This window comes from Ambystoma mexicanum, chromosome 6p, assembly GCF_040938575.1.
Source record: "Ambystoma mexicanum isolate Mex_15411 chromosome 6p, UKY_AmexF1_1, whole genome shotgun sequence".
Lineage (NCBI taxonomy): Eukaryota > Metazoa > Chordata > Amphibia > Caudata > Ambystomatidae > Ambystoma > Ambystoma mexicanum.
The window spans coordinates 1,079,330,078-1,079,474,256 of NC_090935.1; positions in this window are offsets into that span (position 1 = coordinate 1,079,330,078).

A 144,179-nucleotide genomic window follows, 5' to 3' on the forward strand; every position below is an offset into this window, starting at 1 on the left:
TATCTGTGCAATCATCAAGTATAGCTGCTTCCTAGCTTTCTGAAAGATAAAGAATTCCCTATGTAACAATATGTGTAGCTGAAGTATGGATGTATAAAAGCAGAATCAAAATAGCCACTCACCCTGCTGGTAGGGAACGTGGCACTGTTGTGCACTTTGAGAAGTACAACAACCCTCTCCGTTATGTGGCAAAGTTGGAGTCCCTTTACATCTGGAAATAAGAGATCAAATTTGAATGTAAGTCACAACATTCTACCCGATTCTTAATTAATAGTATCAACTGTATATCGTCAAATATTATATTGGGTGATCCACTCACCTCAGAGAAATGAGCAATCTTGTCAAGAAGTCCAGGTACTCTTATGTGTTTAGGAAACATTATCTAAAAAGGGGGGGGGTGTTAAGTATATCAATATATTCAAAATATAGCTATCATTTGGGTAAAAGACATAAAAGTTTGATAGTATTTTATAATGGTAAACTGCTTACCCAAGGTGCCTGCCTGTACTGTGGAAATAGCAGTAACGTCATGTTCTATTCCTCAAAGGGAGCACTAATCCTTGTCCTGATCGAGCAATCCTGATGGATTCCTATAGTGTTGTCAAAAGCCTAAACGAATGAAAACCAAAAATAAAAATCTAAAATAATGAGGGTCTAAAAGTGATAGCCAAATGTCAAGGTGATCAACTTCAGGACTTACCAATAGTACTTACAAGTCTCTGATTAGCTGTGTTTCATCCCATGAGCATGGAATGCCTCAAGGGATGGTCTAAATATGGCCTCTTAATGTAGATGCATCATGACAAGCGTGATGATGTCATCACGCAGTGACACCGATGACATCAGTAATGTAAACACAGCAACGTAACTCGAGTTCGGTCTCATGTCTGTCAAGCCCCAACTCTACGTGAAATTCGAATAGGATATCCTAGTTTGTACAATGTAGGAATGAATATTCTCCATTGTATATTATCTAATCCCCTCTGTAGCAATGTGTGAGGAAAAATATGTATGTCCTGATGGTGAACTTGAAATATGTTTTACCCAATATTAACATTTGGGTTATAGGCAGATATCACATTAATTAAATAGTTGAGTTTAACCTAGGAATAAGGCACAAGCTATACTGGTGCCCTCTTAGAATCCAATCAACATGTGGATTGCTCACTTCAAACTATTTGATATGCTTTAGAAGGCTGATTAAGTAAGTACTTGTCTTGCATGTTATGTCCAATCATCTGTCTCCTTAAAGTGCGCAATCTTCCTGACATGATAATGGTGTAGAGTTTAAGATTAAATAAGCAGGAATGTATTAGTCATATCTTATAGAACAAGTAAACAGTAATGATTTGAACCATGCTGTAGTTTGCTGTGTTTTTTAGAGATAAGGTCCTTGGTAAAAATCTTCCTTCATCCCCAATTCATACCTTCCGCCAACAAAGAAGCATGGTTCACGTCCCTCCTGAAAAAACCCACTATAGACCCCATCATCCCCACTAAATATGACCTCATCACCACTGATCCTTACCACCTCAAAATCCTGGACCACACAGCATACTCGCAATTGAAATCGCATCTCAAAAACAACCTACTAAGCATCTGCTAATCTGGTTCAGATCATGACATAGCACTGAAACCGGCCTCCTTGACCTCAAGATCCACCTTGATCACATCAGGGACAATAGTGAGCTTGCCATCCTTCTACTTTTAGACCTCTCTGCAGCCTTCAACCTAGTCGATCATAACATCATCTTTAAACACCTCACTTCCACTTTCCACCTCGTCCCAGAAGTCACCTTCTGGATCCAGTCCTTTCTTTCCAGATGAACCACCAGGGTCTTTGCAGGCTCCGAGTCAGCTGACCCCATTCCTGTCTCCTACAGTGTCCCACAGGGCTCATGCCTTTCCCCCGCCCTCTATAACATGTACACCAAACCACACTTTGACCATCTAGACAGTCTCACCAACCTCCGCACCAACTTTGCCGATGACACACAGGTCCTCCGCAAACTTTCTGGCAACCACAACACTAACTCCACACTCATCAATCATGTCTTCAGCATCATAAAAGCCTGGATGGCCTGTCACCATCTCTGCCTGAATGATGGAAAAACAGAACTCCTTATCGTAGGATCCCCACATTGCCTCAAGCTCCTCAGCCCTGCCTTCTCTGCCTTCTGCATAGATGCTAAAACCATCCCCATCTTCAACCATGTAAAAATGCTAGGTGTTTGCTTGGACGCAGAACTAATTATGCAAAAACATGTCAAAGCCATCGCCTCTTCTATAGCTTATTATACCAAACTAATAAATCTTGCCAGGAAATTCCTTACGTCCGATAACTGTCTCACTCTAGCCAGAGCCATCATAGGCAGCAAATTAGACTATTGCAATGCCATTTTAGCAGGGACCTCGAACAAGAATCTGAACAAACTCCAACTGCTGCAAAATAACGCCCTCAGAGCAGTCTGGGGCTTGAAGCGCTCTGACCACATCTCCCACATCATATGAAAGGCTCACTGGCATCCCATCAAAGACTGCATTGATTTCAAACTCCTTGCCATTACCCATCACTGCCTACACAACACTGCCCACCATACCTCACTAACCGTATCACCAAGAAACGCAACATGCACAATCTCCGTTCCTCCACCACTTCTGCCTTGAGCATTTCCGGATTTACCAGACAAAGAGCAAGGGCCTCCTGCTTCACTACCATCCCTCCCACACTCTGGAACGCCCTGCCTCGGCACTTCCAAGACGAACCTGCTTACGCTCTCTTCAGTAAGAAAGAAAAAACCTTACTCTTCAACAAATATATGTAATGTACTGCCTTACCTACTATGTACCTGATACTTGACTTCTGACACAATGGGCCTCATTACAAGTGAGGCGGTAAGGGCATGGCTGCCTCCAAACTCATAATGAGGCCCAATGTAACCACCTTACTGCTATGATACCTGTAACTTAATGTTCTCCTAACCATGTACTCTAGCGCTGTGATACCTCTGGGTCTGGGCGCTAACAACAAATAAATAAATAAAAATATGTATTGGACCATGTTGGTGTGGAAAGGCTACATGTGCTGCACTTTGTGTTGGGAAAACGCTGCATGCATTTGTGTTTTGGGTTTGATTCAATGGTTGGCTTTTTCAGATGGCATTATACCATATGAAATGTAAATGTGGATGTTATTTCCGGATCTCGTGGTCTATCCAATCCAAGCTCTGTGCTGAGCATGTGATAAAGGTCCTCAGGGGTAAATAAGTGTATTAAACATCTGTTGTGATATTTATCTTTAATGTTAAGTGGTGTTTATCATGTTCTGGAACATTTTTATAAAACAAAATACATATTTGGCTCACTATTTGGCTCTGACTGAATACATAGGCCAACTAATCGATAGACCCCTATCTTTGATACAGTGGAGCAGGATGTGGAAGAGTGGTTAACTCCCCTGCAACTAGCATTGGGATATGTAGCAAAAGATAACGGCCCCCACACTTTGTTGCACTAAGACTGGGGAACACAATTTATGTGTCATGCTTTGCACATTTCTCCAACTTGTGGTGATGCATTTTGTTTGTCAGTGATATGCCTGCACTGACACACAACTCTGTTTTCATTTGAGCCCGCCATAGAGCACTAGACATATTTTTTGTGCATTGCATTGACAGCAGAAACACCCCATTTTCAGCCTGCTCTGAATTCTTCATTGCATAAGTGTGAGAAAAGCAATGCTATAAGTGACTACAGCTACAGTCACAGTGAAGCACTAGCATCTCATGTGTATTTTCTGCTGTTTTCTATGGCTTTTGAGGAAGTCACAGAGCATGTGAGCCTAAGCTAAGTGTCACTTGTAGAGGTACTTATCTTGATCTAATTGTTTGAAAGGAACCTGTCTAAATGAGCAACTGAACATGATAACATGGCTGAGTTAGACATTGTGCAACTCGTGAGAGAACTGCTGGCAATATTTCAAAACGGCCAACATTTAGAACACATGCTAGAAAACTTTGAACATCTTTTGGCATCATTTGTTGATGCCCATTTTATAGTTAAAGTTGATGTATTTCAGACTATGGGCAGAAGGATGACACATAAAGATGATATTGTTGTAATGTCTGCAACTGCAGAGAGACATTTGTAAGATCACCCAGTTACAGAGGAGAGCCTTGAAAGACAGGCAACTACACGAATTGAGAATACACAACAGTATGACGGCTGACGGCTATCTTCATTTGGTAGGACCTTCTCGACTGCAACTGTATAAAGTTCTGTGGCACCCCATGTAGTGTGTGCAATGCTCACACATACAACAATTTGGGACTCACTTCCAGATTCTGCATTGTTCAGTGTTTCTGGGCCAGGGAGAACATCAAGTAGTGTCTCCGCAGTTACGAAGATGGTGGCTGTGAATTTGAGCAACATATCCCACTTGGAAAAAATGATGACCCAGTGCCCCTGTATTGGTTTTGTGCTCCAGCCAACAATGAGATTTTCCTGCCTGTAATGACGTTCAACATGCTAGCAAGTCAAACTTCTAAAAAAAAAAAAATATTCACAAGTAATAGGACAACATCAATGGTGGGTGAAATCATATAGGATCACAAGTGAGGCAGTGTAAAATGCAAATCATAAAATAGTGAGCATAGTCAGTACCAAAAATACACAAACATACATGCACTGCAGTGAGTACAAATCATGGGTGTGTTCAACTCAATTATATGTGAGCTACATTGAGACCAAGACCATTTGTGTTAATCAAACATATCAAATAGAAAATAATTCCAAACAACGTTAAACAGTGTGCAAAAGGACAATAGTCCTAAAGTTGTAAACTTAATTTGTAAACATCAGTGGTATAGTTCCCAGGATTATGTGGATCAGGTCACAAATTACATAACAAAATGCATATCTAACAACGTTTAACAGTGTGCCAAGGACATACATCCTAATGTTGTCAAATACATTTGCAGACATCTGTGGTATAATTCCCAGGATTGTATGCGCCAGGTCATGTCTGTAGACATTTCAGCAATGTATCAGCTGGTTCACCATCCTCAGGACACTAAACATGGTTAAAGTGGGCATCCTGCCAACATTAAATCACAGTATAATAAAATTAACTATTGGTGTGAGGAAATGAATCTAGTACTGTTTAAGTGCCCACAATGGAAAGCATTTGCTCCCCCTTCAGTGTTTTGTCGAATTCAGTGTATACCCACATTGGGGAAAACAATGAATTTCCATTAGTGCTCTTGGCATTGAACGTATGCATACAGCATCTTGTAATGGAGTAACTAACTTACTTCACGACTTGAAGTTCAGGTCGAATGATTGAAAGAACAAAACTGATAAATGGAAAGGAGTTACAAATATGTTACCTTCAATGATGTGGCTGATATTGGAAGGCATACGGGGGATGCATGAATCGGGCAATAACTGCAGGGGTAAATTACAATTACAATAAAAATACAAAATGCTACGATTGGGTCAGAGATGCAATAAAAGAAATAGTAGGTGTGAATGTTTCATATGAAAACAGAGGGATATCAGAACTTACCAGATCATGTAGCCCCAGTCTCAAAGATTGCAAACAGCACCTATGTTTTGAGTAGAAATGCGTTTTGTGTGTCTACTTTCAGAGACGAGCACAGTTTACACTTGATGTTTCAGTAATGAAACAAAGTCATCCAGACACTGAATTTGCACATCTCTCCTCTGTCTCAGAGGTGGGCCGAAACACTACATTTGTTTGGCGTTCGTCTTTCACAGTGTTAGGGACACAGACTGGATTTGTATATCTCTCACAGGGATGAGCACACACACTGTATTTGCATTTTTTCCTCTCTCAAAGGGGTGGATGCACACACTGAATATTTACAATTCTCCTTTCTTGCAGGAGTTGGGTACACGCTGACATTTTGCATCTCCTCTGTCGCAGGGGTGGGCCCATACACTATGCATCAATCAGCTGAGTGTCTTTATGTGGTGAGACTCAGGTCAAAACATAATTAACACATCTCAGCAAGACATACTACACTGCTGCCACATTGTAGACTCACAAGCATCCCTGCTTATTCATGTTTGTTGCGCAAACAAAATGTCATTGGCTATTTCTAGGCTCTCACCATACTCAAACAAATGGTGCACAGCCTATTGTGACAGGGTCAGGGTCATGGTGTGGGACCTGTCCTTTCTTTTTGTGCCTGCATGCATGAAATTCGTTACACTTTGTCTTGCCTCATGCCTGTTTCACACAATACTGGACATCCTGTTGCTGGTTCCCCTAAACAACTACAGTTCCCAGAAGATCCTGCAGCGGAAGAGTGAGTGAGCTTCATGACCAGGAATAAAAAAGAGAAATAGTTGCAGACTGCAGAACGACCCATACACCGATTAAGAGGGGAGTTGTATTATTGCAGAGATGGGGATAGTAGTATGAGAAGGGTTGAGTAATGGTGTGGAGAGGGAAGCAAAGTAGGAGACAGTGATATAGGAGAGTGGGGCTAGATAATAGAGTAGAAGAGATTGAGTAACATCAGGGAATAGAACCGAAAGTGTGAGGGAGAGAAAGGAGAGACAGCAGGTGGATTAGTAGTGAGCAGAGTAGGATGTGAAAAAAGATAGAGAGACAGAGAGACATAGGGAGGGCACCAGGAGGGCATGGACTAAAGATACCAAGTGGGCCCTGAGTGTCTGATAGGCACCTATATTTGCAGTATACTACATGTGTGGACTTTAGATCAGGGACCAGCTATATTGTTCCCAGAGGGAGTTAGAGAGAGAAGGTGTTTGGTGTTTGGCCATCACACTCAGTCAGAGAGTTTTTAGATATCAGGAGTTACAGATCTGTAGATTACAGCTTGGTCTTGAGGAATACCTGGGCAAGGGAGAGGGATGGCCCTTAGTGAGCCCCTTTACAATCCTAAAAATAAAAACCCTTGAACTCTCTTCGATAGTTGGTATGATCTTGGGGACATCTGTGGCACTATCTAAAGAGGATAGAAATACTATACACAGACTGTTAGTGTCATATGATTCGATTCCAAGCCATACAAATCCCCTTCTAATTCCTGAAGAAGGCCAACTGATTTTTCACATTTCTACCCTCACTGTAATGTTTATTCTTCATAACCCTAAACTCTACACCAAACTTAATTTAACAAAGCTTAACATGTCATTTTTGTGTATTTTGTATGTAGTTTTTCAAATTAGTTTTCAAATTTAAATGTTTTGTAATTTTATTTTGCTGCATTTTGTCAACGAGAGAACAAGAACATAAAAATTGTATAAATAGCCCACTCCAGAAACAAAAGAAACATTGTTCACACAGTTCCAGCAGTGCTACTATAGTAAAAGGGTGGTGCTTCTCAAAAGGATGCTGTGCGCTGGCCTCACTCTAGGCAAAATTTCCCGACCTGTCAGGCAATGTTGCTCATGGCCATGCCTTCTGGGATATTGACTCCGCCTCCCACACACCCTGAATTGGAACTTGGGATTGACCTGGTCCTTTGAGTGCAGGTATTATCCCCTCACTGTGTGACCTGGACACACTCACTGCATGGACATGTCTGTGCTAAGGGTGGTATGGCCATTTGCTTGCGCCTTCCCACGAGGGCCCTGATGCAATCTCATCATCATCACTGTCATGTACTTAGAGTGGTAGGAAATTGTAGAAAACATCCCAGATCCAGCACTGCAGATGGTTCAAGAGGATTGTGCTACACAGTGAATAGGTAGCAGATGACTTCCTTCATAATGATCTTTAAATCAAAACACATGAATACAGCCTCTACTGCTAAAACTCCATTGGGCACCTTAAAGTAGTCCCAGGTCCAAGAGGATGATGGCAAAAAGTGTGGCTATCTTCCTTTCCTACCTGTATTTAGAGGAAGCTAGGGCCTTTCCTTTAACCCTCACTGAGCTTTGTGCTCCTTCTGTACCCTGCAGTACTGGCTTCCCTTCTTGTTACCCTGATGTACTGGCTCTTATTCTGACCCATTTGGTACTGACTGTGCAACAGGCTCCTGCTCCTACTTCGTGCCACTACCATTCCCACTAATTACTTCTGGAGGAGATAGGCTGTCTCTGTGCCTTAAACCAGAGATGTACTGTGACCTGTTGTCACACTCACCTGTGTCTCTGCAGGAGCGATGGACGAGCCTCCCTTGACCCCGAGTCTACACTTCCCCTGTTTCACCCGGAGGAATACCTGTCAAATACAACGTGTACACTCAGACCTGAATTCACCCGATTCCCCTGGGCCCTTCCCTTCTCTTTACTGTGTGCTGTGATGTCCCCCTATGGGCTTACCTTGATCTTAAGTAGGGTGTGCACTCCATCCTGCATTCGCAGGGGCGCGATTCACTCACGTGATTGGTGCCAATGTCCGTAGGCTGAGTTCAGATGCCAAACGCTGCTTTATGCCTTAACAGCGAGGCCGAGAATTCAAGGCCCCAGTTTCTTCATTGGCTAGAAAGTCCTTCCCACAAGTGAACGTTGCGTGGAGAATGTTGAGTGTCCAAAATTATCTGCATTGTCCTTGTTGCGGTATTTTTGTGGGTGAGTAGCGCTGCGTGTAGAAGCTAGCTTCTGGTAGGATTGCGCAGTGCCTTCAATTCGAGCGCACCTGGTAATGTCTCTCCCTTTCCCTTGCAGGAGAAATTATGTGGTATTAGCGCCTCGAGTCTGGATTCAGCGCTACTGGAGACTTGGTGGTTAGGTAAGTTTGCAAGGAGGCTTTTGGTAAGTATGAACCACGTAGAGAGAGAGAGAACGCTATGAAAAAAGTGTCCGCGTTATTGAAGCGAGCACAATGAATAATGTCTCTTCTTTCTTTTACAGGGGTTTGTGCGCTCGTACAACTAACCTGGATTCCAGCGTCACGGGAAGATTCAGTGAATATTCTCAGCGTTACTGATGTGCGTGTGTTAACGCTGTTCTTCTTTGTTCTTACAGGTGCCGGTGTAGAAGTCCCCTCTTGACTGGAGATAGCTGCAGCGTGCAGTAAGAACCAGGTAAGCTGAAGCTGAATGATCTGGAGCGGGTAAGCAGAAGCAGGATGATCCGGAGCAGGTAAGCAGAAGTAGGATGATCCGGAGCAGGAAAGCAGAAACAGGATGATCCGGAGCAAGTAAGCAGAAGCAGGATGATCCGGAGCAGGTAAGCAGATGCTGGCTGATCCAGAGCACGGCAAGTGTGTTGCTGATACAGCTCACAGTAAGCAACACGAAGCACTGGAAGAATCTTGGGTGTGGCTTATATAGCCAGCCACACCCAAACACTAGAGAGCTCATGAGTTATCATGCACTTCCTGTTTGGCAACAGGAAGTGGTAACCAGGAAGTTACTACAAACATTAGGAAGGAATGAAAGGAGGGATTTGCTATGGGTTCTATCTGTGCCTATGTCAGGACGGCCAAGCCTCCACCCAGCTTGCCCCAACTACCTGCCTGATACCCATGACAATCTTCCCCCTCAAGACCACTCCCAATGGCGTGTATGAGGGCTTTGGTTTCTCGGGATGGTCCCGATGGAATTTACGCACCAATCTGGGGGCATGCACATGCATTCTGGGTTCCCATGATCTTTCCTGGAGTCCGTACCCCTTCCAGGCAATCAAATAATACAGGGTCTTTTGTACTTGTTTAGAATCTAATATGTTCTTTACTTCATATTCTGGTGCTTCTTCATCCACTTGTATGGGTGCGGGAGGTGTGGAAGTTCGGGTTCCTGGGTGTGCTGGTTTTAATAGTGACACGTGAAATACAGGATGTATATGCATATGTTGAGGTAACGCCAGTCTCATGGCTGCTTGATTAATTGCTTTTTCTATTGTATATGGGCTGACGTATCTAGGCTGAAATTTCTTGGGAGTCTCCCATTTGATAATCTGGGGCTTTTCCTCGACGGCGATCAGCATTTCTTTTCTGTGTTTCTTTGGCTTGCTGTAGGTTCCTGCTGGCTTCTCCGGCTGCTTTCATGATGCTGGCATGTAGATTCTTTACCAACGGCATTTCAATCTTTTCTTGCGGATCGTAGACGTTCTGGGGTTTCGACCATATATAGCAAAGAAGGGTGTTGCTTGAGTTGATGAATGTGTTGAGTTGTTGTAGGCATACTCTGCCATCCATAGAATTTCTGTCCAGCTTTGGCTTGTTTGGTGTAATAGACAGCGCAAATACTGTTCCATGGTCTGGTTCATGCTTCTTGGTTTGGCCGTCCGTTTGAGGGTGGTGACTAGAAGACAGATGGACTTCTACTCTTGCCAGGACACAACATTCTTTCCAAAAACGAGATACAAATTGGCTACCTCTGTCAGAAATGATTATGGTAGGGAATCCATGTAACTTGACGATTCGGTCTAGAAAAACCTGCGCCATGGTCTGAGCTGAGGGAATACCTTTTAGAGCTATGAAATGGGCCATTTTGGAGAAGAGGTCCACTACTACGAGGATAGTATTATAACCTGAGTTAGGAGGTAGATCAGTGACGAAGTCCATTGATACTGTGTGCCAGGGCGCTGGTGGAATGGTGATTGGCTGAAGGAGGCCGGCTGGTTTTTGCCTGGATGTTTTGTATTGTGCTCACAGGTGCCAATGTAGGTGGCAATATCCTCTCGCCAAGTTGGCCACCAATAACATTTGCTTACTTTCTTCATGGTTTTGTCTATACCCGGATGGGCTTCTAACAGCGAGTTGTGGTAGTCTGATATGATTGCTTGTTGCAGATCCTTAGTTGGAACGTAGAGGCGTTTTTGGTAGTATGGTAGTTTGTCTTGAATGGTGAATTGATTTCCCTTCGTGTCCCAAGCCAGTAGGTCTTCTTCAGACATATTTTCTTTTATTGTTTCCTGCAGAGTATTTAACGGAGATGGGCCGGTGCAGAGGCTGAGAATTTTATGGCTGGGTATGATCTCCACTGGGTTAGGGGCATTGTAGACTTCCTCTCCTGTGCCAAGGCGGGATAACGCATCCGCTTTCCCGTTCTTAACTCCGGGGCGGTAGGTGATTACAAAGTTGTATTCCATTAAGGATAGGGCCCAACGGAGCTGCCTAGAGGACTGAGCTTTTGCTGAGCGTAAATATTGCAAGTTCTGATGATCTGTTATTATTGTGATGGTGTGTTTTGCTCCTAGTAAGTAATGTCGCCATTCACACATTGCGCTTATGATTGCTAGTTCTTTCTCAGAAATTGCATAGTTTAATTCTGCTGAGGAAAATTTCCTTGACCAAAAGGCTATGGGATGAAGGCATCCGATTTCAGGATTTTATTGAGACAATACGGCCCCCATGGCAATGCTTGAAGCGTCCGTTTCCACGATGTACGGTAAATCAGGCTATGGGTGTTGCAGAATTTGGGCTGAGGTGAATTATTCCTTGAGAGCTCGGAAAGCTTCTTCGCTGGTGTCCATTCAAACTTTCGGTGTTTGCATAGCAAAGACGTTATTGGATGTATAATATGAGAGAATCCTGGTATGAAGCGTTGATAAAAGTTTGCAAACCCTAGGAAACTCTATACTCCCTTTATAGACGTGGGTGAGGACCAAGTGAGGATTGCCTCCACTTTTCTATTGTCCATCTTGATCCCCTGCGGTGTCAGTACATATCCCAGAAACTCCACCTCAGTGACGTGGAAGGAGCATTTTTCTAGCTTTGCGTACAGTTGGTTTTCACGCAGTTTGCAGAGTACAGCTCGCACGTGGGTTACGTGCTCTTTGAAAGTGGTGGAGTAGATCAGAATGTAATCGATGTAGACGACTGCGCAGACATCGAGGCGTTCCCGTAACACATAATTCATAAAATGATAGAACGCAGCCGGGGCATTGCAAAGCCCAAAGGGCATGACCTGGTATTCGTACAAGCCATGGCGGGTACGGAACGCAGTCTTCCACTCATCCCCTTTCTTCATGCGTACCAGGTGATATGCGCCACGTAAATCTAGCTTGGTGAAAATCTTCACTTGTCTCACCTGGTCTATGAGTATTGGTATCAGAGGTAACGGGTACTTATTTTTTTATGGTGACTTGATTTAGGGCCCGTAATCAATACTCGTTCTTAAGTACCCCTCTTTCTTCAGTACGAAGAAGAGTGGGGAGGCGGCTGGTGATTTAAATGGTCTAATGAAGCCATTGGCCAGGTATTGATCCAAGTAGTTCCGTAGATGAGTGTTTTCTTCCTCAGTTAATGCATAAATGCTGCTGCACGGTACTTGTGCCCCTGGTTGCAGGTCGATCTGGCAGTCTTAAACTCGATATGGTGGTAGTGTATTAGCTTGCTCCTTCGCGAACACATCATGGAACTCCTGGTATTCCTCTGGTAAAGTGCCCACCAAGCCTAACACTGCTATATTTTCCTGTGAAGCGAACAATGGGCTTCCTTGGATCCCTTTGATGTTATAACAAGAGAGGCATTCCAAGGAAAAGAGTAAGGTTTGAGCTCGCCAATCTATCTTTGGGTTGTGCATCTCTAGCCATGGTATCCCAAGAATCAGCTGGAATTGGGGTGCAGTGATAAGGTCGAATCTAATACTTTCTCTGTGTCCATCTTGGCAGATTAAGGTGATGGTGGACGTACACTGTGTTACTGGTCCTGAAAGGAGTTGTGTGCCATCCACAGCTGTCACGCTTTCTGCGGTGTCCTTACGGTGGAATGCTAATCCCAAGGTCTTTGCGGTGTTTATGTCCAGGTAGTCCCCAATAGCCCCACTGTCTATGAAAGCCTTGAGGGCATGCATTTGGGTGGGCTGTGAAGGGTCTACCAAAACCACAGGAATACTGAAATGTGAGATCTGAGTGCTCCGTTCCTAGCTCGACAAACCGACCTCTACATCTGCCGGGCGTTGGAGTTTTCCGCTACCACACCTGTGTCTTACCCTGTGTTATCTAGCACCCCCATTGTCTTCCATGGGGGTTTTTTGTGAAGTTCCGGAGGAAGTGACCAAATTGGCCACAATATAAGCAAAGTTTTTCCTGACGCCTCCGTTCTCTCTCCGCCTTGGTGAGTGGTCCCCTGAGAACACCCAATTGCATGAGCTCTGAGTGTGTTTCTGAGGCCTGTCAATGGGACGCTTCCTTTCGTCGGACATACACTGGTCTATGCTCTGATCTGGTTCGGTCAGCCTTGCGATCCTGTAACCGGTGGTCTAGTTGCATAGTTAGGTCGATGTATTCACTGCAATATTTGGGAGGATTAACTACTTGCGCTAAGACATCTTTTAATTCTCCTCTCAGTCCTCGATAAAATAACGTTATTCGTTTCTCCTCTGGCCAACCTGTTTGGCTATTAAGCGATTGAATGTGGCGACATATGAGATAAGATCCTGACCACCCTGTCGCAGAGAGAGTAGCTCATCATCCAAGACCTGACCTCGAGTCCGATGGGCAAATAGTTTTTCCAGCTCACACTGAAAACCTGGGTAATTTCTCAGTAAACGGTCGTCCCTTAGCACTAATGGGACAGACCAGTCCGCCGCGTGCCCTCCTAAATAGGAGAGGACAAAAGCTACTTTAGCTTGGTCCTTCAGAAAGGTGTCTGGTTTGCATATGAAATGTAGCCGGCATTTATTCATGAACGTTCCAAATTTCTTGGGACCCCCAGAGAAGCGTTCTGGGGGTGCTAAAGGGATACTGCCTGGAAGCAATACCTGAATGGGTGTGGCTACAGGTGCCACAGTAGGCTTCCCCTGTGGAACTCCACCTGGTAGGGGTGCTAGACCAGCTTGGGTCTGTAGGAGCTGCCTTGCCAAATGGTCTGTTTTGTCCCTGTTGACTACCAGTTTGCGCCTTAAGGCATTTGTCTCTGAGCGGGCTGCTGCACCTCGGCCCATAGTTCACCTAACAATAGGGAAAGCTGGCCTACCTCAGAGGTTTCCATCGCTGAGGAGGGCTTCGTGTTCTGTCACACTCACCTGTGTCTCTGCAGGAGCAATGGACGAGCCGCCCTTGACCCCGAGTCTTCACTTCCCCTGTTTCTCCCGGTGGAATACCTGTCAAATAGAAGTCAATACCTGTCAAATACAAGGTGTACACTCAGACCTGAATTCACCCAATTCCCCTGGGCGCTTCCCTTCTCTTTACTGTGTGCTGTGATGTCCTCCTATGGGTTTACCTTGATCTTTAGTAGGGTGTGCACTCCATCCTACATTCGCAGGGGCACGATTCACTAATATGATTGGTGCCAATGTCCATAGGCTGAGTTCAGATGCCAAACGCTGTTTTATGCCTTCACAATGAGGCAGAGAGTTCAAGGCGCCAGATTCTTCACTGGCTAGAAAGTCCTTCCCACAAGTGAACGTTGCACAGAGAATGTTGAGTGTCCAAAATTGTCCATATTGTCTTTGTTTGCCGGTATTTTTGTGGGTGAGTAGCGCTGCGTGTAGAAGCTAGCTTCTGGTAGGTTTGCGCAGCGCCTTCAATTCGAGCGTGCCTGGTAATTTCTCTCCCTTTCCCTTGCAGGAGAAATGATGTGGTATTTGCACCTCGAATCTGGGTTCAGCGCTACTGGAGACTTGGTGGTTAGGTAAGTTTGCACGGAGGCTTTTGGTAAGTATGCACCGCATAGGGAGAGAGAGCGCAGTGAAATAAGTGTCTGCGTTATTGGAGCGAGTGCAATGAATAATGTCTCTTCTTGCTTTTACAGGGGTTTGTGCGCTCGTACAACTAACATGGATTCCAGCATTGCGGGAAGATTCGGTGAGTATGTGCAGCGTTACTGATGTTCGAGTGTTAATGCTGTTCTTCTTTGTTCTTACAGGTGCCGGTGTAGAAGCCACTTCTTGGCTGGAGATAGCTGCAGCTTGGAGTAAGAACCAGGTAAACTGAAGCTGAAAGATCCGGAGCGGGTAAGCAGAAGCAGGATGATCCGGAGCAGGTAAGCAGAAGCAGGATGATCCGAAGAAAGTAACCAGAAATGGGATGATCCGGAGCAGGTAAGCAGAAGCAGGACGATCCGGAGCAGGTAAGCAGAAGCAGGATGATCCGGAGTAGGTAAGCATATGCTGGCTGATCCAGAGCATGGCAAGTGTGTTGCTTATACAGCTCACAGTAAGCAACAAGAAGCACTAGAAGAATCTTGGGTGTGGCTTATATAGCCAGCCACACCCAAACACTAGAGAGCTCATGAGTTAGCATGCACTTCCTGTTTGGCACAGTTACTACAAACACTAGGAAGGAATGAAAGGAGTGATTTGTTATGGGTTCTTTGTGTGCCTATGCCAGGTCTGCCAAGCCTCCACCCAGCTTGCCCAAACTACCTGGCTGATACCCATGAAACCTCTGCCTACCCTCTTCGGATTCCAAGTAGGAGGATAAAAATCCACATCTCCTTTGTTCATAGGTCTATGTATTGCTCCTGCAGAATGAGCATCCCATCAGATCTCTCCTCTACACCCTTGCCAATATGTCCCACCAAAAACAGTTGTTTTCTCTAATAAAAAAAGAAAATCATGAAGAATCCCAGAAACCTCAGATCAGGCTCAGCTCACCTCCTGGCTATTCCAGTGCACCACTCTTCCAGAGTTGCCAGCTCGGTTTTCTCTATCCTTGTGCCCACCATCTTGAGTACTCTTCCTCTGCACATCTGTTGCCCTGAAAATTACCCCTCCATCAGAAAAGCCAGAAAAACCTGGCTATTTACCACATTATCTTGAAATAAAACCTCAAATCCCGAGTATATGAACCACCCCAGGTGCTGCTGGCTGGGTTTGTGACATCACCAACCTTTCCTAATAACTGACGGTGCCAGCTGTGTTCACAGTGGCTCGGACCACACACACTATCGGACACCTATCATGACCCTGGGCCTCATTACACGGACGGCAGTAACCATGGCGCTATTAGCGCCATGGTTGCCGCCGGTATTTTACCAAGTCTGCCATGGTGAATGGCGGAATTACTGCCCTATTCCAAGGTATGTGGGGGCAGTAATTCCCCATTCACCATGGCCCTTCCCCATTCTCATTTTTGCCCCCATAGGGCTCAATGGGATTAGGGAAGGCGGTAATTACGGTACCGCAAATTGCGGTACCGTAATTACCTCCTAGGTCCCTTTGCGGGTCCCATCCTTAACGGCTAGAGCCGTTAAGGTAGGGTCCCACAAAGGGACCTCGTAGTAAGGCGGTAAGGGTTTACCGGCACTGGTACCCTTACTGGTACCGGTAAACCCTTACCGCCGTCCGTGTAATGAGGCCCCCTGTCTTCCCTCAAGCACCACTAGCTGATTCACAGTACTCACATATATAATCTCTCAGGATTGATGAATGTTGATGAATGACTTCACTAGGCAAGTACAGAAAATAGGCAAATCACAAGAATAGTAGTAGAAGCACAGTGGTGTGATAGAACCAATGCCACCATCACTGCAATCGTACACCAGACCCACCTAGAAGAATATGGAAGCACAATCCGTGCAACTCCTTTGGTGATTAGTTGGAGCAAAGACTGTTGCTGCTGCTAACCATTTTCATCACAGCCGCAAGCACCAACAGAAGATGCCAAATACCAGAGAGGGCACCCTAACATCAAATCACCACCAATGGTGGCAATTTACGTATAATACACCACTCCACTGGCTGCAGGCATGACTAACCACACACATCAGTATACAGCAGGGACTACAAGAAAAATTAGGTTGTGCTGTTTACATCAACTTTCCGCCTACTTACACCAGACTACACCTCAACACCTATGACCGCAGAATGCAGCGCAAGTCATATGAAAAATGTGGGCACCCTGAACATATCTAGCACTGATGCCAACCCATCTCCTCTCAGAACCCATCCATATGCCTGATCCCATGGGTTGCTTCTCTGCTGGAGTCTGCCCCCCCTGCTAAGCCCTTTTCTTTTTGGCCAAATGCACACCCATCATAATCATGTTCCATGGCCTTCAACACTCTGGACTTTGGTCCTCCGAGGGCGTCCCCCTAACAGCACATTGAGACTATAATAATGGTAGAATTGGCACTCTACAAATGACAAGTACAATACAAAAATACAATACAATATGTCTCCATGCTCCTCTGCACCACCATCCCTATGCTTGGTCGTTTGGTTCTCTTTCTCCTCCCTTGACCTCATCCAAACATTCCAAACACCATTGATTTACTGGTCCCTTTGTATCCTCCCCTTCTTCTTCCATCGTTTCTATGGCTCTGATGGTTCACCAGTGGAACCACTGCCTTTCTTACCTCCAGGGGCGGGGCAACAGACACATGAACACAAATAAAAAGCATTAGGCTCTGCCCCCTTTTCGTATGTGGGTTTGCCAGCATTTGGAAATGGCAGCACGCTCAAAATAAAGTAAATCTCAGAGTTTGTAGTGGGATTAATTGGAGCATCTTGATTGCCAATTTGATAGGCAGACTGCTCTAAGGGTCTGCTGAAGCTACAATCAATGTCACACGCTGTGTCACGTAGAGGTTCTGGATCACTTGATTGAAATGTGGACCACTCCATGGTCCTTTGCCAGCTACAATGATTTGTACAGTTCGTGTCTATGTTACTCAGAGTGTCTGAATTGCTGCTTTGGTATACAGCTCACTCTGCAGTCTGGCACTTCCCCGGCGGCTCGATGCCAGTTAGGCTGATCGCTCTGTCTTCCAATGCCATGACTTCCTGGTTATGTTGTCCTATGGGACAAGAAGAAAGAAACTGGCATGCATTGTTCACAAAAGGTTTTGGGCACGAAAACGTGGTACTTAGCCAGGCACAGGCAGAAGGGACATATACTGGTGTCCTCCCAACTCCTACACCATGTTTCCTGGGCAGGACTGGATCTGGGGAAATTTATGCCAGGCCTCCTACCCCAGCTAGTGAGGAATGCCCGTCCCTTTGACAGGGCCAGGTCTCTGAAACTGTCACACAGTGTGTGGGTTTTCTATCCATCGTTGTTCTGTTTTATAAGTGTGCTGCCATCCATGTGTGTGTGTGTGTGTTTGTGTGTGTGTAGAGCCATGTGTTCTTGACATGTGTGTGCTTCACTGTGTATTTTTTGTGAGTGCATAGATCTATATGTGTGTTCTTCCATCTGTTTTTGTTGGTGGTGTAGTCTGTGAGAATGGGTATTTGTGTCAGAGTGTGTGTGTGCGTGCGTGTGTGTGTGTGTGTGTGTGTGTGTGTGCTGTCACACATTGCGGGTATGTATGTGTGCGTGTTTACTGCTATCCATAGTTTGTTAGTTTGTTTATGAGCATTTGTGTGTGTACCAGTCCATTGTTGTTACATGTGGTATATATTTGGTGTTGGTGTGTGTTTATGTGCTGCCATGTTTTGTTATTGTTGTTCTTCACTGTACATAGGGGACAGAGCTGTGCATAATAGATGGTGGTTGTGGAGACTTTGCTCGCCTTTTACATACTCAGGAATCTACCATCAAACCCTCAATGAACTAAGTGAATGTGAGCCACAGCTTGATGTGGTTATCCATGCATTAATCTGTGGCAGCAGGTACGTAATCCACATGGAACTGCTCTGTCTCAAGTGGGGTGATGCTGCCACCTTTAAGAAGCGAAGTCCTCCTGATCTTTTAACTTCTCCAGAAAACTATTTTTAGAGATTTCATATGGGCAGAGTCAAGAAATAAAATGGCTAACTACAGGGTAATCAGTACACACTTTACTACATTATTTAATGAGAATATCCAGCCAAACAGAAAATAGCATCAAAATACATAAATGCAATATTGTGAATGGTAAATCTGCCAAATGGAGTTATCGTTACTGCCACATTACCACCTTGCAACTAGAAATAAAGCCTCCATATTCCAAGGTGGTGTTATTCCCCATTTTAGAGTCCTAAAGGTCTCCATTAGGGTTTGGAGAATTAACTGCCAGTGGTAATTCTGCCTGCAGTAATTGATCTATTTGTGAAGGAAAAGTGGTGGAAATATCTCCATCCAAGTAATGTGTTTTTTTTCCTTCACTTTTACTCCAAAATCAGAAATTGTAAGTCTGGTAAAAGTCTCAATTTGGTTACTAGTACATTTTTATCCCAGCGCCAAACTCTTGTTGAGGCTCTATATTCTGACTTTTAGCAAGCTTCTTTCTTTAACAAACACTAAGGGGTCGATTCATGGAGCAAAGGTGTGCCGAAAATCCCAGCGCAAGCAGGCGCAAGGTGGCGCAAGCGTGAGAATTCCAGCCATGCGTGCGATTCAAGGAAGATGCTGCGCGTCTTTCCCGCTGTCCGTGCGCCAAATCCTGCCATGGCGCACGCGGGCACACACGGCGTGCGCTATGTGCACAGCAAAAGCGCACATAGTGCGGTGCACACAACCAAAGTGGGCGGAACAGTGGGCGTAACACGCAGAATGGGGAATAACGCGTGAAAAAGAAGGCGTAACTGGGGAAGTACTGCAGGGAACTACACAGAACGCCCACATGCACGCAACAACCCGTATTCATGGATTCCAATATGGGAAACCCATGCACGGCAAAAGGCGCACACAGGCGTCAACGCGTCCGCCACACGAAGGCAGGCGGAAGCATCCCCGCGCACAGTATAAAAGTGCACGCAAACAACAAACACGTATATACAGCTACGATGAATGCCCCATTTGTCGCAGCACTGATCGTGGGACACCGCAAGAGGAGGAGAATAGCCAGGGCACGCATTTTCGCACCACGGACAAGCCTTTTTGGGATGCCTGACAACCAGGTCTACGGCAGGTATAGGTTTCCACCCTATATCATCCTAGACCTGGTCAGGGAGTGGGAAGATGACCTTACATCCGCCACCCTTTGCTCCCAAGCATTGAGCCCCTTGGAGAAGGTGCTCAATGTCCTGCATTTCTTGGCCACTGGGTCATTTCAGCGGATTACTGCCATAGTGGGGGGGTCTCACAGGCCACGCAGTCACGCTGCCTACACCAGGTACTGGCAATCATGACAGCGTGCCCCTCAGTCCTGCGGGTGTTCTGGGCACATATACATGCCCAGAACACCCGCAGAAAGGCAGGCCGTTGTCCTGGATTTTTTCAGGGTGGCACACTTCCCCAAAGTGCTTGGTGCCATAGATTGCACGCATGTGGCCCTACGTCCACCTAGGGCCACTGAGCACATCTACCGAAACCGCAAGCACTGGCATTCCATCAATGTACAGGTGGTATGCGATGCAAAGGGAATCATCACCTCTGTCTATGCAAACTATCCTGGCTCCACCCATGACAGTTTCATATACAGAATGTCCGCCCTGAGCCGGGCCCTGGAAGCTGGGCAGCATGGCGACACCTGGCTCCTAGGTGAGTACAAATGCCCTTGCACATGCATGCATGTCACACACACACACACACACACACACACACACACACACACACACACACACACACACACACACACACAAATACACAAACCCCAATAATCACAACCATTTACACCTCCCCAGCGGACAGTGCCTACCCTCTGAGCAACCACATGATGACGCCAATCCGGAACCCCACCACACCACCCCAGGTAAGATACAACACCGCCCATATTGCAACCAGGGCCATAGTGGAGCGCACATTCGGAGTGCTCAAGTCACGTTTCCGCTCCCTTGACCGCTCTGGCGTGCAGCTACTCTATGCACCCCCAGTAGTGTGCAGGATCAGGGCGGACATTCTGTATATGAAACTGTCATGGGTGGAGCCAGGGTAGTTTGCATAGACAGAGGTGATGATTCCCTTTGCATCGCATACCACCTGTACATTGATGGAATGCCAGTGCTTGCGGTTTTGGTAGATGTGCTCAGTGGCCCTAGGTGGACGTAGGGCCACATGCGTGCAATCTATGGCACCAAGCAGGATCATTGTGGCAGCATGTGTCCTGCACAATGTTGCAACACGGCAGGGCGTACAGGTGGACATGGTGGTGCCCCCACATCCCCAACCACAGGCACAGGCGCTGCCCATGGGAGGGGACAGGGCACGTGGCGAGGAAGCCCGGACCCAGCTTGTGGCCACATTTTTCACCTAAACTCCCACCCCTCTGGAGTGCACACAGGCCTGGCACATACCAGGTGACAATCGATGATGACAAAGAGACAGTCAACTGTCACAACCCTACCACCCTGAGATAGTTGCCATGGAAGTGCCACATTGTCTGCATCCCTAGCTACTTAAACACAAGCTATCCTGTGTGACCAAAAGGCACACATATGACATATGACATGACATGATATGGCATTTGTAACGTGCCTATACACAAGTGTTTCAAGGTGCGACGAGGCAGGGAGGGGGGAACAAGGGAAGACAGACAACGATACTACTAGGCCAGGTGTCATTTAGATTGCGCAAGTGCAGGGGTATGGGGAAGGGAAAAGTGCAAGGGGAAAGGGAGGGGGGAGTGCAGTACAGGGTAAGGAGACCAAAAAACAAATACATAGGCCAGCTGGTGGCAACTGCAAAGGTAAGTGCAGACAAGTGCTGGAAAGGGGAGGCTGTAGGGATAGAGAGACAGTCCCGCAGTGCAGGGGTTGCCAGGGAGGCAGTGCAAGTGGAGAGTGGCTGGGCCAGAGACCGAGGTCGGTGAGAGTGGCCCAGTTGCAGATCCAGTGCAGTTTCAGTGAAGAATTTAGCAAGGGAGAGGGAGAGAGAAAGCAGAAGCAAAGAGGAAGGTCTTGAGGTGCTTCCGGAACCGGAGATGGTTCTCCTCAAGTTCCAGTGAGGCAGGAAGGCTGTTCCAGAGGGAGGCCCCTGCCGCGGAGAGAGATCTACCCCCAGCTAGTTGCTTTGAGAAGCGGATGACCCTGACATGGAAGGTGTGAATCACACCCACCTGCAAAACAGGCCATGACCATCACTGTTATGTCACTCAAGCCCTCCCAAACCACAACATGACATGGCAAGCAATAGCCATACACCAACACAGTACCAATAAGGTACACATTGCCATGTCAAAAATGTACAGTGGCATCAGACAATGATGCCTGACATGGAATCAGATGAAATGACTGACCAGCAACCTCCCACCCAAAATAAGTCATTCCCAAATGCATTACAAAAGTTGTAGACGTAACATAACAATGAATGCCTGTCTACATGCACATTGTGCATTGCAAAATCAACACTGCAGCTTCTGTGTGCTGTGTCCAACTCCTGCAACACACTGCTCAGCGCACAGCACAGTGAACAGCTATTGTGTGTGATGCACACCCTGAGCATCACATCTAAGCGACAAACCACATCAAAAAGCAAATTAGGCATGTACAGGATCCATAATTGGTCACAGAACATGTGCTGCAGGGACACAGTGAGCACCAGAAGGCAAACAGAGTGTACACGTGGATATCCAAGGGTGGTTGTACATGTAGTGCATCATAGTGCAAGTGTGTGGGTAAATAAGGACATGCACTCAATATATGCATGTGTAATCAAGTGACCATCAGTGTCCTCTACACATCACATGTGAACATTCACCATGTGTACACCCCAGCATGTCAAACCACAACTATCCCCTCACACCTGAAAGGTAAACACAACACATGAACAGGCATTGATCAGCAGAACACAACATGTACATAGGATACCACAATTACAATGTCAGGGTTCCCATCACACTGCAGGGCAAGGCAACTATCAACAACAAAACACCCCCCCTCCCTCACAAATGACCATGACCCACTGAACAACTGCACCTGGGTCATGGAGCCTTCAACCCTCAATTTCACCTGGCCACAGGATCACCCTTCCCCTTCGTAACCATCTCCCACCTTGTGTGTAAAAAGGTGCCTGCACCCTCAGAGTCCACCTTCATTTGCAAAATCACAAAATACAAGGCATCAAAACGAACCAGAACACCCTCCAGTAGATGACTTGATGTAGCAGTACCTCACAAAGGCCAAGTACTACCACAATGATGTAACAACCAAGGTAGCACAGTAAAACAATGTCACAACAGGATGTGAACCATGTGTGGTACATAACATAGAATGATGCACCATGAACGGATGTGTACTGTCACAGGTCCCGTGTACAGGCGCAGGAGTGGCACGAAACAACCACCCCCACAATGACCCGGGTGCCTGCAAGGTCAAACTCACACAGGCCTCTGAGACCCTGGTGGGGAAGGAGGGTCAGGGATATGCAGTTGGGACAGGTGTTGGCACACTGGATAACTGGAATGAGTGGCAGGAGAGGGGAGGAGGAATGACACTTGAAAGTAGGGAATGCACGAAAATGTACTACCTGCATGAACACATACACAATCCGAACAAACTTGGACGTCATTGTCATGGCCTTCTGTAGTCCAGGCTTAGGAGTGGCATGAACCAACCACCCCCTCTAGGGTTTTGGTGCCTGCAAGTTTGGGGCTTACACAGGCATCCGCAACCCCAGCGAGGAAAGAGGGTTAGGGAACGTTGCTTGGATAGGTACGGGAAGCAGGAACACTGGGTAGAGGGTACAGGGTTTAAAATTGGATAGGACTCCGGGTGATTAGGGGAAAACAAACATACCAAATTGAATTACACATTCATCCATGCATTAGTGCACCCCCCAGCAAGCCTATGCAGAGCAGTTTGAAAGAAAAACAACAAGACACTTAGCTCTGGTTTTGAGTGCTGGCCTCCTGCCTGCGCACTCTCAGGTCCGGTTACAGGAGCACTTCAATGCTGCAAAGAGAGCCACGGTTAATAATCTGTCCGTGCCCATAACGCAAAAACACACCACCAAATATGCCCCATAGCAACAAACTACTCTACAAAAAGACAATCTGGTGTAGATGCTTTGTACCCATACGTAACATTACCCCTGTGATGGGTCATACACAGTCAATGCAGTAAGTCAGCCGCCGATGGGTGCGTGGCAAATGGAACACCAATGTGTCACAATTCACACAACATGCAATGTTCCCTGGGTAAGCAGACAGACCCATATAGCAAGGCATGACTTCAGAACAAGTCGTGTTCCACCATGACCAAAACAAAGTAGGCAGTGCATGTTTCAAAATGTACATGGAAATGAAATGCACTGCACTCGAGTATGTCCCTTGCTGTATGTCCCTGTGAGCTGCCCCTTTCCATGTCTCGGAAGGCTACATGGTTGATACAAGTGCCTCGATGGACCTTGGCCTCGATGGACCTCCTGCAGGTGCCCCAGACAACCTTACAATCAACAGCCATCAGTCCACCAACACATCTGAGCTGTATTGTGTGCTTCAACACCAATATTCGTCCAAGCTCACCCTCAGTGCTGTTACTAAGCCTGCATGTGCAACTCGCCTGGTGCAAGCTTTGCTGTGTTGTGGCCCCCCTGTGCTGCTCACCTTGCCTGGAGTTCCTTGTAACACATCAGCAGTTCTAGGATGTAGGTCTGCAATCCCTGTGCATGTGCACGTGGGCACCAACAAACGTGTCCAGCATTCAGATGTCAAATGTGCCATGTCTGCTGGCAAAGGTGGTCTGGAGGCTCATCCCTATGCAGAAAGGGCATGAAACACATGATTAATGCTTTAAAGTCATCTGTGTGTGTCTCTTCAGGCATCTCATTACTGGACCACGTCAGAGACTTACATCAGAAATCACACCACCAGTCCGTCTTTCACATCCAAAGTGTGGGACACACTATCTACGGCATGATTTGCAACAAGCATGTGAACAGTAAAGATAAGAAACATACTACACATTGCATAGCAATGAATGTACACATTAATCCTGAAACACCCCATCTAGCAAACGCTGAACAGTGGACAATAACACCGCAATCATCCCCACTAGGGGTGTCAACACAAGTTACACAGCACCAGACATGCCACAGATATGACAGTCCAAAGCCCTTGTGTAATAGGCTGTCACACCGAACCATCCTTGCGAGCCCATGGATAAGGGAGGCAGGAGTGGCATATGTGAGTCAAGGACCCCAAGCAGCAAACACATACACAAGACAAGCCTGAAGGGCCCAGCTGGAACAGACAGTGGATGCTTTCAAAAGCCACAGAGCACCGCACCGTCACATGAAAGCACAATAGACAAGCAATTTTAAACTATATTAACTAATTACACTAACTATGAAAAACCTACATTACCTAATTAAACTAACTATCAAACAGAAACTTAACTCACTAAACTAAAAGAAAAATCAAAAATGGCCACATACGACCCGGGGGGGAGGGGAGGCACCCAGGAGGGGGGAGGTACAGGGTGCTGCTCAACACCCACGTGCGATGATGCTGAGCCAAAAAAAAAAACCTCCATGGGCTCAATGCCTGCACAGCCCGACCTATGTGGGAGATAGATGGTCGTCCGAGTCTGGCTCATCCTGGAAAGGAGGACGTGGCACAGTAGCCTGGCCACGCCTAGCCGCAGCTTGCCTCTCATCGGCAGCAAGTCTGCCGGACGGGTGAGCCTGTGACGTGTGGCGATGTGACGTAGGTCTGCATGCAGAACCTCACGTGATACAGGTGCTTCCTCTTGTAAGGTAGCACATGTAACACGGAGTTCCTCCTGCAAGGCCTGGCTGGACAACCGCTGCACCTCCCGGAAAGCCTGTAGCTCAGCCGAGATGGTACCCTCGAGCTGTGCAAACCTCTCCTCTGCCCGCTGCCTCTGGAACATCATAAGGACACCCAGAGTGGATTTTAGGGAAGCATACTCCTCCCGCAGGGCATCTATGTGCGCCTCTGCGTGAGCAGCAATTGCTTGACGCAGAGACGACATTTCAGCCTGGCATGCCCTGTCTGAGGCCGCCATGCCCAGCCTGAGCGAGCGGGCCGTGGACCGTGCCGCCTGCTGCTGGAGAAGCACCTGCCTAGCAGGGGGGAGCACAGATCGGGCCACATGCTCCATGCTCTCAGCGATGTTCTCCATTGCTGCCCCCTGCCGTTCTGAATTGGCAGTCATGTCTTGCTCCCACTCAGTATACTGCAGTTGCGCGCGGCGACCGCGTTGCTGGGCTTGGCCCCTGCGGGACCCAAGGACCGGGTGTCCTCGCTGTGTTGGCACCGCCCGCGGCTGCACGACTACATGCCCCCGTCGACGTGATGTCCCAGGCACATCAGTGACTGGTGTGGAGGGTGACCCTGCGTCCCGATCCACCACGGGCAGAGGAACCAACACTGTCTGATCCCTCAGTGCAGGTGTCGCGGACAGAGGAGTGTCCACATCAGAATCACTCACCCCTGAAACATGGACTTGATGCTCATCCAACTCGACATGGACGTCAGAGTCGTCATCAAGGCTGAACTCATAGGCAGCCAGAGACAAGATGGACTGTAGCACTTGGGGGTTTTCGTGGCCTACCACCCCACGATCCCCACTTGTTGATGTAGTGGTAACAACCCTGTGTCTGGCATGACAACACCATCCTCCGCCTCCATTGCGTCATCACCTGAAAAATAGAGAGAAAAAAGGTCACTACACATGTCAGAAGCACACAACACACACACACACCGACAACAAACGCATCAGGCAGACATGTGACACACAACATATAACCTGGCATGCATGCTGGGTCAACTTTGAATTACTTCTGTGATCAGACCTGTTGAAAGGTGGCAGTTTCCATGGAAGTGGGTCTATGCAGTGCAGAAAATGTGTATGCCACTCACTACCTACATGTACAAGGACTCCATGGTGTGTGTCAGGAAATGTGAAGGCAGTGCAAGGACAAATTCAGGTATCACGTGCATTGTGCATTCAATGTGTACCATATCTAGAAGCCAAGCACCCCTCCACCCAAGTACAAAAGCAGGGATGCCTAGCATGGTATCAAAAGTCTGACCATAGACCTGTGTATTGACAGGCAGTGTTGACTGGCATCAACAGCTTAATGTGATTCAAGTGACAACACTGCAAATGATGATGGGACAGTAAGCAGAACACATGATGAAAACTCTTGAGGCCGCCCACGTGTGAAGAAGACACGACAACAGTTGGACAGAGTCATTGGCCATTAAACAGGCTGAGGCCTGTGAGCCACACAGATTGTCAGACCCTAAACATGTGTGCAAGGCAGTACTGACCCACAGTTGACATGGGAAGGCTGAATAGATGCCATGCATTGTATGTCACCCAGGACTTGTATTACAGTGATCATCCAGTCAAGGACACATAGGGGCATGCGTGCAATGCACATGGAGCATGATTGGGCACTCATGTCCATGCGGGACATTTGACCTATGCACAGTACAAGTGAGATACCCTGCATCAAGTACTAAGGCTGTACCACACGGCATATGTCTGGCAGATTGTACGCTGGAAGTTAGCATCTACACAGGACGCATGAACAGGAAAGTACACATTGGCAAGATTGAAGCAGACCAGTGCAAAGGTGGAACTGGGGTGCAGAGTGGCGGAGGAGGGGCAAGGGAGCATGCCTACATGGAGTCCCCGCATGCAGGCAGAGGAGACATGCACGTCAGTCATGCAATGACATTGTGCCTGGGCTGAAGGAAGGTCACCCCACGCCACATGCAGAAGGGCCAGTGAGCTGGAACATGGACCGGAGGGGCATACTTGTAACCAGCATGTCAGTAGGGTGCAATAGTGGTGATGTGGACAGTCCCCGTATGCTCCACATGTCCACCATCCAGCAGAGCAGACATGCATCATGGAAGCATTGCATTACTTACACATCAGAACCATGTACACGTCACATGTAGTGGCAATCATGCACAACACATCCCACAAGTGAAACACACACGTCCTCAACAAACACGCATCAACACTCACTGGACTGGGCATCAAAGTCCAGCATCTCTCCCACTCCTTCGACCAATTCAGGTGGTATGAACTCTGCAACGAGTGCCTCATGCGGAGTGAGCTCTTCCTCCTCTGGTGCAGGCCCACCGCCAGTCACCAGAGTCAAGTTGTAATTAGAGGCACGCTTAGCCTTAGTGCTGCGTTTGATGTCATTCCAACGCTTTTTGCACTCTTGCGCCATGCGCACCTCATGGCCGAATGAACTGACATGTTCCGCAACATGCTTCCAGTGGGTGACACATTGGGCAGCCGTAGTCTGACTATTGACACCCACTAGCATGTCACGGCTGTGGCCCCGCACGTAGCCCACGAGGAATTCCAGTTCCTGCTTGCAGAAAGGCTTCTTCCTCGACGTGCAGGAGGTCGTGGCTGTGTGTGGGGTCCCAGCCTGTGCTGCAGGTGCAACCTTCCTCCTCTTGGACTGTGGCGCAGACCCTGGCTGGCTAATGCCGCCCTGACCAGTATGGCCAGTGGGTTCGGTGGATTGAGCCAAGGGAGTGGCAGGTGGAGGGACGACCAAAGGCCTGACGTGTGTCAGTGGCATCTGGGTGCCCTCTAATGGACCCTGCGCAGCAACATCAGTTGTGGCAGGGTCATTGACCGCAACGGTCCTGGTTGGCAGACTCACAACCGGGGTGTTGTTGGGTGCATCTGCCCCTGCACTTGCCAACACCCGGCTGTTTGGGGCAGCAGATGACATAACTGCCCCAGGGACACGTGTCTTGGTCTGAGCAGCCCTGCCTGCCCCTTTGGAAATCCCTCCTGGCCTGTTGGAAATCTACCAAGGGCTCCTCAAGTGCCAACGCAGCCTACGCTGGCAGACCCTGAGCCTGGGTGGCGGTGTCCACAGCTACACCTGCAGCTGCCACTACCCTTGGGCCCATGGCAGTCGATGGAACAGACTGCCGGGTCACACGGGGGCCAGTGCCAGATGCAGAAGCTGCATCCCCCGGAACCACAGGGGGTGGTGGCATGACTGCACCGACACAGGGCACAACATTGTGCTCAAGTGTCGCACCCCTGCCTCTTCCCCCTCTGTGGCCGCCCTGGATACCCTGGAGTCCCCCTACTCCCTGGTCACCACGGCCACGTCCCTGACCACGCCCGCCACGAGGAGTACGCCCAGCTGAGGCGCCCCTCACCTTTGGTGTCCTCCCAACCATGGCACAGATGTAATAGTGCCGGCACAGATGAGTAGTGCCAATGGGAGGTGTACACCACAATTGACCTGGGCAATTGGGGTTAAGGGGGTGGGAAGCAAGATGTTAACAGCCCCCATGCACCTGCAAGGCTGTATGTGACCCCGGTGATGTAGTGACGGGTCACGCAATGCTCAGGCACCCCAAAACTGCAGTAAAACCGTGCACGCAACCCTGCAGCCTACGTGCGTGGAATCAACCTCCCGCAGTACGCGGTGGTACCCAGTAACACGAATAACGCGTACGCGTGGGACACGCAGGCTACTATGACATCGAAAATGGGTGCAATACACAGGGGCACCTGCAGTGGGAAAAATAGCGTGTGCGACTCACCGTCTGACTAGAGCAATAATGCAGAAAAACATGTGTAGCCAACACCCCCGCCAAAAGAAGAGATACGTCCTTGATAGCTGTGAAGTTGTGATGGCGCGCGAAACAACAGGAAGCAGCAACACACGTCGGTCTCCTCGAAAGGCAGGTACAGTGAACTGCTGCCCCCGCTCACCTTTAACCTGTGCTGAGGGAAACGCCCACGTGCGTCACTTACGCGCATGGGCCCTTTCCTCGGATTACACGCATTCCCACGCGGACGTGCAGTTTTTCACGTGCGCTGAAACGCCCATGCACGCCTGCGCGTGTCACGTCACAGAGGCGCTTGCGCTTGAAGGGCCTTCTGTCCAATGAAATTGCGTATTCGCGCAGACGCACTTACGCGCTAAGGGCCTTTCCTCGAATTACACGCTGACGTGCAGAATTTTCACGTGCCAAATCACTCCGTATCAAGCTGGCCACGCGTAAGCACACGGAAGACCACGCTCCTGCCCAAAAGGCTGAATTATTGCCCCCCAGAGCCCCGAACAGCCTCCCACAAGCCATCTGCTGCTGCCTGCCTGCCTACTGCCACCGTGCCCTGCCATTTGGTGCCTGCACATCAGCCCTGCGGGAGTCTTCTGTTCCCTGCTGGAACAGAAGACTCCCGACTGGGATACCATCGCTCCACAGCCCAGCCCCAGGACCCAGTTGCCCACCCACGCCTGCCTCGGGGGTCGCCATGTCGGGGCAAACACCATCCGAGACCACTGGCGACCCCCAGCCACAGGGGCAGAGGGCCACCAGCTTCAGTCAGAAGGAAGTTGGTGTCCTGGTGGAGCATGTCCTGGGGCATTATGATGCCCTCTTCGGATCATCACGCGCCGACAAGGATGGACGGGACAGGATCTGGACGGACATCGTGACTGCCATCAACGCGGATGGGGTGGCAGTCCGCGACTTCCAACATGTCAAGAAGCGCTGGGAGGACTTCAGGTCCAGGACCCTCTACAAGGCCCGGCGCCTCTTGAAGGCAGTGGATGCTAAGGGGTGCCGGGGCCACTTGTCGGAAGATCAGATGAGGCCCAGCGCTCCACGTCAAGGTTCTTGAGAGGCAGACCCGTCTGGAGTCGAGCGGTAAGTGGCCAGGCATTGCTGTGTGAGACAGGGCATGTTGTAGTGTGCTGGTTGTCTGATACTTGCCTGTATGTGTGACATAGGCCATGTACGTGTGTGTGTGTGCAGGGACATCATGGTCATGCATGTGAGACCAGTAATGTGTGAAGCACACGGTTGATGTATGTGTTTAAATGCTACATGGGGAGCCCTATGCGGAATGGACACATAAGAGCATGCCAGTCTCTGTTCCTGGACATGGGTGGGGGTGAGGGATGGGTGATGATGCCATGTACATGTATGGTTTCCATGTCTGTGTGTCTGACCTGCGTGTCTGTGACTGATGCAGACTAGCGATCCTTGCATCCACTGTGTCTGGGGAGTACGAGTCCAGATGGATGAAAGTACGGTGAAGTGTGTGAATGTGATAGGCATGACCCATGATGCATGTGAGTTCAAAAACAACATTGTATGTTTCAAGAGTCCCTTGGACATGTTTGCTTATGTCCATAGCATGCGACATAGCTGTTACTGCATGTGTTTTGCCTGAACTGACCCATGTGTTGTGGAGGGACATGATGGAAGTGATCTTTGACAGTGCCACTCATCTGCTATTGCTTCCTGTCTAGGGGACCATTGTACAGTACCCTGATGCTTGTGTTCTATGTCTCCCTCTACACAGCGCAAAGTGAAGAAGAGGACGGAGACGGCGCTGTGGAGCAAAGCGGTGGGGATGCCCCCACGGCTGCAGCGGAAGGGGTGGGTGAGCCCCCACAGGGGCTTGCAACAGTGGAAGACGGTGTGGAGCCATCAGGTTGGTGGTATCCACAGAGGAGGAGGAGGCCACTACTGAGCCGCACATGGGGCCTGGTGGGGGCATCCCTGCTGGTGAAAGTGGTGCAGTCCAGGGGCAGGGGCAGGAGGCAGCACAGGTCGCCGTGGAGGTGCCTGTGAATTTCACTGTCCTTGACACTGTGACTGCACCACCATGCACCAGCAGGGATGCCCCATCCCAGGCCCGTCCGCAGGTAGGGGGGATGTCCATGTCATCTGACTCCCTTCCACCTGCGGACGAGGGGACCCCTGGCCGTATGGAGAAGGTCCTGATTGGTGTCGCGTTGCGCACGGGTGTCATTCGTGATGAGGTGCGTGCTTCCCGGGGGGAGCACGCACGTCATCACGAAGAGCACCGTGCCAACATGGCCCAGTTGGGAGCGGTCATGGTCGGGGGTCTCGTACATGTGTCGGGCACTTTGGCGACCCTCTCCTCCTCTGTGGAGGCTATGCACCAGTCGTTCTCCATGCCGTCTTCCGGCCCAGATGCCACCAGGGCCCTCTGTGGACCTGCCCTGACCAATGCAGCCAACTCATTGGGGATCCCATCCCTGCCACAGTCAGGAGTCGGAGGACCAGCAGGGGTGGACACACCAGCAACTGGACCCCAGCAGATGGAGGATGTGACGACATCATCGGGCAGGGCACGTGCACAACGGCGTCGGTGGATTCCATCAGCCTGGATGCCATCGTGCTGGCACAGGCAGTTGCGTCAGAGGCAGCGGCAGGCTCGACGTGGGAGGCATCATGGCTCGGGGCCATCAACATCAGGGGTGGAGGCATCGGCCAGAGGGCAGGAGAACCCTGGAATGGGAGTGGCTTCCGTGTGGGAGCGGTTGGGCCAGCAGATAGGTGCGGAGCGGCAGCGGGCAGAGGAGGAACGGCTCACAAGGGTCAGGGCGGAGAACTCCATGCGGAGGGCGCTGAGGGGGGCTGAGTGCCTCGAGGGTCTTCGCAGGGAGTTAGAGCTGGACACTGCAAAGTCATTGAACAGGAGTTCGATGATGCCCTGGCCCATGACAACATCCAGTGAGCCGTTGGACTAGCCCACTGCCCTTCTAAATAGTTATGTAGTTAGTGTTAGGTTTCCTTTGCTTTTTTCTTGATTTTCGACCTTTTAGACAATGGCCAACATTTTTGTATATAGTTTTTTTATTACGTAGTATTTTTAGATAGGTTTCATTTCTTCAGTTGGGATCATGGACCCTGGATTGTTTATCTGTATATAGTTGACTGTTGGATTATGTTTTTTTTTTTTTTGATTTACCCATGGAGCAATGGTTTTTGGTTTTGTTTTTCCCTTGGATGTACTTTTTTGAACTGTGACTTTGGACACCTTTCCTTTGGATTATGATTTGTGGTTTTTCATTATTTTACGGACATGCTGCTTTTTTGATTTTAATTCCCATTGTCGTTTCTTTATTTTTAATCCCATTTATGTTGCTTTTAATACATTTTTTTCATCAAACTTCAATGTGTAGAATCATATCATTGGTTTCATGCATGTCATGATATGGGTTTTGACATTCACTTACACCCATTGTGTGTATGTGAGGGACATGTGTTCATTTACATACTTGCCATTGGGGTTGTATCATGTAATTGGCAATTCTGAGTGGGTGGATGCAATACTTGGGTGGGTGTTTGGCATGTGGAGGCTGCCCATAAGGGCCAGGGATCTAGATTGTGATGACGTGTTGGCTGGGGGACATGTGTCAGGGCCTGCTGGCAGCTGCCTCGCAATGCTGGGGGGTGGGGGTGCAGGGGAACATGAGTAGGACATGAGTGGGGGCCTGCTGGCAGGTGCCTCGCAATGCTGAGGTGTGGGGGGGCAGGGGGACATGATTGGTACATGAGTGGGGGCCCGCTGGCAGGTGCCTCGCAATGCTGGGGGGCGGGGGTGCAGGGGGACATGAGTGGGACATGAGTGGGGGCCTGCTGGCAGGTGCCTCGCAATGCTGGGGGTGGGGGTGCAGGGCGACATGATTGGGACATGAGTGGGGGCCTGCTGGCAGGTGCCTCGCAATGCTGGGGGGTGGGGGTGCAGGGGGACATGAGTGGGGGCCTGGTGGAGGGTGCCCTGCACTGCTGGGGGGTGGGGGTGCTGGGAGACATGTGTGGGGGCCTGATGGAGGGTGCCCTGCACTGCTGAGGGGTGGGGGTGCTGGCAGACGTGTGTGGGGGCCTGGTGGAGGGTGCCCTGCACTGCTGGGGGGTGGGGGTGCCGGGAGACATGTGTGGGACATGAGGGGGGGGGCTGCTGGCAGGTGCCCCAAAGTGCTGGGGTTTGGGGGTGCAAGGGGACATGTGTGGGGGCCTGGTGGAGGGTGCCCCACAGTGCTGGGGGGTGGGGGTGCAGGGGGACATGTGTGGGGGCCTGGTGGAGGGTGCCCTGCACTGCTGGGGCGTGGGGGTGCTGGGAGACATGTGTGGGGGCCTGGTGGAGGGTGCCTTACACTGCTGGGGGGTGGGGGTGCAGGGAGACAGGAGTGGGGGCCTGGTGGAGGGTGCCCTGCACTGCTGGGGGGTGGGGGTGCTCGGAGACATGTGTGGGGGCCTGGTGGATGGTGCCCTGCACTGCTGGGGGGTGGGGGTGCTGGGAGACATGTGTGGGGGCCTGGTGGAGGGTGCCCCTGACTGGTGGGGGGTGGGGGTGCAGGGAGACAGGAGTGGGGGCCTGGTGGAGGGTGCCCTGCACTGCTGGGGGGTGCGGGTGCTGGGAGACGTGTGGGGGACTGGAAGAGGGTGCCCTGCACTGCTTGGGGGTGGGGGTGCTGGGAGACATGTGTGGGGGCCTGGTGGAGGGTGCCCCTGACTGGTGGGGGGTGGGGGTGCTGGGAGACATGTGTGGGGGCCTGGTGGAGGGTGCCCCTGACTGGTGGGGGGCGGGGGTGCAGGGAGACAGGAGTGGGGGCCTGGTGGAGGGTGCCCTGCACTGCTGGGGGGTGGGGGTGCTGGGAGACATGTGTGGGGGCCTGGTGGAGGGTGCCCCTGACTGGTGGGGGGTGGGGGTGCAGGGAGACAGGAGTGGGGGGCTGGTGGAGGGTGCCCTGCACTGCTGGGTGGTGGGGGTGCTGGGAGACATGTGTTGGGGCCTGGCGGAGGGTGCCCCTGACTGGTGGGGGGTGGGGGTGCAGGGAGACAGGAGTGGGGGCCTGGTGGAAGGTGCCCTGCACTGCTGGGGGGTGGGGGTGCTGGGAGACATGTGTGGGGGCCTGGTGGAGGGTGCCCTGCACTGCTGGGGGTGGGGGTGCTGGGAGACATGTGTGGGGGCCTGGTGGAGGGTGCCCCTGACTGGTGGGGGGTGGGGGTGCAGGGAGACAGGACTGAGGGCCTGGTGGAGTGTGCCCCTGACTGGTGGGTGGTGGGGGTGCAGGGAGACAGGAGTGGGGGCCTGGTGGAGGGTGCCCTGCACTGCTGGGGGGTGGGGGTGCAGGGAGACAGGAGTGGGGGCCTGGTGGAGGGTGCCCTGCACTGCTGGGGGGTGGGGGTGCTGGGAGACAGGAGTGGGGGCCTGGTGGAGGGTGCCCCTGACTGGTGGGGGGTGGGGGTGCAGGGAGACAGGACTGAGGGCCTGGTGGAGGGTGCCGTGCACTGCTGGGGGGTGGGGGTGCTGGGAGACATGTGTGGGGGCCTGGTGGAGTGTGTCCCTGACTGGTGGGTGGTGGGGGTGCAGGGAGACAGGAGTGGGGGCCTGGTGGAGGGTGCCCTGCACTGCTGGGGGGTGGGGGTGCTCGGAGACATGTGTGGGGGCCTGGTGGAGGGTGCCCTGCACTGCTGGGGGGTGGGGGTGCTGGGAGACAGGAGTGGGGGCCTGATGGAGGGTGCCCTGCACTGCTGGGGGGTGGGGGTGCTGGGAGACGTGTGTGGGGGCCTGGTGGAGGGTGCCCCTGACTGGTGGGGGGTGGGGGTGCAGGGAGACAGGACTGAGGGCCTGGTGGAGGGTGCCCTGCACTGCTGGGGGGTGGGGGTCCTGGGAGACATGTGTGGGGGCCTGGTGGAGGGTGCCCTACACTGCTGGGGGGTGGGGGTGGAGGGAGACAGGAGTGGGGGCCTGGTGGAGGGTGCCCTGCACTGCTGGGGGGTGGGGGTGCTCGGAGACATGTGTGGGGGCCTGGTGGAGGGTGCCCTGCACTGCTGGGGGGTGGGGGTTGTGGGAGACATGAGTGGGGGCCTGGTGGAGGGTGCCCTGCACTGCTGGGGGGTGGGGGTGATGGGAGAAATGAGTGGGGGCCTGGTGGAGGGTGCCCTGCACTGCTGGGGGTGGGGGTGCTGGGAGACATGAGTTGGATATGAGTGGGGGCCTGGTGGAGGGTGCCCCTGCACTACTGGGGGGGTGGGGGTGATGGGAGACATGAGTGGGGGCCTGGAGGAGGGTGCCCCTGGATGCTGGGGGGTGGGGGTGATGGGAGACATGAGTGGGGGCCTGGTGGAGGGTGCCCCTGGATGCCGGGCGGTGGTGGGAGACATGAGTGGGGGCCTGGTGGAGGGTGCCCTTGGATGCTGGGGGGTGGGGGTGATGGGAGACATGAGTGGGGGCCTGGTGGAGGGTGCCCTGCACTGCTGGGGGGTGGGGGTGCTCGGAGACATGTGTGGGGGCCTGGTGGAGGGTGCCCTGCACTGCTGGGGGGTGGGGGTGCTGGGAGACAGGAGTGGGGGCCTGGTGGAGGGTGCCCCTGACTGGTGGGGGGTGGGGGTGCAGGGAGACAGGACTGAGGGCCTGGTGGAGGGTGCCCTGCACTGCTGGGGGGTGGGGGTGCTGGGAGACATGTGTGGGGGCCTGGTGGAGTGTGTCCCTGACTGGTGGGTGGTGGGGGTGCTCGGAGACATGTGTGGGGGCCTGGTGGAGGGTGCCCTGCACTGCTGGGGGGTGGGGGTGCTGGGAGACAGGAGTGGGGGCCTGAAGGAGGGTGCCCTGCACTGCTGGGGGGTGGGGGTGCTGGGAGACGTGTGTGGGGGCCTGGTGGAGGGTGCCCCTGACTGGTGGGGGGTGGGGGTGCTGGGAGACGTGTGTGGGGGCCTGGTGGAGGGTGCCCCTGACTGGTGGGGGGTGGGGGTGCAGGGAGACAGGACTGAGGGCCTGGTGGAGGGTGCCCTGCACTGCTGGGGGGTGGGGGTGCTGGGAGACATGTGTGGGGGCCTGGTGGAGGGTGCCCTACACTGCTGGGGGGTGGGGGTGCAGGGAGACAGGAGTGGGGGCCTGGTGGAGGGTGCCCTGCACTGCTGGGGGGTGGGGGTGCTCGGAGACATGTGTGGGGGCCTGGTGGAGGGTGCCCTGCACTGCTGGGGGGTGGGGGTGCTGGGAGACAGGAGTGGGGGCCTGATGGAGGGTGCCCTGCACTGCTGGGGGGTGGGGGTGCTGGGAGACGTGTGTGGGGGCCTGGTGGAGGGTGCCCCTGACTGGTGGGGGGTGGGGGTGCAGGGAGACAGGACTGAGGGCCTGGTGGAGGGTGCCCTGCACTGCTGGGGGGTGGGGATGCTGGGAGACATGTGTGGGGGCCTGGTGGAGGGTGCCCTACACTGCTGGGGGTGGGGGTGCTGGGAGACATGTGTGGGGGCCTGGTGGAGGGTGCCCCTGACTGGTGGGGGTGGGGGTGCAGGGAGACAGGAGTGGGGGCCTGGTGTAGGGTGCCCTGCACTGCTAGGGGATGGGGGTGCTGGGAGACATGCATTGTTGATCAGTAGTGTAAGGTGACATGTGGCTTGGCTGGGGGCCATGCCCATGGTGGATGGGCTGCCTGCGGGACATGAGCAGGGGTGCAGGGTAGTCCCCCATGGTGTGGGCTGCCTTCAGGGGCCGTGGAGGTTGTAGAGCGAACACCTGGGAGGACCCACATGGCCAATTCGCGTGTAGTTCTCCCCAGAACCCCTGAAATACACGTACCCTGCTGAAATTGCGTGTGAGACTTCCCGCGCACCCTGAAATACACGTACCCAGGACATTCGCATGTGAGACTTCCCGCGCACCCCTGAAATACACGTACCCTGCTGAATTCGCTTGTGAAACTTCCCGCACACCCCAGAAATACACGTACCCAGGACATTCGCGTGTGGAACTTCCTGCGCACCCCTGAAATACACGTACCCTGCTGAATTTGCGTGTGTAACTTCCCACGCACCCCGAAATACACGTACACAGGACATTCGCATGTGGAACTTCCCACACACCCCTGAAATACACGTACCCAGCTGAAATCGCATGTGAAACTTCCCACGCACCCCAGTAATACACGTACTCCGCTCGCACGGGGCCCATCGCGTGTGGAACTTTCTGCGCACCCCTGAAATACACGTACCCTGATGGAATCGCATGTGAAACTTCCCGCGCACCCCTGAAATACACGTAGCCTGCTGAATTCGCGTGTGAAACTTCCCGCGCACCCCTGAAATACACGTACCCTGCTGAATTTGTGTGTGAAACTTCCTGCGCACCCCAGTAATACACGTACCCAACTCGCACAGGTCCAATCGCGTGTGAAACTTCCCGCGCACCCCAGTAATACACGTACCCAGCTGAAATCACGTTAGAAACTTCCCGTGCACCCCAGTGATACACGTACCCCGCTTGCCGTGCTGGTACAGGGTTAGCGCAGCCCTTTGCGCTGGATTGGGGATTTTGATGGCTTTTCCCTGCGCAAGGGGCGTTCTTGGGGGGCGTAACCGGCACTGCTGCAGGGTCGCTGCGCCACTGTGCGCCACGGCTGGTTTTGGTGGCTGGAATCCATGAATACGCTGTGCGCAGAAATGTATTTTAGCGCACGCGGCTGGCGCAGGGATTCGCACGCGCACACTGTGCCCCAGCCGCCTGCACCACTTGTGCGCTGAATTCTATGAATTACCCCCTCAATGTCTCTGCAGTTTCCCCACCTGGCACTACTTATGCGCAGAATGTACAGGGTACATTAGATTCAGCACAAATCTGTTTTCACTCAACATACATGAAATGACAGATTTGAGAGACTCATCACGGCCTTGACGGTATCCCGGTGTTTACCGCAACTTTTTGTAGAGTCCATAGGACTCAATGCGGCAGTAACAGCGCTATTAGCACCGGCGCAATTAGCACCACGCAAATAGATCCGGAAATGGGTGGAAAAGGGAGTTTTTAAATCCAGCAAGCTGTGGTAGGGCGGTGTTAATCCCAATTCTTAGGGCCTCATTACGACTTCGGCGGTAGCTTTCCCTCAGCTTTCAGATGGAGGTAGTTAGCTTGCTGGTGCGGTAACATTCCCCTAAATGGAATTACTGGGCCTCATTACGACTTTGGAGGCAGCCATGCCCTTAATAAGGGCGTGGCTGCCTCCAAAACCGTGTCCGGGTTCCCTGAATGGAGAATTACCGGGCCATTCCGAATTTGGATGAACCGGTAATTCCTCCTTCAGGGAACCCGGGCCCGGACCTTCCCCATTCCCATTTGAGCCCCCATAGGGCTCAATGGGAATGGGTGCGGGAGCTAACAACGGGCCGATTAAGACTGGCCCGTTGTTAGCTCCCTGGTCCCCTTGCGGGACCCGCTCTGGACGTCTAGTAAAACCAGACGTCCACATCGGGTCCCGCGAGGAATCCTCTTAATAGTGTGGAATGCGTTTAATGGCGCCGGCACCATTACCGGTGCCGTTAAACGCATTCCGCACAGGTCGTAATGAGGCCCACTGACACATTAATACCGCACCGGTAAAGATGTTATGAGGCCCATTGAAATTACACAAATTAGAAACTCACCTCATAAAACCACTAGAAACTCATTAAGCAATATGAACTGAGGCATGGGCTTTACCGGCCGGTAATGGTCCTGGGGTCTAAGTCAGAAGCCCTGAGGAAGCGAAGGGCCTTAAAGCAGGGCCTGAGCTGATACCTGCCAGTAAACCCCTATGCAAAGTGTATATTATTATTAGTCAGGGATTGCAAGCCAGGGCGATATAGTTATTTTAAGGGAATTCAGCTTCACGCAGATTGCATGTGTCCCATTTCAATAGCCATGTCCCTGGCATTGGTGGAGACGGATGGACTGGACATTAAGGAAAATGGGGGTCGGGTTTAGGAGTGCAAGGTGGTCGGGCTTGAGTGCAGATATCTTGGTATGTGAAGCATATGAAGGGCTGGTGGCTTTTTGGCACCAATATGAGGGACATTGCACTGTGAAAGAAATGTGGTTGTGGGAGAGTTGCACTTTGTCCTTTGCATGTATCCTCAGTGATTGTATTATATTTAACCATATATTATAGCCTGTGTTCCACGGCTAATGATCAATGGTGCCTCATACAAATGAGGGATTTTAATTGCCACGGCACATGCTTTCGATTACTAAAGCATGAACATGAAAAATCCAATCCTGTTCCTATGTTCCACCTATGAGTTTGTCCCCATCACAGAAGCACCCTGAGACTGCATTGGAAAGGTATATGGATGGTCTTCATGACTATATGGGATGGGAGGGGTCCCTGCCCCACACAATGTGCTCATGATATTGAGGCTCACTAATGCTGTATTCAGGGCCAATTCACAGCAACATAATGGAAGCATATGTTGTGCCACTTCCAGTCATTGCGGAAGCACTCAGGAGGTGGGGCTGCATCCTTTGGGAATGAACCCAAACCTAGGAAGTGCCTGCAGAAGCATGCGTGCATTGCTCCATGTGTAGTTCTGATAAACCACCTGCAACACATGAGATGATTGGGTTGTGTTCCTTGGCATCAGGGGCAGGGACATCATTTCACCAAAACGCCAGGGGTAACAGGACTGACATCACCTGACAATTGACCTCTGATGACATCACAGAAAGTGATGTCATTTGACCCCAGCCCCAACTGACACCATGGGAGGTGATGGCGCGCAACCTTTCACCCCTTGACAAAACAGGAAGTGGCATCACATAACATTGTTCCTAAGTACACTAAGAAAAATATGGTGACGATACCACTGTAATATGATATGCATTGCATACAAAATTGGATCACCATATGTAGCGTTAATAACAGTGGGTATAGGTCCATATTACCATATTACTATGAATCTAAGCAGACATCCAACACAACAACCTGGACTATTGTACATCACTGGGGCTATCTAAAGAGGCCAAAACCCTAAAGAACAGACATCCAGTGCCTGCCAAGTGTCTGGTCACAGAACGGAAACAGCAACTGTCCACCAGAAGATAATCAGAGGCTATACCACTTCATATTTCTACACTTGCACAATATTCATAGGGATTTTCTTGTCAATAGTGCACGTTGAAAACTTGCACAGCAACCCACTCCTGCCAGTCACCCAGAGCCTCAATATCCACCAACCATTTTCACCACAGGCACCCCACCATGCACTGTGAGTCACTAGGGGCCCCTCCGTCAACAGCTTTAAATATCTGGCACCCACTCCTGGCCTACAACACCTTACACCTCCAATGCCTTGCTCCAACACCTTCATGTTTACACAGTATGACCCTACAGCAACTTAAATCTCCAGCATTCTCCAACACCATCAACCTCAAGAAAACCAACAACATAAATCTCCAGTACCCTCCTTCAACACCCCAACAGTTTAATTTTAACTTACCCTCCTCAAACATCGTATATCTTACTTGATGTATAAGTGCCTTACAAATGCAAAATAAAATAAAAATGCATGAATAAATATCTGCATTCAATGCATTTCAACTCTCTTACAACACATTACATCTCAGGTACTCTCTCCCAACATCTGTAAGTCACTAGTACAACATCCTAAGTCTCCAGTACCAGCCTCCATAACATTGAGCCTCAAGCACACACCTCATCCCAGAGCTATGCCAGTGGTTATGAATGATTTGAAACCTTCCAGCATTCACTTTTCTGTTTTGCTTATTTGGCCAGTAACCCACAGTTTGTTTTGTTAGATGGGAGATGGAAGGAAGGTGGTGTTGCAGGTCACAGTAATAGCAGTTTTTCTTTAAAAAAAAATGTAAACAGCATGAACAGCTCCTTGACATAACCCCTAGAAAAGGCCCATATCAGTTTCTTTGGTCCTTTATATGTTGCTTAATGCCAGCCTCGCCCAGCTTCTAAGCACTGGAACAGGAACTGAACCGAGGTTGCACTGCATCCTCTTGTTCCCAAAGCAAGTGTTTTGCCCCTGAGCTATCCTTCCAAATATATATTTGTTTTGCTTGAGTAAACCAACAGGTGGTTTACTTCCAAGGCAGAGGGCAACTTCATGTAAATTAATTATATCACCATGGGTTTATCTACAGTGTGCCTGTGATGCAGGTCTGGCAGATCTAGGTCAGGTCACACAGTGCCCAAGCAGGATTTTTGGCAGAAGCCATTGGGGCACACCCCTCTTATCACAGGCCCAGTGGCTCGCTGGATGTGCAAAGCAGATGAGAAACATTGATGAGATTTTTTTTTCATGCTTGGCTGTCACCGAGTACTGCAGTCTGCTCTTACCTATTCCCAGCTAGCTAGACCTAGCCCCCACACCCTTCCTGTTGCTACAGTACTGGTTATGATCTGCACAAACAGCCCGCCTCTGAACCCAACAATTTAGGCATTCCTCACTAATGGACTGCCAACCTGTTAGTGATGGCAGCTTCATAGTTTTGCCTGCATCCCTGTTATTTCTACAACTAATGAGACCTTGATTACAAGTGAAAAAAGCTGTGGCACATTTAGCTGCGTATACAACTGCCTTTTTCAGGTGCAGCACAGATATCTGCTCTTCACACTGCTTCTTTGTCCAGTGGCCCAAGGGTTGCAAGGACAAGTTCAGGGGTTGCAGAGGGGGAGCCAGGAGTAGCAACTGCTACCCCTGGCAACACCCCAATGACGTCCCGGATCAGGGCCTTTTCAGATGTGCATCTCATTCAATTTGTGTTGCATTGTGGGTCACCTTGCTCCATGCTGAGTGGACCTACTATGTATTTATAGTAAGACAAAGAGTGTTAGCCTTTTTCAAGATGTCTGCCATTGTTTATCAGAATATTTCCTTGGCAGATATGCTGAGTAGGATTATCAGGATCCAACATGTGTTCATGATTGTCACTCTTGTCTCATGGTTTTAGGGGGATATAGAAAGCTGGTGTGACACATTTCTCTTATGTGTACTTCTGTATGCCTTAATATTTGATTGTCACATAAATGCTATCTTGGAAAATAATCTATTCTATAGTTTTCAATTCCATCATGTTTTATTGAGACTGTGCCATTACAGCATAGGACCAATCATATGGAATTCAGCCATGGCATAACCCCAAAGAGAGAAGCTCTTTCCAATCTGTTAAACCAGGCCCGCTATGAGCTCGAACATAAGCATCGTATTTACATGATGTCGGCCTCATTGGGGTTTGTCCGTGAGATACATTTAGATTCCCTACTAAGGGCAAGGAAGGAGCTACATTTATGTTACCTCCTTTCACTTATGGAAACTAACTATAAAATATTGTATGGAAATTACAGATTCAATCATAACCACTTTGAATTGCTCTGAATAGGATTCAGTCCAACATTATTCACCCCAACTTTTCCATTACAGAAAGGGGGTAAACTATATGCAAATCAGTTTGATCACACCCGAAGTAAACTCTTCTTTTGTACCTTGTTTTTGTATTTTGAGAGAGTGGTTGTTATCAGTTGGTAGTGCGGGGCGTGGGTCAATGTATTTATGTTTTCCATTGTAGGCAGCTTGTTTTTGCGATGTGTAGGCATTTAAACACCTGGTAGAGTACGTTCCATTAAATTATTTATCTTCCAGAGATTGTAAACAGATTCTTAAGTGTTGCCTTTTTTCAAGACAGTAGTCAGTCTGCCTGCTGCGTTTGCTCTATTAAGGCCCTCTCCTGCATATGGTTGTGGGTCACAGGGCAAGCTACGATGGTGTCTTCCTTAACTTGCAGTGGCTTCCATTGACCCGCATTTGACATGTGTTCCATGTAGATGGGTCTTCCTAGGAACATCTCCCTTCATTATCAGCAGTTCCTTCAGTTTAAAGACAAGTATAATCTTCATGTGCTCAGTGTTGAATCATGGTACCCCTACACACGGTATGTGCAGTTCACAACAGTGCGCCTCATTACAAGTTTGGCAGTAGCCTTGCTGGTAAAAGAGGCAGGCTGTTGCCAACTTGCACATTTTTACGCCCCTGGCAATGGGGAAATACAGGGCCATTACAACCCTGGTGGACCCTGTATTTCCCCATTGCCAGGGCCTGGAAACTTTTACTCCCCAATCCCATTTGGGCCCCATAGGGCTCAATGGGAAATGGAAGGTCGAATGCACCAGCACCATTCAGAATGGTGCCGGTGCATACGACTTGCTCTGCTTGCGGGTGCCGTTCCGCCCGGCAGGCCAGTCCTGGTGGGTGAAAAGGCACCCGCGAGCCGACCTCATAGTTTTCCAGTCTGGTAACTACGGTACCAGCAAGCTTACCGGTACTGTAGTTACCGGACTGGAAAACTTGTAGTGAGGCCCAGTATACCTTCAACTTGTCCATCATCGACATGAATTGTGCTGGTCCCAATTCTCTACAAATGTTATCCTGTCCAGTCATTGTGAGTCAAGGCCCCCATGTCTTAGGTCTGTCGGGGGGAAATTCTGCCAGGGTCGGCCGGGCCGTCCGTAGACCTCCGGGTAGGGAGGCCCCAACTCCTCCCGTATATCCCAAAACAGATAGAGTATGAGACACACGCAAGAAGCAAGGTGACTCTGCTGTTTATTATACAAAACGGCAGGGATGGGTCAAGGACCGTACGCGTCCGTCCTGACACACACACAATCGTGGGGCTCGCAGGCCCTTTTTACCTTAGTATGACGCGCTACTTGCGTCACCTTAGAAAGTTTAGCAAAAAACCTATTTCCACTCTGGATTGGTTACTCGAGTGGTAGGGTTAGTATAGCATACATATAGAGAACGGTGTTAGTGGTTGAGGGTTAGTCAGGTGATATACTTGGGCTGTCCCTTCAATTTGATACATGAAAATTGTTACATGAAGACCTCTGAGGATTGGTCAATGTTAATGGCATCAGTGATAAGAACCCCATGTTCTGATTGGTCCGCTCGCGAGCCTCCCAGTCTGGGACTATCGCTGTTCCCAGCTCGCGGTGCACCTGTCATTTGCAACAATGTTTTACTACGGGTAGGTGTAAACAATGTGAGGATTTATTCATATGATGGGAGGTCGACTACTCCCACTGCTGCAGATGTCCAATGAGTCTTTTAATTGTATCTGCCTGTGTCTTGAAACGTGGGATTCAGGCGTCTCCTTCCTCCAGGGCTTGGCATCCTGTCAGGTTTGGCTTTGTCACGTGAAGTGGGACCGTGTTTGAGGCAAAATTCAGCGCAATTAATATTGTTTTTCCCACTGTGTGCCTGGTTTATCTTGCAGGTGCGAACTTGGCGTCGGCTTGCGGCATGCGAGATTGTAACATCGTACCCTTGGCTGTGTGCTTTCGCCGGGCTCATTCTGCAGGGTCAGCAACCGAGCTCTTGCTCATTCAATGTTCATGGAAGCTTTTGCTTGCGGCCTACTTGGGCCTGGTGCATAGGTGGAACCATTTGATGCAGAGCGCTTTAGGTTACGGTATCATATTGCTCTATCCTCAGTATCGTGTCTCCGTTATATTCTTCGTTATGGTATATGGTTCTTAAAAGAAGCGTGAGCAAGCCTTTTTAGATAAGTTCATTATGCGTCTTGCGTTTCTGCATTTTGAGAGCCTATGTGAAAAATAATAAAGATGCACGTCCGTGGGTATGTCTGTCACCTATGTCATAGCACTGAGTATGTTCTTCGTGTGGATTGGTATGGGAGTGTCCGGTGTGCATGTTTGCACAGATGTGCTGACCGTTGGCTAGTCGTCATGGCATCTCTAACAACGTGTAAGTTTAGTCGAGTTGATCCATGCCGCAGGTGTCGGCATGGGCAGGGCGGGCTGCTGGGCAGGTAGGTGGGCACATCCGTATGTTCCTGTACCAGGGTATTTGGTCGTCTGGTAGATAGGCAAACTCCTCTCGTGGCGGGTGTCTAGGCCGTGATCCTCTAGGCCAAGCGCGAGAGGGGAAGGGCGGGAGTCTGTTCTTCCATTCTCTCACTTCAGTCCCCCCTCTGGTCGACTTGTCGACCACAAACATATCCTTTTCTTTATCTCCTCTTACTCTCCATATTTTAGTTATTCCTCCCAAATGTCCATAGTGGTTAACATGGTCTTCAAATGACCAATACATATATGCACAGGTTCCTCCAGGAGTGCAGTATACCCATTTCCCTATGTAGCTCCTTGGGTTTCTTGGGTTTTCGAGCTTCACAGATGGTGGGTCCAGGTGGTTGGTGATGATCTGGTTGTGCAACTTCTCTCTCTCCTTTATGATTGTGCCTGTGTGTTGGCCGTCATCTTTTGGCATCAAGAGGTGCATACCAACCATTTCGATCATCTCGTCTGTGGTGCGTGCCTTCCGGGCCTTCCAAAATCTTATTATGATCTGTGTAGCCCCAGCCAAAATGGTACATCCAACTATAACCTTCAGTCCATCTGACAGCCAAGATGGCATCCATGACCATAATATTGAAAACCAGCTCTCATCCTTTTTCACACCTTTACTTTCATCCATCATTTTTGAGTGCATCTGGGCCAATTGTAAAACTGCTTCTGTCAGTGTACCATTGTCAGCATCGTTGGCAGGGATGAATGTGCAGCATGATTGTCCTATCTTAGCGCAAACTCCTCCTTCCATTGCTGTGAGGAGGTCCAGTACATATCTGTTCTGAAGTGCTACCATCCTCACAGCTCGCAGTTCCTCTTTTATTGCGTTGAATGCATTTACCGTAGAATTAATAGTCATCATTAGTTCCCATCGAGTTATCTGGAGCCATTTTGCGTTTGCGTAAGCCTGTAGTCCTGGATGTATTATTGAGGAGAAGAACATTGGTGCTCTGCTGAATAGTCTGTGTTCTGGTGGAATTGAAGTGAGTGCTGTTTCCGACCTTCCCCATGGGTAATTTCCTGTCAGAGGTTCTCCTTGTCTTTTCTTTCTCTTCAGGACAGTATTATTGCCATCGGTTTTGCTCTCTGGTCTCTTCTGAGGTTGTACATATCTCTTCTTCCTCTTGTTCCCTTCATCCATTTTGGGGAAGTTCGCCACATTGATATGTTTCTGGGGTACCACTAGTGATGGTACATTAACATGCACCATTGTGCATATACCATTCCACAGAGGGGGCAGTGTGTGGTATGCTTTTTCTCCACAGGCCCAGTAATGGTCCATTACTACTGCTGTTCCTGCTCCCCCCTCAGGTAACTCCATCACGCTCTCACAATTGGTGTTGTATCCTACGTCCACCTCCCCTTTATGTTGGTAGCATACCTTAGGCGCAGTTAGCGGCAGTATTGTTATTGGGTCTTCATCCTTCTCCATCCACGTGAGCATGGGTACGTACTTAACCCAAGTCATCCAACATCTATGGTTGTGTCCATCAATAGTTGAAATATTTTCTCTTGTTACCATGTTGCTACCAACCACTCCTATGTCCCATTTGTTGTTCATGTACACCTTCCCTGTTATTATCACCAGTGGTCTCTCCCAACATCCGTTCTTACCAGGGACTTCAGTGGCGTACCAATCACATGGTAGGTACTGTAGTGTTACTTTCTTTGTTTCTCCTTTTTCAGGGCCACTTGTTATGTATCTGAATCCTTCAGCATGTAAACTGCTCTTGTGGTAACTCAAATAAGTCTTGAGGAAGTTGTTTTCATATGGATATGTATCTCGTGTTTTCCACACCAGTTGCACCACTGTCCCTTGAAATCTTCCTTTCGTCTGGAACAGTGCCAGGTATATTATACATCGTGCTATTTTTTCATCTATCTCCGTGGCAACAAATGTTCGAGAAGCGCTCATGGCGTATGGGATTAATGAGCAAACGTAGCAGCTGTCTTCTGTTGTCTGCTTGCCTATGCGGGTCATGTGTTGGTACCATATGTTGTTTGAGATATGTGCTGAATCTTGTATGTAGTTGTCAATACCTTTATTATCTGAGTATGTGCTGCGTTTAACTCTATTTTCCTTGTGTGGGATTTTACTAGTACCACCTGACGTAACACCTGTTGCAGCTGGGGGTGGGGGTGTATTAGGTTTGGGTACAGCAATAATATTGATAGCATAGCTGTACTGCCATACAGAGGCAGCCAAGAATCCGGTGATCATTAAAATCCCTATCAATTTTATTACAAATGCTAATTTCACCGGCATTTTGCTCTTACCTTGCTGCAGTCCGGCAGCTTATTCTTGCGACGTTACAGTTGCCCGACTGAAAATTCTTAATATGCTTGTTATTAGTGTTAGTTTAAGCTCTCCCTATCAAATAGTCATTCAGTGCCCAGGCGAAGAGCTGTTCCCACGCCAATCTAAGCGATCTATCTCTTAGGGCAGGCAAGTATGGTTGGAGGTAGGGCATTGAATGTTCTATGGCCAAGAGGAATGCTATGTAGTAGACACGTACCCTCCTTCTTTTCAGGTACGTTGGCCTTTTTATTTCATATACAAATTGGTGTGACAATTCTTCCGGGTAATTATCGTCTGAGGGTACCATCTACTCCTGGGCAGTGAATTTGTTAGTTATTTACTTTCTTAGTAGTACAATAATATGCTGTACCTGCATGTGCGAGAGAAAAGAAAGAGAACATTCATGTGTTTACATGTGTATATGTGCAAGACAATGTCCTTCAGTTCAGTTGTTACTGCAGTGGGTAGGGGGTCAATGGGCAGAGGGTTTTGGGACTCAACTGGCGGAAGTCTCTTTACTCTTTAATTGTGTAACCATGGGGTGGGCGGTATGGGGATCACCCCTTTCTTTTCTGGTAGTTGTCTCTGGGGAATCTGAGGGGTGGCAGGGTATGGGGACACTTAGGCCGTTAGTTGTGGTAGAAGTCTCTTCCTCCGTTGGTGACGCTGCTGTTGTTCTTCCAGTGGCCCTGTCGGTGGCGCTGGGGCGGGTCTGGAGTTTGTAGATCTTTATGTCGTGTAGGTGGCTCCAGGCACGTTTGTCCTGTAGCTTTACTGCTCTCGTTGATACCTCCTCTACCAGATGGGGGCCAGTGAAGCATGGGCTGTTCCACTTTCTGTTGAAATTGCGAAGTAGTACGTGGTCACCTTTAGCAACTTTGCACAGTCTTTCCTTTTCCAATTCTTTATCTGCGTCTTCTTGTTGGTCGCTGTTAGACCCGCCCCGCGTGCGCTCGAGCTGTTGAGACACAAACACTACACTAGTAATCAAAGAAGACGCATATTGGTACATTTCATCACCAAGGACATTTGCAGTACTCTCGTGATCGGTAAATGCTCTTGATGTTGGCGTTAGGGGAAGGCGCATTTGATGTCCGGTAACCACCTTGTGAGGGGTGAGGTGGTGGTCAGAACCTGGTCTATTCCTTAGCTCAAATAGGGCTAGTGGAAGGCAATACAACCAACTCTTTTTTGTTGTTTGCTGTATTTTTGCAATTGCCTCCTTTAATAGGCCATTCAGGCGTTCACATATACCGTTAGCCTGTGGGTGGTATGCACATGCAAATTTATGCTTGATGTTCAGTAAGGATGTGATGTGCTGGAACATTTCGTTTGCGAAATGTGGGCCATTATCTGACCGCAGTACCTCGCACACTCCCCACCTGGGGAAGACCTCCCTCACTAGGAATTTAGCTGCTCTGAATGCATCTGGGTGTGAACAGGGCCCTGCTTCAATCCACCTCGAGAATGGGCATACTACTACAATCATATACCTATTTCCTTGAAATACGTTGATCATATCAACATAGTCAATATGGAGATGTCGGAAGGGTCCCTCTGGCTGGGGTATAGTACCTCTTATCACCTTCAGAGTGTGACCGGCCGTAAACTGTTGACATGTGAGACAATTGCTGATAAAATTTGACACATGAGAATTTAACTCGGGGCAGAACCAGTCTTCTCTAATTCGTGCTGCAATTACTTCCTTGCCTGTGTGGGCTGGGTGGTGTAGTTGGCTCAGGGCGGTGTTCAATAGTGCCAGTGGCATTACAATCTTTCCAGTGTCACCCTGGCGCCATAGTGCATCAGTTGGTGACATTGTACATCCTCTTTTTACCCATATTTCTTTTTCTGCCATTGGTGCAGCCGCTTGTAGCTCCATTATCTGTGTGGCTGGGAGATGGGTGTACCCTTCTCTTATCAACATCTCCTTAGCCATTCCCCTCCCTCTCCCTCTCTTTGACTCTGGGGGGTTCCATATCTCACCAAAATATGCAGCATACTTTGCATGTGCGTCTGCTGCTGCATTCCCTTTCGAAATATGGTCTTCACCATTGGTGTGTGCGGTGCATTTGACCAAAGCTAATTCTTGGGGGTCGTTTATTGCTTCAATTAGTTCAGCCAATAGGAGGGCATGTTGCACTGGAGTGCCATCAGCTCTCCTAAACCCTCTTCTTCTCCATTTCGACAGCCCTGAGTGGACAGTGGACGTAACATATGCGCTGTCGGAATATATGGTCACTCGTTTGTCAAAGCTTTCCTTCAACGCCAAGATTAGTGCAATTAATTCTGCTGCTTGAGCGGAATAATGCTGTGGTAGTTGTACACACTTCATTGCCACACACACCGGTACCTCCATCATTTTTACCACTGCTGCCCCAGTCCTCCTTATACCATCCCTTTGGTCGATAGTTGATGACCCATCAATGAACAGGAGCTCACCTCCCTCTAGTGCGTTCTCTTCAATCTTTGTAGTACATGGGTATATTTCAGTGATTTGCGTACAATCGTGTGCATAATCTCCTTCCTCAATTACTTCTGCTAGGAACCTCGCAGGGTTGACCGTGCTACATCTGACAATTGATAGCTCAGCTCTGGATAAGATGATCTCATAACCTGATGCCCTTTGCGTGGTTAGGGTGGACTTAGGTTTATTCAATATTGCAAATAGTGCATGTTCCACCAACAGTGTAGTTGGGCACCCCATGGTGATTGCTGATGCTTTCTCTACCGCAAAAGCAGCTGTGGCGAGATCTTGTTCGCAAGGGAAATGACCTAACATCACAGGATCTAAGTGGCCGCTGTAAAATGCTACTGGTTTGTAGCCCATGCTTGTTTTTTGAGCCAACACTGCTTTCATTACTGCTGAGTCACAATGTGAAAATATAAAGAATTGTCGCTCATAGTCTGGGGTTGCCAGTACCGGAGCAGTTGATATTGCATCTTTTAGTTCATCAAAAGCCTCTTTCATTTCCATTGTCCACCCCAACTTTTTCTCCCCTTTATTAGCTTCTTTTAACGCCTCAAGCAGGGGCCCTATGTATGAGCTGTAATCAAATACCCATGCTCTACAGTAGTTGCACAGACCCAGGAACTGCTGCAGTTCCCTCACTGTTTGTGGCACTGGAGTTTTTGAAATGGCCTGTGCTCTTTGTGGTGCAATCTTTCTTCCATGTTGGGATATGAGCTGACCAATGTAAAGTACCTGTTCTTGACAGTACTGTAACTTTTCCATGTGTACCTTGTAACCTTTTTCAGCCAATATTGTCAGCATCTTTAATGAGTCCTCTCTGCATATTCTTTCGTTTGTACTGCAAATTATTATGTCGTCGACATACTGCAACACTGTGCTTTCCACTTCAATGTTACCCAAATCCATCTGTATTATTCTGTTGAAGATTGAGGGTGACTCGCAGTACCGTTGTGGCAATCTGGTATGTTTCCACTTTGTGTTTCTGTAAGTGAAGCTTGTCAGATCTTGTGAGTCTGGGTGCAATGGTATTGAGAAAAAAGCATTTTTAAGGTCAATCACTGTAAATCGTGATGCTTCTGCTGGTATGCCACACAATATTGTGGCCGGGTTTGCGGCTATGGGGTATTCTGCTTCTACTATGTTGTTCAAGGGCCTGAGATCCTGTATGAAGCGCCAAGACCCCCCTCTAGCCGTGCGCACTGGGTATACAGCCGTGTTACATGGTGATTCTGAGGGGACCAATATGCCATTATCTATAAGGGCCGTTGTGGTTTCATATATGCCCTCATCTGCCTCTTTTGATAGTGGGTACTGTTTTACTATGGGGAGTATTGCACCTTTTTTCAATTTTATCCTTACTCCCCCTATGCTTTTTATGCACCCCACGTCATAGGGGCTAGTAGTCCATAATGACGTGGGTACTTTTGTCATATCCTCCTCAAAGAAGGGAACTGGGGTGGATGTGGGTGCCTCAAGTGCCATTGCAATTTTCTGCGCCACTTGTTTGTACGCCATTCTTAGCCATATTTCCACACTCATCATAAACACCATTTCACCTTCCTCCTTTTCTTCTGAGAACAGCTCCTCATCTGACACCTGGGTGAGTCTACATCCTTCTGCTAATGCTATTACTGCCCTCCATGCTCTTCCTTCTCTGTCTTGGGCATGTACCGCAATGTAATCAGCTGTTGCTATAATGCTCTCAATGTCCACTGGAACCACCTTTCCTTCTGGTTCATTGGCTGGTGTTTCTGGTCTGAACAAATAGGCTGCCGGCCTCCTCCAGATCTTTCCCTCTATCCCTGGCATCCATGCAAATGCCATGTCTGTCCCGTACTGGAATAGTTCGCCATCTACTGGCTCAGCCCTAATCGCTGTCTGTCCGCAGTATGCTTGCATAATCTGTCGTGCTGTGAGCATGTTAATTCCTGGAGTAGAACAAATTATGCCGTCCTTCGTAAAGGAGATCGTCATATTTAACCTGTTCATGATGTCTCTCCCCAGTATATTTACTGGTGAGGCACTATAATATAAAAGTGGGACTGACATGTCATAATCTCCTATAGATAAGGGAATGTTATCAGTAAAGGGAACCAACCCTCTAGCCCCAGAGAATCCTTGGGTGTTCATGGCTTCGCCCGACATCTTAAATTTACCTTCCCTTATGCAAGACCGGGTCGCCCCGGTGTCAACAAGGAATGATAATTTTTTGTCACCTATCGTTACCTCTATGCGTGGTTCCTCCGCACTATTAGGTGTTACTGACAGGATGGGACACACCAAGGTCGTCTGTGGGCTGTCCTATTGAGGGTACAACGATTGACCATTTCCTGTGTAAGGATTGTGTCCCAGGACCGTCACCCTACCCAGTTGTGTTTGTTGTACTTGGGGTTGTTGTGTTATCGCTACCTGTTGTTGTGGCAGTGAATACGTCTGTGGCTGTTGTTGTGTTATTAGTTGTTGCTGTTCATTTCCCTGTTGCAACGTCTGCTGTTGCTGTATGCCCTGCTGTTCCTGTGTGGGCCTTGGTTGTCCCTGTTCGCTCCATGATGGTGTTCCTGGTCTTACTCTACACGTGCGTGACATGTGCCCTACTAATCCACAACTCCAACACACCGGTGGTTCCCTACTCTGCCATGGAAAGCTTCCTGTGTTGTCCTGGTATACTGGTTGCCCGGTGGGGTAGGAATTTCTAAGTCCTCCCACCTGCTGTTGTGTGTTATATACGTACCCTCTCCCTCTCATAATCCCTCCTCTTCCCCTGTTATAATTATAATACCCAGCTCCTGGCATTGAGTATCCTCCTCCCATGTTGGTCGTGCATGGTTGGAGTGGCGGCACCTGTTGTGTTATAGTCTGTGAGGGTGGTATTTGGGAGGGATTTTGTGCAGCCACTACTTGTGTGGGGCTTTGGGTTATTGTTGTAGGTGTAGTTATTAGTGCCCCTTCCATTGTGTATTTAGTAAGTTTTTTCTGTACTAGTTTAGCCTCTTCCGTTTTCCTGTCCTCTTCCTTTTGTTTCATTTTTCCTTGCCATGTCCTGCAATGATGCACTATTGTCAGTTGTATTTCTGGCCATGCTTTTGCTCCCATTCCCACTACTTTCTTCAGTTGTTTCTGAACTCCCTCTGGGAGCCCTTGTACTAGTATATGATAAAATATTGCTGGTGTTTTGTCCCATTGTTCTCTAGTTTCCATGCGCCACTTCTCTTGTATTTCCTGGATATAATAAACAGGATCTTCGTCCTCACGCATCTTGCGTGAGGTAATTGCTCCTATCTCTGATGTGTCTGGGTACTGTACCCTCAGTGCCTGCCATAGTGCATGTCTGCAGTTTGTGAATGGTGCCCCATCGTGCAATGTGTTTGCTATTGTTACCCCAGTGAATCCCGCTCTCTTCCAAATGTCATCCGCTGCATCCCCTAATATTGATATTAGAAGGCCCTTTACATCTCCTACTGCCAGTTTCTGTCCTGCGGTGTGTTTTTCCATTTCATATATCCATTTACCCGCACCTCCACTTAATGATGGGAGCCTGCACTTTATATTTTCTTTGTCGGTATGCTTCCAAGGGACGTATTGTGGTCTAACCCCTCCCCTCTCCAGAAGTGGCATTAAGTTGTGTCTCGTTTTACCCCTTGGGTTCCATAAAATCGAGTCCTCACACCCCTCCTCTTCTTCCCTCTCTCCCACATCGTCAAATTCGTCCGTATTTCCCCTGCTCGTAACTCTTTCTTCTCCATCTTTTCCCCTTCTTCCATCATTTCCTGTATTTAATGCGGGCGTGTGTATTCGTCCTTCCAGCCTGCGTCTAGGGAGGTCTCTAAGCCTTCCTGCATAGGGTGTCAGTTTGTTTGTGAAGGGCGCTAGTTTTATTGTACGTAATGAGCGTGAGGTGGTTGAGCATGTAGGGTGGGATGGGAGAGGGTGTGATGGTGACGGTCTGGCTTCATGTGTCTGTCTTTCCGCTATTCCTTGCTCTTCCTCCTCACTTCTCTCCAGTTCATCCTTTCTCCTACAGATCCATGGTGAGTCTGCATTGGTCCGGGTGGTGTATAGTTTATCTAGGCTTTCCCTTTCACTGTTTCTTCCTTCCTTCTCCGTTCCTTCTTCTTCCTCACTACAAAAGTCATTCGTAAATGGCAGCCCCCACTCTGTCTTTTTCCCCTTGATTGTTACTGTTTTTAAGTCTACTAGGTCCGGTTCTCCCTTTTCTCCTTTACCAACCGCTCCCCTTTGCGCTGATGTTGTTGCTACCTCTGTGTCTCTATATACATACCCCCTTACTTCACTCTCCCCTCTCCTACCTTCTCTTTCCCCTTCATTTCTCTCCTCCATCTCTCTACCAATTTCCTCCCTTTTCCTTTTTAATTCCTCCATTACTTCACTACTCATTTTTTCCAATATCCTTTCATCCTCTTTCTTCCTTTCCCATCTCACCCTCTCCCTTTCTAATACACTCTTTATCACCCTCCCTTCTTCGTATTTCTTAGTCGTTTCTGATAGTAATCTCTTCTTCCATATTGCCATTTCTTTTTCTTTCTCTTCCTCTTCCTTTCTCCTCTCTCGTAGTACCGCTCTTAATACCCTTTCTGCTGCTGCTTTTACCCTTTCAGCTTCTCTCCTTTGCTCCTCAGTTCGTTCCCTTATTTTTTCCAATTTGTTCTTACCTTCTTTCCTTTCCCTTGCTCTCTCTCTCTTTCCTCCCTCTCGAGCTGTTTGATCAGTTCATTCTGCTCATCCCTTAACTCTGCCAGTCGTTCCTCCAAAATCTCTTCCTTTTGTCATAACAGCTCTTCCCCTCTCATTCCACTCTCCCTGGTATTATCCTCGTCTATTTTCCTTACTACCTCCTTCTCTTCTCCTGTTAGTGAACCTCGTAATTTTAATAGTATCTGCGCAGCTACCCACTCATCATGTCCTATTTCCACAGCTTGCTCTTCTCCAGACCTCCCCTCCCCTGCTGGCATCTTCCTGTGGGCCACATATGGTGGCGGGCTGTATGCCGGGTTCGAGTACCCCTCAGCCGCCCTTAACTGTCCTCTTTCTATTTCTCCTAATTCTCTTAAAGGGTACAACCCCCCTCCCTCTGTTTTCACTACCTTTGCGAGGGGTATATCGTTGCTCTGTTCCTTTTTTATTTCATTTTCTTTTGGGTTATTATTCTTTTCTCCTCCCTCTTGTCCGTTCCCCGTGTTCTTTGGGTCTTCACTCCCCTTTTCCCCATTCTCTCCTTCCTCCTTAATCTCTTTTTCTTCCGGTATTTCCCCCACAGTGAACATTCCATTTGGTCCTGGTCGGGACCCTTGGAACATCCTCCATAAGTTAAACACCTCCACGTGGTGTGTCAACTTCTTCCCTTTGTATGTATTATGCAGATGGTTTAATAGTGAATGTTGGGTATATGGATCGAAGCTACCATTAGGCGGCCATGGTGTTATCATTTTGTTGTCCGTCCCCTGTGTCCATTCTATACTATACTTGATCAGTTTCTCCCTATGGGGTGACAGTGTTGTACATATGTGTTGCAGCGGAGTAGTGAGGGTGTTCCCCCACCCTCCCGATCCTGTCCCGTGTGACATAGTAGCACTTCACTTGTTATCCTTCCCCTATTTGGTAGCTATTATCTTACTAACACTTACAATACACAGCCTTATACCTTTACCTGGCCCCGTAAATTTGGGGACTTGCGATAGTCCGCTAAGGAAAATTATTAAAATATAGTATTTACATTTGTATATTTTCTTCTTTCCTTCTTCCTTTACACAACACCCTTACGGCCCCCTGCGGCCGAGGCGCACGTAGCCCCCTGCGGCTGCGTACCCCTTGTGACGTTCTTATACAGCCGTCCTATTTTCACTTGCTCCTCCTCCCGCTTCTACACTTGCCGTGGCCGGCGTTCTCCGTGCGCAGCCACGTCCCCCGTTTCGCCTTTCCCCGATCAACTCATTACCGTTTATCTCCGTTTCCACTCCCTTACCACAGTTCTCTTCCCCACCACTCTCAGAAAGGAAGATGCCTTGTACCCGGGATATCCTATGAAAGCCCTACTGGTGACGTCACTGATCTCTTCGAACTACTGGTAAGTTCTTCTTATATTTTTTTTAAATCCAAAATACACTTGTAATCTACCCCCGTTAACCTCACAGCTGTCTTCCTGTCACTCCTGGAACAAGGTAATCAATAATATAATCGGACTGCGCACACTGCGTCGCCTCGCGTGTGATACGCCCCTCGACAGGAGGGCTTAACCAGCCAATTATCTTCCGTATTGAGCAACTAACTAGCTACCGCCTACAGGGAAACATCATCTACCTATCGAGTTTCTTGCTCGAACAATAGGGATCCTCATCTACTCATTGATCAATAAATGCCAAATTGTAGGAAACCACACACACACACCCTTACGTATAGTCGCGACCTAGGCCAATCAGTGTCTATGAGCGGCCGCACGTGATGTTTTCGTGCTCCACCCCTTCTCTCACGTAACATAGCCGACTGCTCTCGCACTCGTTCGGCTACCATTAATTTCATTGCCAACACTAAATTGTCAAACCTTCGCCGCGCACCTGTGCAACACCTCCCACCTCCCATATTTAATTCCTCCCCCCTTCCTCACGATTTCACATTGCTTGTTGTGCGTGGCATGCTCACGAAGTTCTCTTGATGCGGGGCCGCACGACTGCGTGCACCCCTCCAAGCGGCTCGCCACCTCCCCTCGTCTGGACACTCGCCAACCGCGGGCGGGATACTTCTCAACCGGCTCCCGAAGGCCAATATCCGGATTGCGCTGTCTGGTCTTCTCGCAGTTCCGCGATGGTCCTGTAGTCCTCAGAAGGGGGCAACGGCAGAGGGGGCCGTGCCGCCGGGCCTCCTCGCAACGGGAGTACCTGGAAAAATAAAAAAAATAAAAAGCAGATCTTAAACAGATCTCAGCAGTGCCTCCAACTTGTCGGGGGGAAATTCTGCCGGGGTCGGCCGGGCCGTCCGTAGACCTCCAGGTAGGGAGGCCCCAACTCCTCCCGTATATCCCAAAACAGATAGAGTATGAGACACATGCAAGAAGCAAGGTGACTCTGCTGATTATTATACAAAACGGCAGGGATGGGTCAAGGACCGTACGCGTCCGTCCTGACACACACACAATCGTGGGGCTCGCAGGCCCTTTTTACCTTAGTATGACACGCTACTTGCGTCACCTTAGAAAGTTTAGCAAAAAACCTATTTCCACTCTGGATTGGTTACTCGAGTGGTAGGGTTAGTATAGCATACATATAGAGAACGGTGTTAGTGGTTGAGGGTTAGTCAGGTGATATACTTGGGCTGTCCCTTCAATTTGATACATGAAAATTGTTACATGAAGACCTCTGAGGATTGGTCAATGTTAATGGCATCAGTGATAAGAACCCCATGTTCTGATTGGTCCGCTCGCGAGCCTCCCAGTCTGGGACTATCGCTGTTCCCAGCTCGCGGTGCACCTGTCATTTGCAACAATGTTTTACTACGGGTAGGTGTAAACAATGTGAGGATTTATTCACTGCTGCAGATGTCCAATGAGTCTTTTAATTGTATCTGCCTGTGTCTTGAAACGTGGGATTCAGGCGTCTCCTTCCTCCAGGGCTTGGCATTCTGTCAGGTTTAGCTTTGTCACGTGAGGTGGGACCGTGTTCGAGGCAAAATTCAGCGCAATTAATATTGTTTTGTCCACTGTGTGCCTGGTTTATCTTGCAGGTGCGACCTTGGCGTCGGCTTGCGGCATGCGAGATTGTAACATCGTACCCTTGGCTGTGTGCTTTCGCCGGGCTCATTCTGCAGGGTCAGCAACCAAGCTCTTGCTCATTCAATGTTCATGGAAGCTTTTGCTTGCGGCCTACTTGGGCCTGGTGCATAGGTGGAACCGTTTGATGCAGAGCGCTTTAGGTTACGGTATCATATTGCTCTATCCTCACTATCGTGTCTCCGTTATATTCTTCATTATGGTATATGGTTTTTAAAAGAAGCGTGAGCAAGCCCTTTTAGATAAGTTCATTATGCGTCTTGCGTTTCTGCATTTTGAGAGCCTATGTGAAAAATAATAAAGATGCACGTCCGTGGGTATGTCTGTCGCCTACGTCATAGCACTGAGTATGTTCTTCGTGTGGATTGGTATGGGAGTGTCCGGTGTGCATGTTTGCACAGATGTGCTGACCGTTGGCTAGTCGTCATGGCATCTCTAACGATGTGTAAGTTTAGTCGAGTTGATCCATGCCGCAGGTGTCGGCATGGGCAGGGCGGGCTGCTGGGCAGGTAGGTGGGCACATCCGTATGCTCCTGTACCAGGGTATTTGGTCGTCTGGTAGATAGGCAAACTCCTCTCGTGGCGGGTGTCTAGGCCGTGATCCTCTAGGCCAAGCGCGAGAGGGGAAGGGCGGGAGTCTGTTCTTCCATTCTCCCACTTCAGGTCCTTACAGGTTAACAACACCCATGCCAGGTGTGAAGAGCCCAGGTTTCCCGGAAACTATTCAACCAGACACAAGAAATGTATATCATGCATCAACAACTGTCAAAATTGTCACTTACTACACTAAATAGGCTGCACATTTACAACACAGAAATTACATTGAATGCACAAAACGAGGCACAAAGCAACAGCAATTGGTTATCAAATAAAATCTAAAACTACTGAAAACACTCAGAGATTCATGTGACATTAAGGTGAGCTTAACTCCACAAAGAAGCAACCAATGTAGTGTTCCAGGAAAAATGGCCTGACTGTGGAGTCTAGGTTAGAAAAAAGAGCAGCACAACCAGGGCACACACGTTCATCCCCAGTAACCAAACATGAAGGAGTACAACGGGGAAGAGACCAAGCCCCTTTAGAGGTAAATATACCCCAACATGGCATTGTTTAAGGAATAAACACAGGATAGATATGATAACCTAACCTTGCCTCATCCTCAGGCCTCTTCCAGGCATTATAACTCGTACATTTGAAAGCAATAGCATAGGGTGAAAAATGAACAGACTCTTAGTGGACGTGCTTGATGTCTGAGAAAAAAAGGGCACCATAAACATCAAACATAGGATTGCCATGACATCTTCTCCACATAAGAGGTGAATCTCTGGTGGGACAGGTTTTCATCCACTTTCACAAACTCTCGAACAATACTCTGGACATATGTTTGCTATTGGTACTAGTGGCACCAGGAAAATATTCCACAGTGAAATCATAGATTGCCAAGACCATATCCCCAGCAGAAGTTCCATACGTGCATCCTCCAGAGTATGGGGGTCATTGGGTGTACTGTTGATCCTTTGTAACATAAGGAATATGTCATTCTTTGCTGGCCTGAACAATGAGAGGACTGCCAAGGTGATGACAGGACATGAGTTGGTGTAATAGGGTGGATAGCCTATGTCCACATGATGCCTTCCAGTTGAGGCTAATCCCTTGGGAGATAATTAGCACACTGTGACTGCTTTTGTTACCCACCTCTGTCACTTTAAGGCAGAGGCGCCCAAGTTAGAGGGAGTGTTAAATGACGCGATGGGAAAGAGGGAAGAGCCTTGGGGGAACAAGTTTATTTTTAAGTTGTATCCTAATAAAATAGTAGTGTTCATGAGCTCCCGTCGCGCGTCCGTTATCGAGATGCCTATCCAGACAACAGCTTCCCTCACAATCAGTTATGACTCAACTTTGGGAAACCTGTCTCATGCATTGCTATTTATAGCCAGTATCACAGTTTAGCCTTGCTCACATGGCTCTCTAATGTTCCTGCCTGCTATTCACATGTAGTATAATTGTAAAAGTCAAGTTTACTATGCCATTTTGATATTGTTCCTGTGTTATGTCTAATTGTGGCTTTGCTCTTGTGTTGCCCCACATTGTGTTGTTTCTCCTGTGTGACGAACTTCTGGATTTTGCTGTGGGGTTGTGCCCCACTGTCGTTCGGCTCACCTTTAATGCCTTGCCCTAAATTGATTCCTACTGTGACCTTGCTACTGGTTTGCACTCTCTATGATCTTCATCTTAGATGGGCATCAATGTTATTGTTCTCGTGGGCTGTGCAACACTGGCGTCTCGCTCCTGGTGTGTGTTCTCTATGACGTTAGTCCTCTAAAACTATAAGCCCAATTCTTAGCTACACAAACAATTTGGGGGAGAATTTTGAAGGACCCAAAGTTATTTGCAGAAGTATTTCTGATTGCAGTTGTTCAGCATGCTTAATACCCCAAATGCCAGCCCCAAATAAGGCAACAGAATGAACCTTGGTTTAGTACACTTCAAATATATAGTTTACAGGCTGGAGTTTACATTTCGGGGCAAAGTTACAGATGCCTCAATGGCTTGCTTTATGTGGCACACTTGTTTATTCAAGAACGTGAGATTACACAATGAGCTACAAAACCTCAGACCAGACAGTCATATTCCTACACGTGGGTAATAAAAACATTACCCGTTTTAAAACAGCAGTGATCCATCACTCTTTTGTTAGAAAAGACAATGGCCCTCATTACTAGACTGCCGGTAACCTGCCGGTGTTACCGAAAAACTCCAGTCATGTCAGCATCATGGGCTGGAAAGTGATATGGTCATGACCTTGTACTTTTACTGTCCTAGGGCACAATTAAAAGCTGATACGAGCTGGGGTGAGCTCCAGCAACTTATGTCATTGTCATAAGTGATGTATACAATGGTTCACATTTTTTCGGGACCTCATTAAACCATAGACATTGGGTATGAATCACTATGCTTGAGAGAGTGCATCTTCTGATAGACTAAGAAGAACCAAATCAAGTCATCTGTTTTTTGTACAAGAACTGTGAGTCTGACTCGGATACTACTAGAATTGTGGATCTCCCCCAACGCCATGATCTCCTTCATTACTTTCATGAGGTACACAATGGCACACACAAGTGATCACAGTGGCATACCATTCTCCTTTTCCATGTTGTGTTTTATGTCTGCCACAATTCCAGGTTTGCTCAAGAGGATTGAGAGGACCACCAATGTCAATGCCCAAGGCTTAAAACTAAACCCTAACAAATGTCTGGGGAATTAAGGCTCACTTAGACTTAATACATGCCATTAATGTGTCCTGCCACTAAAGGCACAGACTGAATTAAGTCTCTACACCGTGTGGGATCAAGAGCAAAGAAAGCTGTGCATGAGTCTGCCATTGGTTTTTTCCAAGGCTAGGTTTCAGCAGATGGCTGACATGTCCAACTTTGAAGACATCATCAATGTAGAAAAAACGGAACCAACAGTTGATTTTGTCTACAAGCCAATAAATGATCTGTGGGTTCACTGTAGATAAGCCAATGTTCTCATTCTGTCTTGAACCTGGGGGACAATTTCCTTACATTTTACACTGCTGTTTGTGTTGTAGCCTTTGCTGGACACTTTTCTATGGTCAAGTCTTAACAAAGGGCTTCCCTGAAAGTCTCTTGATCAGGGGGTGAGGAATTCGAACATCTGCACAGGGAGAGTGTGCTCACATGGGCTGTTTGATTTTTTGTTTATTTAAAATGATGAATGATGGGAGATCAACCTCCGGAAAATATGTGGGGCCATTCCTGCACATATTTTTCATGCTCACCGAACAGCAGAAAAATAGTCATCTACTTTGGAAGAACAAAGCTTACCAGCACCGCCCTCCCCTGTCATGTGTAGCTGACACCTGACAGCTGTGGGTACATACAACCCTCCAGCAGTGGGCAGCCTAATTAGCATTTCAAAGCCTCATGGATTTGCATCTCCATTGTTACAACTTGCTGGTGTAGGCGAACACTGAAGAATATTAATTAGCAGACCTTAGGGAAGGCCTGGGTGCAGGAAGTGACAGGAGACTAACTCCTTTTTGTAATGCAATGTGTCAACTTGGTACTAACACCCCTCTGTGGTATGAAAAGGCAGTGAATGTCCTGCCTGGAACGACTCCTTTGAATTGTAGAAGTCGAACGTCTGCCTGCAACGCCCTACTTCAAAGAAGGCCCATGTTGTGACCAAGCACCGCATGGGGCTCAGTTAATTAGGGAGACACTTAGATGTAGAGCAGACAGGAAGATGGGTGGGACTTAGAAGTATATGATGTCATCATTCACCTGTCTGTTGCCAAGCACTCTTATTCTGACCTGAAGCATCACAGAAGATTGTTGGTGGGGACACAGGGGGACCCAGGATTGGTTCATTAAGGTGGGCTTAGCCTGCAACAATCACTGGAGCCCGTTTGGCTTTAGAAGAGGGATGAGCCCCTCACTGATCAGATAATCTGAAGCCTTTGCATAGAGCAAGAAGAAGGACTAATTTGGACCCGAGCTGAAGGTACAGTCTACCTTATATCTTCCGTAGTTAAGGAAGGACAGGAGTTCCAAGAGGGAAACAAGATCCCTCCCCTAAACATCTCCCAGAGAACAGAGGGAGATACCAGACTCAGAGGACCCATCCAGCAGCTCCAGATTCCAGTTTGCATACCTTATATTGGACTAACATAATATTGTGCTGTCTTGGATGTCCTGTGCATACTTGATGCTCAACCTCTTGAAGACCGAGTTCCTACTCCTCACCAGCAAAACCAAACGCCCAGAGATACAGACCTGGCTGTCAACCATGATCTTCACACTCAAGCTCACCTCCTGCACCAAGTCCCTCGCGTTCCAAATCGACAAACACCTCTCCTTCAAAAAACACAAAGCGTAAAAAATGCAGACAGCTTGGAATCAGCTCTCCCTCCTGTGGAAAGTCAAGCCCTTCCTCCCTCCAGACAGCTTTAGATCCACTATTCAAGCACTGGTCCTATCCCACCTGAATGTGGGCAATGCCCCCGAGAAGTGTACTACATGCGGTCGCATGCCACATCAAGGTTGTACGCAAATCCAACCACATCACCCGGCCCTCATCAACCTTCACTGGCTCCCACTGCATGGACAAATCACCTTCTAGTTTTGTTGCATCATCTATAAGGTAGTCGCCATCAAGCCAAGCAGCTACCTCTCGGAGAAACTCAGCTTCTCCAGCAGACAGTACACCACCAGAAGCCAGGACACACATGCAAACTTGAAATCCTCTGCTGCAAAGGGGCACCGATCAGAAAGCAAGCCTTCTCTGCCTAGGCCCCAAACTATGAAAGCTCTTCCCCACCAGCATCAGACTCACCCCCACGCTACTACAATTCAGAAAAGAACTCAAGGCCCACCTCTTCAAGGGGGTCGCTCCTGCTCAACACCTAGGCCATCACGTCGCCCCTCGTGCCAACTGACTTGCCTACCCCTTTCTTCCCCGCCACCCGGTACAGCTCTACCCCTCCTCTGTGCCCCTCTGTATCCTACTGCCCGCTGTATATCTGTTCTGTTGTTACCTCTGTAAAGCGCTCTGTTATGTAGCTGTATTGTTGTATACCTCTGTAAAGTGATCCACTGCTTTTCAAAGCTAGGTCTGTGCAATAATAATACGAATAATAATAATAATAAGAAGAAGAAGAATAACAATAATATTAATAATTGTGCCAAGATGGTAGTTCCATAAGCTTTCAAAGTCACAGAGACCTCTTAATCATATGGTGGTTACAAGACAAATGGGAAACAAAAGAAAACTCACACAGGGTTGGACATCACTTTTACATGGGAAAACAAGGCAAGGGATTCTCTCTCACTAAACTCCATTGGCTGCTGGAAAAAAGTATTCCAGGAATTCAGTCTTGCAAGGCACCTTTATCTAAAGGTCCATCAATTGAAAATGAGAAACAGACACATGCTCAAACACTGAGAGGCAGTTTCCCTCGCTGAAAATTTACTTTTCACGCAAATAGTTTTCACTGAGTAATGTGTCCAAAAGTGTAAACGTGTAGGCCCTCATCACGGGTTGCGCAGAGCAGTAGAAATGCAGCAGTAACTCTATTCCCGCTGCATTACTGCTCTGCCCAATCCCGAGTTTGGGTTGGAAAGTTGGAGATTTACCTCCCGCTTTGAGATGGAGGTAAATCTCTAGCTTTCTGGCCATTTTCAGCGCTATTACCACCGCCACTATTAGCACCAGCGGTAATAGTGCTGAAAAGCCCCACAGAGTCCTATGGACTCAAAATAAATGGGGACTAACAGTGCCACCGCGATTTCGGATCCGGCGCAAATTACACCTGACTGAGTTGCATTAACGCTAATAGCGTTGGGCGGTATCCCGGCACATTTACCGCTGGGATACTGGCCAACTCCTGTTGCAGCCTGTAGCGTCTAATGAGTGGAAGCATACAAAAATAATAATGCTATTGTAGACAAATTCCCAAATTTTAGATTCAAAACACACAGGTTGAGAAAAAAAGGATATGCTTTTCTAACAGAAGAACATGAAATATTGCGATCTATTCACCATGCTGTGTAGATGTTGGAGGAAGATGCAGTTTACTGTGCAGATAAAAGCAGAGAACACTTGTGTTGGGGAGCTTTTTTCAGCCTCAAGATTTTCTAAAGAGTTACGAATGAGGAGTTTAATGGGGTACAGTTTTACAAGCAAACAACGTGTTCTTTTGGGTCGGTTTTATGAGGTTCAACATCCACTTCTCCATTCTCACGGCGCAGTCACCACAATGAGCAATATTTGTTCAGTTGTTATTGAGATTTAGTTGGATGTTATCATTTTGGAGTATTAAAATGAGAGATTCCACACAGCTATTGCAATAGAAGATGGAATCGCAGGTACTCACCAATCAAATCCAGTATTACAGAAGCCTGCCATTAGAAGGTTTGCATGGCAAATGCACATTAGTTCTGTGAGTTTCAAAGGCTTTGTTTGTGCAAACGCATACTTCGCATAGCAGTGCCAAGATTTCGAAATGCACACACGAGAGAGCGAAACAAAGTGCATTCAATTATCATTTCAAAGTCTCTTTTTCCTTTCTCCTTCCAGGACTCTATGTCCACCCTCTCTCTTTGCGCTCCCGCATACATGTCTTGCAGGACAGAGCAACCCATGTATACATGGAGCCTTCATTTTCAGGATAGCTCCTTGTGCTGATTGTGAAGTGTTTTCCTTAAACTGTTACCAAAAACACTGCATTTATCAGTGCCTCGGGTGAAAATATATTTAAGGAAAATATATATTCAGGTGCGAATAGGTCCTTGCCACAACCACAGAGCATGCATAATAAGGACCTGCACCCAAGGTCCGGCGCCAAAACAACCGGCACCGAAACGGTGGTGGCTGAATGTCCTGCGTCGCACTCTCTCTGTGTTTCTCCTCAACACCTATGAATATCTTGTGAACTTTTTATCACATGGGGTCTCACACTAGTTCTCCTGCCATCCTTTTCTCTATTTCATTCATTTTTTGTCTCTTTGGTGTCTTTCTCTGTATCAGGAGCATGCTTTTTCAGCATCCCACTGTTGCCCTCATTCTCCTTTTCTGTCTACTGTATTCTCTCTTGTCACTATTCCCCTCTGACTCACTGCCCCTCACTGACACACACCAACTCTTCTTTTGTATCACACTGTCTCTTTCCCAGTCATTTTCTCACCACACTTTTTTCCTTAATCTCTACCCCCATATCCCTCTCATTCATCTCTTCTCTCTCATCCTTTTCACTTTCTTTAATTCTAACTCCATCATTTTCACTATCAGAAAACTTCCAATCTGTTCCTCTGTTTATTTGCCTCTCCCCTCTTCTTACGAGTGGGTCTATCATTTCTGGACAAATATGATTCACCCAAATATTGAGTGTTTGGAGTGCCATGAGGGCACTCGGGCTACTGCCATGTCCGACAGTGATCAATGAAGCACTGCATTGCATCAGATGTTTCAGTGAGCTGCTCTGCTATCTGCGCCCCATGTGTAAGGAGTCATTATTCCCCCTGGGGGGCAATGTGGGCTGCATACCAGGTCTCATGAACACTTTCTTGACTTATCATTACTTGGGACTCTTGACCCGATCTGCTAACTGCATTGCTGCTCTCTATTCACGACGCATGTCACGGTATTGGGGACTGGAATGGCTTCCAGGCCCTGCTGGAGAGCCCTTGTATTGACTGACTTCCTCAAGTTCCTGTACCCCACAGTGCTATTGCAGTAATAATCTTAATACTGGAAATCCCCTAGTGGCACCTAGTAGAACTTTTAATAAATGCAGGCACCATCTATCTCATCATTGATGACAGTGTGCAACAACATAGTTTAACAGGATGTAAGCATCATCATAAAGACCAACAAGGGGGTATTGCAGCTGCAGCATGCAATAAAAGAAGCTTTGGATGTTTGTGTGTTACCTGGTTCAAAGCCTTTCCTGCCCAGCAGTGATAGACTGGCCTACAGGGCAAGCTGGAGATGTCCTGCTGCGTCTCTGCAACATGGTCCTCTTTTCTGAGAGCATCACACACAATTAGGATTTTATTTTCGCTTGCACAAAATAAGATATGGGACCACTTTGAAAATAAAAATAGGGTCTCCTTTTGCTCCCAGTCGACTGCTGCTGCCCAGCCCTCACCTGGCATATCTTTCTGACCCTTAACCAGGCCCTTCTCCTTCCTCGCTCATCCTCATTGCTGGTATGTCTTTTTTCAGTTCTCCCTGCCAGGTGCCATGCCATTCGTGCTGGGTTAGTGAGAAGGATTGCCATCTGGCAAAGGTGTAGAGCCCCTGCCCTTTTTGATTTGTATTGTTATGTTGTGTTATGTCATGTTAATTATACTTGTAAAGCACAACTTACACCAAATGAATGCATCATGGCACTAAAGGAGAACTGAAACAGAGATAAATGGCAAAGGGAATACAAACGAACACAGAACTAAAATAGGAATGTTTTCAGGGGGCAGAATAAAAGAAGTGTTTTCAATGGCACATTGTGACAGGGAGTTGGTTCCAAAGAACAGAGGCTGCCACTGAGAAGGCCCAGCCACCCATTCTCGAATGGTGAAAATGTGGGACCTGAATTGTAAGCGCGTTGGCAGAGTGAAGAGGCTGGGAGGGGATATAAGGACGACATTTTTCCTGAAAATATTCAACACCCGTGCCATAAACGGCACAATGTATGATACACAGAGATTTAAATTCAGTACAGCTCAAGACAGGGAGCCAATAAAGGGAACGCAGAACAGGCGAGATAGATTCACGATAATGAAGGCCTGCGACTGCTCTAGCTGCTGAATCCTGCAAAATGTGCAGCCAGTTTATGAGATAAACCGGTTGAGCCAATAAAAGGGACTTGCAATAATCGATAGTGACAAAAATGGAAGAAGGAACAACCAGAGTGTGGAGATGAGAGGCTAAAAAAGGAAGGCCTTTCCACAGGATCTTCAGTTTAAAATGGCCACTTTGGCAAACAGCACTCAACTGTGTTTCAGCAGACAGTGAGGCAAAAATCTTAACCCCCAACTCCTTTATCACAAAACAAAGCTTGGGGAAGGGACCAAGAGAAGGAGGTCAAAAAGCTGGTGTCAAAAAAGAGGCTGCTGAAGGGGGGGCCAATCCCCAAGACCTCAGTTATATCACTGTTAAGTTTGACACAGTTAATACTCATCCAGTTACCTACTCACTTCAGATTAAATGAAATGAAATGATACTTTATTTATATCGCGCTCGTACACAAGTATTTCAGAGCACGACCAGGCAAAAAGGGAGGGGAACAAGGGAGAAAAAACAGAAAAACAGTGATCTTACCAGGCCCAGTGACATTTAAGAAAGCGCAAGTGCATGGGAAAGGAAAATCAGGGAAAAGTGCATGGAGAGGGGGGGAGTGGAAAGTGCGAGGCAGAGGAGAGAAAACATAAATAAATATTAAATAGAATAAATAATAAATAAGGGCCATAGACTCTAAAGACCATCATCGGCCTCTGTTTGTGCAAGATCTTAATGTACCACAATCTGAGTATAGTCTGTGTATGTGTAACAAAGGAAGCTGGAGGACTGGATGAATTTGGCCAGCGGAATGGGTGTAAACATTAAATAGAACAGGGGAAAGAGCCTTACGAGTACTAATAATACAATTTTTCAGGTAATTCTATCTCAGGAAGGGTGGACTACAAGCCAGAACCCCCACTTCATAAAGTCCATGCCAAAATCATTGTACACACCTGTGCCTGGCTGAATCAGTAGCCTGATTTGCAGTCTAGGTTTTCTTGTGGCACTGAGGAGGCCCAGGGCAAAGGTGCACTTTTGACAGCTGATGTGACATCCAAGTCACTACAGCACAGGAGCTCCATTTAAGATATGCACCTATGTTCCAAATCCCATAATTGTGAGGTTACTTTCCTGATGGCAGATTATAATTTATATGTAAGCAATTCCTGAGTTAGGGTATGATGCATGGTATTTCTCATACTTATTGGAGCCACATCCAATTGATATCTCACATATGTGAGCCCGGTGAGCCCATTTCAGCTGTGGAAGCATATGTGTATTCAGACAGCCAGACTGTCTCTGCTTCTTCCAAACAAGATTGTATCCCTGGCGGTTGCCTCTCTTTGATCCTTTGTGATGGCAGGTGACACGCTCCTCTGAGAGACGGCCACTCCACAGGAAGCCACCCTGGTAACAGGAATCAAAGGGCACGTCCATTCACACAAGGCGCAGCTTCACACCAGGTTGTTGCATACCAACGGGGCCTTTGATGCTATTGAGAAGGGAAGGGGATGGTGTTAGTGTAGTCACAGGGGACTCCTTACAGCTGGAGGAAGGTTCCACCATCTTGTTTCACTCTGCATCTGTTTTTCCTTTCTACCCTTCCACCCCACTTCCTGTAGCACAAAGCAATGTGTGTGTGATGTCAGAAAGCAAAGTCTACTCTTTTTTTAAATGTATTGTGGTTCATTCAAAATAAGTAAAACAAATTTGACATTTCACAAAATTAAAAAAAAGTTAAAACAAACAGATTTCAATTCATATAATGTACACTTAATCCTACAGATTCTGTAAAATCATACAGATGGAAGAAAAGAAATAGGTGCACTGTAGACAATGAAGGATATCAATTTCCAGAATTCAACCCTTCATACATATTCTCACATTAAGAGGTAGAGTTTGCGTAGAAGAATTATCACTGCCCAAGTCAAAAGGCTTTCATGTCCAGAGCATAGCCGGTCCCAAAAATATTGGGTCACCAGGTACCATACTTTATCAACAACTTTTGTAAGCTTTTTAATCCTTTGAATGCAAGCATACCCGGGCATTCTATCAAGACATGTCTCAATGTCTTTACGCTTGCATTATCGCAGCAACGGCATATCTTATCGCTATACAGGTCCTTTTGCCTTGGGAATAGAATGTCCCTCATTGTGAAGATGTTAAGACGAAATCTTAGGAACTCATTCCAACCTCTTGCATTTGGGAACTGTCTTAAGTAATTCGGCAGAAAGCCCTGTGTTTTATCGTGAAGTGAGTGTGAAAGTGACAATTTTCTTGATTTCATTTCTGTGATTGTTGCTATCCAATCCTTTCTTTTTAGTGGTTTTTTGACATGCATAGGATTGTCACGAAGGTCACTCACTTCACAGTCACTGGAACTCAATATGGTCTGTGCAGAGATAGTTAGACCTGTCAGGAACCGATTGCCCTTTTTCATCCATTCCATATTAAGGTCTTTTGTACAGGGTGTTTTCTTGAGGACAGATGATTAACCTACATGTTGAAACTATTCTCCACTCTATGGGACTCATCACAACCTCGGCGGTAACCCTTAAATCCGGCGGTTGCGCTATTAGCGCCGGATTTAAGGGTCCGCCGAATCAGGGCCTCGGCGGATTTCAACCCAGCTCTAAGCTGGTGTGAAATCTGCCGAGAATTCGCGCTCATACCGCCGGCGGGAAATCTGAGCCCAATGGGGAATGGGGCATTCCCGAATGGGCTCAATGGGGAATGGGGACTTCCAAGTCCGCCCAACTCGTGATCCCGCGCTATTAGCGCCGGGGGCTATGGCGGTCGTGCGAATAGCCATTCCGAGTTCGGAAGGCCCGGTAATTCCTCCCTCCAAGGACCCGGACACGGTCCTTCCCCATTCCCATTTCAGCCCCCATAGGGCTGAATGGGAATGGAGAGGGAGTAAACAACGGGCCATTATGAGATGGCCCATTGTTTGCTCCCTCTTCCCCTCGCGGGACCCGGTAAGCACACCTGGTTTTCCCAGGCGTGCTTACCGTGTCCCGCGAGGGGAACTCGTAATGCGGCGGTACGGAGTGAACAGCGCCGGCACCTTTTACGGCGCCGTTCACTCCGTACCGCCAGGGTCGTAATGAGGCCCAAAGTCTTAATTCCAAGGACAAATATTGGACCCCTAAAGCAGGCTTGCTTTTGTCCAATCACCAGTAGATTTTTGCCTTTAAAAAATAAGTGGTCTCCCACTCCTTTTCAGATTAACTTTGGAACAAACACCTAACTTGGAAATGTTTTGCTGGTCACCTGTTGGGAGAGTTGACATTCCAAAGATTTCCACCAGTGAGTTTAAACTGAGTGTTCAAGGAGGAGGTGAGCTCTGTTCCCTACCCATACCATGGGCACATTGGGGGTGCCCTGCGGCTGGAAAAAGAACTGCATCTCTGCTAGTCACACTGATGCCCAATTCCTCATTGTGGTGAAAGACCACATGAAGGGCACCAGCTCCCTTGCATCGGGGGCTTGACAATAAGGACTACACTTGTCCCTGCATCTGAACGCCAAAACAGCCAGAATTCCTGCATTTCCTGCCAAGGAACCACTGCGAGCTGTGATGTGAGCTTGTGAACTGCATCAAACCAGCAGGACCATATGGAGCTACCTTTGGCACTAACCCGATCTTCGAATCGCTGCTCTGTGTCAGAACTAGTTATCCTTTTTAAAAAAAAATTGTGGTCATTTATTTGCTTTTCACTCCTGTATTCTTGCCCAGAATACTACATTATCTCTATTTTTAAAAATGCTCTGTTCTTTCCAGAGGGGTGAGTTTTGTACAGTGTTTTGCTATATAGTTTTCATGCAGATGGTGTGTTTAATTAAATGACGTATATTTGTATAGAACCTTGATTGGACATTCCCTTAATATTGAACTGTTGTACTTTGCTGTTTGGGTTGCTATTGAATCACACTAACACCCCCATTGACAGTATATCTTTTCCACAGTGAAGGAGATATATCTCTTAACTGTGTCTGTTTCACCTTTATGATTGGAATCACTGTTGGTTTGTAGAAGTGTTGGGCTGAGAAAGGGGTTTTACTACTATTTACCCATGTACTCAAGCACTGCAGTAGTCATTTTGTCACAGTACCACCCCAAACGCCTTAGGCTACCCCCACCCAATCATCGGACATGCAATCCAAAGTGGCCCAAACCTGTGAACTGACGCCAATGAACAGCAGGAGCCCATCTCTCTTCATCTATCACAGAGAAATACAGCACCTCAGCCTACTTCTCTCAACCCTTCCCGAACGTCTTACTCTCCCAAATTTGCAAGTGTGTCTTTAGAGAACCACAATCCATTAATAAGAGAATCAGGAGAAAACAAACACACAGTGTTATCCCAAAAGTGTTACAACATCCCCAAAAACAAAGATGAATACACCAACATTTATTTTACAAATCTTAGCCACTACTTAGACAAACAACACTACACAACCAACCAACACAAGCAACAGATCAGTAAGTGGGGAGGCATGACAAAACCACTTAAAACATGCAGAGAGAAACTGGTAAAGGGTAAACAATGCTTTGATCTTTTGTGCTTTTTTGGGGACAGAATTTGGAGCAACATTTTTGGGGGTCTTTTTTATGTTTTGGATGGGGACACCAAAGGGATAAGGGACAAGCAGAAAGCTAAAATGTATTTTTGTTTTTTTGTTTTATATGATAGGGAAACTAACACAACACACTAACAGCACACAGAACAAACACTGCATCAAAGTGGAATCAAAAATGGACAACAAAAACACACCATATATGAACAAACTCGCAAAATCACACTCCTAACACCAACTCTACAAATCTCCTTAAATCTCAGCATAAACTAGTGAAAAAAAACCTGTAAGCACACTCAAGTCAGTGTTTAGCAGTGCTGGCGCTCACCTAAAAAATTGTTCTGAAAAATGATATCAAATGAAGGTGAGCTGCTAATGTGGACTCTTTTCCCTGAAGCTGATCAGGGCTTTGAAATAACTTGAAAAGAAAAGTCCCTTGTTGTGCTTCCACCTTGTGGTTTAAAGTATAATGTGATAGTAATAGATGACACCAAAAATTGGTTTTTCAAATGAACATACATGTATTTTCAATTTAAATTCTCTTCATTTAAATTGTCAAACAAACTCACTGCGAAACAGTTTGTTGATGAGTTTGTTTAAACACTTGTCAATTGAATTTGCTTCATTCCAAAGTTTTTTTCTTAATGATATTGTTTTGCTCCCTGGCATGCCAATCGTACCATGGCAACTCGCAGTGGATCGGAGTATAAAAGGATTTCAGGAATCATAGACAAGTTCAGAGAGAGAACGGAAAACCTAAACAAAGGCAGCCAGACAAGCCATTCAATTCGCAAACAAAGTATAGCCACTTAACTGATGATGTTTCAATTCTGACACAGAATCTACAATTAGAGAAAATAACCAAACAAAAGCACATCAAGGAACAAGGGAAACGTAACAATTTTGAAGGAAAAAAGCTATGATTCCATTTTTTGATCTAGAATTGCACACTCAAAGTGTAAGCCTGAAGTGTGTACTCCTTCACTTAGACCCTAGAAAAACCCACAAAGGAACAGGCAGTGAGCTGGATATTTTATAGAGGATGGAACAGCCTCCTTTAAGAGATTCAAGTGTTCAGACCGACTCAACAAACTTGATGAAACAGCTCAAGAGGGCTCTAATTGGCTGAACAAACTCAGTGAATAAACCTAAGATTCGATGTGAGACTTGAAGCACCAGAATGGATGACAAATCATCACAAAAGACGTAGGAGTCCTTATCTGAATTTGTCACTGTCAAAACTCACATATGATAAATTGTGCCAAAATACTGGTGGTACCCACGCATCTGTTATATGGAAGTTTATCCTAATTTTAGTAATGTTAAGAGTACTGAGACCTCAAAACACCACAATGACAGGAATACTTTTTTAGGTCTATCAGCCTCATTTTGAGTACGGCGGTGTGGAAAAATTTGATAGTCACGTGGCGGTAATTCCACTACCGCCATATTACCACTGCTTTATCACACCGCCATACTACGGGTTTGGCAGAGAGGTGGAGGATAAGTAAATCCACCGAATTTCTGCCAAGAAAATGGCAAAATCTGCGGAATTACAACCGGCTGCAATTCTGCCAAAATCCCAATGGAGTCCTATAGACTACAATTAATGGGGACTAACACTGCCTACCACCATTTGAGGATGATTGACTGGTGCTGCACTTTTTCAGCCTCAGTTTCCATACTATAGCCCTGATTCATGGAATTATCTGCATGGAAAATTGGGACTTTGTGTGCCATTTTGCGTTAAAAATCCTGTTGGTCGATTCATGGAATGGCAGGACTTTTGCAAGATTTGTGTTGAGTTTGCGCAGGCCTGGCACGTCTCTGCAGTGGTCGAGCACCTTGCACAAGACTCTTGGCAGAGTGTGGGCCAGGCCTATGCAGAGACCCAGATAGGGGGCGGAACATGCAGAATGAGGAAGAACAAGGCAAAATTTGGGCACGTTGAAGGACGGTCCATGGATAAGCAATCGCACGATCATTCCTATGCAAATCCAAACATATTCATGGATTACAAAACGCAACCTCGTGTTGGGAAAAGGTACACGCAAACATGGTGATCCATCCGCCACATGATAGCAGGCGTAAAGTTCAAAGCGCACAGGATCGAATGCGTATAAAACATGCAATGTACACCAAACTATTGTCTACAGCCACGATGAACTGAGCAATAGCAGGAGCTATCGTGCACAGACACCGCAGGAGGAGAAGGATGCCCAAGCCCCAGAACTTCACACAACACACCACAATGTTTGGGATGCCAGATTACCAGGTATATGCTCGGTACAGGGTCCCCCCATGGAATCCTAGACCTCATCAGGGAGTGGGAAGATGATTTAGCATCACCTGCCATCTGCTCCCAGGCCCTTAGCCCCCTAGAAAAAATGCAGACTGGACTCCATTTCATTGCAACTCGTTCCTTCCAGCGAACCATGGCAACAGCTGGTGGGATATCTCAGGCCTCACAATCCTGCTGTTTTCACCAGGTATTGTCATGCATAACAGCATGTGCATGTGTGCACAAGCACATATATGTGCCACGAGCACTGGCGGAAAGGCAGACAGTTATTCACTTATTCTAGCAGTAGCACACTTCCCCCATGCAGTAAGTGCAACTGACTGCACACAAGTTGCACTACGGCCCCCCGTTTGATGGAGCACATCTACCGGAATCAAAAACACTGGCACTCTATTAAGGTGCAGGTAGTGTGTGATGCTAATGGAATCATCATGGAAATGTATGCCAATTTTCCAAGCGGCACACATGATAACTACATCTTCCGCCAATCACCACTGCACCGGGCCCTGGCATCTGGAAAACATGGAAACGCATGGCTCATCGGTGAGTATGAACTGTCACGCACATGCATGAATGTGACACACTCAACAACAGACCCTGACAATAAATGCCAATAGCAACCATGTGCACATTTTCAGGAGACAGTGCCTACCCGCTGTGACCATTCATGATGACACCAATCCGGAATCCTGCAGCACCAGCTGAAGTCAGATACAATACAGCACATGTAGTCACTAGGGCCATAGTAGAGCACACATTCATAGTGCTGAAGTCACGATTCCGCTCCCTTGACCACTCTGGTGGGGTGTTGCTATTTGCACCAGCAGTAGTATGTAAAATCCTAGAGGCAGCACGTGAACTGCACAATGTCGCACACTTATGGCCTTCCAGTGGAAATCCAGATGACACCCCCCCCCCGCACCCATAGGCACAATCAATCCTTGCGCTTGGTTGGCCAAAGGGCACGTGGTAAGGCTGCATGCACCCAGTTGGTTCAATCATACTTCACATAAACACCTGCCCCTGTGGAGCACACACAATGCGGTCACATCCCAGGTGCCATTTAATGATGAATTGGGGCCTATCCTCTGTGCCCAAAACAACACTTGGAGAGGCAAATTGTGAGCGTCTATTAAACATAAAACAACATGCACAAACAGTGCTTGAGATAAGATTTGTGAGTGGAAGTATTGTACTCCCTATTTTTCAAAGTTGGGAGTAATGCGATCTTGGAGGCATTAAGAATGTAAGTCCAATTCCCAAATGAGAGAAATTCATAAGCCAGGGACCACGCAGTGTCAAAGGATGACAGAATGCAAGAGGGAGACAGGACACATAGTGATGATTGCCTAGTAGTGGAGTGGAGAAAGATAGAGAGAGAGAGAGAGAGAGAGAGAGAGAGACTGAGACAGGGGTAGGTGAAAAGTGGTGCAAGGAGGAGACTGGATGAGGAGGAGACTGGATGGTGGGGAGATGGGGATGTATATGTCTGACATCACAGTGGGTGATGGCAGAGAGAAGTTGGCCAAGAGAGAACCTCAAGGAAACCATGGAGGTTGACACCACTGTGCATGGCTGCATGTCCACTACTACACTCATCATGCCTTTGAGAGGGCAACAGCACATCTCACAAGGGAAAAAAAAGAAAATTAGTCAATCTTGGAAAGGGCTAAAAACAACACAAGCTTCCATCCTGGAAATAGCTATTGGAAATTAAGAAAAAAGGGCCCATGCCGATCAAGAGGTATAAATAATAAAAAATCAGATAACACCTGTCACATAAAACATTTTTTTTCCATCCTGGGTTTCTTTTGGGGGGAGGGAGTACACTCTGGAGGGGGAAGTGGGAGGGCGTAAGTCAATATCCACTCAACAAAAAAAAAAATCTGTTCCATGGGCAAAAGGACATCACAGCAATGGTGGTTCAGGAGGCTTGGCTGTTCAGGGCCCCCCATCCTGCAGTTAATGTGGTGGTGGATCCATTCCATGTAATTACCAAGGTCTGGTCTTCATTGGCCAGGGCCAGCCATGACAAGGTTGCATGCACCAGCAGAGCAGGAATGGTGAGGTCTCCATGCGTTTCATCATGAATGGCCACAGAGTCTGTATGCACACTCACTCATGATGCATCGAGTTGGTGGGACAGTGTCTGCCTCAAGGCATCCATCTCCTCATGGAGTAGTGTCCTTGAGTCTGAGAGTTGATCAAGCTCTCCGTCTCAACCGCAATGCAAACTGCGAGATGCCTCTATCTGACGCCCCTGGCCTCTCTGTGTGCCTGAGCATCTGCTTGCAGAGACTCCTACAGACACCTCAGTTCAGCCCGTCAGTCCTTGATGTTGGCCTCCACACCCAGTCTGTGGGAGCGGCTTGAGGGCCGCATATCCTGCAGCTGTTGCTCTACCTGGGCTGCTGGTGGGGTCATGTTCTTGGCTATCTCATCCATGCCCTCTGCAATTTCATCTAACACATTGCCATGTCGGATGGCGGCACGCAACATCTGCTGCTCCCACACTGTCTCTCCAGCCTGCACACGTTCACCATGTGTGCGTGCCCCATAGTGCCCCTGTCATTAGCTGCATGTCTGCAACCCTCAGTTGGACATCAGCCCCAGAACCGGATGCCAAATCATGGGAGGGTTGCCTTGCAACGATAACCACTGCAGACGGGAAGCCCACAACTGACTAGTCTTGTGAAGCCAGCTGCACAACCACAGAGTCAATGGCCCCATCTGATCTGCCCAGTTGGGGCACTCACATTTGCCCTCTTTGAGGCATACACATGTGGTTCAGCATCCAAATCAGTTGAGTCCGAAGAGGTTGCAGCACGACTGATGATCATCTGGAACACCAGTGGGTTCTCATGGCGTATGACACCATGGCCTCCAATGGTGATCTGATGTATCACCAACTCTTCTTCCTCCTCCTCCTCATCCACTGCATCTGGTGCATCCTCACCTGCACATGGACAGAGAAAGACATTTTGATTCATGTACCTCCAGACACAAATGCACATGTGCATCAAAGTGCACACAGACACAAAATTTCAGGACAAGCAAACATCTGACATTGCTAATTCCCACACTATAAGCATAAGCTGTAAGCCACAGAGTCTCAGGAGTAAGACTGGACAGAATAATGAACTCATGATGTGGCGATGATGGAACAAAAACACAGACGATCACGGTGTAACCATTAACGGGTAAAGGATAAGGCGAGATTTTTTCTAAGCCGTTATCTTTTGACTGAATGCACCAGTAGACCTTTAACAGGCTTCTCCTTTCTCCTATACCTAGCACCCTTTCTAGTCTGTTGAAATCCATATTGACCTTGAACAAACAGAGGATTTTTTCGATGCATCAGCAGTACACTAATTAGTGGACAGACTTTGGCTATCCACAAGGGTGAGTGAACAGTTGTTTATGGTGCAAATAGTGATAGATAGGGTTAGAGTGATGGGAGGCTCCTTTGTTTCCCCTGTTTTCGACCTTCACTGCAGGTTTACTATGAGTTAGAGACTGTTTGCACATGATTAAAACTGACTAACTTCCCTATTCTATATTCCTCCTTGCTCTTGTAAACCTAGGACCGACTTTGATCGATTGCCATGATTTAACCATGGCTATTGCTGAATGCAGTAGCAGAATGGGCCACTAATAGGCCTACTTTTGTTTTTTGTGTTTTGCTGCTCCTCAATAGGTGGTGGACCTTGTTTTCCCTTATCAAACGAACGGCGAAGGGACTTCAAACTCTGATTGAGAAGGGACAAGTCGTATTGAAATTTGAAATGTGTTTACAGAGTTTTGTTTTTATGTATTGATTTTATTGTAAGCAACTACAATGAAGCTAGATTAAATTTTGCAGGCCAAATCCATCCTTCAAGTAAGCCCCTGATGAATTTCCCTAATAATTTTTGATAATTACACATCGTATGGAAAGAAACATGTTGGGTAACAGGTGTGTGTGTTTTGAATGAAATTGATGTTGAATTCTGAGAGTGAGTGAACAGGAGAATAAGTGAGTTGTGTGAAACGAGGTATGACCCTGTGTGAGAAACTACACAACACAGTACGCTTTCACAAGTTTTTGAACCAAAATCACGTAGTGTTTTAAACGAAGGATTGAGGTTGTCGCTTACAATCTGGTGATCTACTTTTTAGAGATCTTTCGCTAATGTTTAGGAATTAGGCAGTGAGCACACACCTTTGGTGTTCTCAAAGCATTTTTCTTGTATTTTTTTGTATATTTGAATAATAAAATATGTATACGTTTACAATGGAACTTGCATTGAAGTAATTCTTGCTCTTGTGCCGAACAGCGGACAATAGTTAGGAACAGGGACCACCGAGAGTGAGCAGCCACGAGTAGCACTAGCTGTGCTGTTACTTGTTTTGAAGGGCTAATCCCTTGAGTTTGGGGGTGTGCTAGTGCTCTTTATCCCTCTATCTCTTTCTTTTGTTTGAATGAGCCACGGATGTATGACTTTTGCTGATGAGGGCACACCCCCCATTCCCGGTCCTGTCCATGCCGTCAGTGGACAAATTTATGTACAAAAGTGGCATACACATTCACTGATGTGTCATGCAACTGTTATGTTAGCACACATAACAGGTACAAGTACTTCACATGAGTCATTGTAAAGCAGAAGAACATCACATTGCATCAGGAATCCACCAAAATCCGCAGATACTAACACACTCAACACATGATACACAATTCATGATTTGAACTGAGAACTGGAGAACCATGTCCAGTCAATACACACATGTAGACCATTTTTCAACATGACTACTGATGCTGCGTGCCTGAGATGACATCCTTGGAAAGTGCTACCGTAGATGCATTGCGACACCGCATACATGCATTCCATAACCATTGACATCCACTCCACGCACCCAACATGACAAACAATGCCACATGTCCCCTTAATGCAAGCATGCACCCTGACCAGGAAGCATGGTCCATTGCGTCACTGTGCAAAGCGTACTCAGTGTACAATGAACGATATGACATTGTGCAACAAAGATAAGTGCACTATCTGATTCGCACCCTCACAGTGTTGGTCTCCCTGTGACTGTCAGACAATTGACCAGACATGTGACTGTTACTATCTGCTGTGTCACCTCAATGATGACACAAGACCTCCCTGCATCCTGTGTGGGGCTCCGCATGGGCGTGAGTCCCCTGCAGCATGTCTAGCAGAAGTCAGGAATATGAATTGTAAATTGACATTGTGTGTGATGACAGTAGCATGACCATGACATAGACATATGATGTGTCAGTACCTGACTGGCCATGACTGAGTGCACAACAGTAATTGACTGTCGTTATGTATGGCACTGTCATGCAACACCACTGCCATCTCATTTAATGCCGACTGTTACTGCACATCATGGGTGTATGTTGAGCACCATATTTGTTCCTGCCCTGTGTGGCCCCACAACTAGTTATCCCCTTTCACCAGCACTACGCCAATAGTGAAACAAATAGTGGACTGGAAACTTTGACATAACCATCTACCACGAGTGTGGCACATTGGACACACTATCTATTGCATGCATCAATCACGGAATCCTCCTCAAAAGTAGTACTCTACTGTAACAAATACCCTTGCTACCCTGCCAAAACATGCCTTTCACTGGCTGCAGTGGAGTGGAGACGCAGATGCCAGCACTGTCAGTCGAAGCATTTATTACATGATTGTTATTGGGTATTCACAATGTGTCTAAACAAGATGTGTTTCGAGCCACAATAAGACATGAGGGTGGGGGAACAGAGAGGACGACAAAGAAACAGGTCTTAGAAGGTCTTGTGACATTTGGATCATGCAAGTGCAGAGAAATAAGTGTAGGGTGGGGGGAGTACAGGTCAGGGCGAAAGGGTCAGTGTGAAGAAATGAGTTGCAGGGGAGGCCAGGTGGACAGAGCCAGGGAAAGCAGAGAGTGAAGGGGAAGGAAGGTCCACAAGCCAAGTGTGAGGTAGGGGGATATAAGGGCTACATGTGTGCAGGCTCAGCCAAGCCAGTTTGGGGGGAGGGGCCCAGAAGGGCACGTTCAGGTTAAAGGGGGATGGTCAGGGTAGACGAAGTGCAAGGGCAGACTGGAATAGGGGGAGCCTCGTGCCCTGTAAGACTCTGAAATAAGCAGGTAGCCAGTTAGGAGGCAGATGGGACATTAGCAGGGGACGTGGAGAACCAAGTAAGAAGTGAATTGGAAGGTCCTGTGAAACTTCCGGAACTTAATGAGATCTGGTTGAAGTCTGAGAGGGACAGGGAGGCTGTTCTAGAGGAAGCCACCTGCAGAGGAGAGATATCAACCCCTGACTCTCTGCTTCGCAAAGCATCTGATCTGCAGAGAGTTATAGCTAGAAAACCGAGGTGTACAAGCAGGGAGGTATTTGGGCAGAGAGTGTTGGATGTATAGGGGTCCCAAGCCCAATTGAGGCTTGTAGATGATGCAGAGAGTCTTAAACTGGATCCTCGCAGCAACCTGAAGCCAGTATACAGATTTCAGGGCTCGAGAGATGTGGTCCCAGCAATTGAGGCCAAGGAAAACTCTTGCAGTTCTGTTCTGGATTAGTTGAATGGGCTGAAGGGGGAATTCAGCAGATTGAGGCTGTTGCAGTAGTCCAGCCTACAGAGGACATAATATCTGGAGACATTGGGGTCCTGGGGCCTCTGAGGAGATGCAGCTGAAAGTGGGCCTTCTAGGCAAGGTCCATGATTTGAAGAGAGAAGGAGAGAGGAATCGAAGATGACACCAATGTTTATTGACCCACAAGAGTGGACCCATGGAGGGCGGCCAGGATGCGGGAGGGAAAGAGGGCTCAGGGCTCCCAATGAGAAGGTTCTCTGTCTTACTGCCATTGAGGCAGAGATCGTTAGCAGTACACCATGCATGTATGGCAGATGGACAGTGAAGAATGAGAGAGGATGAGGGAGAGGCAGAGGAGTGAGACTTGAATGAGAGGTAAGTGTCATCCGCATGGCAGCAGCATGGCCTGCCCTTTTGCAGATGCTCAACCCATGCTGGTGGGGAGGCTGTGTATGTGCAAATTTGGAGCCCATACAACATATCCTGAGACACATTTGTTGGACATAGTGATGAAGGTCATACAAGGTCCAGGAGTAGCATGTAGGTCCAACAATCAATCCCTACAGTAATGCCTCTGGTATAGGTGTTATCGTTTGTGATGCAGTCAAAGTCTTAGAACGTCATCCCACGATGGTGGGTCATTGTCCATGACGGTACATGCTCAGACTCAGAACCAGCACCACTTCAAATACTGATAACATGATGCAAGGAGCAACAGAGCGATCATGCCAGATCTGAGTGGGCAATGTAACTGGCATGACTTACCTTATCAAACAGATGACACAAGTATGGACAAGTATACATGCATCAAGTCCACAGACAGGCCAATGGCTGTGCAACTGTACAGCACAATGGTGGTAGTGACAAGGCATGTGCCTGTCAGGTATCAACTGACAGACACATACAGGTCTTTAATGTCAGACAGGTGCTTCTTATTTGAAGTTGGTAGATATGGTTCAACAACTACCATGCACATACAATGAATAGTATTCAGACAGGCACCCCAATTGCCATTTATGATGCCCATAACCTTCCACACGGGCCATCTACGGACATGTCATTTTCAGACTGCAAGGATGTCAACCTCTGCATGTCGACTCACCATCAGCTATTGTTCACCATGTGAGGTATGGCGTAACCCCTTACACCATACAAGTTTTGTTGAATCAACATCATGCCTATAACTTGGGCAGTGGTCTGTGTGTGGAAACAGAGAAATTGATATGAGGCCGGGAAGCCCAAGAGGAAACACACCAACACAGGTTACAAAGGACATACAAAGCGCTTTATTTCAAAGTTACAAAGTTACCAAAGTCAATTGACATACGAATAGCTATTCGGCCCTCTGACTAACACGCGAACCTTCAACGTAAGGTTCGCACTGAAAGTGGGAGAGACCGATCATCGGGATGCTTGGGTTTTTATACGTTTTGTCCTGCATTGGCCAGCCCTCTCGCAAGTTAACCATTCTTGGAACTGTGGCTAGGGTTCGTAGCCAGGTCAAACACACAATTTACATAATTTGATCAGTTCCGCTGATACAGTTACATATTTACACACAGGTTAACGAGAGGACAAGGTCTTAGTTCGTGACCCTAACAAGTGGCCTGCGGACATATTATTTATTCACGTGTGCGGAGGTCACCATGGCCGGAGTCTTACTCAAAATGTCATTCGGCCTCCATTTTGTGATTCAGGGTGACTTCCACACTGCAAGAGTACCTAAAATGGCGGCTAGATCCAAGATGGCGGCTTACACAATACAATAAGGTCAAGACCTTGCCGCGGAACCTATGTACATAGTATTCTTTAGACAACTTGGCGTAGGCCAACATACATTCAAACAATGCGATTGGGGTCACAATATTATATCGATTTCCACAGACCCTCCTTTTGGCCTATGCCAAGTGCTAATACATCATTTCCTAATGCTTTCGAAAATAACTGAAGGCATTATCATCCATAGGTTCCGCATCATTGTCCGAAATGTCAATAGCCATAAAGTTGTTCATAAGAACTTCTTGCAACATGAACTCCTTAGATGCTGTCTTCGGGGTGTATATCTTATGCCCTATTGCGCTCATTACCTGAGCACAACATCCCCCCATCATTCCACATATACTCGGGAGGCATTGAAAACAACAGCAAAGAACTAACAGAATCCATAAAATACCTAAAATGACAGAAAGCACCTTCCACCCCCAACAACGTAAAGAATCCCAAAACCAAGTACTAAGGTTCCAGTCTCCTACAGGGATATGGACTTCAGAACTGAGAGTGTGTAAATTCTGAATTGCTTTAAAAATTGTTGGCGAAGAATCTGGTACGAAAACACAACAAGCGGACCCCACTAATTTACATACTCCACCTCGTTCGGCTAAAATGACATCTAATGCCATTCGATTTTGAAGTGCTACCAATCTTATCGCCTTTTGCTCTAAGGTCATATTGTAAAGTATGTCCGTGGTCCGGTTGATCGTTTTCTCCAACACCCTCGCTAATCCCCTAATGTTTTCTGAATTTGCTATTTGTCCCCAAAAGGGCACTACTGATTTGGCTATATCCCCGAACACTTGCCCAGGGGTGTCTCCATTACCCGCGGGCGAGCCTTAGATACCTCTAAGGTACTGGCTATAAATACACCTGGTAACAATATCCCTAAATAACAAGTCCCCTGCCAATCCTTGGGCAACCAGGGAAAAGCTAAACTACCACAAACAAAATAAACGGGTCCCCCTACATACAAAGGCCTATTTTCCCCAGTCAAATTTACAGTATTTACACAAGGCTCGAAGTCTCCCATTGGCCTAGTGCCATTTCTTTGTACACAGAAGGGAACTGAATCAGGACTATGATTCACAGAATAAGAAGGAGGCATGGCATCCTTATTGCCTATCGGAGCCATCTTAAAAGAAACTAGATTTTGGAAAGGAAAAGATAGTTTATCAGACGGCCTAATAGAAGCGACGTTAGGTTTACTTCTATTTGCGAAAAGCGAGCATCCCAGGGGAGTCAATTCACGTTTTTCAAATTCATTCAAATTAGTCCCTTCGAAGTTCCCTGAGATGCTATCATTCCATTGGCCAAAGAAGAGTGCTCTAAGAGAGGCATAGCAAGAAGTTGTTAAAGGTAAGGGATGTATATACCATCCCAGTCCCTTGTTCCCATGTTGTGGTAAGTGAGTGCAGATCCAACAATTACTCTTATTAAAAATAGCATGCGTAGCATTCATCACTATCATCAAAGTGTTATTATGATATTTCTGTCTATGCCGAGAGTCCCTAGGGGACAGAGTGTGAAGGTGTACAGAGGGAGTCAAAACAGTTGGTACGATTTTGGTCGGTAACAGAGGCTTCAAAGGATAAATTTCTTCAAAATACCAAAGTCCCACGGCAGCAGTTGCAAAAGTAACAATAATCAGAACGAGAACACAACAGTACGTTTTCGGGGCCCAGGCACATTGTTCATTGTTCGATTTGGTCACCTCCTTATCTAATAGTTCGATACGGGGAGCAGCGGTGAAGGCGGCAGGCATCATGGTCATCCCGATCGACGGCTCCAATGTTCGTTGCTGGCGGCACTTCGGCCGCGCGATTTCTTTAGTCCTTCCCAACCCTAGCCAACAGAACCCTCCTTTTCTTTTGTTCGAAAAAAGAAAGACAACAGTACTTCAATCACTCTTTTCCTTCCAGATGCACGACACTCGTGCCGTAGTTCTATTTCCGTGGTCGAAGGTTGTACCTGATGGTACCCAAGTTTGTTGAATCCAAAAGCAAAGTATCGTCGCTCCCTGAGGGGAGCGTCGTGTCTGTGGCGACGGAAGTCGCAGAGCTCGAAACAAGATTTTCCGGAAGTGATTGATCAAGAGAGTGCGGAGACAAAATGGACGGCTCCCCGAGCTCCTCAGGCTCAGAGAACTTCTCCGACGCACTCACAATGCTGCCTGCTACTCCGAGATCAGAGATTGTAGCACCAGCAAGGGGTTCTGTTTCTTCTGTAGCGTGTGGCGTCGGGTAAGGGATCTTCTTAACGTGTGTTGCATGTATCCAGTTCTTCTTTCCTGCCACCCGCACTGCCGTCCTGGTGACCAATAATACCTGGTAGGGTCCGCGCCAGCGAGGCGCAAGACAGGAAGACCTCTCGTAGGCCTTCACCAGGATCCAGCTACCGGGTAGTATATCGTGTCCTGCGCCCGTAAACCGTACAGGTAAGGCAGCATTCACCTGGTGGTAAATGAAATACAGATTTTTAGTCAATTGATTACAGTAATCTATGAGCAATACATTATCCACATCCCTCAGGGCTTTAGGTTTAGGGAGACCCCAGATATTAGCAGGCCTTCCCATTACCACCTCGAACGGAGAGAGCCCAGTTCTAGTCTGGGGTGTGGTGCGCATAGCTAACAACACAATAGGTAAAGCGTCGGGCCATTTTAGCTTAGTGTCGGCACATGTTTTTGCAAGCTTGTTTTTCAGAATACCGTTGTGTCTCTCTACCAACCCCGCACTTTGAGGGTGCCTAGCTGAATGAAAACGTTTCTCAATCCCTAGGGCAACACATATTTGCAACATTACGGCTGCGATGAAATGGGGGCCGTTGTCCGACCAAATTATCCTCAGGAGCCCAAATCGAGGGAAGTACTCTTTCACCAGGATCTTTGCGGTAGTCATGGCAGTAGCATCTTTGACAGGGAAAGCCTCGACCCATTTGCTAAAAGCACAAATGATAACAAGAACATATTTCAAGTTATTACATCGCTCCATTTCAATAAAATCAAGGTGAATGGTTTCAAAGGGGACAGAGGGGGGCCCGAAACTTCCCCTTGGAGTCACTGTCCCTTTACCCACATTGTGCTGCAGGCAAATCATGCAATTCTGAACATGTCTCTTTGCAGTTTCCAAAATTTTATCATTCACCCAAACCTGCTGTAATATCTTCGTAATTTGCTGGGCACACACATGCGTTGGACCGTGTGCCATTGTAACCATTGCTAACACATAAGAATCAGGAAGCAACCATTTCCCGTTGGATGCGTCCACCCAACACCCTTCATCATCCAATTTTCCCATGCCTTCAGCCCACTTCCTAGACTCTTCAACTGAGGCATCAGTCTGCATGTCTCGCACAGACCCAATGCCTTCATCTATTATACAAACATCTCTCACTTCCCTTGAGGTGTACATGTCTGTGCTAAGGTCTGTGGCTGTTTGTCTAGCTATCAAATCTGCAAAAGCATTTCCTCTGCCCACATTGTCTATGACCTTGCGATGTGCTGCACATTTCATGATCGCTAATTGTTCAGGGAGTGAGAGCGCTGAAAGTAGTTGTACTATTAAGGGACCATGCTGAATCTTGGTCCCATGTGAGGTCAGAAACCCTCTTTCCGACCACAGTTTTCCGAAGTTGTGAGCCACCCCAAAGGCGTACTGGCTATCCGTATAAATATTGACTCTATGCCCTTGGGAGAGCTCACAAGCGCGGGTCAACGCTATAATCTCCGCGGCCTGCGCGGAGTTATGCGGAATCCTTTTAGTTTCAACAATCTTGTTCAAAGTAGTAACTGTATAAGCAGCTGTAGATGTGCCATTCGGAAGTTTGAAGCAGGAGCCATCGCAAAACAGCTCCTCTTCCGCATTCTCCAAAGGAGTATCTGAGAGGTCTATCCTGCCCTTTGTTTCTTGTTCGGTGGCATACAGGCAGTCATGAGATCCTTCATCACCGCAAACAATATTTTGCGGGAGAGGTAAGAGTTCAGCCGGATTGAGAACACAACACCTTTTAATTTGGATATGAGGAGCAAATAGGACTAATTCGTACCTTGTCAACCGGGCAGAGGTAAGGTGTTGCGTTTGAGTTTTATTCAATAGAATATCAACAGAGTGAGGTACCATCAGAATTAAATCGTGCCCTAGGACCATCCCCTCACTCTGTTTTACAGACGCAGCGGCAGCAGCAACAGCGCGCAGACATCGCAGCAAAGCGCATGCAACAGGATCGAGGGCGCAGGAATAATAGCCGCACGGCCTATTCTTCCCTCCATGTTCCTGTGTTAACACAGACAAAGCACATCCATCACATTCATGCGCAAACAACACAAAGGCCTTATCGTAATTTGGTGTACCCAGAACCGGTGCTGAACATAGCGCGGTTTTGAGAAGCTCAAATGATCGTTGATGTTCCGATTCCCATGGCAGTGGCAGAGAAATGCCCTTCTTCGTCAAAGCCAACATCGGTTTTACCACTAGGTCAAAATTCGGGATCCACAGTCTACAGTAGGATGCCATCCCTATCAGGGCTCTGACTTCCTTCTGTGTTTTTGAAACAGACATGCCAGAAATGTGTTTTATTCGTTCAGGTGTCAATCTTCTCCCCTCCTTTGACAGGAGGTAGCCTAAATAGGCAACCTCCTGGCAACAATATTGAAATTTTTTAAGTGAAGCTTTGTGACCATTTTCAGCTAAATGAACAAGCAACAATATAGTGCCTTCCTTACAAGCTTTCTCAGAGTCTGCAGCCAAGAGCAAATCATCTACATATTGAAGCAGCGTGCAAGTAGGTGGCAATTCAAGGGTGTCGAGCTGCTCCTTTAAGGCTCTACTATAGATACTAGGACTTTCAGTATACCCTTGAGGTGCCCTTGTGAATGTAAACGAGCGTCCCCCCAAGGTGAACGCGAACAAATACCTGCTCTCCTCATGTATCGGAATACTAAAGAAGGCGTTTTTCAAATCTACGACACTAAAGTGTGTAGCCGTAGCAGGGATCATTGTTAAGATCGTTGTTACATCAGGCACGATTGGAAATTGTGGGGCTACCACCCGGTTAATAGCACGAAGATCTATTATAAACCGGTACGGAATGGCATTGTCGCCTTTCTTATATACTGGCAAGATCGGGCTATTACATAAGCTACCTGTAATCTCTTCGATCACTCCACGATGTACAAAATCGGAGACAATGCATTTCAGAGCACGCTCACCTTCAATTGAAATTTTATATTGCGGAATGCGCGGTAGCTTAACCCCATGTTTCAAAACTTAACAGGCTCGATGTGCAATATCCCGACATCATTGTCGTCTATTGCCCACAAACATTCTGGGACAATGTCAAACTCGGGAGGTAGAGGTCGGGTCAAGTACTGGGAGTTAAAGGGTTGCTGTGGTGAAACTGTTAATCTTATTCCGTCAGGGGAACAATGAATCACTGCATTTAGTTTCTTTAACAAATTCAACCCTAGCAAATTTTCTCCGCAGTTTGAAGTAAGAAGAAAAGGGCACTGGTCTGTGAAAGGACCCAAAGAAACAGATACCGGCGCAGAAACCGGACAAACAGTTGGTATACCAGAGAACCTTATAGAAACGTTTGTTTGCCCTGACAGTGGGATGTTTGGAACCCTAGAATGGTCAATGGAGCACTTTTGTGCTCCAGTGTCAATCAAGAACTGGTGTTTCCTATTCCCCACCAATAATTCAACGTAGGGGCCCTTCTGAATAACGGGAATAGGTAAAGGTTCCAAACGCTGCTTCGGGCAATCCTAGTAAGGCAGAACTTCGTCAAAGGGAAGTTCTTCAGAAAGATAGGCAGCAGAAGGGTGATCAAATATATTTCTCGAGTCCATACTCGGAGTCTGATTTTCCCGTGAAAAAGGTTGTTGTGGATCTTGTAGAAGCTGACCCCTATCAGGGCCCCCCGCTCCGGGGCGGCCCCTTGGTCGCCTACCCATACCTCCAAATGTGCCTCCTGACCTCTGATGAAGGGCAGGGCACTGTGCTCGCCAGTGACCTTCCTGGCGGCAATAAGCACACTGATTAATATTTATAGAATTCAGAGGAGTATTTCCTCTTGGAATGTACTGACCTCTAGTCTGTGTCGTACCTCCTCTGGGGTTTCTGACAATTTGCTGCAACAATACCTTAGTCTTCAAGTCGCCCCTTCTTTTTTCTATTTTCTCTTTTTCATTATTAACCCTATTCTCATAATACTGAGCCATATGCAAAACCTCTGACTGAGATTTTGCCTGCCAAGCGCTCTCTGAGGACATAATTTGTGACTGGATGTCGGGCAACAATCCACGTACAAATTTGTCCACAAACAACCTCTTCCCCGACTCTGTGCCTAAATCCTGTCCACTGAAGTCAGAGAACACCTGTTCAAATCTATTAAAGAATTCAGTAGTACCTTCAGTTTTCCCTTGGACGCAGGCCGTAAGCTTGTCCCAAATAATCCTTTTTTCTGGGATTATAGTTTTTAGTTTAGCAACTATTCTATCGGGTAAGGTAAGTATTACCTGGGGTGGTTTCTCACCAGCTGGCCGTTCCCCATCTATTCTAATCAGATTTACCCATGCATCCCCGAGCCCCGGCACATCATCTACTGTCCGTATCGGTTTCCATACATCAACTGGCAAAAGCACTGGAAACAATAAGTCCATGTCACTTAAGGTGAACACGGAAGACTGTACGACGGATTCTATCTCTTTATAAAACCCTGTCGGGTTTTTCCTAATATCAGGGACTGATTGTCTAATCGTGTTCACTTCCTGTCGAGAGAACGGGACGTGAACAAACTGCGATACGTAATGTGCAGGGATATCCACCGCGGGAGTACCAGCCGCCGCGTCGGCAGGGATTTCTGCTTTTGGGACAAGGGTTGGAGGGACCTCTCTCATAGGCAACTGAGATATAGGGACCTCCAACCGCTTACTGAGCAATAGGGCCAAATCGAGCGCTAAAGCAGCTGTAGAAGTGTCGGGCGAAAAAGCTCTTTTACAAATACCTAATAACTCTATGGGGCAACCAACCTTCTTCCTTATACATTCCTCCTGTAAGTGCTGTACCATCACTTGGATTACCTTTCTTTGCATCTCTACCGTGTATTGACTGTATGTGTCATACACCTCATCTGGCGGTATCGATGAATCCGAGATCCATCGAATCGCGTCTTTGGTACAAATTCGTACTTCCTCTGGTGCTGATCTCCGCCACGAAAGGAACCGTTTCTGTACATATATCCTATCGTCCTCATCATCCTCGTTTTGTAACTTTTCAAAATCCCTCCTAAACTCAAACAACCTATCAACATGTCCACATACTTTCTGCTCCGTATCCCTCGAAAGTGCCAAAGCATTCAGATCTCTCACCCCTTGTGGGAGATCCAAAGTCTGCAATCTACCCCACATTACACCTAAGTGAATCCCCAGTCCTTCAATAAAAACATTTTTCTCGGGAAAATCGAGCAAATTAGATAATGTTGAAAATGCATCAGTTTGATCACCTTTTTCCATGCAATGCTTAGCCCAAGCAAATAGTTCCTGTTTCCTGCCCGCAGGAACAGTACTACGAGTCACAATTGTTGACCCTGCACCGGGATCTGTTTTAACGAACACGGGACTCCCCGGAATCGAAAGTGTAGGTGGACTTAACAAGGGTGCAGGGGAGAGAGGCAGTGTAATAGACAGAGGAGCGACAACCAAAGAACTAGGAGTAGTAGGCTGCGCAGGGGGAGTAGGAATAGCAACGGGAACAATAGCAGGAACGGGCAAGGTGCCCACAACAGGAGCATACGGAGGTGGCGCTGAAGAATCAGGCCTCCGTTCGTTCAATATTTTCTCAATAAACTCCTCGGAAACATGGAAATCTTTAGAGGGGTAAATTTTCTGGACCCCGAGCGAGAAAGCTCTATCCATTTTCTGGGCTTCTTCTAATCGTTTTTCCTTGTCATACAACAATGCCTTTTCGGCATTTGTTTTATGACGACGTGCATGTTTATCCCTACTTTTAAGCTGCTGCAATGCTTCCTTTTTCCAATTTTGTAACACATCAAAGGCTGCTGGCCTAGCCTTTTTCTTAAGCAAGATCGATTCTAAGTATTCAATACGGGGGATCTCAAAACTACCATTGATTGGCCACTGAAATTCGGAGGCATTTCTGGTCTGTCTGTGCCAAATATCATTAAATACAATACTACCAATGCCATACTTACAGTACATAGTACACGCCGGCGACCCCTCCTGTGGTGCCGGACGGCTAAATTCAAAAGATTGTCGATCGCTGCGGAACAGAGCCCTAAAGCAGCTAGACAATTTCCCAGGCATTTCTCAAAGAATTGGTGTTACCTGGTCCAATAATTGTGTCTGCAGATACAATACGCCAAATTCAAATTGTCAGGGTTAAATTAAGAGCCGGGTCATGACTGCACCTGACCAAACCTAAGGAGGACCGTACGGTTTACAAAGGACTTCAACTAACACATTTTTACCTGCGTTCGGTGGTTTCGGCAAATCTGCCCGCCTCGGATTTGGACCCTCGTCAAGATGCCGTGTCAGACCGCACGGCTATCGCCCAAGGATCGGATCGTGCAGCGCTGCCGAGGTATCGCGTCTCGATCGGTCGGGCCCGCAGAATCACACCGTCCGATCCCGATTCGATAGTCTGCGTCAACCTTCAATGATCCGGCATCAATCTTGAGGGTCCCTATTCGGGCGCCAACTGTGGAAACAGAGAAATTGATATGAGGCCGGGAAGCCCAAGAGGAAACACACCAACACAGGTTACAAAGGACATACAAAGCGCTTTATTTCAAAGTTACAAAGTTACCAAAGTCAATTGACATACGAATAGTTATTCGGCCCTCTGACTAACACGCGAACATTCAACGTAAGGTTCGCACTGAAAGTGGGAGAGACCGATCATCGGGATGCTTGGGTTTTTGTACGTTTTGTCCTGCATTGGCCAGCCCTCTCGCAAGTTAACCATTCTTGGAACTGTGGCTAGGGTTCGTAGCCAGGTCAAACACACAATTTACATAATTTGATCAGTTCCGCTGATACAGTTACATATTTACACACAGGTTAAAGAGAGGACAAGGTCTTAGTTCGTGACCCTAACAAGTGGCCTGCGGACATATTATTTATTCACGTGTGCGGAGGTCACCATGGCCGGAGTCTTACTCAAAATGTCATTCGGCCTCCATTTTGTGATTCAGAGGGACTTCCACACTGCAAGAGTACCTAAAATGGCGGCTAGATCCAAGATGGCGGCTTACACAATACAATAAGGTCAAGACCTTGCCGCGGAACCTATGTACATAGTATTCTTTAGACAACTTGGCGTAGGCCAACATACATTCAAACAATGCGATTGGGGTCACAATATTATATCGATTTCCACATGTGGGCACTGATGCAAAGTCACTCTGGCCACATCACAGGGCATGATGACAGACAGCTCTGATATGCATCATGACAAGCCATCCCATAGGAACAGGTGACAAATTGAACATGCAACTCAGCATAGAATGATGTGATTGGTCAACAGTTCTCGCATTCACCTGTTGAGCAGTGAAAAGTGACATGCCGCAAGACTGTAGCACACAACAGTACATGTAGGTGTGTCATTTCTTGCCCATTAAACAGAGAAGTACCCTGGGGTGATGTGTACTGTCACACAGACATGTGCCACATATGTCCACCACACAGGAAACTCACAGAATGAGGGCTATGTGACATGAATCTAAATGTCAGCAAACATGCATTGCTCAATGATGTTATACACCTGCAGCCAGATGTACCACTACACATGGAAGGTGGGTCATGCATGATTGGCAAAGCATACGATGCTCAAGAAATGCCACTCACCAGATGTGTCCTCATAGTTCTCCATGCCTACCAAACCTTGCACTTGCTCAAGGGTGATGAATTGACTTGTGGCTTTGTCATGCAGTTCCAGCTGTTCCTCCTTTGGTGGCCCTCCTCCAGTGGTCAGTGCAGAGGTCAGGTTGACACTGAGCTTGTGCTTGGACCCACATGTGAGATCATTCTACCGCTTCACTACCTGTCCAGCAGTGCGCATCTCCACACCTAAGGCGTTGATCTGGTGCGTGACCCGCTGCCACTGCCCCATCTAATGTGCAAGTGTATGGTTGCTCCCTGCATACTGGCACATCTCATAATAGTGAATGGTCAGGTAGTCGGTGAGGATTTGGATATCCTCATCAGTGGCGTGTCTTGGGGTTGAGCCTCTTCCTGCTCTGCAGGGCATCCCTTCTTGGCCTGGGGGGCCTAGTTGGTGGTGCTGCTCCTGTCTGTCTGGAACCATTTTGATGCGATACGCAGAAGTTACCCTAAACACAAAAATAGCATAAGCGACACACCGCAGGCCTCACAATTATAAAATAAACATACACCGAGGCAACCCCCAAAAGTTAAAATACGGTATGCGGTACCTGAAGCCAATGGATTGCGTGGCACCCCCAAATATGTGTAAATGATACTCAGCCCTCTTCATTCATTCAGGTGCACAAACAGTGTCGTGCATCCATGTTCTTATGTATGCCCGTCAATCCCGTGAGCCGTGGCATTGACAGGATATACAAATAGGTATAACCTGTGCACTATGTTCATTATCTGTTGTTGTTCTGAACCCAATTACTTTGTACAAGTGCCGTGATACCCACGGGTCTGGGCAATATATAACATTAAATAAATAAATACATACATAAATTTGTGTTTCAGCGATCCACAGAAGCATGCAGTCCCCAGACAATGATCCCCATGTATGAAGTGTGACATCTGTTCATTGGACATGCACTGGTATTTGCAGTGTTTGTCGTTTGTACAGTTGTGAAAAATGTGCACATACAATGTTACTTGATGGTTAGACGTGCTTGGATGGCAAGGGTGCCAGATGAGGATGTGGTGACCATGTCAAGTGCGTGCATGATGGACATGATGTTGTGCCGGCATTTGCAATGTGTGGCTGTACACCCTCTACATCTGGAGGAGACATGTGTGTTTGGATGTTTGGCAAAGTCAAGTTGTGGCAATGTGATTTCGGGGACTTTTATCTGATCTGTCATGGCGCTACCTGTGCACTCTGAGTTGATGTGTGCGCATACCGTGTGTGTGTGCTTGGGGCTATAGCATACTCACGTGTGCTTGTGCAATTGATGCATGTTTGTTGTGCATGCTCACAGGTCGGGCTGTGAGGGAGGCATGTTATTTGATGTGATTGTGTGGACAGATGTCCAAGCAGGTGTTGGCATGGCCATGCTGTGAGTGGTGCAATCATGAGTGTCAACTGGTGGGCAGGATTCCACTGTGTGTATTGCCAAAAATGTGTCCATGGCGGTACCCCATCCCATCTTTGCTTCCATGCATTCTGTGTTTGGCCAACCTACCAGTTTTCTCCCTGGCCACTCCTCTGCCCTGTGGCATGTCTCCTGTAGCAACACAGCAGGTTGCAGTTGGGTCACATTGCCTTTGCCATTGTGCCATGTCATTTCTCTTGGTATGTGTCTGAACACAGCCCTTCTTGTGCTGTGTTTACATGTGAATGTGCCATGACTGTGGTTGTCATTGAGTATAGGTTGTTATGTCGGTTTGAATGTGAAAAGCATGTCCATGTGTGAGAGTCTGGATATTGCTGGTTGTACCATGAACAATTCATGTTACTGTAAATGTTGTGTATGCCACCAGACTTTTATGCTGTAAACTGATGTCAATGTTCTGTGTCTCCTTTACCGCAATTGCTGCAGCAGGAGAAGAGGGTGCAAGCGGTGCTATGGAGCATGGAATCAGGGACCATTCCATCAGATCAAGGCGTAGCCCCCAGCCACTCCCCTTTGACAGCATATCTGCGGGGAACGATGTGGCTGAGGTAGCGTCAGACCATCGTGCATGGTTGCTGGGGGGTAAGGCACAGGAGGTGAAGGTGGTAGGGGACTCCTCAGCAGCAGTGGGAAAGGGTGATGCCACACAGGGCCCATCCACGGCAGAAGACACCCTGGAGTCATCCAGGTTGACGGAGTGGGAAGAGGTGGCCGTAGCAGCCCAGTCCATTGAATCGGGTGGGGGTGTCGAGGTGGGTGTCCATGCTGAATCCCTGTCCCATGGGCATGAGGCTGTGCAGACCACCGTGGAGGTGCCTTTTGAAAATCCAGTTCCAGGGCCATCGGATGCAGCACTGCACACCTTCTGGGATGCCTCCACCCAGACCAGGATCGCCTTATCAGCTGATGTATCAACCAGGGATCAGGTGCTGCCCGGACTCACAAGGCGGACAGCAGTCATTTGTGATGATGGACATGCTGCTTGTGTTATGCTCGCCCAAGATCACAATGAGCTGTTCCACCTCATGGCCTTATTGGCAGCACGCCTGTTCTCTGGAGGGCTCCATGGGCTGTTCACTGCTGTGACCCATTCCTCGTGCTGTATGCCCCCTGACAATTGTCATCACATTTGAAGGCATACTGACAGAGCAGCGGTAGCAGGTGGCACATACGAGGAGGCAAACTGTCACAGGGCAAACCACCCCAATGAGGCAGGTGGCAACTATGATGCTTTAGGACCATCTGAGGACGTTGAATACCATTTCTTCCATATTCGAGCAGTATGAGAGGCAAGCTTCTGGCAGAGAAGCAGTGGGCACGAGAGGTGCAAATGATGGGGGTCAGGGCTGAGGTGCTGCGTCATCTCAGAGGTGGGCTGCTATCTTAGAGGTGACTTGCAGGTCAGCACGGGACGCGGAACATCAGTTGTTGTCCTTCCTGCAAGCCCTCCAGGCAACAATGGAGGCCTGCCTGAGTGAGGAGGACGTGACCTGTGAATCAGCCCTGGTCAACAGATTGTCAGATATTGATGAGGAGGACTAGCCCGCTGCCTTTGTATATAGTTCTTTAGGAATAGGTCTCATGTATGTTTTTTTTCTTTTGCCCCGAACTTCAGTGAATTTCCTTCCCCATTTTGTATGTATATAGTTCTTTAGATATAGGGTTCATTTCAGTTTTCTTCATTTACCTCAGACTTCTTAAACAGTCCTTCCCTTTTTTTGGTGTACATAGTTTTATTCAATAAAGGTTTTATCTGAGTGCATTCCACGCTTCATGCAGTTCATTTGTGTGTATGTACTTTTGATTGTTTCATTGCAGGCTATCTGTATTGTGGCGTGCCTGTGTGCGTCATGTTGTTGCTGTGATGTTTGCGTGTGGAGGGATGCACATGTGCTTGACATGTGGAGTTGAGGCCTTCAGACAACTGGAGGCTGCACTGGATGTTTTTCATTTTCCATTACATGTGCAGAATCACTGCGTGTTTTGCGTCAGTGTGTCAGTGTGGAGGCTTCTGTTGTGTGTGTGATGATGTACAGACGGTATGGCTGCTGTGATGTGTGAATGTGTTATGTATTTTTTGGTTGACTCACATTGTGGATGGAATGCCATCTGTTCACGTGTATTTACACACTTTCACATTGTTTTCATTTCAGGTCCACTGTTGTTCATGTGTCCCCTTTGCACATGCTTGGGATTGTGTATGTGCCCACACTCTATTCACTGTTGTGTGTATTTAGCATTGCCGGTGCTGCTTTGGAAGGTGGGCTCACTGTGGATAGTTGGTCTGGACACATCACTTATAGATGTGTTACTCCATTGCTGTGCCACTCCCATGTCATGCTCACATGCACACCAACATGTGCAGTCACACACTGCCTGCTCTAATGTCATGCTCCACCTCTGCAACTGTAATGCAGATGTGTCCCATGTTTGCTGTTTCTGTTTTGCAGTATGCATTTCCTGTCTCACTGAGTCATGCACTCTCTGACTGACCTCCCATCACCCTGCAAAGGCCTGTCATGTTGTCATCCCTGACAGGGACTTTGACACTTCTACCACCCGGGTTACTTCTGTAACACTTCTAGTCATTTTTGTGGATCTGCCCAATATTTGATTCTGTTTGTTTCTGTCCTCAACACACATTCAGTTGCTGTGCTTTGATGCCTATGCGATGAACCATGGCCAATATGCACATGCCACTTTGCATTGCATTCACATGTCACATGTGGATGGGGCGTTTACAGTGTTGTTGATACAATATTGTGCTGTCCAGTTGAGGTGCTGCAGATTCATTTCTGCCAGGCAGTGACAGCAGATGCTCCGGTCCTGGATTGATCTTCAGTGCTTCCAGTTGATCGTGTTGGTGGTGGACATGTTGGAGGTCTGCTTCACGGTGGAGGCAGGCCACAGAGGTTCATGTGGGTTGCAGTCATACATTGTACTGGTAGGGTGGGAGACTGTCAGGGTGCTGACCGGGGTGGTGGCAGAGGTGAGGGGGGCTGGTGGCTGGTGTGAGGACTTGAGAGTACTGTCTGGGGTAGTGGCAGAGGTGAGGGGGCTGGTGGGTTGTGTGAGGACTTGATGGTGCTGCCTGGGGTTAGTGGAAGAGGTGAGGGCGGTATGGGGAGCAAGGTTTATTGTCAGGGGGATGACTGGGGTGGTGGCAAAGGTGAGGAGCGCTGGTGGATGGTGTGAAGATTTGAGGGGGCTGCCTGCGGGTAGTGGCGGAGGTGAGGGCGGTGTGGGGAGAGGGGTGTACTGTCAGGGGGCTGACTGGGGTGGTGACGGGGGTGAGGGGGGCTGGTGGGTGGTGTCTGGGTTTGAGGGGGCTGATGTGCAGTAGGGGTATGTGCTGTTAATTTGGGTGCCATGGGAGTAGGGGGGAGGGTTTGCAGTTTTGTAAGGGTCCAACCGTTTTTTAGATGGGGGCTCGCATGGTTTTGCAGGTGTGCTGCCTTTACTTACGAGGGTGTTCATGTGTTTTCGCAGGGGTGCAGCCTTCACTTCCAAGGGAGCTTGCGCAGTTTTGCAGGGGTGCAGTCTTGACTTACGAGGGAGCTTGTGTGTTTTCGCAGGGGTGCAGCCTTGACTTACAAGTACAGTGAGCAAAAAGCGATGGCTGCAGACTCTCAAAGTGGGTAAAAACCACAGAATAGGTTATCATACATGTTCTTTTTAGAAGGGGCGCCTGATACCTTGAAGGCGCCTGATACCTTTTGTGTATTTTTGCAAGGAATTTGGGGTTGGTGCCCCTAAGTTACCTTGAGGAACCCAGACCTCGACCTCTTGCTCACTGTGCTCTGAGAGGCACAGCTCCACCTCACTGATGAGGCCTGATTAGGCCGAAACATGTGTTTGAGGTTGCTGTTGGTGATCTTGTTCAAAGGAGGTTTACCAGGCATTTTGATGCTGGACTGCCCTTGTGGCCGGGACAAAGACTGACATGCAAATGGTTAGTCCTCCTTTGGGAAAAGTACAGTGAGCAAAAAGCGATGACTGCGGACTCTCAGACTGGGTAAAAACCACAGAACAGGTTATCATGCCATGTTCTTTCTAGAGAGGGGCGCCTGCTAGCTTTTTTGTATTTTTTCAAGTAACTTAGGGTTGGTCACCCTAAGTTACCAGGAGGAACCCAGACGTGGACCCCTTGCCCACTGTGCTCAGAGAAACACAGCTCCACCTCACTGATGAGGCCCGACTAGACCGAAACACATGTCTGGGGTTGGTATTGGCACTTTTGTTCAAAGGAGGTTTGCCAGGCATTTTGGTGCTGGACTGCCCTTTTGGGCGGGAAATGGAAATGGATAGTGCTCCTTTGGGAAAAGTACAGTGAGCAAAAAGCGATGGCTGCGGAATCTCAAAGTGGTTAAAAACCACAGAACAGGTCATCATGCCATGTTCTTTCTAGAGAGGGGTACCTTCTACCATTTTTGTATTGACTTACAAAGGTGCTCGCGTATTTTCGCAGAGGTGCAGCCTTCACTTATGGGGGAGCTTGCACGTTTTTGCAGGGGGGTACAGTCTTAATTTACGAGGGAGCTCGCACATTTTCGCAGGTGTTGCCTCTTGACTTACAAGGGAGTTTGCGTGTTTTCGCAGGAGTGCAGCCTTGACTTGCAAGGGTGCTCATGCGTTTTTGGTGGTGTACAGCCTTCACTTATGAAGGAGCTTGCATGTTTTGCCTTGACTTACGAGGAGCTTGTGTGTTTTCGCATGGGTGCAGTCTTGACTTATGAGGTAGATTGCGTGTTTTCGCAAGGGTACAGCCTTGACTTACGAAGGGCTTGAGCGGTTTCGCAGGGATGGTGGATCAGGGGTGGACGTGGAGGTTTGCACATAGGTTGGTGTCTTGCTATGTTTTTGGTTTGCGTTTTGCACGCAGAGGGATGTTTGCGCGTAGGGCCAAGTAGGGCCACGCAGAGTTGTTTTCGGCGTACAGGTCTTTGCAGGATTTATGCAGGGATTTCATGAATCAGGCCCTAAGAAGCACTTCCTAACATAATAATTGTAGAATTGACAACCCAATAGAATACTACAAGAGTTAGACAGTACTACCTATGGTAAAACAGCCACATGCACATACTGTTACTGCATTCATTTTGCATGTGGTAATGGGAAGGGTCTACATGATTTGGAACTTCAGTTATTCCCCATTTAAGGGTCTTATAGGACTCCATGGTGATCAGTAATTACTGGATGCGGTATTGGTTTCATGTGAAGGAAATATAATATAAATGATAAATAGAATTTGACATGTAAAATTCTCAGCAACGTCCTAGAAAGAAAACTCGATATGTGCCCCTTCCATAATAAGCGAACTTTATTCCTTAGCAATGTTTTGCTAACTACCTATGGGTCTGCATTAATAAAGCCAGGTCAAGACACAATTTTGCAATTCTTTGAAAAAAAGCCGTTTGCATGGTGGTTGCTTGTAATGTAAAAAGACATTCTTTTGTTATGTGCTGTCATGAAAATCTTATTTGAAATGCGTGGTGTGTCATGCACCTGATAACTGAAGAAGCCAGTCATTGTGTGGCTTTCTGCAAAGTAACATAATGGAACATGACTGGCGCTGGGTGAAACGGATCTGTTACGTCCGTGAAATGCCAGACAGAAATCCCTGAAATGCCGCTTTGTTCTGCATTCGTTTCACTCGCAGCGCTGGTGAGCCGCTAAGCGAAATGGCAGAATGAAGACGTGGATCAAGAAGCTCTCGAAATATCATGTAAAAATGTGCATGCGAAGAAAACATGCGTGCGCAATAATGACAAGGCTTGAGGTATTCCCCAAAGTGCATGCCTAGCTTCCTTTGCACATGAACCTTATGTCACGCTTTACTTCAGAAAACTTTGCATCATGTTTTGCTTCAGAAAAGGCAAATCATTCATTTATCTTGCTCATGCATGCGCTTCACTTCAAAAGCAAACTGTGCAATTATTTTGTTTGCACATGTGCATTGTAAACTGATCTACATTTGAAAAAGCGAAAAATGCGTTCTTTTGCTAGCGCATGATCTTTGCAGCATGCATTGTTTCTGGAAATGCGAAATGTGCATTTCTATTGCTCACACATCCACTTTGAGCCAAACTTCACTTCGGAAAATATAAAGCACGTTTTCGTCCTATGCACGCTTTTGATTTTCTGTGCCGAGTCACTTTGGGTGAAGCGAAGGATGAAACAAAGCAAAGGAATTGTCTGGTTTGTGTCGTCGTTTCTATGCAAGTGAACCTTACATCTCAGTACAACCAAACCATGTCCAGTTGGGGAGAGGAGCAAGGATAGGATGGCAAGCATAATGAGCAAGTATCGTTAGCAAAGCAACAGCATCATCAAAGCACCATCACTACTATATCAACCAATCAAGCTCTTTCATCCTCCCTTTTCCCTCCCTCTGGGACAATAGCCAGACCAGCAGCTCCCACCACAACCACCAGACCACTCTACGCTACTATCCAGCAGTCAGACATCAGAGGGGAGAGGAGAATTGACACTCCCTCCCAAACCACAGAAGCAGAATCAAATAAACCCTCTCAGCTTGGTTGGCACGGGTTCCTGATTTTAGCAGTGCAAGTAACCACGGGGAAGCCAATGGGGGAAACGGATAAGGGAGAGGTTGTGGATGGGTATGGAGGGATAAAGAGAAACCGGAAAGAGGGTTAGGGTCCCTTGATTGGATAGGTTGGGGGGATTGAGGGAAAAAACCTAGATACAATACTGACACTGCAATTTGACTTCCTATACAGCCTGACTATACTCCTAACCCGATTCTCCTTACCTGGTATGCCTAAACAACATGCATTGCATCAAACATGATTATTATCAATCTTTGACACCCTGCTATGGCATTCTTCGAACAGGTATTCACTCTGAAAATAAAGGCTGCTTTACACATACATTAACATTAAAGGCAACATACATACACATGAGCACATAGCAGCATTATGGAACAAACATTAGGGGTTTTCCCTGGTGAATAAACAAACTCATGGCCTTGTGGTGAAGCTTGACATTTAACACGCAGCATGAAATGAACACAAAGGTGAACACAAAATGAACACAAAGGTGTATGTACTAAAGCAGACTGCCTTGTCCAAAATACAGTCCAAGTATGCCGGTCCTAAACATTCTGTCCTGTTTAACTGATACACGTGTGCACACTAACTAGAAAATACGGCAAAGCATTATGGCCCTTAACTGAAGCTTGGGAGCCTCACGAGAACTACCCTGTGCAGACAAGTTCAGTGTTGAATACGTAGCATCCGCGGGAGCCAGAGCGGCTTCCTCACTGCTCACCAGCTGACACCGGACCTCCACGACCGCCTCCTGAGGCCCGTGTCTCTCCTCGCCTTTCATGGATCACACGTCCTGCTTCCGCTGACTCGCCTTGCCCCTGCCAACAATCGCAATCATCAGCAACCGGCACGGGCGGGGGCAGGCCTTAAATCATGTGCAATGCAAATGCTCATGCGCAGCCTCCTGGGAACTGTAGTTCACGGCCCCAATGTGCCACACCTCCAAGGCTTATTAGCCTTTGCCTGATGGCTCTGGCCACAGGCTGTCCCACATGCCCTCCCCATGCTTGCCCCTAACATACTTCTGACAGTCCCCCCCTCTTTTAGGGACTCCCACCGGGCCCATTTTGTCATGATGTCATATATGGAATTGTCTCACCAATCGTGGTGCATGCACTGCTGCCACCGGTTCTCATGAACAATCCTGCGGTCCATGGACCAGGCACTCCACAAAGTACAACAAATGACATTGGGCCTCATTACGACCCTGGCGGAGTGGGTTTACGCCAGCGTTATTCGCGGCGGACCCGTCCGCCCTACTACGAGTTCCTGTAGCGCCATGGAATGTTTTCCGCCTGGTTTTTCCGGGCGGAGAAATCCATGGCGCTACGGGACCTTGATGTTAATTACGCCACCGTATTTTACGGTGGCGCAATTAACGCCTTCCCCACTCCCATTATACCCTATGGGGCAAAAATGGGAATGGGGAAGGGTAAAATGGGGAATGGGGATTTACCGCCCCGCCAAGGTCGGCATGGGGCGGAAAATCCGCCAACCCCCATGGCGCTATCGGCAGCTTTTCGCCGTGCTCCGCGGTGCATTTAGCACCGCGATTTCCGCCAGGGTCGTAATGAGGCCCATTGACATATTTTTGAGTCCAGAATCCTTCACACTTCATACTCCACCTGTCCATCTCTCATAATGACCCGTGATTTCCTTGCTCTGATACCGGGAGCTGCGGGTTTAAGCAAAATTCATGGAAAACTGCATGGATTTTCAGATGGTTAGGTAACTTTATTCGCATTGCTGTTTGAGATACACAGGAGTACATTTTGAGTAGACAACCAAACCCTTTTCCCCACCTCATTAGTGGGCGCTTTTCTGCGTTTCTTATCTGCCTGTGCTTTGTATGCTGTTTTTGCCTTCCTACACGGGCGCGACACAACCGCTCACCCCTTGATGCCTCGCGCACTTCTCTGTTTCCTGTATTGACTGATCGATCACATCTTGCCGCTACGTGTGACACAGGAATCTGCCAGCTCCTAGATGGCCCCCTCCATAAGGGCATATTTACCCTGCGACAATTGCATCGCATGAACATCCCTGGACCTCAGCACGTTATGGGGTCCATGATTTCTACTTTAAGAGTGAGTTCATCCTAAATCAAACTGGATATGGGGTATCTACTCGAGGACCCCATCCTTGCAGTCCCAGGCTGTTGAGGCACCTGTAACCGACAAATCCCAAAGGCTGATAATCTCTGCACTACCCTGTGCCACATACAGGATCCATCCACCCTGAGGAAGGCTCTTCAATCAAGGCCAAGACTAATGGCTCTAAAGCCGAAACGTGCAGCTAACACAGCTCTAAAGTTCTAACAGTAATTTACTGATGATCTGTGTTCATAACAATTATTTACAGTTTACAAAACTGGCACGTAGGCAGCTTCACCCAGCATGATCAGACTCTGATCATGATTATGCACAAAGGATAGTTACCTTTGCTCAACAAAAAGTTTGATTCAACATTGCAATACATTTTAATCTAACTGTGTACTTTGTTTGCTTCAATGTGAAAATATTTGCTTATCTTCTTTTCCCTTTCTTGTATTTATTCTTGAATCATTCTATTTTATAAATGTTAACCATTTAAGAGATCGTTTTTTGTTTTTTGTGATTAAATTTCTCTGAACACCTTATGGGCAAATTCTGTTTGGTATTGAGCATAAGTATCACTGTATACAATTTCTTTACTTAGAACAATGAATAACATTATTCATTTTAACCATTTTTTTCTTTCTGTTTATATCAATAAATAAAATGTATGACTGAATATATTTTCCGTGTTTGCCCTACTTGTTCTCCTTGGTATTTTCCTATTTTCTTTCTGACCTCTTATGAAGCAGAACATTTATTGGTTGGGAAAAGTGAACCTGAACCGAAACCATAATTGCTTGGTCAACTAATAGTGAGAGTTAAAACCTTGTGTTTTCTTTGTACTTTGCCCCGAACTCCCACTGAACACGCAGGGGGCACCCCCTTTCTTTGTAAAATGTTTTTGCCTTCTCTACATTTTGCCACACCTTCTGCCTAATGTCCAGAAGCATTTGTTTGCGCTCCGTAAGGGCTGGAATCCTTGATTATCCAGGTAATGTCTCAGGCAACATGTTTTGTTCTTGTCCATTAAGCCACTCAGTAGGGGCCATGCCCAATGAATCATGTTCTGTATTATTATAGGTGAATTCTGCCAACCACAAAGCTTGTACCCAGGACAACATATAATCCGCTAAGAAGCATCTGATATATTGTTCTATGGTCTGATTCACTCTTTCTGTTTGCCCATCTGTTTGTGGGTGGTAACTGGTTGAAAGCGCACAACTGATTCCTAGCATCTCGTAAAAAAAAACACCAAAATCGAGAAGTAAACTGTGGACCCCGATCTGACACTATCATTTTGGGTAGTCCATGCAACCTCACTACGTGCTGTAAAAACAGTTCAGCAAATGTACTAGCACTAGGTATTCCAAGTCATGGAATAAAATCCACGATCACCATGATAGTGTCATGCTTACGATCTTTAGGCAGGTCAGTTACAAAATCCATAGAAACATGAGACCATGGAAGTTCTGATGTAGGCAATGGTCAGAACAATCCCCTTTTCTTTGAATGATCTGCCTTACACCATATGGACACGTCACTCCTGGATATAGCTATGTATCTGCCTATTCATGTCAGGCTACCAAAAAAACCTTCCCAACATACACATGTTCTTGCGCTCACCTGAAAACCCTGCCAGCGGAGATTTATGAAACCAGTACAGCACTTATCTTGCAAGATGAACAAACTGAAAATCCAGAAAGAAGAAAGAAATGTCAATGAGATAAAAAGATGAAGAGGGAAGGCTACTGACGAACCTGAGTGAAGTGGCACATAGATATGGGAGATTTTATCATGAACTGCATAAAGCTGATGAAGGGGTTGACATGGGTGAGGCAGGGGCTTTCGTGGGTGCAAATGACATCCCCAAGTTGAATCACAAAGAGCAAATGACTCTGGAGTACCCCATTGAGGCACCAGAGGTGATTAGCCAAGCGCAATAAGGTCTATGAAAGTGGGGAAAGCCCTGGGTAGTGGCGGATTTACCATTTAATTTTATAAGAGATAGGCTCACGTTTTTTTGCATCCTTTTTGTGGAAACTGTACAATTCCACATAAGAAGGAATGGATGCAGCCCAAATATTTCTTCAGGCAAGGGTGATTGTGCTCCATAAGGACGGCTGCAATAAACATGTTTGTGGTTCGTATAGACACATCTCCCTAGTAAATTGTGATGCAAAATGTTATGAGGACGATCTGCTACTCTTGTCCTTGAACACAGAAAAGGCGTTTGTCGGAGCATTTTCTTTGGTATGCCGGAAAAAATGGGATTTGGGCAAAGATGGTTGATGGGAGTGAAAGCTCTCTATTAGATGCCGTTTGCAGAGATATCAGTGAATGGGGTGGCTTCTGAGACATTCTACCTGGCAAGGGGGACCAGGCAGGGATGCCCCCTTTTGCCCTAGCTATTCGCCTTATTAGTGGAACCATTAGCCATCACAATTAGGAGGGAGGAAGGGATAAGAGGGTCACCACTGCAGAAAGGGAATACAGACTGGGTTTGTTCGCAGATTACAACTTAGCCTATTTGGTGAAACAGCAAGAATCACTGCCAAAGCTTGGGATTCAAAATGAATCTTCAGAAATCGGATGCTCTCACCATGGGGACAGACTCAGCAGCATTTCGGGACCTACTGGCTAGACTTCAAATATGATAGAACACTGAACGTATTTGCTATCTAGGGGTGAACATCATTAATGAGCTGAAAGGTATATATAGTCCTAATTACCCAGCCCTGTGGTCACATATCCTTGGTTATATTATACGCAGCGAATGACTGACCTCGTGGAGTGTCAGGTTGTCTTCTGTTAAGATGAACCTGCTTCCTCAGCTACTATTTTTATTTCAGATGTTACCGGTCGAGATCCTTCCTTCATTTTGTGACAATACAAGGAGAGCGCTGGCATGATTTCTATGGCAGGGAAAGAAGGCAAGGTTGGCTTACGACGTTCTGACCTGAGAGAGAGAAGGGAGCTGGAGGCGCAGGCCTCCCACACCTGTAAAACTATTATAGGGCAGCGCAACTCAGAGTGTTGGCTGACTATCTGAGAGGTAACACTGACAAACAATGGGTGATATTAGAGAACCATTTGCTTTCTCCTGTCACAATAGGGGAATGTATGTGGGTTCCAGAGAAAGGAATCTTGAAGAGCATTCATACCCAAGCAGCCCTGAGGTGGCCCTGGACAATTTGGAAAAAGCAGGTGGATATAAAGGATGTGACATACTGGCCCTCGCCCCTCAGTTACATGTGGGTACCCCTGTTCCAGGATCAGATCTGCGAGCCATTGAGATTTCAGTTATGGTATTAGGGGTGCTTGGTAAGGGCGGGTCAACTCTGGAAGAATAGAACATGCCTGGACTTAGATAGGCTCCAGAGTGCCCTGGGTATAGCCCCCTTTATGTATATACAGCTAAAGGGGATACTGACTGCTGACTCCAAATGGGTGTTTTTTTTAGACAGGCCACTAACTGACTTTGAATTGGTCAGAAACGGAAATCGTGAAGGGATTTGGTGTCCAACATGTATGTAGAACTAATGGCAGCAGGAGGCACAAAGGTAAATACCCAAGAAAGGCAATGGAAGATGGCTATAGGGATTGATGATGAGCGATTGTGGCACATATGTCATGGTGCATGGAAAGCTTCTGTGTCTATGCAATATGAACTACATAACTACAGGTTGTTAATCAGTTGACAATACGCCCTCCAGAGGTTAGTGAAAATGTAAGCTGGGGTAAGACCTGATTGCTGTGCTGAGAGGGTATCTTATTGGCATATGTGGTGGGGTTGCTATATGGTACAATCATACTGGAAGCAAGTTCTAGGAAGGATAAAGGAAGTAGATGGTATGGACAGGCCACTATCCCCATTACTTGTGCTGTTTGGAATGGAAGAAGATGAGAAGTGCCTTAATGCCGTCTCACATATGCCCAGAAATGTATAGCTTGCAGCTAGAGCGTGCCTTACAATATACTGTAAAAGACCCCGATCGCTCATTTACAAGAAATGGGTGTGGAAAGCAAAAGAAATTTGCATGATGATAGCCATCACATCCCTATTGCAAGAGTGCCCAAGAACTCTGGGGCCTTGCTGGCTGGCATTTCAGGAAAAACATGTAGGAGGTAGTGAACACCGGAAAGCAGACAATGGGGATATCCCAAAGTCATGTCTTAAGAGTTCAACGATGATAACACAAATTATTGTTTCTAAAAGGAGTGGTGTTTTTGGGAAGAAGGGGACCAGAGGGGTTGGGGAGGTTGGGACGTAGAGGGGTGAAAAATATATATATAAGGTAAGTCACTTGAAGGAATATGGGGAGACGTAAAAATGTGGATTGCAACATTGTTTGTTTCCTGTTTTGTTTTTATGTTAGTGCAGCGGTAGGGGCTTGTTATAAAACAGGGTGACAAGCATCAATGTAATATTTGGATAGCTTTGGGAAACCTAATAAAAAGAAAATAAATATGAAAATGTTGCAGCCTAGAAGATATGCAGGAGAAGAGAATTCGTAGTCTCAATGTTTTTTTTGGTGTCTCTAAAAGAGTTGTACTGGACAAGACGCAAGCTTTTTACGATGGCACTCTGTTTAATAAGCAGCCAGTGTAATAGGATCAATGCAGGAGAAATGTCGTCGTATTTTCTGGCACTCTGTATTAGCCTGGCCACTGAGTTGTGTATGCATTATAATCTGGACAGGTATTTTGCAGCAAAGGCAGGATAGTTGCTATTTCCGTTATGTGGGCATGAGGACGGAAATGCATTAATGGTAGTGACTTTCTGACTAGTGGAAAGAAACATCACACTCATAAATTTCCTAAATTGGAAGAAACAGGATCTAGAAAGCGAAGATACCTGCTGTGACAGGGATAAATCTGGGTCAAAAATGACACCAAGATTTTGTACACACGGCAAAGGGGTTGGGCAATCACTAAAGAAATGGGCCACATTTTGTTGTCCAAAGGGTGAGCAGTGGCATTCATAACAAGTACTTATGTTTTAGAGGCTTTGATCTCATGAAAGGTAAGAGTCCATTCACTGTTTTACTATTAATAGACACTTCTTCACTGTACTGAACTGTAAGTGGTCTGGTATAGCAGCCTCTGTCACTGTTGGAGGCTTCACAGCATGTGGCTCTGTAAGAAAGGAGGGATGTGGGGTTCATTAGCAGGACAGTGGAAGAGGCAGAGGCAATTATGTTGTTCTTCATGGGTGCAGGTCGACAGTACCCAGTTCGTGCAAATCTGCTTTTTTTGTTTTTGGATTAGAATCTTGAGAGTATGTTATCCATAAGGAAAAGACCAAGATCTGATATACTACATTGCTCTTGGTCTGGTTAGTGGCTGATGCGCGAGAGTGCTATAAGGTTAAACAGGAGAGCTTGGTTGTGCCCTGGGTAGTGTTGAAGTGCTAACAGCTAGGCCTCTTGTGACTGTCTGTGTGGGTTTTGTGTGTGTAGTATAAAGTAAGTGGCAGGAGATCCTAGATGGGAGAGGGTTACTTGGGGCAGGAGGATATGGCCTTACATGTACTCCTTCCCCCGCCCATTTGCAGAGAGGCTCAGCAGTGACTGGAATATAGTGATTGCTGGAGATCTCCAGGTGGGCCTCTATACTTTGGCCCTCTTTTTTGCAGTTAGCCTGATTTTTTGTTCCTCTTACTCTTTACACCACACACCCCACCCCCTTGCTTTCATCTTTCCTCATCTCCACATCCCTTTGAAGGAAAACATTTGTTATAAAGCTTTCAGTATATTATGTTTCACTCCTGCACATGTTACATGTCTGTTTTTTATGTATTATTTTAATCAGCATATAAAGGCACTTTAAAGTTCACCATTTCAGCCCATTTCTTCTGCATTTTCCAATGCCACTTTGGTTCCCAGTCCACCCCTGGATAGGTCCCATTTCTCTAGCTCACAATGCCACCTGGCAATCCTCGCTCTTGCTCTCACTCACTCTATCACTGTCTTAAAAAGATATATTGTATCAGAACAAAACACACATAAGTGAGTTGGCAGTTCAGGGAAAGAGGCAGTCTGGAAATACCAGGCATTACCATGAGCTACCAGCAAAGGGTTGTAGGAGTTAAGAACTTTTGGTTCAGAGGAAGAGCTACTTGAACTTTGAGGGCTGCAATCATCCATTTGAACTTCCTTAGTATGTTGGCGGGCTGGCAGAGAGATAACTGAAACGTCACTCTAACATGCTCAGGTGGACCGCTGGAAGTTTTGCCTGTCATGGGAAGGGCCCGCTGAGGCAGAGCAAAACATTAGTTGGGCGTTTGTCAGGTTTTGCTTGGGGCCACACCAGAATCCCTGCTTGTTTCGCTCAGAGGCCTACCCTGCTGTCTTCATCAATCTTCAACCACCTAACACACAGTCAACAATGACCCTGCCCCTAATCTCAACAGCCACAACTCGGGTGTCGACACAGCAGGTTTTTAAGGTATAAGAGGCAGTGGATCCATCCATTTACAGTTTCACAAACAGTTGTTTGTCATCTGCATGGTTTGAGAAGAAAAACATGGTTCCGAATAGCGTTGAGCAAAGGAACAATATACAGGTTAAAAATCAAGGGAAAGAGGGGCCAATCCATGTGGAACACCACATGAAAAAGCTTTCTTATCGGAAGTGTAATTTGACCTCTTATGTCTAATAAGAGAAACATATTGTTTGCATTTCGGACCCTTGTTGTTTAAGGTCGTTAAGCAGGGTATTGTGGTCAATTGTATTGAACACCACTGACAAGTCCATGAGGGCCAATGCCCTATCCCTGCCTAAATCAAGTTTTTCTTTCAGTTTTTCTAGCATCATTGTAGAGACAAATCCGCAGCTAAGGTCAAGTCCAAAGCCAGATTTAGACAAATCAAACATCTAGGAAATAAATAAATAAATAAATAAATAAATAAATAAATACATACATTAATTGCTTGGCTAGAACATGAATCTCACAAATCTTTGTAAACCTACTGAAATTGTGAGGATCCAGAGTTGTTTTTAAGCAGAGGGTGGACTACAGCTTTTTTTTCCAGACATTGGGTACAATACCCTTGCCAATGAGAGATTGAAATGATGATGATCTCAGTGATATAACTAGGGATGATAAATGTATGAATGTATGGGGTAAATGATCATTGGGCGAGCCTGAACATTTGGTAGTGTTTAGGATTGTGGTTAATTGATCATGGGTAAGTTGCTGGAAGGTTTCTAAAACCGAGGCTGAGCTGCTAGGTGTATAAAATTCAGATGTTTACTAATCTCTTCTGTAGGTTGGACAGTAAGCAAGGCCCGATTATTTTATCAGGTAATAATATCGCCATATATATGGTCACCGTAAATAATATCGCCGGCCATTTTTCAGCGATATTTTTGCATGGCGAGATTTTTGTGGCAACATTATTACATGGAACCCCCATTATCTCTAATGGAATCGAATTCTCCTAAGAAATCTGTGGAAAGTGAGTCCACTCATTTTTGTGAGGCAGGAATAGTGGGAGTCAAAGCAGCAGGGTTACTTCAAGAGTGATCAGTGAGAATTATTTAGAAACATTAGCGACCCCTTCCAATCTGTGCTGAAAATAGGGTTTTTTTTGTATTACTTAATGGGCCTCATTCCGAGTCTGGCGGTAATGGAAAAACGATGGCGGTAAAGTAATACCGACATCCTTTTCCGCCGTGGACTATTCCGACCCATCACACCGTAATTACCGCCGCCGTAAAGTACGACGGCGTAAATAGCGGACCAGTGTCGCGCGCCCGAGACACCACGTCGGAAATAACGCTAAGGCGTTAACCAGTGCTGATCCCAAGTAAAGCGGACACGGTAAAAACGGGCTCCACAAGGGCGCAAAGTACCTTAACGCCATGGCGTAATTACCGGCATCGTAGAGAAGGTGTTAACAACCCTGAACAGTGCCAGAAAGAGGAACAGGTGCACCCAATCAGCACAGGTGGAGTCCATAGAGTCAGGCACAGCACAAAAGGAGCACACCCACACACCACACCCCCTCCCACACCAAGATGATACCAATTCTCGCAGCATTCATGGAGCTGGAGGCCCTGCTTGCAAGGCAGCAACTACGACAACATCAACAACAGCAACCACAGCAACCACAGCCCCCACCACAGAGGATACACAGGAGGAGAAGGAGGCAGAGACAGGCCCAGCATGCCCTACCGGTGCAGCCACCATTACCACGCCGTCAGCCCCCAATTCCACGCATCAGACCCACCCCCTTCAACCTCACACCAGAGCAGATACACACCCTGTACCGGCTTGACCGGGACACCATAACCACCATAGTGGCCCTGATACATAACGACATAGTGAGCCTAATAGAAATCAGCACTGCCATCCCCCCTCTACTAAAGGTAGTGTCTGTGCTCCACTTCCTTGCCACAGGGACCTACCAGCATACAGTGGGGCACATGCATGGCATTTCACAGCCCATATTTTCCCGGATACTCAACCAAGTGCTCGATGCCCTCCTCAAGCACAGAAGGGACTACATATGCCTCCCCCTGGACTCCCCAGGAGACATATGATACCAAAGCTGCCTTCCATGCACTTGCAGGCATGCCAAATTGCATAGGTGCCATCGACTGCACCCACGTAGAATTGGTGGTTCCCCATGCCATGGAGGTGCCGTATCGCAACCGCAAGCAATATCACTCCATCAACGTCCAGATGGTGTGTAATGCCAGTAAAGCCATCACACAATGCAATGCCCGATACCCCGGATCAACTCATGACTCCTTGGTCCTGCAGAACTCTACACTACCACGCTACATGGAGCGACATGCTGAACGACGTACCTGGCTGCTTGGTGAGTAACCGGAATGGGCCATGGCAGTCCATTGGGGCTGTGAGTAGGTTGTCAGCATACTCCACCTGGATGGTAAAGGGGGGGGTAGAGAGATGCATACGGGTGGGACAGTCAACGCCATTGTACGATGTAATGGGGTGACTGTATCCTGGGACATGTGTGCATGGCCAGTGAACACCTGCTGCAATGTTAGATTAGCACAGTTCTCCACCATGATTGCACGAACACTTACCTTCATTCCACTCTCATGCAGGTGATGCTGGCTACCCATTGAAGCCGTGGCTCATGACCCCGGTCCGCAACCCACAAAACAGGCACGAGGAGGACTACAATAGATCTCATACCCGTACACGGGTGGTGATAGAGCAGACCTTCGGCCTTTTGAAGGCACGATTTCGTTGCCTCAGCCGGTCAGGTGGGGCCCTCATCTACAGCCACGAGAAGGTGGCCAAGATCACCATGGCATGTGCAATGCTGCACAACATGTGCATCCATCGGAACGTGCCACTGCCCCCTGACGTGGGTCTGCTACCACCAGATGAGGAGGAGGAGGAGGAGGAGGAGGAGGAAGGAATGGCAGGACAGCATCACGGGGCCGATGCACAGGAGGGACGTCACGTGCGACAAGCATTGATTGACCAATATTTCTGAGTCACAAGTCAGCTGAGGGGGTGAGGATGACAGGACATTGGGCACTGGGTGTGGGGATACATGTACTACATGCACTGTGAGACATTAAAAGACAAATGCACAATGATCAATGTCCACTGTTTTCCAGGATAGACCAAACTGTGCATTGTATAATCATGTGAAAACGTGTACAAATAATCATCCACCCTCACCCCCCTCCCCCCCCACTCCCACGCACACCCTCACCCCCCTCCCCCCCCAACTCCCACGCACACCCTCACCCCCCTCCCCCCCAACTCCCACGCACACCCTCACCCCCCTCACACTCCCCCCACAAAACAGCCCCACAATGGTCCCATCAATACTACATAGGCCACATGTGTGTGGCTTCATAGTCAATGGGCACTCCCCGAGCCTGGGGTATCATTTTCGCATTGAGCGTTGTGACCTGCGGACCGGGCTGGTCTGCGTGGAGGAGCACTGGGAGGGTGGTTCCTCCTGCTGGGGCTGAGGTCTGGGGGTTGCTGCCTCCAGGGCATCAGCAATCCTGCCGAGCACCTCACAGAGCCGGTTTGTGCATGTAGTGATGACCTCGCCCAGAGCCTGCAGGTCATTGTGATGCACCAACCCTGATTCCCGGTTGTCCCGGAGAAACTCCTCTATCATGGCCATGAGGTTCTGGGAGTGCACAGCTTCTGCGGCCGATGTGGGGGATGTGGTTGGCAGGCTTGTTATTGGGCCTGCAGGCCTCTCAGGTGTTTCGGCAGGGGAAGTGGGCTGATGTGAGACAGGTGTTACCCCTTCGCCTGTGAGAGCTGGCCCATCACTCGACCCGGAGTCGCAGTGTGCAACCTGGCTGTACGATGGTGACTCAGGGCTGTAGTCATTGGTCTCCTCCACGTTGACCACGGAATTGGATGTGGGGCTGTCTGGCACACTAAGGAGGCACATGGCAGCATTCTTCCCTGACATGCTGGATTCCTCAGGGTGCAGCGTGGGGCATGTTACCGGCGGAACTGCAGGCATGTCCAGGTGCGCGGGTGGGGGTTGTGTACCCTCCATGGGGGTTGCTGGAGCAGGTGGTGTAGTATGGGCCTTATGTCTGCCAGCAGGTATGCGCTGTACCCTGCCCCTGCCCCGGGAGGTACTTGGCTGGCAGCCTTCCTGCTCCTCACTTTCATGACCACTACCTGGTGGGGGGCAAGAGAGAGACAGCATGAGCAATGATCTGGGGGTCATCATGACTTCAAGCCTATGGTAACACATTGGGAGAGCAGCGTCTTGGTGACATTTGGTCGGTGAGTGAACTTGGCTTGGATGGTAAAAGCATACTGTTGGCGGGGTCAATCATGTTGGCGGAGTACTGTGGTGATGTGGCAACCCCCTCCATATCGCTACTCTAAACTCTCGATCTACTGTCAAACATTCCTCTGACATCTGCCACTTCCTCAAAGAACTTGACCAGGATTTCCTTGCTCTCACCGAGACATGGTTCATGGCCAGCTCTTTCATGGGTTTTGACACTCCCCTCCATGATGGCCACAAGATCCTTACCGAGCCCAGAACCGACCGACCCAGAGGTGGAGTAGGTCTGATCATTCCGGAGTGGGTCCCTGCTTCTGTCATTCCTAGGCAGGCCTGCTCCTCCTTTCAATGCGTGGTCTGCAGGCTCTCATTATAATATGGCCTCTCTCAGACGGTGGCCACCATCTTCAGGCCACCTGGCCAGATCCCCCTCTTTTCCTCTCAGAATGGGCTGACCTCTCCTCTTCTCTCCTTGTCTATACCTCTCAACTTCTCCTCCTCGGAGACCTCACCATCCATCTGCATGCTTCTAATCCTCATCTGTGGACTTCTGCAACCTCTGTGACACTCTCTCTCTCTCCATACTACCCTCTGGTCCGACACATTCTGCCAGACACACCTTGGATATCCTCATCCCCACAGACATCCGCCTCTCTAACCATCTCACCACTCCACTCTCTTGGACTGACCGCTTTCTGCTTTGCTCTCACCTGAAAATCTCTGTCATTCAGGCAAAGCCCACTCCAGCACTGCCATTTACCTTCTTGGTCATTCGGCCCATGACGCATGTGTCAGTGGATTCCTTTGTTTCTACTTTCTCTGCTCCTCCTACTCCTGTGACTGACTCACACTCTGACACATCCCTCTCTAACCTGCAGCTTACTATCTCCAACACTCTGGCCATACTTGCCCCTGTCATGAGAATCCGTCTGTAGCCTACCTCCAAGTGGAACTCTTGGTATGACTCCGACCTCGCCACCCTATAACGCAAGTGCAGGGTGGCTGAGAGGAAGTATAGGGCTTTGGGCGTATCCTCTGTCAAATTGGCCTGCTGCCTGCTCAAAAGACAATACAGACTCTGTCCTGTCCAAGAAAGGAGCCCACACCCAAGCTTGCGTCTCTGCGACCTCTAACAACACAGCCATATGTTTTGAAATCTTCAAGGAGCTGGGCCATCCTTCTGTAGTCTCAACTTCTCCAGTTCCCTCCCAGGCCCTCTGTACAGCTCTGGCATCTCACTTCACCACTATAGCTCAGGACATCCTGTCCTTGCTGTCCTCTTCCTCTCCCTCTACCTCTCTCACTGCCCCACCCCCTCAAGCCACCTCTCCCTCTCCTCTTTTCTCCTCTTTCTCTCTGAAAACACCTGATGATGTTTCCAGACAAGTCCAATCTATGAAAGTGTAATCCAAACAGGTGCTCCCTGCTACTGCAGAACCATCAAGGACCACATTGACACCCTTACTCCAGCCTTATCTGATTTCGGTGTTCACCCCTTTGCCACTGGAACCTTCCACTCTCCCCTCAAGCACTCCCTTTTGCACCCCCTCTTTAAAAAGCCTTCGTCCAATTTGACATGCCTGGCAAACTATAACTCGATTTCTATCACTCCTTTACTGGGCAAACTTCTGGAAAAGCTGTCCGTCTCCCATCTTACTCTCCACACTGAATCTGTTGGTTGTCTCCATGACCATCAGTTGGCTTCAGAGGAACCAATAGGCATGGAAAAAACTGCTCTTCTGAACACCCGTGAAGATTTGCTCTCTAATCTTGACTCCAGCCTTCCTTTTGTCCGCATCCTCCTTGACCTTTCCTCTGCTTTTGACATTGTCAATCATGCCATCCTGACCAATTGCCCCTGTGAGAACCTGGGCATCAGGGATCAGGCCCTGGAGTGGTTGACCTCCTTCCCCCTGTCCCAACCCTCCCAGGCCCAACTTGGGTCCTTTCTCCCTAGCACCCCTCTCTCCACATGTGGTGTTCCCCAGGCTCTATTCTCTCACCCTGGCTCTTCTACTTGGCCCCATTGGCTCAGCTGATCTCTACCTTCTCCTCTAACTTTCAGTGTTATGTGGATGGCGCTCAGCTCTCTTTCAGGCTCCCCTCAGCCTCCTCTTCTCTCTCACTCATTTCTGACTGTCTGTCAGTGATTCAGGATGGGTGCTCCTCTAACAATCTCTGCCTTAATGGCAGTAGAATGGAGATCCTTCTCATTGGGGACCCGGCTGCCGTTTTCTGTCTCTCACTCAGGCCTACCTGTGAGGCAAAACACCTTGGTGTCATCTTCCATTCCACTCTCTCCTTTTCTCCTCACATCACGGACCTTGCCAAGAAGTCCCACTACCAGCTGCACCTCCTCAGAGGTATTCTTCCTTTTCTCACCTTCCCCCAGAATCACACTGCCTCCAGAGCCCCGGTTCTCTCTAGGCTGCACTAATGAAACAGCCTCTTTCTCAATCTGCCTTCCTCTACTCTCCACCATCTGCAACTAATCCAGAACAGGACTGTGATACTTATCCTTGGTCTCAAGCCGAGGGACTGTATCTCTCCAGCACTGAAATCTCTCCACTGGCTCCCGGTAGCTGCAAAAGTCAAGGTCAAGACCCTCTGATTCATCCACAAGTCTTTCTGGGGGTCAAGGCCTGCACTACATCCAACTATATCTTCCAAAATACCTTCCTTCTCGGGCCCTTCGCTCGGCTACCTCCAACTCTCTGAGGATCAGACGCTTCTCCGGGCAGAGAATGGGGGTCGATCCCTCTCCTCCGCAGGTGCCTCTCACTGGAATGGCCTCCCTGCCCCTCTCAAACTTGCGTGGATCACCCGAAGTTCCGGAAGCAGTTCAAGACCTTCCTTTTCTTCTCTGCTTTCTCTCTCTCTCCTCCCCTGCAATTTAATTGTCCTTGCATCTTTGTCTTTCACTGAATTCCTATTAAAAACAAGCATTCACAAAGTTGACAGTTTCTGCACTTGTGTAGCCATTACATACGCATTTGCGAAGCACTGCCATATACCCAGTTAGTACTAAACTGTTTGCAAGCTGTTGCCATGCCTATACAAATGCCCTGGAGAACATATACACCCCTACTATACCAGGTCTTTTGTTACATTATTTTACATAAAAGTAGAGGGAGGCCATCAAACTTACAATTGGAATCTCAGACACCTTTTCTTTTTTTGTCTTGAAAATAGAGAATTAGCTAGATATTTGTATGATCTAATATAATTTCAAAGCAAGTTCATGCAAATAGTTTTTCATGAAGTATCGGTTGCAAAAAGAACAGTATTCAGTTGCATGATCACGATAGTCATCCTATAGTTAAGGCGAGCCGAACTCCCATATGAAACCCTCACAATTCTGTTGTTAATAACTTTTAATTCGAGTAATGGTTTTGGCCGAAATTTTGAAAGTGATTAAAAACCCGCAGGCCCACCCCCCAGACTGCAAAGTTTCTGAAAGATTCTTTAGAAAATAAAAAAGTTATTAACAGGCCGATTCATGGAATAAATGTGCGCCGAAAATTCCGGCGCAGAGGGGCCTATACGTGCGCTGCGCCGAAAAATAGCGAAAAGCGCAGGGAAACCAGCGCACGTCGATTCATGGAAGTCCGTGCGTAAGAAAAGCATAGGACGTGCGCTGAAAAAGTGCGCGGCGCACGCCGGCGCACAGGTCAACCAGCGGCGTGCGCCATGGCCACTGCGCTATCACTCCGAGCGCAGCGCACAGCTCTAAAGTAGGCGGAACACAGGGCGGGACACTCGGAATGGGGAATAAAATGGGGCACAACACTCGGAATGGGGAAGAATGTGGGCGGCACGGGGAAGTACAGGAGGCAAGTGCGCGGAACGCCCACACGCTCTCCGGCAACACGTATTCATGGATTCGAACAGGGCAAAACAGCGCTCGATCAAACCAGCGCACAGGCCCAAAAACGTACGCCACAAGTAAGCAGGCGGTAGCGTCCCGACGCACTCAACGAAAGTGCGCCAAAACCTGCGCCAACAAATACCACCCACATACAGCAATGGGCCATACCGTGACCCCAAAGGACTAATGATGTGCAAAGGTGTACGCCATTTACACGGACACCCACTGTTCAAAAATTCGCGCGTGTGTGTACAACGGGTTGCGCGAGAAGTCACTCGCGCGATTGCCCTGGGTACGTGTATCCCGGGGTGCGGGGAAGTCCCACACGTGATTGCCCTGGCCACGTCGATACCAGGGGTGCGTGTGAAGTTCCACACGCGAAAAGCCAGGGTACGTCATTTACAGGGGTGCGCGGGAAGTTTCACACGCGAAAAGCTAGGCTACGGGAATTCCAGGGGTGCGCGTGAAATCCTACACGCGAAAAACTAGGGTACGTCATTTACAGGGGTGCGCGGGAAGTCCCACACGCGATTACAGCAGGGTACGTGTATTTCAGGGGTGCGCGGGAAGTTCCACACGCGAATAGCCTGGCCGCATGTATTTCAGGGGTGCGCGGGAAGTTCCACACGCGAATAGCCTGGGCGCGTGTATTTCAGGGGTGCGCGGGAATTTCCACACGCGAATAGGCTGGGCGCGTGCATTACAGGGGTGCGCGGGAAGTCCCACACGCGATTACAGCAGGGTACGTGTATTTCAGGGGTGCGCGGGAATTTCCACACGCGAATAGCCTGGGCGCGTGTATTTCAGGGGTGCGCGGGAATTATCACACGCGATTTGGCTTGGTACGTGTATTACAGGGGTGCGCGCGAAGTCCCACACGCGAATAGGCTGGGCGCGTGTATTTCAGGGGTGCGCGGGAATTTCCACACTCGAATAGGCTGGGCGCGTGTATTTCAGGGGTGCGCGGGAAGTTCCACACGCGAATAGCCTGGGCGCGTGTATTTCAGGGGTGCGCGGGAATTTCCACACGCGAATAGGCTGGGCGCGTGTATTTCAGGGGTGCGCGGGAAGTTCCACACGCGAATAGCCTGGGCGCGTGTATTTCAGGGGTGCGCGGGAAGTTCCACACGCGAATAGCCTGGCCGCGTGTATTTCAGGGGTGCGCGGGAAGTTCCACACGCGAATAGGCTGGGCGCGTGTATTTCAGGGGTGCGCGGGAAGTTCTACACGCGAATAGCCTGGGCGCGTGTATTTCAGGGGTGCGCGGGAAGTTCCACACGCGAATAGCCTGGGCGCGTGTATTTCAGGGGTGCGCGGGAAGTTCCACACGCGAATAGGCTGGGCGCGTGTATTTCAGGGGTGCGCGGGAATTTCCACACGCGAATAGGCTGGGCGCGTGTATTTCAGGGGTGCGCGGGAAGTTCCACACGCGAATAGCCTGGGCGCGTGTATTTCAGGGGTGCGCGGGAATTTCCACACGCGAATAGGCTGGGCGCGTGTATTTCAGGGGTGCGCGGGAAGTTCCACACGCGAATAGCCTGGGCGCGTGTATTTCAGGGGTGCGCGGGAAGTTCCACACGCGAATAGCCTGGGCGCGTGTATTTCAGGGGTGCGCGGGAATTATCACACGCGATTTGGCTTGGTACGTGTATTACAGGGGTGCGTGCGAAGTTACACACGCGATTAGGCTGGGTGGGTCCTGTCACCCTCGACGGCCCCTGCAGGCAGCCCACAAAACAGGGGACTACCCTGCACACCTGCTCATGTCTCCCACCACCCCCACCCCCCCAGTCACCAGGGGTACCCTCCACCAGGCTCCCACTCATGTCTCCCACCACCCCCACTCCCCCAGTCACCAGGGGCACCCTCCACCAGGCCCCCAACCATGTCTCCCACCACCCCCACCCCCCAGTCACCAGGGGCACCCTCCACCAGGCCCCCAACCATGTCTCCCACCACCCCCACCCCCCACCATCCAGGGGCACCCTCCACCAGGCCCCCACTCATGTCTCCCACCACCCCCACCCCCCACCATCCAGGGGCACCCTCCACCAGGCCCCCACTCATGTCTCCCACCACCCCCACCCCCCAGCACTGTGGGGAACCTGCCAGCAGGTCCCCACACATGCCCCCCTGGCCCCAGGTCCTGACGATACACAATCATGGCAGTAATGGCCAGCATACCCAGCACAAACACCCAGGCAAGGATTGCATCCACCCACATAGTGAATGCAATCACATGACACAACCCCAATGCCAAGTATGCAAAAGAACACATGTCCGTCACACACACATACACAATGGGTGCAAGTGAATGTCAAAACCCATATCATGACATGTAAGAAACCAAAGAGAAAATAACACAAGTCTAAGATAATATAAAAATGTATTAAAAACACAAATCAAGTAAACCAATAAAACATACAACTATGTGGCAAAGTAAATAAAAGGTCCATGTCCGAGAACAAAAATGATAAACCAAAAAACAAAGGATTAAAAAATCAATATAATTTGTCCAAAGCAAAACCATGTAGTAGGAAATCAAAGAAAAACCATTACGTCATGGTGTAAACAATAAAAAAATTAAAAAATGTATCTCCCAAAATATAACAATATATACAGGAATGTTCCAGGGTCCATGAGCCCAACAGCACAAATGAAACCTAATACTAACTAATAAAATAAATATGTACAAAAAAGTGGCCATTGTCCGAGCGGTCCAAAATAATAAAAATAAATAAAGGAAACCTAGCACTAACTAACTAAAAAACTATATACAAAGGCAGCGGGCTAGTCCTGCGGCTCACTTGGTGATGCTGGCCAGGGCATCCTCGAACTCCATGTCAATGTCCTGGAGGCGGGACTCTGTCCTGACCCCGAGGTCTCGCAGGGACAACCCCATGTGCTCACCAAAATCCCTGCGAGCCTCCTCGAGGCACTCAGCCCGCCTCAATGCCCGATGCATGGAGATCTCCGCCCTGGCCATGGCGAGCCGCTCCTCTTCCGCCCGCTGCCGCTCCGCACCTATCCGCTGGCCAAACTCCTCCTACACGGAACACACCGCCATGCCAGGGTTGCCCTGCCCTCTGGCCGATGCCTGCCCCTCTGATCTTGATGGCCCTGAGCCATGATGCCTCCCACGTCGAGCCCGCTGCTGCCTCCGACGCCACTGCCTCTGCCAGCACGACGGCATCCAGGCTGATGGTAACCACCGACGCCGTCGTGCACGTGCCCTGCCCGATGATGCCGGCACATCTTCCATCTGCTGGGGTCCACTTGCTGTGTTGTCCACCCCTGCTGGACCTCCGACTCCCAACTGTGGCAGGGATGGGATCCCCACCGAGCTGGCTGCATTGGTCGGGGCAGGTCCACAGGGGGCCATGGTGGCATCTGGGCCGGAAGACGGCAAGGAGAACGACCGGTGGATAGCCTGCACAGAGGAGGAGAGGGCCGTCAGATTGGCCAACACATGCAGGAACCCCCCGAACATGGCCGATCCCAATTGGGCCACGTCGGCATGGTGCACTTCGTGATGACGTGCGTGCTCCTCCCGGGAAGCACGCACGTCATCACGAATCACAGCCGTGCGCATCGCGACCCCAATCAGGACCTGCTCCACGCGGCCAGGGGTTCCCACGGCCGCAGGTGGAGGGGAGTCAGTTGACATGGACATCCCCACTACCTGCGGACGGGCCTGGGACGGGGCATCACTGCTGGTGCATGGTGGTGCACTCACAGGGTCAGGGACAGCGACATGCACAGGCACCTCCATGGTGACCTGTGCTGCCTCCTGCCCCTGGCCCTGGACTGCACCACTTGCACCAGCAGGGATGCTCCCACCAGGCCCCATGTGTGCACCAGTGTCGGCCTCCTCCTCCTCTCTGCAAACCACCAACCTGGATGGCTCCTCACCGTCTCCCGCCGTAGCAGGCCCCTGTGGGGGCTCACCCACCCCTTCCGCTGCAGCCGTGGGGGCATCCCCGCCGCCTTGCTCCACAGCGCCGTCTCCGCCCTCTTCTTCACTAGCCGCTGCGTAGAGGGAGACAAAGGACACAAGCATCAGGCTACTGTAAAATGGTCCCCTAGACAGGAAGCAATAGCAGATGAGCACCCCTGTCAAAGTACACTTCCATCATGTCCCTCCACAACACATGGGTCAGTCCAGGCAAAACACACACAGTAACAGGCATGGTGCATGCCATGCACATTTCCATGCATGTCCAATTGACTCTTGAAACATTCAATGATATGTGACTCACATGCATCATGGCTCATGCATATCACATGCACACACTTCACCTCAGTCACATCCATCTGGCCCCAAACACAACGAACACAGGCGAAACAAGGGTTAGTTGGGTGCGTCACAGAATCTGTGCATTGTCACACACATGTGTCATGCATCCATGGCATGCACAAGTCACAGACACGCAGGTCAGGCACACAGACATGGCTACCATATATGTTCCTGGCATCAGCACCCATCCTTCACCCCCATCCATGTCCAGGTACAGAGACTGGCATGCTCTCATGTCCTAAATCTGCATAGGGCTCCCCATGCCACATTTCAACACATGCAACAACCATGTGGGTCACACATCACTGGTCGCACATGCATTACCATGATGTCCCTGCACACATACATGCATACATGGCCCATGGCACACATACAGGCAAGTATCATAGAACCAGCACACCGCAACATGCCCTGTCTCACACAGTAATGCTTGCACACTTACCGCTCAACTCCAGACGGGCCTCCCTCTCAAGGACCTGGGCGTGGAGCGCTGGGCGTACGCGTTCCAGGACCCTCTTCTGGATGGAACTCATGCGGGCCCGGCCCCCCTCCACGAGGCGCCGGGCCTTCACAAGGGTCCTGGACCTCAAGTCCTCCCAGCGCTTCTTGATCTTCTGGACGTTGCGGGTTGCCACCCCCTCCGCGTTGATGGCAACCACACAGTCGGCCCAGATCCTCTCCCGTCCTTCCTTGCTGGCGCGGGACGATCCAAAGAGGGCATCATACTGCCCCAGGACATGCTCCACCAGGACACCAACTTCGGTGGCAGTGAAGCTGGTGCCCCTCTGCCCCTCTGGCCTGGGGTTGCCACTGGTGCCAGATGTCGAAGTGCCCGACATGGCAACCCCAGAGGCAGGTGTGGGTGGGCAACTGGGTCCTGGGGCTGGGCTGTGGAGCGATGTAATCCCAGTTGGGAGTCTTCAGTTCCAGCAGGGGTGGACACAGCAACTGGACCCCTGCAGATGGCTGATGTGCAGGCACCAAATGGCAGGGCACGGTGGCAGCAGGCAGGCAGGCAGGCAGGCAGCAGCAGATAGCACGTGGGAGGCTGCTCAGGGCACTGGGGGGACAGTAACTCGGCCTTCTGGGCAGGAGCGTGGTGTTCCGTGTGTTTTCGGGTGGCCAGCTTGATACGGAGTGATTTGGCACGTGAAATTCATGCACGTCAGCGTGAAATCCGAGGAAAGGGCCTTAGCGCGTAAGTGCATCAGCACGCATACACGATTCTATTGGACCAGAGTCCCTCACCGCGTAAGCGCGTCTGACGTGATCCGCACGGGCGTTCCCCACTCAGCACGTGATGACGGAGCACACGTGGAAATACTGCACGTCAGAGTGTCATCGAGTGCGCGTACACGCGATTGGCCAATGTATGTGTATTACATCGCGTGTAATTGGCCAAAAGTGCGCGTACACGCGATTGGCCAATGTACGTGTATTACATCGCGTGTAATTGGCCAAAAGTGCGCGTACACGCGATTGGCCAATGTACGTGTATTACATCGCGTGTAATTGGCCAAAAGTGCGCGTACACGCCATTGGCCTATGTACGTGTATTACAGGGGTGCGCGGGCACTTACACACGCAAGTACGTCAGCGCACCTGTATGCCTGCTGCGTGGGAATTTCCACACGCTATTGGAGTGGGAACTAGATTCCAGGGGTGCGAGGGTCACACGCTCGCCTAGAACACGCGCAAGGCATTAATTTGCGCACTTATCAATAAACAAGCCAGATGCCAGGATGAACATACCGTTCCTAGCAGCAGTGGCAGTGGGCTACCAAAGGAGGAGGAGGAGGAGAGTCAGGGCCAGAATATTCACACCCAGAACCAGCCTATTCGGGATGCCTGATGACCAGGTGTATGGGAGGTACAGGTTTCCAGCACACATCATACTGGACCTGGTCAGTGAGTGGGAGGATGACCTCACATCACCCACCCTGTGCTCCCAAGCACTCAGCCCCCTGCAGAAGGTCCTGAATGTACTGCACTTCTTGGCCACTGGATCCTTTCAGCGGACAAGTGCCATAGTGGGTGGTGTGTCACAGGCCACGCAGTCACGCTGCCTACACCAGGTCTTGAACATCATCACTGCACGGCCATCAGTCCGCAGGCACATATATCTCCCCAGGACTCATGCAGAAAGGCGGACGTGCATCCAGGAATTCTATGGTGTGGCTCAATTCCCCAAAGTGCTTGGTGCAATTGACTGCACACATGTGGCTCTACGTCCACCCAGGGCAACAGAGCACATCTATAGAAACCGCAAGCACTGGCATTCCATCAACGTGCAAGTTGTATGCAATGCCAAGGGAATAATCACATCAGTATATGCCAACTATCCCGGGTCCACCCACGACAGCTTCATCTACAGAATGTCTACACTATGCCGGGACCTGGAGGCTGGCCAGCATGGAGATACATGGCTGCTTGGTGAGCATGAATGCCACTGCACATGCATGCATGTCAGATACTGGGTCATGACACAACACCACTAATGATACCCATCACCACCTCCGCAGGGGACAGTGCCTACCCTATCAGCCCCCACATGATGACCCCAATCCGGAACCCCACCACGCCACCCGAGGTAAGGTACAACACAGCCCACATTGCAACACGGGGCATAGTGGAGCGCACATTCGGAGTGCTGAAGTCACGCTTTTGCTCCCTTGACCGTTCTGGTGGGCAGCTGTTATATGCTCCCCGAATAGTGTGCAGGATCATAGTGGCAGCATGTGTCCTGCACAAAGTTGCAACACGCCGGGGCCTGCCCGTGGACATGGTGGTGCCCCCACATCCACAACCACATGCACGCCCGCTGCGCATGGGAGGGGAAAGGGCACGGGGGGTGGCAGCCCGTACGCAACTGGTGGCCAACTTCTTCACCTAGGAATCACAGTGCTGGCTAGTGCACACTGCTCTGGCACATACCATCTGACAATCAATGATGACACTACCTGACAATGTCACAAAATTACTTGACAATAAACTGTCAGATACACATCAGCCTGAGATTGTTAACATGGAAGTGTCACTATGTGTGCACCCCTACCTACACATACACCAGCAATGCATCACAACGAGAAGACACAACTCCATCAATCAAATATGCATTGTCACAGGCGATTCACTACATGTCAACATTGCCATGTCACCCATTCCCTTCACAGTCCCGCCACTGAGGACACCATGTCATGGTATGTGAGAGCAAACAAACTGGCCATCACAACATGACACCGGTGTCACAAATAGCAGTGCCCCAAATGGAACATAGCCGCACTTGAACAGCTAACCGCGCTGGAGCCACTACTACACACCTGTGTAAGAGTAATTTCAATCAAATTACACACCAACCCACCCTGAAGCCCACCCAAACAAGACACAATGCATGTAATCAATGGTAGTCTCATTACCTGATTCTGCTGGTATGTCCTCACTGTCCAGATGTACAGTGATGGCGCCACGCAAAAGTGTCAGTGCACATCTACCGACATGTAGTCTGACTCCAGAGAGTATGCCCGTGTGAAGAACTGTGTGAAATACCTGCAAAACATGAGCAACATATGTAAGTAGAGGCACATATCAAACCATCATGCATAGATAGGTGCAACAACAATGTACACTATGAATGTCTACACAGTATTGACTATGGACTGGCCAACAGCTCATGGGAGTCCAATGTCACCGTGTAATTTGCTGTCACTTGGGCACACCCTTTGCAAGCCCATGGAAACGGAAGCAGGAGGGGTGTGGATGTCTGCTACCCAAGCATCTAAACCAAACTCAGGACAAGCCTGCATGTGCCCAGCCACAATACAGTGTATGCCCAGGTACCCACACAAGGCAACACTCTTGGAAAAGAAAAAAGAAAATTGAGAAAAAATGGCCATGAAAGGGCCGGCGGGGGGGGGGGGCACCTATGAGGTCCGAGGACAGGATGCACGCCACAATCCACCTGTGTGGATCATGGGAAACTAAAACACCCCATAGGCTTGTGGCCCACACGGCTACTCTGTTGTGGGAGATGAGTCGCTATCGCTCTGGCCAGACCCTGCAGCTGACTCAGGAGGTGGGGGAGCTGCCTCAGAAGATGGTGTGACAATGGGAGGCAGCCCACGCAAAGCACGAGTTTGCTCCTCCATGGCTGCAAGCAGGCGGGTCTGGTAGTTCTGGTTCTGGGTTATAATCATGCGGAGGTCCCCATGCAGTAACTCCCGGGATGACCTGACCTCCGCACGAGTTGCCTGCATCTCGGCCGAGAGCGTCCGTGTCAGACGCTCCAGCTGCTCCTCTGTCCTTCTATGGGATGAAGCCTCAAGCTCTAACAGGGTCGACCTGAGGTGATGGAATTCTTCCCTCAGGCCTTCCCTGTGGCGCTGGGACTACATGGAAAGTGATTCCCGCAGAGTCGCCAGTGCCGCCCGCCTGTCCTTGTTGGACGCCAACATATCCTCCCTGTGTGCCTGGCAGATGGACTCTGTAGCCTGCTCCAGTCGCTCCATCAGCCTTTCTGGGGGGACAATGGAAGTGGCCACCCTATCCATGGCCTGTGCAATCATCTCGGATGATGCTGCCTGTTGGTTGGCCATACCGTAGATGGATTGCTCCCAAGCGGTATTGCCAGGTGGCATACGGCCACCACGTTGACGGGCACCACACCTGCCTGGGGCAAGGCGGACTGCGCCTTGCTGTGCCGGCAAGGCCTCAGGCTGCAGGACTGCATTCCCTCTCTGATCTGCAGCCCCAGGAACAGGATCAGAGATTGTGTGGTGTGGCCCTGCATCCGTAACCACCGGAGGCTGAGCTGCCGACACTGACATCCCCATTGAGGGCAATGGCCCGGCTGCAGGTGGGTCGGACAGAGGAGATTCTCTCCCAAGAACACTCACCTGCGACTGCACATAGGTGTCATCCTCCGAGTCTACACCTGAATACTGCTCGGGGGAGGAACCCCCAGAGACACCCCTCGACAGCACGACCTGCAGCACTTGTGGGTTTTCACCCACAAACACACCACGTCCCTCACTTGTGGAAGGTCGGCCCGGGTTGCCCTCCTGGGACGGCTCAACCACCACATCCCCAGCATCAACAAGTGCTTCGTCCCCTGCAAAGACATGAAAGAGAAAAATGGAAACAGGCATTAGCACCATGGCATGCAACAAGGGCTGATGAACAACAGAGGCAGTAGTTCTACGCCACATGTCCCACATGACTGGGAGACCTCCTATGCATTCACCATCACTGGGTCTGTAGGGGAGGCTCAGGGCATACAATGTACAGATTGGAGAGCAACGCCTGCTCACCATGCTGCCTAGCACTGCCATCACACATTGGCCGGTGATTGCCATGTCAAAGGCACATGCCATCACACACATGGCATGTGACATAGCCACCAAGTGAAGAGGGAGAGGAGGGCAACTTTTTTGGATTTCTACCACTCTGGTCCTGACATTGCATCATCACATCAATAAGTTGACATGTTGTACATGGATCTGCTAGTCCAAATTGGCCACGATGCACAGTGCCTTGTCTACATCAACAAAATGCAGTAAACAATGAGATTCCACCTCCCCATCACCTGTAAAGGAATCATATAGCATTCGTGAAGCACCGGTCCAGAAATGTATGAAGGTACAGCGGAGCACTGAGGGGTGGTGGGGCAGTAGGGGATGCCAGTCAACAATCCTACTGGTGCTGGTGTCATTCATGTCACGCAAGTGCAGGGGTGGGTGGCACAATGAAGTGCAAGGGGAAGTGGCGGCTGGAAGTGCTGTACAAGGTAAGTAGGACTTAACGTCAAGGGCAGATGGTGTTAGGCGCAGACAAGTGCTGGGGGGGGTGGCCTATAGGGGTACAGAGACAATCATGCAGTGCTGTGGGCTCGGAGGGGACAGGGGAGGTACACACTGCATCTGGCTCGGCAAGGTCCTTGCAGATTTCTATGTGTCCTGCAGAGTTGTCACATGCCGCAGATATGTGCCCTTGGATTGGGGATCTCATCTTGGTGAAAAGGGTGAGGCGCTATTGCCTTTGGAGCATGTGGCAGGCCAGTTTGCCAGAGGATGAGCATGATGCAGGACATTCCCTCTCTGCCACCCGGCACCTGTGGTCTGGGTTCACAAGATCCGAGTCATGCCAGGACTCTGCATTGGCATGGGGCTTCAGACAGGTGGTCATGACCGTGGCAAAGACATCCAGTGTACCTGACATAGAGTGGAGCATGGAGTGGGCCCTGTCAGGATGGGAGTGAGCCTAAGGGGGAGCTGGATGGGGGGGAGATTTTGGCAGCATGAGCCTCGACTGACACACACTTCATGGGTTGGAATACCAAGTAGGTGTGTGACAGTGGTGAGGGTGGCTTTGCCTGTGGGGTGGTGAGGGTGAGCTGGGAGGAGAGGAGAATGTGATCACTCCAGGAGAGAGGAGTGCAGAGATGGACAGAGAGGGGAAAGTCAGATGAGATCAGAGCATCAAGAGTGTGCCCTGCAGAATGAGTAGGGACAGACGGGAGTCTAGAGGGTGAGAGGGAGTTGCTGAGGTCACAGAAAGGTCACGTGGGGGGGTCAACAAGCATGCAGGTGGATGCGTACAGCAACAAGGAAGAGGATTTCTGTGTCTGGGCACATGAGTGAGGAGGAGAGGTGAGGACACTCAGAAAGGAAGTAGTACATTTGACCAGTTTTCCCAGACACAGTACGCACAGTTTGTGAATGTCAAGGTGTGGTAGAGAGAGACGTCACACAAGCCATTCCAGAGTGGAGTAGGTCTAAGTAGGAGTGACAGTGGCAGGAATACCCTCAGGGAAGCCAAGGGCACACCCCCCCTGCACAGTAGTGGCGGGCCAAGGAGAGGGTCTCCTGAACATCAGGTAGGAGTGTGTGAAGGATGCAGACAGAGCTGGCCGTCAGACATGTTTCCATGAGACCAAGGATGTCAAGGTGCATAACCTCATGTAAGTGACAGATATCGGAGGAATGCCTGATGCAGCCGCAGTGAAAGGAGTGTAATTGTGGAGGAGGTTGACAGCCTTGGAGGACTTACGGGGAGTGCTAGAGATCAGAGGTGCAGCATGTGTAGGAGTTGGAGTGGGAGGCGGAGAAGGATCATGGGAGGGTGCAGGGAGGCAGTGCAGGATTGATGAGGAGAGAGGAGGGGGGACAGCAGGAGAGGAAAGGAAGTTGATGAGATGTGGCTAGCATTTCTCAAGGAGAATGAGGTTGGCCTAAGGGCCTTGGACTGAGATGCTCCCATTACCATGCACATCAATTGTGGCCTCTGAGGATTGGAAGGAGGCCAGGAGTACACCCCAACGGGTCCCACCATTGATGGTGGAAGAGGAGCAAGGAGAGAGGACAGGGACCATGTGAAGGGTCTATGGGACAGGCAAAGGCATGTATGAGCAGATGTCAGTGAGAGTTGGCTTTGAGTAGGCTCAGATGCACTTGTCAGCAATAGGGTGGGTCGCATTGGAGGGCAGGGTGCCCTCATTTGACTGTTAGCAAGCAGGTGTCGTGAGTAGGGCACGATGGTCTGAACTGTAGAAGTCAGGGAAGATAGACCATGAAGAGCAGCATGGAGTGTGAGGGAATGGGGCTCGAAACCAGACGGTACCAAAGCACACAGGTAGGAGGTGGATGTCAAGGCAACATCCACAGTATGACAGCATGTTGGTTGGCATTTATATACAGAGGACGCATTAGCATGTGGTATCATTGCATGTCAGGCATGTGAAGATGAAACTTGATTGGCTGGGGGAAAGTATAGGAATGGTATGTAAGACATCAGATGAATAGACAGGGGAGTATGAGCAACAATGTAGTGACAAAATGACAATTCAAGGGCAACTTCCATGGTGTAGGGCCATATGTGCACTGTTGCCAGTTGGGATAGTGCTGTGGGCAGATGGTGTTGCACTGAACATACTGGATGAGGCACATGGGTGCCACTATCAACTCTGCCACACACCCCCTTGACAGGCACCCAACATGAATGCTTCACACACACACCATGCACATGGATAATACACACATGCATGTGCACTCACCGGATGATGCCTCGTAATCAGGGAGATCTCCCACACCTTGGAGTTGTCCCTCGGTGACGTAGGATCCAGCTACGGACTCGTGTGGTGTGAGTTCTATTTCCTGTGCTGGGGACCCACCTCCAGTCACCAAGGTTGCGGCATGACTTGAGGCCAGCTTATCCTTTGCCCTGCGCTTAAGGTCATTCCAGCGCTTCTGGCAATCACTAGCTGTGCGCCTCACTACTCCAAGGGCACTTATTCTGTCAGCAATGGTCTGCCAGTGTGCCTGGCGTCTGGCATGTGTGGTCTTGGACCCTGCAACGATGACCATTTCCCTATCATGATCTGACACATACTGAACAAGTGCATTCAGTTCGGCGTCTGTGAAGCTTGGCTTCCTTGATGGGCCGGACTGTGCAGCCGTGCCTGGGGAATCAGCCTGTGCCGGACGTGCACTCTTCCTCTTGCGCTTGGAAGGGGGTGGGGATCCAGAGTGTCCTACGCCGCTGTGGACACTAGGGGCAGGAGCCGTGGTGGACTCAGTACTGGGTGTGTGGGATTGCACACTCAGCATGGGAGTAGGTGCAGGCATTGGGGGTAGTGGGATGGGGTCAGGCCTGATCTGAGGTGCATGAACTAGGACCGACACAGTCTTGGCAGGGTGTATGAGAGGTGGGGTGGATGGAGCCACACCCTGGCTACGGGGGCCAGCAGATGACCTATCTGGCATAGATGCGCGTGCCCTGATGACACCAATGTGCACCGGTGCACGTGCAGTGGACCTGCTGACCTGGATGTCAGCGATGGGATCACCCTCGGACAGGTCTGCTGCCACAATGGGCTGGTCCGACAAGGGCTGATGAGGGTTGGTATCAGCCACATGACCCTCAACTGGGGGGGGGGGGGCATGGGTGTCCCTGACTGGTCCTCCAGACTGGGGGGGACAGGGGCACCCTGCAAGTCACAACCACGTCCCCTAGTGGATCCTCCACGGCCACCATGTGTGGCTCGGCCACCTTTGCCACCCTTACGGCTTGCACGCCTCCCAACCATGGCACTGATGTTATTGTGCGTATGGGAGTCGGTGTGCACAATTGTCCTGGGCAATTGGGTGTCAAAGGGGTTGGGTACCAGATGGTATTCGTACCCTAGTGCAGTGGCAAGGCTATATGACACCCCTGGGGAAAGATGACGGGTCACGCAACGCACAGGCACCCCAGAAAAGTTAAGGAACGTGCACAATACCCCTCCTAGACCACGTGTGCTGATGGAAAACCCTGCACTACGCTGTGGCATCCAGTAACACAATGAACGTATGCGTGTCACACGCAGCCTAGAATGACCTCTGAAGGGGTAGGCTACACACGGGGCAAGCACAGAAGTTAGATACGTGCGTGACTCACCGTCTGCCAGGTAAAAGAGCGTGAAAAATGAGCGCGTTTGGTTGGCAACACCCCCGCCAAAAGAAGATGTGTACGCTGTCTGAGGAGACAGGACAACAGTAGAAGGGGACACTGTTTGAGGGAACAGGCCCAGGTAAACCAGTACAAGAGGAAAAAGAGAAAAAGCTGTCAGAGGTAACAGGGAGTACGAACTGGAAACGCCGTGAAGTAAATCGCGTGTGAAATGACAAGAAGTACAGAATTCACCCACTCGCTCTCCACGAAAAGCACGTACAAGGAAATGGTGTTCTACACTACCTTATATACAGGCCCACACGTACAGCGTCACTTACGGCGTGTACGTGCTTGGCCCATGTTCACCAATCACACGCTTTGTCACTTCTGCGTGTGGATCCTTTTTCACCAATCACACGCTTTGAGACTCCTGCGTGTAGCTCACTTTTCACCAATCACACGCTTTGTCACTCCTGCGTGTAGATCCATTTTCACCAATCACACGCTTTGTCACTCCTGCGTGTAGATCCATTTTCACCAATCACACGCTTTGACACTGCACGTGCAGGTAACTATAGACGCACATATGCTGGTGACGGGTTTTCGCGCCATTCGCTGAGTGTGGGGTTTTCACGTGCAAAATCACTCCCTATCAGGCTGTCCACGCGTTCAAACACGAAAGACCACGCTCCTGGCCAGGAGGCCTAATTACAGTCCCCCAGAGCCCTGAGCACGCTCCCACCTGCCATCTGCTGCTGCCTGACTGCCTGCTGGCCACGTGCCCCACAGTGCTGGTGGGTGGGGGTGGTGGGAGACATGGGTGGGGGCCTGGTGGAGGGTGCCCCTGGTGGATGGGGGGTGGGGGTGGTGGGAGACATGGGTGGGGGCCTGATGGCAGGTGCCCCTGCACTGCTGGGGGGTGGGGGTGGTGGGAGACATGGGTGGGGGCCTGGTGGAGGGTGCCCCTGGTGGATGGGGGTGCAGGGGGACATGATCAGGTGTGCAGGGTAGTCCCCTGTTTTGTGGGCTGCCTGCAGGGGCCGTGGAGGGTGTACAGGGTACACCTGTGAGAGCCCACCCAGCCTATTCGCGTGTGATAATTCCCACGCACCCCTGTAATACACGTACCCTGGCCAATCGCGTGTTGAACTTCCCGCTACCCCTGTAATACACGCACCCTGGCTGTTCGCGTGTGATATTTCCCGCGTACCCCTGTGATACACGTTCCCTGGCCTATCGCGTGTTCTACTTCACGCGTACCCCTGTAATACACGTTCCCTGGCCAATCGCGTGTTGAACTTCCCGCTACCCCTGTAATACACGCACCCTGGCTGTTCGCGTGTGATAATTCCCGCGTACCCCTGTAATACACGTTCCCTGGCCTATCGCGTGTTCTACTTCACGCGTACCCCTGTAATACACGTACCCTGGCCAATCGCGTGTTGAACTTCCCGCTACCCCTGTAATACACGCACCCTGGCTGTTCGCGTGTGATGATTCCCGCGTACCCCTGTGATACACGTTCCCTGGCCTATCGCGTGTTCTACTTCACGCGTACCCCTGTAATACACGTTCCCTGGCCAATCGCGTGTTGAACTTCCCGCCACCCCTGTAATACAAGCACCCTGGCTGTTCGCGTGTGATAATTCCCGCGTACCCCTGTAATACACGTTCCCTGGCCTATCGCGTGTTCTACTTCACGCGTACCCCTGTAATACACGTACCCTGGCCAATCGCGTGTTGAACTTCCCGCTACCCCTGTAATACACGCACCCTGGCTGTTCGCGTGTGATGATTCCCGCGTACCCCTGTAATACACGTTCCCTGGCCTATCGCGTGTTCTACTTCACGCGTACCCCTGTAATACACGTTCCCTGGCCTATCGCGTGTTCTACTTCACGCGTACCCCTGTAATACGCGTTCCCTGGCTGTTCGCGTGTGATAATTCCCGCGTACCCCTGTAATTCACGTTCCCTGCCTAGTCGCGTGTAGTACTTCCCGCGTACTCCTGATTTGAAGATTGCCCGCTTTGCTTTCCTTGTTTGCCTGCCCTGTGAAGTGGTCCAGGGTTAGCGCAGCCCTTAGCGATGATTTAGCGATTTTGATGGCTTTTCCTTGCGCGAGGGCGTTCTTGGGGGCGTTACTGGCGCTGCTGCAGGCTCGCTGCGATTCTCTGCGCCACGGCTGGTTTGGGAGCATGAAATCCATGAATACGCTGTGCGCGGAAATCAGTTTTAGCGCACGTGCCTGGCGCAGACTATCGCAGGCGCACGCTGTGCGCCAGCCGCGTGCGCTACTTGTGCGCTGGATTCTATGAATTACCCTGTAAGCGTCAAGATGGCGGTCATTTCATTTAGAAAAAAGCCCCAGCTTTGGGTAAGTGCCCTGAATATCTCTATCTATTTTTGGGATGGAGCACCCTAATATATTAAGATCTGTGATGTCATCATTGTGTTCAAAGGCTGCGCAACAGGGGGCGTGAAGTTAAGGTGGCTTTAGCTGAATATCAGGGGTTTTGTTGCGTTAAGTTCTCACCTTAACATCCCTGCAACTAAAGTTCTTTTTTCCTTGAATTACACCGCCTGCACTAGCAGCTGTGTAGTTATGGTTAAGCTGCTCAACCCATAGGAAGAGCACTTTTGGGCGGCTTATAATTTCGGTCCCCCTGGACAGATCCTCACCAAACTTTGCACAAAAAAGTATATAGCCCCCTCGGGTTGATGCTGTGAAGTTAAGTGAGGTTTCGTCAAGGGAGTGCAAAGTTATAAGGGTGTCCCAAAATGTGTGGTTTTCCTCTAGACGCAATGGAAAAATGTTTTGCTCACGCGTACAACCCAAATTGCTACACACATTTTCACAGAATTTATGCTAGGAGCGGCAGCTTGGTCCCGAAAGCATGCTTTTGTAAATTTGGTGTAAATCCGCCCATCAGTTTATTTTATTTTTAAATTGCCAAAAAGTAGGTAAAGAAAACTAGTGATTTCTGGGGTCGGTCCACGGACTCATTTCCCTGTTCGGTCCATGCAAAGGCCTGAGATTGGTCCAGGGGCCGTCTTGATGTCCATGGACATCAGACACGGCCACTGATTGGGTGTTGAAAAGCATGATGAGCTTCTTATTTTTGGAAACAGCCGCCATGTTGGATCCGCAGACACCGGTCCGCATCTACAGACAACGTGCTGGGGGAAAAGTCTGGAAAACACATTTTGGGTTATTTGATTTTCGAAAGGGTGTGGAGATGATATGGGGCTGGTTTTCTAGGGGAAAAAAGTGGGTGCAAGTGCCGCCCGTTCCGCGGACATGGCATTTGAGGTTATTTGATGGCTGAAACAGGGCATAGAAAGGGTAGGGGAGGCAGAGTGTAGAGTCTGCTGGAGTCAAGTCTGTTCACCGTGTCTATTGTTGGAGATGTTGCCAAAGGACAGTATAACTACCACTCCTGGCCGTGGAGCGGGCCGCGGAGTGTGGAGGCAGAGTGTGGAGTCTGCTGGAGTCCGTGGGATTAGCGGATCTGAGGAAGCGACCCACCCAGGTAGGAACCCCCCACTGTGCACAACCAACTTGAACTATATGTTGCTTATATAAATTTGCATTTCAATTTGAACTCAGTTATAACAAAAAAGAAACTTTGTTAGTTTAAAAACCAGCTGAAGTTAGAGCCCTCCCAGGTACCACGTACCATTAAAAGCTTGCATCCGACACAGCTAAACAGATGTTAATCTTAAACATTTCATAAGCTGAAGCCGGAAAGTCATTGGGCCTCATTACGACCCAGGCGGTAAGTTACCGCCTGGGTCGTACCTTTACCACCATGGCGTAAACTATGTTTACGCCATGGTGGTTGGCGGACTTACCGCCCCATTCCGAGGTTGGCGGGGCGGTAAGTCCCCAATCCCCATTTACCCTTCCCCATTCCCATTTTTGCCCCATAGGGCATAATGGGAGTGGGGAAGGCGTTAATTACGCCACCGTAAATTACGGTGGCGTAATTAACAACAAGGTCCCTTAGCGCCATGGATTTTAACACCTGGGGTGTTAAAACCTCCATGGCGCTAAGGGACCTCGGAATCAGGCGGTAAGGGTCGGCGCTGTTTACGCTGCCGTAAACCCCTTACCGCCTGGGTCGTAATGAGGCCCATTGAGAGGGAGCAGCGTGGGGAGACTGCGGGAATACGTCCTTTGACCCCCTCGTGGCAAAACTGAGAAGCCTCTAATAAAGTACATTGGAATATACAGAACGGCATAGATTTACTGTATATCATCTAAATCTTACTGCCCAACATTCAAAGAATCTGCTAAAGAAAAGCGGGCGCCGACGTAACTTGCACCTAAGTCACGGCGTAGATCACTTTACTCTGAGGACAACTGTGTGGGGGAACTGCGGGACTAGGTCCTTTGACCCTCACACATACCCAGGAAATCACAAAACAACCCCTGCCATTACCTGGTGCCGAGACGGTTCGCAGCGCGGGTTTGCACACGCGGGCCGGTGGGGAGAGCAGGCGCCCATGCTGGAGAGGAGGCGTGGGACGCGAGCAGTGACTCCGGCGCGCTGACGGCAGGTTGAGGATCGGAGGGGAACGGGGAGAGAGAGCAGAGAGGAACGGAGTAAGTGAAAGCTCCTCCCAGCAAAGCTAAAACAACAAATAATGACGAACTCAGCAGAAGACACCAAACCAATATTAACTAAACAATTGTCACAGAGAAATACTAGGTTAAAGCCAAAAATAATGTCGGAAAATCAGATGAAGCAAGACGACAGTAGCAGCAGTGTAATGGAGGAGGGGCACAGTCCGTGTCAGTTTGAAGTCCCAGACTGCCCACCATTTAAAGAGAAAGGACCCGATAAGGGAGGAAATAACAATAAGAAAGGAAAAAATTATGACTCCGTGTTGCCCATAAAAGACAAACCATGTGCAACGCAGAAATGCGAAGCAACCCAAAGAAATTTAGACCAGCATTGCAACAAAGGGCCAAACCATAACGCAACACATACTGGAGAAAAGAATAACTCTCAGTTGCAAAGGGGAAAGGATCAAGATACAAAATCTGAACACATGCAAATTAGAGAGACTGAAACATTTACTGAGCAAAATGACATTCCAAAAGTAATAACACAAGGAAGCGAGATTAGTAAATGTGACAACACTTTACTATCGCAGAAAGAAAAAAAAAGCCATCAAGACAAAAGAACAATGGAAATTATACTATCAAAGAGCGACTAAATCAGAGCGATTTGTAAAAGAGACTGCACCAATCAGTCAACGTCGACTGGAACACCTACCGCTGGATTTAACTGAAATTGAAGCACTTATGGAATTACAACAAATAAATAGGAAAAACAAACAACAAGCTAATTTACCAGGAAGAATGATGGAAACAAGTAACAAAATCAATAACTTGTCATGCTATTCTGATTTAAGCAACACAACAGTAAATAAGACGCAAATAACAAATACTGAAACAAATGATAAGAAAACAGCCCATAAGACAGAAGAATCAGTCTGTTACTGCGCACTTAAACCAGCAAATCACCAGGAGTCAGTCGCTACATCAATGCTGGATTTATAGAATATGCTGAGTGCCGTAACAACCCAAACAATGATACCATACATAAAACTACAAGAAGCAAGCAATGAAACAAATAAAGAACATACCACAATACTTAGCTCCATATTTACCAAACAAAAGAGTTTAGAACAACTCATACACAAAATACAAGAACGTTTTAGCATAGAAGCGGAAAATAGTTATATATGGCAACAACGTCTTGCAGAGATAGCAAGACAAGACAGAATGGACAAAGCATCGCTAATGGAAGCCTTAATCTTGTTTACAAAGACATTGCTAACGAGGAATAACACTGAAGGAAAAAATCAAAAGGAGAATGGTCATATAAATGGAGTTCCAAAGGCTTACCTTTCTAAGACAAGAGTGGATAGCGCACAGACCATGTCTGAGAAGCATCACATAGACAGTACGGATAGAGATGATGATATTCTCTTGATCGATTTGACACCTGAAGAGCTATGAAATAAAATAAGTAAACAGCCTACAAATCAGACTCTGCAACCAACTACACATAATACAGAACATCACACTAAGACAGCACAAGGGAATCAGAATTATAGCATATTTTAACAACAGCCACAGAATAATTCAAACAAAGCGAAAACGGCAGCGGCAAAAAAATGGACCAAAAAACAACAAAGAGGCTCCAGAGCATTCCTCAGGAATCTAGCACAGAGCGCCAAAGAAACTGCCAAAAAAACAAAGCCCCAAAAGCACAAAGAAATGAGCGCAGCCGACCCTGTAATAAAAGAAAGAGACACTGGAATTGGAGGAATTGAAGAGTCCACCCAAACCCAGGAAATAATAAGAGTAGGCTCAAACACTCAGTCCATAAGTACCACAACGATTGAAGAAGGAAGCATTGAATCCCTGATGAACCTTTCCACATATTCAACACAAGAATCATAGAGCGCTCAAAATGAAGAAAATATTGGAATCGAGCAACAAGAATTACAAATAAAATAATTCCTCAATGATTGAAATCGACTGTTATGAGGAAACCATTACAGGATCATATGTATCGATTGTTGAACTATCTGTAACGCTCACCTGATTCCCACGGAGGCGTAGGTCTGGCTTCGAGTGCTGATGCTTCTTCAATGGTGAAGCGCAGGACTCTGAAGATGGACAGGAAGGGCCCTCTACTCTGGCTTCTCCGGCTCGCAGGAATATTCCCCTGTGCGTGAAAAGGGAGTGTTACCTTCTGACTGAGTTATGCTCAAGCCTCCCACTCTCTTCCAACCCTCCACGATACCCTTCCACGATTCCCCGTGAAGTCTCACCTTAAGGTCAGGAAGGATGAGCTCTCCATCCTGCTTCTGATGCAGGGGCGCGTTGAAACCCAGTTACTTCACTGGATTGAGGATTGATGGGAGTTCAGGTAAGCTCGACTATTCAGGTAAGGCTCTGTTAAAATTCTGTTGCAAGTTCAAAAGCCCAAGCTTAATAATATGTTCATTGTCTTTTTGCAGCAAGCGCTAATGCTTATGTCTTTTTTCCCCTTAGGGGCCGGGGTTCGGAATGCCGGAGATATGGTGCCGACCCGAAGTGAAAGTGCAGTTCCAGTTCCAGTAAATGGCAGGTTAGTTCTGGATGAGCGCTCGGGAACTGTCTTTGCATACACTCATACAATGTCATAGGGGCCGGGGTCCGGAAAATGCCTGGAAGCGGCAAGACCCGAAATGAAATGGGAATGACCCAACAGGTAAGTCTTATTCCCTTCCTTCTCTCACCTCTTATTCTTGTCTTTGTCTCTAGGCTCTGGGAAGTGGCTGTGTATCCGGATGATCGCTGCTGAAGATGGAGGAACCCAGGAAAGGTGAGTGAAATGCAGCGCTGCAGCGATCGTAACGAAATGCTTTTAAAAATAATGTCTTCCCTTTCAGGATCGTTTGGTGATGTCTCCGTGGTGCAGATTTAGCTGGTAAGGTCTCTTGTCTCCCTTTGCAGGTGACCCAGGATGCTGACAGGCGTGGCTGAAGTCCAGATGCAGGAGCTGACACGGTGAGCGGCCAGCTGCGAGGAGCAGAACAACGCGAAGCGTGAGTTGCTGATCGGGTGTGGTTTAAATAGCTTTGGAAGAAGTCCCAAGTGTGTATCCTTCCTCCGATCAGGTATGTATCCTTCCCCAACCACAGCCGGGTGGAAAGTAGTCCCACAGGTAAAGTAGTTCCATTCAGGCCTCAAGAGGGCCTGGATGTGGCAGCATGGTCTGCATCAGGTAAGTGCACATTAAAACACTTGAACACATGTCTAGCTTTATGAGCCTGGCGCCTAAGGCGCCAGGACAGAGGTCCAACCTGAGCCTGGTGCCTTAGGCGCCAGGACTGCGTCCAAAGGGCCCCAGCTTGGGCCTGCTGGCACTCCCCTGGGGGAAATGATGACTGCCTCTGGGGTTGCTGGGTAGGACCTGGCTCCTTGGAGGTAGGCATTATGACAGTACCCCCCCTCAAGGCCCCTCCCAAGGTTCTTCCCTCCGGGGGTTTGGGCTTGTTCGGAAATCTCTGGTGAAACCTTTGTACTAATCGAGGTGCGTGGATATGGTTACTAGGCTCCCACGATCTCTCCTGAGGTCCATACCCCTTCCAGTCAACAAGATAGAAGAGTTTCGACTTTACCACCTTGGAGTCTAAAATGTCTTTAACTTCAAATTCTAATTCCCCTTCAATTTGAACTGGATCTGGAGGCTTGGATAATCGGGTTCCTGGTTGTACTGGCTTCAAAAGTGAAGCATGAAAAACTGGATGAATACGCATGTTGGACGGTAGATCCAGTTTAAAAGCCACTGGGTTAATTATAGCTTTGATGGGATAAGGTCCTATGAATCTGGGATTGAAGGTTTGCGGGCCCTTGAGGGGTAAATGTTTAGTTGCTAGCCATACCTGGTCTCCTACTTGGTAAGGAGGAATTTTACTTCGGTGCAAATCAGCGTTTTCTTTATACTTTTTCTTGGCTTGCTGTAAATGAGTTGCAGCTTCTTTGAAAGCTCGGGTTATTGTGAATGCAGATGATTTACTGCGGGCATTTCCAGGGTCAGAGGTGGATCTAGGTCAGAGGTCCGAGGATGGTGACCATACAAAGTATAAAAGGGGGTTTGTCCGGTTCCAGAATGCACTGAATTGTTGTATGCATATTCTGCGATCCAAAGGATGTCTTTCCAATTTAACTCGGATTGGTGTAACATGCACCGAAGATATTGCTCGAGAGTCTGATTGGTTCTCTCGGTTTGTCCGTCGGTCTGGGGGTGGTGGCTGGTGGATAGCCGCACATCTATTTGTGCTAGTTGGCAACACTTCTTCCAAAAATGTGAGATAAATTGACTTCCATGATCCGAGACTAATATGGAAGGGAAACCATGTATGCGAACTATATTCTCCAGGAATTCCTTGGCCAAGGTGGAAGCTGAAGGCAAACCCTTTAAAGGGATAAAGTGGGCCATTTTGGAGAATAGGTCCACAATTACCAGGATTGAGTTGTAACCAGCACAAGGAGGCAGATCTGTTATAAAGTCCATTGACAGGGTGTGCCATGGTGACGGTGGAATATCCAAGGGTTGAAGTAGGCCGGCTGGCCTTGTCTTTTGAGCCTTGTTTTGGGCGCAAATTCCACAAGACAGTACAAAAGACTTTATGTCTTTTCTCCAAGAAGGCCACCAGAAGTGGCGTTTGATTTTTTCCTCCGTTTTAGCGATACCAGGGTGTCCTTCCATTAAAGATTCATGATGAGGGGCAATAACAAGTTCTTGCAATTCGTTACTTGGCAGAAACAACCGCTCCTGGAAGTAGGGTAAGTCATCCTTAACGGTGTAATGAGGACCCTTTTGACTCCATTCCAGTAAGGTTGAAGAGTCTAGAAGTTGTTTTACTTGCGTTTGGATATCCTCAATAGTTTGCAATGAAGTTAAGCCTAAGATTCTTTGCTCAGGTATGATGGGCACAGGTTCTAAGCTCGAATTAGGTTCTTCCATGCCAATCCGGGATAAGGCGTCCCATTTTCCATTCTTGCAGCCAGGGCGATAGGTAATTACAAAATCAAATTCCGCAAAGAATAGAGCCCATCGGAGTTGTCGTGAAGATTGAGCTTTGGCCGTCTTTAAATACTGTAAGTTTCTGTGGTCCGTAATTACGGTGATGGTGTGTCTTGCCCCGAGAAGGTAGTGACGCCAAGCCTTGAAAGCAGATTTGATGGCCAGTAACTCTTTATCGGTAATTGCGTAGTTGATTTCAGGAGGAGAACATTTTCTGGACCAAAAGGCCACTGGATGTAGTTGGTTAGTTTCTGGGTCTCTTTGCGACAGGACAGCTCCCATGGCCGAACTGGATGCATCGGTTTCAACTATGTACGGGAGATCTGGGTGCGGGTGCTTCAATACAGGTGCAGAGGTGAATTTGGTTTTCAGGTCCTGCAAGGCTTGTTCGGCCTCAAAAGTCCATTTGAAGCGTTTGTTTTTCTTTAGGAGAGCGGTTATGGGTTGGACTGTTCGGGAAAATTCCGGGATGAATCTTCGATAGAAATTGGCAAAGCCGAGCATGCTCTGAACTCCCTTCACCGAGCGTGGAGATGGCCATTTGAGGATGGCGTCCACCTTTCGCGAGTCCATTCGGACTCCTTGAGGTGTCAGGATGAATCCGAGAAACTAAACTTCTGTGGTATGAAAAACACATTTTTCGAGTTTTGCAAATAGTCTGTGCTGGCGCAGTTTCTCAAGAACTGCCCTAACATGTTTTCTGTGATCAGATTCTGAAGAAGAGTACACCAGGATGTCGTCAATGTGAACAATGACACAGACATCGATAAGTTCCCGAAGAACATCATTCATAAAGTACTGAAAGGCGGCAGGTGCATTGCACAAACCGAAGGGCATCACCTGATATTCGAAGAGCCCAGACTTGGTGCGGAATGCAATCTTCCATTCGTCGCCTTCTTTTATGCGCACCAGGTGATAAGCTCCTCGGAGAACTAACTTGGTGTACACACAAGCGTCTTTCACCTGGTCGATAAGCTCAGGGATCAAGGGCAGAGGATAACAATTCTTAATCGCTATTTGATTTAGGGCGCGATAGTCTATACATGTTCTAAGGTCGCCTTCTTTTTTCGGCACGAAGAACAGAGCTGAAGAGACAGGAGACTTGGACGGGCGAATAAAACCATTGGCTAGGTACTGATCTAAATACTGACGCAAATGCAGGTTCTCTGGTTCCGTAAGAGCATAAATCCTACTACAAGGTAGTTGGGCATTGGGTACCAGATCGATTTGGCAATCATAAGACCGATGAGGAGGTAACGTGTTAGCCTGTTCTTTCTGAAAAACGTCTTGGAATTCTTGGTATTCTGACGGTAGCTGTACAGGGGTGGAAGTTGCTGAGGCTAGACCCATAGCTGGATTTCTTGGATAACAAGTTGGTTCACACTCAGGAAAACTTATCTTCTTTGCTCGCCAATCAATTCTGGGATTATGTGTTTCTAACCAAGGAATTCCAAGTATTACTTGAAATTATGGGGCCTTGATCACATCAAACACGATTGCTTCCCGATGTCCATCCTGGCCCACCAGTGTCACTTCAACAGTGGAATGCGTTACAGGCCCTGAGGCTATTTCGGTTCCATCTACTGTAGTAATGACATCTTGGGTTACTTTCGGGCGGAGAGGAAGCTTAATCCTGGAAGCCAATTCACGGTCTATGTAATTTCGAATAGCTCCACTGTCGATGTATGCTTTTATAGCATGCAACTGCTGAGGCTGTTTTGGGTCCACGAGCACCATTGGCATGACGAAATGCGAGGTCAAAGAGTTAGTTTTCAAGCTCGGCAAGCGGACCCCTACGCTTGCCGGGCTAGATCGTTTCCCGAATCAGGTGTCACTAATTCGTTATCAGTAGCTCCAACCACCTTCTTAAGTGGTTTAACTGGACAATTTCAAAGAAAGTGACCGGAAGTCCCGCAATACAGACAAAGTTGCATTTGCCGCCTTCTCTCTCGTTCTTTCTGCGTTAATGGTCCTTTAACACCACCGATTTGCATAGGTTCAGATACGTCGGTACTCTTGGAGTTAGCGTGGGTTTTGATCGGTGCTCGGTTTTCATACTTGAACCGATCTGCTTTTCTATTTTGAAGTCTGTGATCAAGTTGAACCACCAAGTCAATGTAGTCTGCGCAGACCTGGGGTGGGTTTACTATCTGAGCTAGAACATCCTTAAGCTCTCCGCGCAGGCCTCGATGAAACAATGTGATCCTTTTGCTTTCTGGCCATCCAGTTTCCACAACCAGTCTGTTAAAGGTGGCTATGTAGGACAGAAGATCCTGATTACCTTGTCGTAAGGATAGCAGTTCGTTATCAAGGGCCTGTCCTTGAGAGTGTCGAGCGAACAATCTTTCCATGCTGGCCTGGAAGCCCTGAAAATTCTGGAGAATGGGATCATCCTGATTTACCAATCGAATAGACCAATCGGCAGCACTGCCACTGAGGTAAGATAGTATAAAGGCTACCTTGGTCTGGTCGTTAGAGAAGGCTCCGGGTCTGCATAGAAAGTGTAAATGACATTGGTTCATAAAGACGGCATATTTCTTGGGATCCCCCGCAAAACGTTCAGGCGGGGCCAAAGGCATGTGTCCAGGTAGATTAATTTGTACCGGGTTACTCAAACCCATTGATGTGGAAATGTCTCCGGAATTAGGTAAAGGAGTGTGCCCTGCCTGGGCCTGTAATAACCTTTTGGCTAGGTCATCTGTTCTTTCCTTGGAGCGTTAGTCTCCTGGCGGGCTGAGTGCACCTCTGCCTGTAATTCCCGCAAAAGCTGGGCCAACTGGTCAGTCTCGGAAGTCTCCATAGCGCCCGGGTGGGAAATTGTGGGTAGGCTTCGCGTTCTGTAACGCTCACCTGATTCCCACGGAGGCGCAGGTCTGGCTTCGAGTGCTGATGCTTCTTCAATGGTGAAGCGCAGGACTCTGAAGATGGACAGGAAGGGCCCTCTACTCTGGCTTCTCCGGCTCGCAGGAATATTCCCCTGTGCGTGAAAAGGGAGTGTTACCTTCTGACTGAGTTATGCTCAAGCCTTCCACTCTCTTCCAACCCTCCATGATACCCTTCCACGATTCCCCGTGAAGTCTCACCTTAAGGTCAGGAAGGATGAGCTCTCCATCCTGCTTCTGATGCAGGGGCGCGTTGAAACCCAGTTACTTCACTGGATTGAGGATTGATGGGAGTTCAGGTAAGCTCGACTATTCAGGTAAGGCTCTGTTAAAGTTCTGTTGCAAGTTCAAAAGTCCAAGATTAATAATATGTTCATTGTCTTTTTGCAGCAAGCGCTAATGCTTATGTCTTTTTTCCCCTTAGGGGCCGGGGTTCGGAATGCCGGAGATATGGCGCCGACCCGAAGTGAAACGTGCAGTTCCAGTTCCAGTAAATGGCAGGTTAGTTCTGGATGAGCGCTCGGGAACTGTCTTTGCATACACTCATTCAATGTCTTTGTCTTTTTTCCCCATAGGGGCCGGGGTCCGGAAAATGCCTGGAAGCGGCAAGACCCGAAATGAAATGGGAATGACCCAACAGGTAAGTCTTATTCCCTTCCTTCTCTCACCTCTTATTCTTGTCTTTGTCTCTAGGCTCTGGGAAGTGGCTGTGTATCCGGATGATCGCTGCTGAAGATGGAGGAACCCAGGAAAGGTGAGTGAAATGCAGCACTGCAGCGATCGTAACGAAATGCTTTTAAAAATAATGTCTTCCCTTTCAGGATCGTCGGTGATGTCTCCGTGGTGCAGATTTAGCTGGTAAGGTCTCTTGTCTCCCTTTGCAGGTGACCCAGGATGCTGACAGGCGTGGCTGAAGTCCAGATGCAGGAGCTGACACGGTGAGCGTCCAGCTGCGAGGAGCAGAACAACGCGAAGCGTGAGTTGCTGATCGGGTGTGGTTTAAATAGCTTTGGAAGAAGTCCCAAGTGTATATCCTTCCTCCGATCAGGTATGTATCCTTCCCCGACCACACCCGGGTGGAAAGTAGTCCCACAGGTAAAGTAGTTCCATTCAGGCCTCAAGAGGGCCTGGATGTGGCAGCATGGTCTGCATCAGGTAAGTGCACATTAA